The 144,179-nt window shown below is 41.9% G+C and overlaps 1 protein-coding gene across 4 annotated transcripts; it reads right to left on the bottom strand.

The window, feature by feature from the left end:
* Positions 1–43,481: 43,481 nt before the first annotated feature.
* On the bottom strand, positions 43,482–129,450 carry TIC40 (hydroxyproline-rich glycoprotein family protein). 4 transcript variants are annotated; one of them, XM_010245604.3, is made up of 15 exons: positions 129,236–129,450; positions 128,231–128,435; positions 124,936–125,050; positions 124,716–124,773; positions 124,560–124,577; positions 108,571–108,850; positions 100,071–100,177; positions 99,914–99,980; positions 98,477–98,555; positions 92,563–92,603; positions 78,733–78,778; positions 70,900–70,994; positions 51,663–51,766; positions 51,545–51,592; positions 43,482–43,966 (listed from the first exon to the last, which is right to left on the bottom strand). In XM_010245604.3, the coding sequence occupies exons 2-15, from the start codon at positions 128,427–128,429 to the stop codon at positions 43,907–43,909; spliced, it is 1,317 nt and encodes a 438-aa protein (XP_010243906.1). In that variant the 5' UTR covers positions 128,430–128,435; positions 129,236–129,450; the 3' UTR covers positions 43,482–43,906. The 4 variants fall into 4 exon arrangements, with proteins under 4 accessions (XP_010243906.1, XP_088743449.1, XP_010243907.1 ...); XM_088887323.1 differs by having other exon boundaries at positions 129,046–129,240; XM_088887324.1 differs by lacking the exon at positions 43,482–43,966 and adding an exon at positions 45,808–45,876.
* Between the last annotated feature and the right edge of the window lie 14,729 nt (positions 129,451–144,179).

The following is a 144,179-nucleotide window of genomic DNA, read 5'->3' as shown; positions in this document are numbered from 1 at the left end:
CCGAGGTCGCGTTCACCAGACAGTCGATTCTGTGGAGTGGGAAGAAGTCCTTTGGGCAACCTCGGTTCAGGTCGGTGTAGTCAACGCACATGCGCCATTTACCGTTAGCCTTTTTCACCAGAATGGGGTTGGTCACCCAGCTCGGGTAATAGACTTCCTTGATAAAATCGGCTGCAAGGAGCTTCCCGACCTCCTCATCGACTACCCTCCATCGCTCTGGGGCTAGGTTGTGTTTCTTCTGTCTAACGGGCCTAACTACAGGATCAGTACTAAGTTTATGAGTTACGATGCTAGGGTCTATGCCGGGCAGTTCTGCCGTAGACCATGCAAAAACATCTAAATTTTCAAGTAAAAAGCATACCAGTTTAGAACGTAGGGGCTCCTTAATGGAAGCACCGATCTGAAGAGTCTGGGTTGGGTCTTCCACCGAGGCTGGGATAGAGGCGGTCTCTTCTGTGGGCGCAGCTCGCTCCTCGCTTTTCTCCGTAGGTTGCTCCAACTCGAGGTCATTGGCCACCTTGGTTTTTCCCTTTAGGGCGGTGACATAGCATTTGCGAGACTCAAGCTGGTCACCTCGCACTACCCCAATGCCGAAGTCCGTGGGGAACTTCATGGCCAAGTAGTAGGTGGACACCACAACCCGTAAGGCATGGGTAATCGGCTGACCTACTATGGTGTTATATGGGGAGGGGATTGGGACTACTAGGAAGTCGTGGTTGATTCTCACTATGCTAGGCCAGGTGCCGACTTCCACAAGTACTGTTACCCTTCCTAGGGGCCGAACTTCCTCTCCGCTGAAGCCTACCAGGGGAGTGTTCACGGGTTTTAGGTCGCACTCTTGAAGCTTGAGTTGGTCGAAGGCCGTTTTGAAGAGGATGTCTGCTGAGCTGCCCAAATCAACAAGGACACGCCTAACTTTGAAGTCATTGATCTTCATCTTTATGGCTAGCGCGTCGTCATGGGGGTAGTGGACCATGCGCACATCGTCCTCTCTGAACAAGATGGGGTCTTCTGTCCTTGATCACTTCGGTGGGTTCCGCTCTTCCCTGCCAATCTTGCGAGCAGCTGCTGAGGTGCAGCCCGCCACAATCGAACCTCCGACTATGACATGGATGGTCCCCCGAACTGGTCTCTCTTCGGGGGGCTCCTTCTGCGGCTGTTCTGCCTGCCTGCTAGACTCGGGAGCATCTCTACTTTGCTTCCCTTGTCGACCTGCTTTATTATTATTATTATTAATTTATACAAAATTTCTCAAATATCCGCGACAGATGAGTTCTTCTATCTCATCGCGGAGATTTTTACAATTTTCGGTACTATGACCGTGATCTTTATGAAAGCTACAATACAAATTTTTATTCCTAGCGCTAGGATCGGCCTTCAGCCGAGGTGGCCACTTCATGTACGGGTGTCTTTGATCACCATGAGGATCTCGGCCCGCTTTGCGTTGAGGGGTGTATAGTCCCTTTCTGCTGCTGGAGCTCGGAAGGGCTAGACTGGCCTTGCCCCCCGAGCTGTGTCTTCTTCTTCCTGTTGTCGGCTTGAGACGGGGGTTCTGGCTCCCTCTTTCTTTTTTCTGGGGCTAGCTCGCCCTTCTGGTTGATTTCCTCCTCTGTCCCTATAAACCGATCTGTGAGATTGAGGAACTCGGTCACGGTCTTAGGTTGGTTGACAACTACGTGCCACTTGAACTCTTTGTGGGTGATGCCTCACTTAGCTGTTGTGAGGCGAACTGTGAGATCTAGGTCGGGTATCTGCAAACAAGCGTCATTGAACCGCTTGACATAGCTCTGGATGGACTCCCCTTCCTTTTGCACTATGCCGAGAAGGCTCTCCTAAGTTCGCGGGCACCTTTTGCTAGTGACAAAGTGAGAGGTGAAAACTTGCACGAACTGTGCCCAACTTCTTATTGAGTCGGGCGTGAGGTTTCGGTACCAGGTGTGGGCTACTCCTTTGAAAGTGGTGGAGAAGGCCATGCACATGCAGGACTTGCCGGCTCTTGCCAGGTGCATCTGGGATTGGAAAGCGTCCACGTGGTCACTTGGATTGAAAGACCCATTGTACTTATCTAGAGGAGGGAGCTTAAAGTCCCTTGGCATGGGGATAGCGAGGAGTTCTGAAGATAATGGGGAAGAGACTGAGAGGAGAGGGGTAGCTTCCACTTCACCTGAGCATACCTCCTCTTTTCCTTTGAGCTCGTGAGAGAATCGAGTAGTAGTTCGGCGAGCTCGCCGACGTCTTCGCTGCTGCTTTGTTGGCTCGGCGTTGGTGCTTGACGCTTCAGTATCGCCGAGCTCGATAGGCTCAGACTGCCGGTGGTGACTCTGGACCGAAGGGCCCGGCCTATAGTCTGCGGCCAGGACCTCGAATGCATTCTCCGCGAGCAGGAGCTCGAATTGCGAAGGCCGGGGTGATATGGGCTTGGTTGGCTGGGAGGCCCCGGACCTGCCTATAGGCTGTGAGGCGGGGGTAGTTGGCCTCTCCTTCTTGCTATGGGAGGAGGCTTGGTGATGAGAGGAGAATTTATCATATTTTTATCCCCAATTACTCTATCTTTTATACTGAATTAGCACCTAATTGGACTCATATTTCTGTTCAGGGCATGAAAGAAGGCATCAAGAGCAAAGAAAGACAAATCGGATGATTTTTCACAGTTTTGACATCGTTCGGTGATCTGGGCCTAACTCGCGTCTCCGAACTCCGAATGGGCTGATTCAAGATCCACTGGAAAGATAAGAGAAAAAGCCACAACTTTCATATTTTCGGTTTTCGCAGATTCGGCATTCATCGAAGTCAAATCCGGGCCCGAAGTCGCGGCAAATTCACAAGAAGGCCCAATCCGCAGCTGAAGCCCAACTTGCAGAAAAGCCTGGCTGAAGCCCAATTCGCAGAGGAGGTCTAATACGAATCCAAGAACAAGAAACTGAGAAGAGTCCTTCCAGATCTAAGTTCTTGATGTAATCTTAGAGAGATAAGAGGATTGAGTTCATTAGATAAAAAGATAAGATTAGAATTAGGATAGGACTTTCTATTCTTGTAAAGATCAACTTCAAGAGGAAGTAGAAGACCACCCCTTCCCCTTTAAGCTATATAAAGGAGGGGGCGGAACAGATTTAGGCATTACACAATCACTCAATCTCTGGATTGAATCAAGAAGCAAAGGAGCAATCAGTCAAGAAAGGAGAAAACCAATCAAGAAATTGAGGGAAGGTGATCAAGAATTCAAGAAACTTCAAGAAGAAGGTGGCGGCAAGAAGAGGATATCTCAGCACCATGGGCGAATTCAAGAGTTCTTTCTTTCCCTTTGTTTGCTTTAATTCTTTTATCATGAACTGATTTGTTTCTTGCTAGGGTTGTGGAAAGCCTAACCATGTTAATGAATATATTTTTATCTTTAGGATTTATCCAAGATTGTGATTTTCATATATTCTATGAATTATTGTGCTTAATGCAATTAAGAGCTTGGCCACCTCTTAATTGATTTGTGTTATGTGAATGAATCGAGAGAGGAATTCACTTAATCGACTGAATAATTCATAGTGTGAATTGAATGGTATATAAAGATATATATACATGATTCATCTGAACTTAATGGTTTATCTTGGACTTAATGCATTTCCATCTTGAGAGCTCTACTCGAGAGATCGAAGGGTTACCTGATGGACGTAGTTTTAATATATCTCAAGAGAGAATATTAAAAAAATTTGGAAAGACCTCAGCTTATGAAAATGATAAATAATCTTGGTTAATCGAACCGATCAATATTCATTGCATCGGTTAGGTGGACCAAAAGTCCTAGCGATTCCATCCATTGCAGATTCGATTAGTGATCACCTTTGCTTTTATTTTCTTATGCTAATTTTTATTTTCAATAGTTCTTGCTCAAATCTGAATTTCGGTTGTCCAGATAATTAGGGAAGACTGTGGTTCTAATATTTATTTTGTTAAATCCCCATGGGAATGATATTTTATACTACTTGATAACTAGTGCACTTGCTAGGCTTATATATTTATAGCTAACACTTGGCTCTTGGCAGGATCCTGAGCCTGGGAGGCCTCTCCCCAGCAAGGTCGCTCACTCCGGCGGGAAGGCTTGGTCTGCTTTCTAGCCGGATGCCGAGGGGAAGCGACGATTGGGCCTGAGGCAGAGAGGGGAACAACTGCTGGTACTGGTACTAGGAGACCTGGTGCAGCACTTGTTGTTGATAGAGTTGGAATTGTTGAAATTGTTGCATTTGAGCCTACATGACTCGCATGCATTGCATTAAATCCTCCAATTGGTTCGGGTTGGCCGCTGGGGCCACAACTGATGGTTCAGCAAAGGTTGCTCCAACTGTGGGAGGGAGTGGAGCGACCGTGGGTGCCACTGTAAGAGACACGTTCAGACTGGGAACCCTGTCCGTGGAGAGAGAGACAGTAAACTGTCTGATGCAGACAGTAGGAAGCTGGGGCTGCTCCCCAAAAGCGTTATGGCTGGTGCCACGTCCAGCGTTGCTGGAAGAAGCCATGAATGCTGAGTTTTTTGGAAGAAGGAACTGTAGAAGCTTAGAGGAAGGCTTTTAGAAGCGTTTCCCACAGACGGCGCCAAATGATGCGGCACGATCCAGGCACTCCTAGATGGTTGCTGACTGGCTCCTTGCTGGTAACGGATGACACCTGAAAAGACGAAGGTGAAGGATTCCTGGGGGATTTACCCAATAGGAATACTCTGAAGCTTAAGTTAGAATGTTGGGGAAGAAGAAAAGAGTATAAAAGGCTAAGAGTGTAGGTCGCGCTAGATCACTATGTCTCGAGATTAGCTCGTGAGCAAGTAAGAGTTCAAGTTCAGATCTAATTCGAGAGAGAGCTCTCCCCTTCGATAAAAGGGCTTTTATAGGGGCATTCTTGTCAAATTGGGCGTAACCGCCACTAGGCTCCTGCCGCAGTCGTTACCTGCTAGGGCTGCGCAGGTGATCGTTACAATGTACTACCCGCTTGGATGAGTGACACGTTTTGAAGGGACAGGCACGCCACCATCTATCGAGAGACGTGGGTGCAGACTGTCAAATGGGTAGGGACTGCGCCGTCAGTCGAGAGACGTGGTGCAATCTGACGAGTATGGTCTTGTCAGATAGAAGCTTCCTGAGAGCATCGCATTGCTTAGTCGCGAGCTACCCTGTTGCACAGCGAGCTACTTTGTAGCAAGCTCTTAGGAGTATTTCGAGGTGACCCTCATCAAGGTTGGTCTTTGGGTCAGTTCTTGCTGGAGCGAGCTGGTTTCTCTAGCTCGCGAGCTGAAATAGTCTTGGAGTATTCCCTTCTTCTCGGTAGCTCGGGGAACCTGGAGCTCGCGTTGTAGCGAGCTCCCCCTATAGTGAGCTATGACGTAGCGAGCTGCTCTACAAGCTTGTTACTTAGTTGTGGTCAGGCCATGACACTGAGTTGTTGCTCGTGCTGAGTCAAATCCTTGTGTCTTTGTCTCAGTAGGTTGGGTCAAATCATCCTCCATCAAAGAGAGTTCTTTAATCCAAATCAGATATTTGGATCGGGACTCTTGAATGGATAAGACTTATCTTATCCTTTAGCTAATCCTAATCAGATTATAAATCCTATCTTGCCTCCTTTTAATTAACTAACATAAGCCCTTTTTGAATTGGGCTTTAGGCCCATTAAGCTTATGTGCTCACTTAACCTCTTAACCTGCTGCACAGTTGGCTCTCTTTGTATGGCGTGGGACCCAAACATTGATCTACACATCAGCCACATGGGTTCAGCCCAACCTTTGTTACAAGGCCTAGCCGAATTCATTGTAGGAGACAGTGAACCCCTGAGTCCATCACCATGGGCTCTTAATGGGCCCAACATATACACTAAATGGTCCTTGGGTCCAGCTACCTTATGAAAACCCAAGGACTGTGGGCAGAGGCAAGATTAGCCCATTAGGTATTACCCTCAATGGTCTTACACTTAACCTCTCAGCCCATAATGATCAAACACTTCCCGACAAGAGAGGACCTCTCCCTCGGTTGCAAGGAACAGTGTTGCACTCTCTACTCACATGGATCCCGAGAACTAAAACCTTTTGCAAACATTTTGTGAAACTGTAATATATATAAGTATATCTCTATATAAATATATTTTGCAAAAATATATTTCAACGGTTGAAATCAATTGCCAGTAGTTTAGGTTTCCATCAGAGAGAGTGCATACCCGATCTTTCACTTTGTCCGACAAAGGGGATGATCCTATTACTATGATCACCCACTCAGATGAATTCTTGGACTGTCCCAACATACCTAGGTTTTGACCCCCTCTAAGAATCTTACTGATTGGCATATCAAAGACAACCAAATCCGACAGCTAGTGCAGTACCATAATCGAGTCTAGGGGTCAGGTGTAACATTCCATTTTTGCCCATCTATCTCCAAGGTCCAGGGCAATACTAGAATTTGGTTCAGTTCAGGGTTTCAAGAAAACCCACACTGCATGTACCTCAGGTCTCACACTGGCAGCCGAGACAAGCCACCCCAACCAACTTGGCGGCACATCAATGTCAGCCTTGGCAGGATAAATCTCCCCAGGCCTATCCAACGCCTGGGAAGATTCTAAACTAACACGAGTCTCATAGGTGCCCAGTTTAAGGGTATCACAAAGAAACAAACCAAAACACATGAATCGATTAGAGCCGGGGATCACCTTTAGCTCGTCAACATCAAACTCGGGCATCACTTGCTGTCCAGGTAGCTCGCAGAAGCATACTCAATGAGGGCCTACTAATACTTGAGAGACATCTTGGCTGCCTTTACAGTCTTCTTCTCTGCCTCGGCTATCCACCCCTCAGCCTCAGTAGCCTGCTTCTCGGCCATGGAAGCTCACCGCTCCACCTCGGTAATAATGCTCTCGAGATGAACTCTCTCCTCCTACTCCTTGCTAAAGAGGAACTTTAGTTCTTTCAACTCGTTCTCCGCCTTCTCTTAGAGAATCTATTCATCTCGGTGACCCTTCTAAAAAGTGTCCCGCCTGCTCTCGACGGTGGTGAGAGTGGCCTGGAGCTTCCCCTTCTCCTTCTCTAGCTTGTCCAAGCAAGATAGGGTAAACTTCGTCCAGTCCCCCAAACCGACGTAGTGAAGGCAAGGTTGCAACAGAAGTCGTTAGTACATTCACAGAAAAGTAACTACAGGGCAAAGCGTAATCACTAAGGTTACCTCGGCCAGATGGTACAACCCCTCATCATAGGCAGTCCACGGCTCACTTTGCATCATATGGTAGCGATCCCATGATAGGATCTCCCCGCTTACCAAGGCCTAGCCGACCCCTTCTTCAGCAATGTAGTCACCCTCACGGACCGACCACTATGGGTGAAAGACTTGGGAGGACCCGTCGCCCCCCTCGGTAGGCCCCTGCACAGATGGGGGAGCGGAGGAGTGCCCCGTAGGATGCTCCTTTGGGACAGGCCTCTACAAGGAGTCCCCAGCTAGATGTTCAGTGTGGGCCACCTTTCGCAGTGGCCACTCCCTAAGGGCCCCTTCCATAGGCCTCTTCTAACCTATCCTCTTGGCTCCCTCAGAGGGCTTTCTTGGCCTATCAGTCATCTTCTCCACCATTCTCTAGGCCCCATTCAGCTGGCCTCTTGCCCTTGGCGGAGACTTGCTAAGCAGCCCCCTTGGCAAGGGCATGTGGTTGAGCAGCTCCATTGGCAGGCTGCTTCGGCGTCTGCCCTGCTGCCCTCTTCTCCGCGTTAGCCTTCTGCTTGGCACGGGCATTCTCAAGTAGCAACTTCTTGGTGTCCATTGGAATTTTTGTAAGCAAAAAGAGAGCATCAGTATAATAGCCAAAGATGAGGGAAGCGTGTTAAAGAAACTATGAGACCTCTCCTACCGAGGAGAGCAGGACTAAGCCCCACGAACACCAGCGGGAGCTCCTCCTCCACCAAGGGCTGGGCTTGCACTCTCCCCAGTACAAGTAGGTGAGCGAGATCAACAGCCTCCTCATTCGTATGTAGGGGGGCACTCTTCTCCACCATTAGGCAAGTTTCTCCCCATCCCGACTTGAAAGACCATCCCTCAGGACAGGATTGAAAGAAGAACTTACTCTTCCAATTGTGGACAGACGAAGGGTTGTCTACGGGCTTAGTCCTACAGGGCTGGAAATAATACATACCGGCCTCAGAAGTATGCTTCATTGGCACGAATATGGCTCGGAAGAGCTTCGACGTCAACTCCACTCCCTAGAGCTAAGCCACCACCAACATCACCACCATAGTCCTAAGGGAATTTGGGACTACTTGGCTGAGAGTGATCCCGTACCACCTCAATAGCTTAGAAATCAAGGGATGAAGGGGGACCTAAGGCCGAACTGGAGGAAGTGCTGGTAGATGCAGATCTCCCCCTCCTCGGGAGTCCACGGCCGGTCACCTACGTCGGGTACCCTAATAGTGTAGGTCCGGGGGATGAAATATTGCTTAGCCTAGGACTTGATCTGATCCACGCCCAAAGAAATACTGAACTCCAGATGTAGATGACCTGCCCTCGCCGCCTCTTGAGCAGCACCTTCGGCCATTACCCCAGGGGCAAAGTTCGGGACCTCCTCCCCTTCAGCTTGAGAGGACCCCTCTGGTTCCCTCAGTATCGCTGATGTAGCGCTTTCATAGGGAAGGTCATTGCCTCAATGGCTACCTTCAGCTCCACCAGAGACTACCCTCTCCTGTAGCACCATCTCCTCCCACCGAGGGGATGCAGCTAACGAAGAACCTAAGGGAGAAAGGGAAGAAGAAGCCCAAATGGATCTCCCTCCCGAATCGCTCGGAAGTTCATAGCGCTCAGGGCCTAAGTTTGAGAAAGACATGGTGCAAAAGTTACCTAAAAGACGAGGGTGAGGAAAACGAAAGCGAGGTGTGTCGAAGGGCTGGGAGTTTGAGAGTAGAGTTCACTCGACAGCAAGGGCACCTAGAGACAAATGATTGAGAAAAATTGGCACTAAGGTCCCTATTTAAGGAAGAATGAACGGCCCAGATCTCGTCGAACCCAATGGCCAAGAAAGCTCGGCTTCCACAACCCAACTACGGTGCGCCACTCTGCGCCCAACCTCGGAAGACGAAATGACACCCAAGCAACGACTCAGATCGCGACATATCCAATGGCCGTGAAGACCTCCACATCAGTGGCCCAACCACATCGTATCCCCAGGAGTGCACCCTTGGAAGACAGAACGACATCCCTGGCGAACCAATGGACCAGTTCGCCGTGACCAGCCAATTTGGGCCCTTTAACCCGCCAAATGCACGCACTGATCTACTCGGAAGGCTGTTCCGCACACGGAAGTCTCACCTGGCCTCCGAATCTGTGTTGGGCATGGTCCCCACGCGCCAGCGCCACATGAACCTTCGAGCTACTAGTACGAGAAGGCATGGGCTTGGCTCTCCCGAGGTCTTGCCACTTGACCTTCCCAAAGGGCCGAAGTGTGCCAGCAGCCTTGTCCTCCGCTCGCAAAAGACGGACCGAGCGAAGGAACAAGAAATTCGGTGCCACTACAAGGTACCCCTTAGTCACCGGACCCACTAGCACCCACCATCGCTACTCCCATCGGCCGAAGGCAAAGTCTTCACCTCGGCCTCGGGAGTGGGGGGCAAGTGATGTAGGGTAGCCTAGCCCAGCCCACAGAGGCCAGCTAGGGTCCCAGTCCAGCACGGCGAGGGCTACCCTGCTCCCCTCGTACGGAGCCAATAGCGGAGCACCCCAACATCCCCGCTTCTCCCACTGACCACCCTCATATGGAGCTCATCGGGGGCATCCATCTCCACCAACCTCCAGGAAGTTCAAGTATAAATACGTGGTACCCCCCTCCAGGTAAAGGATCCTGAATTCCCACACTAAATCTAAACTTAAGTGAAGGACATTGCCCCCTGGGAGCCTAGTGCATACGAGCACCCTCCTTTGAGCCCTCATCTGCACCAGGTCCCTCCCTTCAGTCCTCGTGCTAACTTGACTGTCGGAGTCTCTGCCTCGGGTTCTCACCCGGGGCCTCTAGGAGTGGGGGGCAAGTGATGTAGGGTAGCCTGGCCCAGCCCACAGATGCCAGCCAGGGTCCCGGTCCAGCACGGCGAGGGCTACCCTGTAGGTAAAGGATCCTGAATTCCAACTCTAACTCTAAACTTAAGTGAAGGACCTTGCCCCCTAGGAGCCTAGTGCATACGAGCATCCTTTGAGCCCTCATCTACACCAGGTCCCTCCCTTCAGTCCTCGTGCTAACTTTACCATCGGAGTCCTTGCCTCAGGTTCTCACCCAGGGCCTTTGGGACTTCACCACTCAACCGACAGCCCTCGGCTATAAGCCTTCGGTTTCCACAATACTCGAAGACGATCCGCCTCGGCCTACTATCCTCAGCCTCGATGTACCTCCTCTAAACCATCAAAGCCTTCGGCCAGCCCTTAGAGCTTGGGAGCAAATTTACCCTGTTGTCCTCGACCAAACTAGGTACCAACATATATATATATATATATATACATACATATACATACATACATACATACATACATACATACATACATACATACATATATATACATACATATATATGTATGTTTGTATGAATGTGTATATTTAGGCCAAGCTCGGTTCAGGTTTGGGCTACCTAGGGGCTAGGCCCAAGCCCAGCCAAAAAAAATAAAAAAGCCCAACTTCTTTGGCTTGAGCCCAGCCCAATGATCGAAGGGTTCTTCAGCGCTCTCCTATTGAAGGAATAACTGCAACCAATTATTAACGAAGAAGGTGCTAAGTTTAAGTTGATTCCCTTTACATCTTTCCTCCTCTTTCCCTTTTTTGTATATGGCTGTCTTCATGCTAATTCCCTTATTGCATCAATGCGGGTTTTTTCAAATGTTTTGATTGTAATTTCTTTAATGCATCATAGATTATTTAGGTAGCATTTTTTATTCAGTTAGAGTTGTTTGCAATGCATATTCACATGGTGTGTAGGGATGTCTCTTCTTAGTCGACATGTGACAGTCAACATATTAGGTACTTTAAGAACAAGCCAAACGACCATAATTGTGGAAAGAGAGCTGTCATCTGGGTGTTGGAAACATGTTTGAATCCAAATAGGATTTTTACAGCTGCCCGATTAGCACATTGTATGATCTTTATTACAGTGATGCGGTGTTCACTTGCATTGCATTTGATTAGTGTACCTGGGCCAGGCGGATTTTTTGATAGGCAATCCCCACAAACTATTCTAATGAAGGTAGTTCAACAACGATTCATCTGGAAAACCGTATTGGAGAGCTTAAGAAATTGATAGCTGATCTGGATTGTTGTATGAAGGTTATAGAGTCCTCCCAACAAGTAATTATTGAAGGTGTTGATGCTCGGATTGGCCGAAGACAACAAAGTAATTTCGCCCCTAGACTCTGGAGGCTGTCCGAAGGCTTCGAGGGTTCGGAGAGGTTATTGCTGAGGCCAAGGTATGTAGGCCGAGGCGGAGGAAGCTCCGAATGCTGTAGAAACCGAAGGTAGGTGGCCGAGGTACTGCAAGACAGAATACGTTGTGTTCATTGAAGACCATGAGGGTCTTACTTGTTTGTGTTCATTGTTGTGTTTTTTGGCATATACATGTACAAGAACTAGAGTTAGGATTATGTATTTGCTTGTTATGTTTTTGGTATGTCAAGACTTTGATTGTTAATGAATCGTATGTTAATGAACTTGTAGTCTGGGACTTGAGCCTTCAAAACTTATGTTGATGATATTAGGAGTTTAAATATTTGTATACATCAGGGTTTTGGTAGATAACATCATGGATTTTGTGATTATTGAAAGGCTTCAGATCATATATTCATATTATGATAAGACTTCAACGAATGTTATAGCAGATTGACGCAATCAAAACCAGCCCCAATCATCCTGTTCCCTTCCACTCAAATCAATTTTTTTAGCAGACTGCACACTAAATGTCCTGAAATGAATTACCACCGAGTAATTCCCATTGGCAAAATTGTTGAAGTGAAGGAGATGTTGGATAGATTCATTGACAAATTTTTGGTTGATTCATTGACAAATTTATGGTTACAAGTGAAGGAGACTCACTCACTTCCTTTGGTTAAACAGACTGATTCAGTAACAAATCCATGTTCCATAACTTGTTCAAGAATGAACTCATTAAGGCTTAGTCTGGAAGGAGTACAAATGCAAATATGTACAGTGAAAATACATACAAAATAATACAAAATATATGGTTTTGCACTCTACATATTTGCATTTGTACTCTTTCCAAACTGAGCCTAAGGGAATTTTGGTAGAACAGACGGATTCATTAACAAATTGGTTCACTAACAAACCCATGAAATCATTTATGGACATAATTGTTCTTTGAACAAATTTAGTCATGGGTTCATGAACAAATATGAACAAATGAATAATTCTGTCCAAGAATGAACAGATGACTTCATGGACATGTTGAGGATTTACTTCAAGAACCTGTCAAAGAATCTGTTCAATAATGAATATTTTCAGGAATGTGTTCAACAATCTGTTTTAGAATATGCATGTTCAATAATTTGTTCAGGAATGGACAAATTAGTTCATGAACAGGTTGAGGATTTATTTCAAGAATCTGTAGAGAACCTGTTCAACGATCAGTTCAAGAATGTGTTCAACAATCTATTTTAGTATGTGCATGTTCAATAACTTGTTCAAGACTGTTCAAAAATATGTACAATAACCTGTTCTTGTACAGAACCTGTTCAATAATCTATTCAAGAACCTGCTCAAGAATCAGTTTAAGAATCTATTCATCACATTCAACACATCACAAAATGGATAAATCATAATGTTTCAACACATCCAACACATCACAATAGCATTATGTTCACTAAAAGGAAACTGGTTTGAATTTTTCCTGTACAATATCCCCTATTCATCTCAGTTTTTCCATGTATCATGTACAGAAAGTTGACACCTGCATATCTACAAAATATATATGTCCTATGCAGAGTTTAACTCCTCCCATCCACAAAAGTTCACAAAAACATGTTATCATAGGTCTAACTCCCATACAGAAAATATATTTCTCCTGTGTTTCCAAACCATAAAAAACACATCTTTAACTCCTCCCATTCACAAAAAAAAAAAGAAGAAAAAAGAAAAAAAGCAAAAAACGTGTTAGAACTGCATTCACCAAGTTTACATGCTAATAAGGCATCAAATATCAATGAACCGATTTTTGCTTGATTCACTAAGCATATGGTCTTGAATCCATATGTTCAAACATTCATACATTTACAAGGATTCACAAAAAATATGACACTAAAATATAGATGCAGACTCTAATGTTATAAGTTTGCTTCAGCAAACAAGTTCATCAAATTATCTAAAATAAAAGATAGAGTTTTCTGCTTCATAGAATGCAGGAAATAGAGCTCTACTGCTTCAAGCAAAAACAGTCCAGACCACAACTTAAACCATCTACAGATTCAGATTCAACTAATTAGCCTATGAATCTTAGCACCAAAAGTGGTACTGCCCGTATAATCTCTCTGTTTTCAAGGAAATCAACTTCAATGCACTCCTATCACACTTGAACCGCCTTTGGACTTATAAGCATCCTACAACAATTAAGACTCAGTTTGAAACTAGGTTTATCTGAATTTATCCATTCCACTTGCAACCTTTCTGATGCTAGCTTGGACTGTTCAATTCTGAAATCCCTTCTTCATACTGAGCTATGAGTACAATAGACCTTTGTACAAAATTTTCCCCTATTCTCTAAACAACTCATACTGATTTGAACAAATTGCAGGTTACTTCCTTCTCTCCGTGACCTAACAAGATCTTGAATAATCACACCACTTGGAGGTTGCTGCTTCAAAGAATGTAGAAAATAGAGCCCTATTTGTTGGAAGGGTTAAGATCCATCATATGGATGGTCGAACCATGCTAAACGGCTAGGCAAAATTTCAAAATTTCCTAATCCTTCTGAAAATCGAATTTCCTATGTTTTGAAAAACTACATTTTTCAATATCGATCTTGCACTGAACCGGACCATATTTGAAACCAAACAAAGATGGGGATTTATACCTAATACAGACACCACAAATGCAAATCCCAAAGTGGAATTTCACGCCCAAATCAGTCCTAAAACCAGCCTCCACTGAACATGGCATAGTGTATAGGTGAAGTTGATTCAACAAAACTACAACCCAACTACTTAGATCGAACAAGGAAGGTGAGCCTGAAATTCCTCTAAACATTTCTTGCAAAAATCATAAGAAAACTAACCTCTATCAGTCCTTGAAAGCCTAGGTTGTGATAGGGTTTCTTGGAAAACAAAAGAGAACAAGAGAGAACAAGAGAGAGTAGTCTTCTAGTCTGATTCGCCCTCTTCTTCTTTTATCTACTTATGGAGTACTGACATAATCAAATTAGAATATTATTCAAATCTAATTTGGATATGGACTCTATTAAGAGATAAGCCTTATCCTCTTAAGAGGATGGGTGCTCCATACCCATTTCCAAATCTAGATTTGACCCAGAGCACGTTGACGTTGTCATGTGACAACTTACTTAATCTTATTAATTATGGGCCTTAGGCCCATTTCCTTCAAAGGCTTACAACCCAAGATGTTGCACGGACAACTTAGGCCTAATTTGTATGGTGTTGGACACCACAATGACCTTACATAAGTCCACATGGGTTCGGCCCAGCCTCTATGAAAAGGTTTACCGAATTTACTGCTAAACGCAGTGAACCCTAAGCACATCACTATGTGCTCAATATGGGTCCAACATTTACACCTAAATGATCATTGAATTCAGCCATCCTATGAAAACCCAAGGATAATGGACTTAAATAAGATAAAGTCCGTCGAGTAATCAGCCATATAATGGTCTCTTACACTTAACCTCTCAGCCCATAATGATCACAACACTACCCAACAGGGAAGGACCTCTCCTTTGGCTGCAAGGTATAATGTCACACTCTCTGCTCAGATGGATCTCAGGAATTAAAACCTTTTGCAAACATTTTCATAAAACACACACACACACACACACACACATATATATATATATATATATCATAAACATATTTTGCAAAATCAGATTTCAAAATGGAAAATTCCAGTTAAGTATCTTGTACTTTAGGCCTAGTGCCAATTCAGTACCTGAGCTTTAAAACGTGACAATATACTACTTGAACTTTTAATTTGTGACGATCCAGTACCTGGCGTTAATTTACCGTCAATCAGAATGCAAAAAGACATAACTACCCACCTGCGATTTTGACCAATGTATGGATTATTTTTCAAAATGATGAAAATGACCCCAACTATAACATCATTTCTTTGCAAGTGGGAACCACAATTCACCCACTTTCTGAAGAAACCAATTCCTCCTTGACGGGTTGTCGAAGCCCTCAAAATTAATGCTAGTCCCACAATAAAATTTTTGTAGTAATAGTGGTACTAGGTCGAATCCCATAGGGAGCTAGGGAATAATTTCTTAGCCGAATGCGCAATATAATAGAGTGGGAAAATTAAATAATTAAAAAAACAAGAAAACAAGAGAAATCAGTTTAACCGAATTCTGATTCAAGGGTTCGGATTAATCAATTGGTCATCGATCATAGGTAGACTTCGGCAATCTTGCAATTCAAGCATTTAACCTTAGATTTATTAGGATAACCATAATAAACCTTGTGTTTTCCTAAATCAGCTGACCAAACCTAGCATTCGATCAACACTTATCACTAATTGACTGGGTACGATAGCGTTCCATATCAATTAGTGATAGCATTAAGCTTTGTGAAAACAGTTAAACCAAAATAACAATAATTGAGATAGCTGCAATTATCGAATCTTGTTCCATCGATTCCCCTTAGGTTAAAACATGTCAATACATTGGTCAAAGGCTGTCACGAACAATTGACCCAGAAAGATATTAACCTAATTGCTACTTGTACCACTATTCGTGACAATTACGAATCACCGAACCATGGATAGCAGTAGGAAAATCAACATTAATTAATTTGTCAGACTAATTAACATTAACATCCAATGAGAATATGCACAAGAATCAACGAATACTTGAATTAAAAAGCAAGAACTTGAATTAAATACAGAACCTCATGATGACACAATCGAACCTCCCCCCTTGAACCAGAAAAGAAAAGCTTAGCTGCTCATGATTTTCGAACCCTCTAGGCTTTGCTTCTTAGTAGGCCGAACTGATCTTCTTGGTATCTTGAGTTGCTTGATGCTTGATTGATGGAGTGTTGGATGATGCCTAAAGCTGGTCTGCCCCCCTCTTTATATAGCAAAGGGAGATGGCTATTTTCCAACTCCTTCTAGGAGATTAACCTCAAGTTAGAAAGTCTTGATCTGTTTTGAACTAATCCTATCCTATCTCTTATCTAGTGATTTAATCCAATCTTTTTAACTTTCTAAGATTACATTCAAAACTTTAAATCTGATAAGACTCTCTTTCTGGAGATTACATTCGAAATTGGGACTCTAGGCTCTTGAATTCGAGTTGGACTGCTTTAATATCTTGGGCTGCTACAAGGCTCTTCTGCGAATTGGGCTTTGCTACGAACTTGCTCTGACTTCGGGCCTGGTTTCGTATTCGATGTGGACAGAATCTGTCAAAACCCAAAACATAAAAGTTATGGGTCTTTCTTTCATCCTTCTGATGCCTATTGAATTGTCCAATTCGGAGTCCGGAATTGAGAGTTATGCCTTACTAACTGTTGCCAAAACTGTGCAAAATCATCCAAATTGCCCTGTTTTCTTCCAATTGCCTTCTTGCTTGCCCTGAATCAAAATACAAGAGTAATGAGTCCAATTAAGTGCTAAAATAATGAAAAAGAGTGAATAATTAGGGATAAAAATATGGTACTTTTTAGTCTCATCAAATCCCCCCACACTTAAACTTTGCCCGTCCTCGAGCAAGGCAAAACTCAAGCAAAACAAAAGAAACTACCTACTGATTTTTAATCTCTCTTTCTCTCAACATAAAGCCTAATCCATTGCATGCTTCAGTCTAGACTTAATAAGCTTCCCATTTCCATTTCTTTCTCTCATTTTTCTCATCCAAGAGTGATCGCAAATCACCATTCCTCACGGTCCCAAGTTAAATCGACAGTCAAGGAAACAAACCTTCCACCAGCTGAACCTTCTTGGACTGAACAAGTACCCATTGCTTTAACAAACCAATTCAGCCAGATTCAATTATCTTTATTTGTTTCTTAGGTCAAAACAAAGTGTGTTATTGCCATAAGCTTGCTATGTATCACATCTCCACCACTAAGTATGAATTCCAAGGGTCTGAAGGTGAGAATGGGGTTGGGGTTCTAGGGTGAGTGCATTTTATGCTCCATCTCACCCTTGCTTTCGTTTCTAGATGTGAATGCATTTTATGCTCTATCTCATATTAGTCACAAATTTATTTTATTTTATTAATATTATTTTCTTTTGCACAACGGGTCTCGCCGTCTGATCCATGAACTCATTGATCGTTGTCTCAATATGCCTAACACAACAAGTTCAAGAATAATCAAACCATGTTTGACAGATATTTATGTGAAAATCAATCAAACCCTCATGCGGGTAACTTTATATGCATCTTCCCTATTGATCGATTAAAATAATGAGGTACCATATGCAACCAAAAAAATTTAGTTAGTCATGCTTGCATCCTATCCTATCTATTCAGCCTTAGCACATGATTCCTGATAAGTCAAAATCATTCAAGGATAAGTTTCCAGGGAGCAGAAATTTCAAAAGGCAGGGTCAAGAAGTGATGATCGAAGCATGCTAGGGTTATCCCAAATTCCACCAGATTTCCCTAATCCCCCCACACTTAAGTTATACATTGTCCCCAATGTATGTGATTATGCATATAGTAGAAGGATTTGGGGGAACTTCCTTGTGTGCCTTGTTGGGATCATTCAGATATAAAATCAACTGCTAAACACAGAAATCAAAACCAAAAAAATAACAAAATTAACTAAACACAATGGGTTGCCTCCGATAAGCGCAATTGTTTAACATCGTTATGCTCAACGTCCTCCTTTGCTTCTTTAATTCGATGAATAACGAGGAAAGTCCAACGAGATGTCTACCGTAGAGGAGACATTTGCATCCTCATGGAACAACTTCAATCGATGCCCATTCACCTCGAAAACCTTGCCTGTATTGAGACTTTTGATCTCTACTGCACCATAAGGAAACACATTAGTAACAACAAATGGACCCATCCACCTAGAACGCAACTTACCTGGCATGAGTTGGAGTCGAGAATTTTACTGTTAGACAGTTTTGTATGCCCTTAGCTTCAATCAGAATGATGTACTTTATGAGTTTATTGTAAATGAATAAAAGTGCATATTTGATTCATGTTCCCTTGGTATGTTTCTGTGTAATACCCTTAAACTGGACACTTAATGAGACTCGTGTTAGTTTATAATGTTCACAGCCAGTGGATCGGTCTGGGGAGACCTATCCTGACAAGGTTGACACTATGGTGCCACCAAGTCGGTTGGGGTGGCCTGTCTTAGCTGCCAGGGTGAGACCCTAGGCACATACAATGTAGGATTAATTGAATCTATGAATTGGACCAGATTTCCAGTATTGCCCTGGACCTTGGAGATTGATGGGCAAAACTGGAAAATTACACCCGACCCCTAGACTCGATTATGATACTGCACTAGGTGTCGGATTGGGCTGTCTTTGATGTACCAATCAGTGAGATCCTTAGCGGGGGTCAAAACCTGGGTGTGTTGGGACAGTCCGAGAATTCATCTGAGTGGGTGATCATAGTGACAGGATCAGCCCCTTTGTCGGACAAAGGTAATGATCGGGGATGCACTCTTATTGATGGAAACCAAGACTGCCGGCAGCCGATTTCAACCGTTGAGATTTGTTTTGCAAAGTATATTTTATACGAGATATAAAAGTATATATATTATGGTTTCTAAAATGTTTGCAAGAAGGTTTTAATTCCCGGGATCCATATAAGTAGAGAGTGCAACATTGTTCCTTGCAGCCGAGGGAGAGGTCCTCTCTTGTCGGGCAGTGTATGATCATTATGGGATGAGAGGTTAAGTGTAAGACCATTGAGGATAATACCTAATGGGCTAATCTTTCATCTACCCACAGTCCCTAGGTGTTACAAGGTGGCTTGGCCCAGGGACCACTTAGGGTAAGTGTTGGGCCCATAGAGCCCATTTGATGGGTTTCAGGGGGTGCACTGTCCATAGCAGTGTATTCGGCCAGGCCTTGTAATAAAGGCTGCGCTGAACCCATGTGGCCGATGTGTAGATCAATGCTTGGGTCCCACGCCATACAAGGAAGCCCAACTGGGCAGTAGTTAGGAAGGTTAAGTGAGTACATAAGCTTAATGGGCCTAAAGCCCATTTCGAACTGGGCTATTTATTTAGTTAATAATGGGGCGAATTCTGAGATGGATTAACAGATAGGATAGGGTCTTGACCCTATCCACTCAGAAAGTCCAGATCTAGAAACCTCCTAATGAGATTAGGAGAAAGCTAATCTAATCTGCAGATAAGATAAGGGTTTATCCTTATCACCTGAAGAGAAGGCTGATCCAAATATGATTTGGATAAGCAGCTCCTAATGAGATTACGATATGATCTTTTTATGTTAACAAAAGAAGAAGGGGTCGGCAGCCTTTAGGAGACACACATCAGATTTTCTTCAGTGCTGAAATCAAGAAGAGAGAATTATGCACCCTGCGAATACTCTCTTTCCGCCTCCCTGTTCTTGCCGCCCTGTTAGCCAGTTCGATCTCTAGTTGTGGGAGAAGTCAAGATTGGATCTTGACATCAGTTCTTTGAGAAAGGATTGAAAGGAAGTTGTGCTCACGTACCATCCTGCTGATTCTTGTGAAGAACAGAGTTCTTGGAGAAGAACACTGCTGATTCTGCTCCATCCTGCACCGCGCCATCTTCAGTGGAAGCAGTCTTTGGATCCTTCCTTGGGCATGAACACCTTCGTTGGGAGATACTATATCTCCGGATCAGGTACAATCCTCTCCTACTCCTTTTGGTTCAGATCTGGTTCAGTTTATGGTTCAAGAATGATCCTTGAAAATATGATTTTCCAAATAGGGAATGCGATTCCCATTTGAAGGGAGAGAAAAATTTTTGAAATTTGCCCCCTTATTCCGCAATCTTTGGGCATCCATGGGATGGATCTCTCATCCCTTCAGTGGTATCAGAGCCCAGGTTCAAACCTTGAACCAGTTTGTTTCAGATCTGAACCTGCGCAAATGGGCAGAAGGTGTTCTACCCAATTTGCGCAGATATGGGATTTGGGAAATTTGTTCCCAAAATTAATGGGCGAATAATCTGAAATTAATTTTACATAAATCTGATTATTATTTAGAATTGTTCTTTATGATTTTCTTGATTTATGGGCTGTTCGTACAAGAGGAGATCAAATTCTTGGTTTGCGTAGGGAACCTGCGATTTTGCAGTTCTTGAATTATTTTTGGTCTGTAAAATTTTTTTTTTTTAGTTTCTAGACTCAATGTATAGGTATTCGATCTGATGTAATTATTAATAGAAATAGGATTTCTATTTATTTTATTTTGGATCGAAGATGGCGAAGCAGAAAAGAAGATTTCGCAGAGAAGGAGATTTCGCAGATGGGAGAATCGCTATCAGCGATTTTGCAGTTTGTGAAACTGCATTCTGTGATCTAACCTCTATTTTGCAGGATGGATTGTGCGAACAGCTCTGATTGACTGATTCTTGCTTCTTTTATCAGTATTTAATTTCAGATTATTTTCTTGAATTAAAGATTTAATTAAAGATCAAACCCTAGACCCATTCGAACCAAGATTGGTTCTAATAGTTTGAACCGAATCTAGGGTTTAATCAAGGCTAAAAGTCAGCCCTAATTTTCCCACTAATGGGCCTAAGGATTGGTGTTTAATTAAATGGTTAATTCGGCCCAACCTGTAAAGGCCCAGTTTTAAAAGGTTAAAACTGCTAAAAGCCCACTTGACATTTAAAGCTATATGGGTTGAACCATTTGGCCCATACACCCAGATAATATTAATGGTTAATATTATGGATTTAAAATGGGCTTCAAATGGGCTTTACAGATGGTTAATTGATTGGATCAATTTATCCCTGCATGTGATGTATGGATGCGTGATGTGCTACGTACATGGGCCATAAGTACTTGGCCCATGCTCAATCGACAGTGGCTCTTGCGCACACCATGGCTGAATGCACATCATTGCCATGGTGTCCCTTTTGGTCGTTGGATGACCTCCCTCAGTGGTGGGCCCCACACCTCATCAAGAGGTTACGTGCGGAACCCTAGCCGTTTTAGGCCCACCGAAATCTGGCTTTATGAAAGTCAGTGGGAGCCACTTTGGTTTGACCTAAAATAAGAACTAGGGCGTAATTAACTGTTCCCTCCAGCTAATATGAGTGCATGTGATAGGGAGATTCATATGATGAACTCTCTAAAGGCCTTCTATCATTAGCATGAGGATGGGTCCTTCAGTAACGAGGAAATGCACCAGAAAATGGGCTATCCATTTGCTGTTGGGCTTGTCTAAGTGTTTCTTAAGATAATAGGGGCGTCATAGACCGATGTGGGAGAGGCTTCACCAGAAAATGGGAACTCTCTCACGGTACCTTGGCGTTCACGAATATGATGGGTAAGCACTCACTGGACAGAAAGGTTTACCTGAAAACGGCTCTGAACCTTGTCTGACAGAGGCCAAAGGGAAAGCTCATATGATGAGTGGATATGATCCTTCACAGAAAGGTGGTGGGGTTATGCAGCTGAAACAGTTGGCTCCATGCACCCTATGTGATTTCCCACATTTCCAGAGACAACCCGTAGTCTTCGTCACTGAGAAAGGAGGAAAATCTCAGAGACGAATAAATGGAAATGGAACGTAGATTAAAATCCATATCTATGAAATGAACATGAATCAAATTAGGTTGTGGACTGATGTTTTCTCTTTTATCAGAAAATGGCAAACGGATCATTTGCAAAATTGCTTGATGACAACAAGTTGAAGGGCCCAAACTATGCCGACTAGTACAAGAACCTTATGCTGGTCCTAGCTTCTGAAAAGCTAGACAAAGTGGCAAAGAATCCTGCCCCGGAGCGTCTGGGAGATAGGGCTTCTGAGGCCCGAAGGAGAGACTATCAGGAATGGGAGGAGAAAAACTCCCTTGCCCGGTGTTACATCATTGCCTCCTTCGACAACCCAATACAAAGGCAGTTCGATCATATCGAACTTGCCAAGGACATATTCGACAGTCTCATGACGATGTATGAAGAGCAGAATCGTTCTACTCGACAAAAGGACTTGAAAAAGTTCATGATCGCACAAATGACCAAGGGCCAACAAGTTCATGATCATTGTCTTCGGATGATGGGATATATCAACGAACTGGAGGCTCTTGGATCCAGGCTGGACCTTGCGACCCAGATAGATGCTATCCTTAACTCTTTACCTCCTTCCTTCAATCTGTTCATCATGAATTATAACATGAACAAGTTGAATGTTAGTTTGCAAGAGCTCAACAATATGTTGCAAAGAGCTGAAGAACTAATTAGAAAGGATGAGCCCGTAGCTATGCTTGTTGAAGCTAGCAAGACAGGCAAGAGAAAGAGGAAGACAAAGAAGCCTCAGAAGAAAGCCACTAAGGGCAAGAATCAGAAGAAAGACAAAGCATCGGATGCCTGTCACTTCTGCAAGAAGACCGGCCACTGGAAAAGGAACTGTCCTGCCTACCTGGAATCCAAGAAAGGTAATTTCAAAACTTGTGTTATAGAAACCAATTTATTGGTAGCTTCTGCGTCCTGGTGTATTGACTCCAGGGCTTCAACTCATGCGTGTAACTCACTGCAGGGGTTCAAGGTAAGCAGAAGGCTAAGTGAAGGAGAAGTCACTCTACTTGGGGACTACTGCAACTGTTGCAGCCGTGGCCATAGGAACCGTGGAGTTACTTTTTAGAGAAGGAATAATTGTACTGAAAGATTGTCTTTATGTACAAAATTTAAGGAGAATTTTGATTTCTGTCTCAAAATTGGGTGCAGATGGTTATTCTGTCTTCTTTAGTAATACGATTACTATTAAAAGAAACAACAAATTCATCGCATATGGGGAACTGGAGAACGGTCTCAATGTTCTACATCCTTCTCTAGAAACTAACATAACCGAAACTACGTCGGCTGAAATCCCCAAGAAGAGAGCTCGTGATACAGTTAATCCCACGTGTCTGTGGCATTACCGACTTGGCCACATCGGTGTTGACCGAATCACAAGGCTGGTAAAGGATGGTCCTTTGGATTTTCTAACTGTAGAAGATCTTCCCACTTGTGAGCCTTGCCTACAAGGCAAGATGACGAAACGGCCATTTAATGGTAATTATATGGGGCAAATTCTAAGATAGATTAGCAGATAGAATAGGGTCTTAACCCTATCCACTCAGAGAGTCCAGATCTGAATGTGATTCAGATTTAGAAACCTCCTAATGAGATTAGGAGAAAGCTAATCTAATCTGCAGATAAGATAAGGGTTTGTCCCTATCACCTAAAGAGAGTTCTTATCCAAATATGATTTGGATAAGCAGCTCCTAATTGGATTAGGAGCTGACTTCTGCTTATTCTGAAACCCTGCAATGTGTTACATGCATGAGTTGAAGCCCCAGAGTCAATACACCAGGAAGCAAAAGTAACCAACAAATTGGTTTCTATGACACAGGATTCAGGATTACCTTTCTTGGATTCCAGGTAGGCAGGACAGTTCCTTCTCCAGTGGTCGGTCTGGTGACAATGGTGACAGGCATCGGATGCCCTGTCCTTCTTTTGTTTCTTGGATTTGTTGCCCTTTTTCTAGGGCTTCTTCTTCGACCTCCTCTTCTTGCCATGCTTGCCTGCTTCCATAAGCATGACGACGGGCTCATCCTTACGAATCAGTTCCACAGCTCGTTGCAACATATTGCTGAGCTCTTGTAAGCTGACGTTCAACTTATTCATGTTATAATTCATGATAAACTGATTGTAGGACGGAGGTAAAGAATTCAGAATGGCGTCTACCTTGGTGACGTTGTCTAGCCCGGACCCTAAGGCTTCCAGCTCATTTATGTATCCCATCATCCGAAGACAATGGTCATGCACTTGTTGTCCCTTGGTCATTTGAGCGGTCATGAACTGCTTCAAGACCTTCTGCCGAGTAGAACGATTCTACTCTTCGTACATAGTTTTCAAACTGTCCAATATGTCTTTGGCTAGTTCGATCTGATCAAATTGCCTCTGTATTGGATTGTCCAGAGAAGCTATGATATAGCAGCGGGCCAGGGAGTTCTTTCCCTCCCACTCAAGGTAGTCCCTTCTGCGGGCCTCAAAAGCCCGATCACCCAGACGCTATGGGGCAGGTTTTTTGGCAACTGTCTCCAATTTTTCAGAAGTCAGTACCAGCATAAGGTTACGGTACCAGTCAAAGTAATTAGGGCCTTTAAGTTTGTTGTCATCAAGAAGCTTGGTGAATTGTTCGTTAGCCATTTTCTGGTAAAATAGCAAGACAACAGTCCACAACCTAATTTGATTCATGTCATCTACATAGATAAGGCTTTTAATCTATGTCCCATTTCCATTTGTTCATCACTGGGATTTCCCTCCTATCTCAGTGACGAAGACAGCGACAATTATGTCTCTGTAAATGTGGGAAACCACATAGGCTGCATGGAGCCATCTATTTCAGCTGCATAACCCCACCACCTTTCTATGAAGGATCATATCCACTCATAACATGAGCTTTCCCTTTGGCCTCTATCAGACAAGGTTCATAGCAATTTACGGGTAAACCCTTCTGTCTAGTGAGTGCTCACCCATCATATTCAACCACGCCAAGGTACCGTGAGAGTTCCCATATTCTGGTGAAGCCCCTCCCACATCGGTCTATGACGTCCCTATCATCATATGAAACAATCCAACATATCCAGCAGCAAATCAGTTGGCCCATTTTCTGATGCTTCCCCTCATCACATGAAGGACCCGTCTTCATGCTAATGATGGAAGGCCTTTAGAGAGTCCATCATATGGATCTCCCTATCACATGCACTCATATGTTAGTTCCTAGAAAAGGATGTAGAACATAGAGACCGTTCTCTAGTTCCCCGTATGCGATGAATCTGTTGTTTCTTTTAATAGTAATCGTATTACTAAAGAAGACAGAATAACCATCTGCACACAGTTTTGAAACAGAAATGACCCAATTTGACAGTAAGGTTCGGGTAATAAGGAGTGATAAAGGGTCGGAATTTGTAGCCTTGAGTAGTTATTCTGATATTCATGGCATTATTCACTAAACATCATGTGTTGGGACTGAAGGGATGAGAGATCCATCCCATGGACACCTAATGAGTGCGGAATAAAGGGTGAATTTCAAAAATTTTTCTCTCCCTTCAACTGGGAATCACATTCCCTATTTTAGAAAATCATATTTTCAAGGATCATTCTTGAACCATGAACTGAACCAGATCTGAACCAAAAGGTGTAGGGGAGGATTATACCTGATATGGAGAAATAATATCCCCCAACGAAGGTGTTCACGCCCAAGGAAGGATCCAAAGACTGCTCCCACTGAAGATGGCACAGTGCAGAATGGAGCAGAATCAGCAGTGTTCTTCTCCAAGAACTCTGTCCTTCGCAAGAAACAGTAGGATGGTACGTGAGCACAGCTTCCTTTCAATCCTTTCTCAAAGAACTGATGTCAGGATCCAATCTTGACTTCTCCCACAACTGGAGATCGAACTGGCAAACAGGGCGGCAAGAGCAGGGAGGCGGCAAGAGAGTATTCGCAGGGTGCAGAATTCTCTCTTCTTGTGATTTCAGCACTGAAGAAAATCTGATGTGTTGTCTTCTAAAGGCTGCCGCCCGCCCCCTTGTTCTTTTGTTAACCTAAAAGATCAGCTCCTAATCCCATTAGGAGCTGCTTATCCAAATCATATTTGAATCAGCCTTCTCTTCAGGTGATAAGGATAAACCCTTATCTTATCTGCAGATCAGATTAGCTTTCTCCTAATCTCATTAGGAGGTTTCTAGATCTGAATCACATTCAGATCTGGACTCTCTGAGTGGATAGGGTCAAGACCCTATCGTATCTACTAATCCATCTCAGAATTTGCCCCATTATTAACTAAATAAATAGCCCAGTTCGAAATGGGCTTCTGGCCCATTAAGCTTATGTACTCACTTAACCTTCCTAACTGCTGCCCAGTTGGGCTTCTTTGTATGGCGTGGGACCCAAGCATTGATCTACACATCAGCCACATGGGTTCGGCCCAGCCTTTGTTACAAGGCCTGGCCGAATACACTGTTAAGCACAGTGCACCCCCTGAAACCCATCAAATGGGCTCTATGGGCCCAACACTTACCATAAGTGGTCCTTGGGCCAAGCCACCCTGTAACACCCAGGGACTGTGGGCAGATGCAAGATTAGCCCATCAGGTATTATCCTTAATGGTCTTACACTTAACCTCTTAGCCCATAATGATCATACACTGCCCGACAAGAGAGGACCTCTCTCTCGGCTGCAAGGAACAGTGTTGCACTCTCTACTTATATGGATCCCGGGAATTAAAACCTTCTTGCAAACATTTGAGAAACCATAATATATATATACTTTTATATCTCATACAAAATATACTTTGCAAAACGAATCTCAACGGTTGAAATCGGCTGCCGGCAGTCTTGGTTTCCATCAGTAAGAGTGCATCCCCGATCATTACCTTTGTCCGACAAAGGGGCTGATCCTGTCACTATGATCACCCACTCAGATGAATTCTCGGACTGTCCCAACACACCCAGGTTTTGACCCCCGCTAAGGATCTCACTGATTGGTACATCAAAGACAGCCCAATCTGACACCTAGTGCAGTATCATAATCGAGTCTAGGGGTCGGGTGTAATTTTCTAGTTTTGCCCATCAATCTCCAAGGTCCAGGGCAATACTGGAAATCTGGTCCAGTTCAAAGATTCAATTAATCCTACACTGTATATGCCTAGGGTCTCACCTTGGCAGCTGAGACAGGCCACCCCAACTGACTTGGTGGCACCACAGTGTCAACCTTGTCAGGATAGGTCTCCCCAGACCGATCCACTGGCTGTGAACATTCTAAACTAACACGAGTCTCATTAAGTGTCCAGTTTAAGGGTATTACACAGAAACATACCAAGGGAACATGAATCAAATTTGCACTTTTATTCATTTACAATAAAGTACATCATTTTTATTGAAGCTAAGGACTTATAAAACTGTCTAACAGGGACACCTCGGCAAAGTGGCAGGGTGGAACACAAGCATCGCCATATTCTGAATGTTGCACGCGCTTTGCGTTTTCAGGCAAATTTACCAGAGAGTTTCTGGGGTGAATGTGACTGTAGGATATTTGATTAACCGTACTCCAAGTCCTTTACTTGATGGAAAGAGTCCTTGTGAATTGTTGTGTGGGAAGGAACCAACTTACAAACATATTCGTGTTTTTGGATGTTTATGTCATACTCATTATCAATGGCGTGACAAAGACAAGTTTGGTTCTCGAAGTCGAAGGTGCTTATTTGTTGGGTACCCTTTCGGCAAGAAAGGATGGAGACTCTATGACTCAGATACAAATGAGTTCTTTGTATCTCGTGATGTTGTATTCTCTGAACATATTTTTCCTTATTAGGTTGCTATCTCTGAATCACTCAGCACTGGTGTGACCGAGCAACCATCTATTTGTAATGATGATGTGCAATGCTTTGATGATCATGAGCTGGATAGTGCAGATACTTCGAATGATGAACCAACTCCTGAAGAAGACTTGACTTTGGAAGCAAGGGGGAGTCTTGAGGTTCTTAATGAATGGAGAGAGGGCGACATGAATTTGGAAAGTAACAGTGAAGGTCAAAACCTTGGCCGAGGATGTAGGGAAAGGCTTCCTCCTGAGAAGCTGAAGGACTATGTATGCCACACAGCGCATACTGTGTCTTACTACGACAATATTACCCATAAATTACCGAATTGAGTAGACCAATGGTCGCTCCTAGAGCCTAAGGGCCAATTTTCCGAGCTAGCGACGACCTCGGCAACACGAGACCCAATCACCCCGTCGACAGGGGCAGACTTCAGGAGAATAGACCATGAGTCGCTCCCTCTAGCCTAAGGGCCAACGCGCCGAGCTGACTGAAGACCTCGGCGCTATGCATGACTTAACCGTTTCGCCAGCATAGGCTTAGTATGCCAAGGACAAAAGGAGTCTCGGGTACGAACTCCCTAACGCTTAGCCTACCGCGATATACGTTGATAAGGGTAAACACCAACCTAAGTAGCCAAGTCGAGCACGCGCCTTACTATGTCCCCCTCGGAGTATGATGTAAAATCTTATGGTCACCCCTACCAAGTACAGGGAAACAATTCGAGGTGACAGCGGTAAAGGGACGCCCACCTCAAGAAATATAAAGCTTGATAGCTTGGGATAAGACAAACACTTCGGCAAAAGAGAATTACACAAACACTTAACAAAATATGTACTTTCGTTACATAATATGTGCTTCCATTACAAAAACCTCAGTACAAAGGATCAAGAAAAGGAGAAAGTAAAACTGAGCTCGCAGGCTCAGGGTACAAGGAGCACACAACTACTTCGAAGGCTTATCGACTTCACTCAGAGCCTCTTCGGGGGTGTCAGCCAGGTCGGTAGCACCAACCACTTCATCGCCGCCCTCCTCTTCGGAGTCTGGGTCATCCATGGCCTAGTGGACCATGTCGTCTACAATCCTCCAGGTGGTGATGGCACCTGTGTCGAGGTCGGGGTATGTATGCCTTATCAACCACCTGCTGAGCTTAAACCCCCTACAGTAGACCTACGACCTCACATCGTCAAACATGGATGATTTGACATAGTTGATGACGGCCTGGACCTTCATCTCCTTGAGAGCTTGATCGAAGATCTCAGTCTTCTCCTTAATATCAGCTTTGGGGTACTCCACCTCGTGCTCCAGGGCCCCCTTGGCTTCCTTAAGTTCCTGCACCTCGAGCTGCGAAGCCTTCTGACCCACCTTGAGGCACTCCACCTTGAGCTTTAAGGCCTTCTGGCTTGCTCTGAGCCCGTTCACCTCAGCCTTCAGCCTGTCCCTCTCACGGGCTAGCTCCTCTTTCTCTGACAGCAGAGCTTCAATGAAGCTCTTCTGAGCTGCAACCTCACCTTCCAACTGATGGATCTTACACCGAGCTGCCCTCAGATCAGTATGAGCTGCACGAGATGATTCCTCCACAGCCAAAGCCCGCTACAAATGTCTGTCAGACTGAAGGGTCAACGAGTGCACGGCGGTGTTCACCTGACAAAAGGTGGTCGGTCAGTACCAAAGAGAAGAATGAAAGAATGGGAAAATGATGATTCTTAGAGTGTGAACTCACCACCATAACGTGGGTTGCAGCACGGGCCCCGAGCTGACCAAGGGTGAGATTGGCCCAGTCTGTAACCTTTACGGGGAAGATAGCCCCTTTACTTTTTTCAAGGCTACACGGGGGGATCAGGATGCTCTCCTCCTCCTGGCTCCCCGAGCTGGACACCATCGTCTCAGCAGCACGATGAGCAGATTCTTTGGAAGCCTCGGCAGCAGCCCCAGCTGGCTCAGCGACCAGCTCTGCCGCAACCTTAGGCTCCTGAGATGGCAAGGCCCCCTCCAAATCTATCACTGGAGGAGCATTAGGGAGCTCGGGTTCTGAGACGGGAGCCTGTGGGAGCTCAGGCTCCGAGATGGGAGCCTGTAGGAGCTTGGGCCCCAAAGAAGGAACCTGTGGGAAGTCGGGCTCTAGGGTGGGGGTACTTGGGGGCTCTATGCGCGCCTTCTTGGCGGCTCGCTTCTTCCTCTTCTTCATTTGACGAAGGAGCCTCTGACCGGTAATCCTCTCTTCCTCCATGGTACCTGCAATAGAGCTCGGTGTTAGTAAGCTTGAAAACACTTAGCTGATTAAGCGAGACGCTAAGGTAAAAATAGACCTACCCGGGCTCAAACCGGCCTGAATGAGCTTCTCTTCAGCAATGTAATCTTTGTGATCGAACCCAACTTGAGCCCATGAGTGGAGTGTTTCCTGAAAGAATGGTAGGATCCATCCAATGGACGCCATAAAGGTTGCGGAATGGGTGGGCGAATTTCAAAAATTTCCTACCTTCTCCCAACTGGGAATCATATTCCCTAAATTTAGAATATAATATTCAAGGATCCTACTTGAACCATAATCAAACCAGATCTGTACCCAAAATTAAATGGGAGGAATATACCTGATCCGGAGAAGCAGTATCTCCCAAAGTTGGTGTTCACGCCCAAAGAATGCACCAAGATCCGTTCCTGCTGAAGATGACACAACTGTGGATGGAATAGAACCAGCAGGGTGCGTCCTACACACAGGATCCTTCACAAGAATCCTCTGGAAGTACTAAACACTGAATCCTTCTCAGTCTTTCTTGCAAGATTGATGTCAAGAACAGATTTCATGACTTTCTTTTTCTGCAAAGATCTAATCTTGCAATGGTAGATGGCGGCGGCAGGAGGAGATCTCCAAAAATGAAAAGGCTAAACTGCTTTTCTCTTTTTCTAGAGAGTATGAAATCTGATCTCTATTCGCAGGAACCTTTCTTGCAAATTTTCTTGATTCAAAATCTGTTGTATTTCTCCTCCTTTCTTCTTGATTAAGAAACCTCCTAAATCAGGAGTTATCCCAATCCAAATCAGTATTTGGATAGGGGATAATCTTAATCCTTTCTGCAGATAGAGTTAGCTTACTCCTGATCTTATCAGGAGGTTACCATATTCAAATCTAACTTGAATTTGGTCTCTAAGAGTGGATAAGGCTAAAGGCCCAATCCTTTTACTAACTTCAATCTCAAATTCGCCCCACGGATGGGTGATCATATCAGCCCATCTCGAAATGGGCTTTTGGCCCATTAAGTGTTCAGTGTCTAATTACTTTCCAATCTGCTACCCAGTTGGGCTTCTTTGTATGGCGTGGGACCCAAGCATTGATCTACACACCAGCCACATGGGTTCGGCCCAGCCTTTAATACAAGGCCCAGCCGAATTCACTGAAAAACTCAATGAACCCCTTGAGTCCATCATATGGACCATATGGGCCCAACACTTACATTAAGTGGTCCCTGGGCCAAGCCATCTTATAAAAACCTAGGGACTGTGGGCAGGTGCAAGATTAGCCCATTAGGTATTATCCTAAATGGTCTTACACTTAACCTCTTAGCCCTTAATGATCAAGCACTGCTCGACAAGAGAGGACCTCTCCCTCGGCTGCAAGGAACAGTGCCGCACTTCCCTCTCACATGGATCCCGGGAATTAAAACCATTTGCAAACATTTTGAAACCGTACATATAAATATAAGTATATTAATTTTGCAAAACAAAATTCCAACGATTGAAATCAACTGCCGGTAGTTTGGTTTCCATCAGAGAGAGTGCATTCCCGATCATTACCCTTTGTCCGACAAAGTGGCTGATTCCGTCACTATGACCACCCACTCAGATGAATTCTCAAACTGCCCCAACATACCCAGGTTTTGATCCCCGCTAAGGATCTCACTGATTGGTATATCAAAGACAGCCTGATCCGACACCTAGTGAAGTGTCACAATCGAGTCTAGGGGTCAGGTGTAACTTTCCAGTTTTGCCCATCTATCTCCAAGGTCCAGGGCAAGACAGGAAATCTGGTCCGGTTCAAGGATTCAAGTAATCCCATACTGCATGTGCCTCGGGTCTTACCCTGGTGGCTGAGACAGGCCATCCCAACACTTGGTGGCACACCAGCATCAGCCTTGGTAGGATAAATCTCCCCAGAGTTATCCAATGGCTGTGAACATTTAAAACTAACATGAATCTCTATAAATGTCCAGTTTTAGGGTTTTGCACAGAATTAAACCAAACAACATGAATCAAACATGCACTTTATTTATTTCCACTAAATAACAAAAGTACATCAAATCAGATTGAAGCTAAGGGCATACATAAACTGTCTAACATTTCCCTCGTCTTTCGGTCGAGAATAATGTCGGGGTCTTGGGTAGCCACCCTCCAGCTAGTAAGGAAGGGCCACCCCGTGCTGCTCTGGACTACAAAGTAGTCCTCCTTCCAGGCCGGGACCTTGCTTGGGAGTTTATGTAAGAATTTGAAGCCCGAGTGAGGGGACAGATAGTAAGTCCGCCTGTGCTCGGGGAGAACACCTGAGGCGCTCTCCTTTATTGACAAGATAGAACAAAGGATATCTATATCTAGCGGAAGGTTGTATTTGAAAGAAAGGGAGATAGTCCCAACCACGTTTCAGATAGAGTTTGGGTGGAGTTAGTCCAGCGTGACGTTAAAGCATCTCAACACCTCAGGGATAAGGGGATGAAGAGGGAGACAAAGCCCACCGACGAGTTGCTCCCTAAAGACCACGATCTCATCTAGACCATGCTCCCAAGGGAAGTTGCCGGTAGGAAGACTATACGTGTATTCCTAAGGTAGGTTGAAGTGCTAGATGAGGTGCTGAAGTCTCTCCAGCGTCATAGTGGATGGACCGAACTGATCTGGCACCTGACCTCGATGGGAGGTGGATGCCAGCCTACCCGAGGTCACTCGTGCCTCATGGGAAGGCTGGGCAACAGCGGGGTCACCCTGACCCGAGGTACCCACCTCAAGCTCGTCTAAGAGACTATCCCTGCTAGACATTGAATGAAATGAACTGAAAAGAGAGAAAGGGAGGCTCGGGGACTCACCAAGGAAAAACGCAACCGAACTAGAACTGGACGAGTTAGAAGACCCGAGCTGAAGACTCCAGACGCGAGCTCAAGCTAGACGAAGGATACTTAGTGGCGGAAGAAAATGACCAGGGCCCCCCGCTATTTATAGCTACTAGGCCTGGGCACCAACGGTCAAGATCGAAGCAATATGACAGTTCTCAAGAAAACTGGTTGCGAGGCTCTCGAGGTGAAATCAGTTTAGCACTTTTTTTGGCATCTGCGAAGTCCAGATCGTGTGGCGTCCATGTGTGAGTTGTACACTGCCCGGGTTTTTCCTTCCGAGTGAACCGAAAGCCAGACCGGTCTGACCAACGGGTTGCCCGAGAGAGTGGCATAAGTGTCGAGCCAAATCCACCCGGCGCACCATGAACTCCCCGCGCTGGGTCAGCACCCCCAACACAACCGTGACTCGCCTGGGACTAGCGCCCGGCCAACCTTGACTCCCACCAAGTGTGGGAGATCCCAAACTCCTCTCATGGCCCGAGCTCCCCTTGAGACCCGAGCTCTCCCTTCCTAAGAAGGGAGCACCCCGGTTTTTGGCTAAGTGTCCTGAGGGAGAAACACCTCGGGGCAGCATTGTCGAGACTCCTGTTCGAACTTGCTTAAGGCCTGCCTCCAGTACAAGCACCTCAGCGTACCTCGGCACCTCGGTGCAAGGCAAACCTACCCCAGGTGGTTCGACGTACACTAGCTTGGCAGGCAATAGAGAGATCTGCCTAACATCCATGCCTGCCTGACATCCGTACCTACCGGATCCGATGGCAGGGCTCTGATCCCTTGCCAGGCGGCATTCTGCTTGTCATCTCTGAAAAGCATGGCACATCTGTCGAGTCCGTACCTTGCAATAGCAGCCTGTAGCAGCAACTTGCACCTGCCACACCTACCCTGGCAGTAATGGCTAGGGTAGTGGCAGTTATGCCTGATGTGACCGAGCTCCAGTATAAATGGACCCCAACCCTCACGAAGCGAAGGTATTGAAGATAGCACTTTCAACACTCTTAACTCTCGGTATCTTTTTTGAGTTCTCCTCAGAGTTCTAACTTAGCCATCGGAGTGTTCCCTCTGGGAGAGCTCCCCGGGAACCCTTCACCTTCTTCCTCCTCTCAGGTGCCGTCCATCACAGCTAGGAGCCAACTCTCAGCCAGCTAGGAGTGCCCAGATTGTGTTACATCATCTATGATGGTGTGGGCTCGGCTCAAGGGCATAGAGCTGATGTTGAAACTATTCCGTGCCATGTTCATGCCGAGGAAGCACACTTTCGAGGCCGACATGTACTACTTCCACCCGAGGAGGGGGAAGCCAGTGCACAACCCCTCTTCCATTCAAAGATGGAAGGACAAGTTCTTCTATGTCTCCTGCCCTGAGGGTTGGCGCTTTAGGTCCGACTGGGGGGAGGCCCGTGTCATCGTCGAGAGATGTCCCCCAATGCCCCGAGACGAAGAGGCTACAACAGTGGTTCATCTACTTGTGATGGGGACATTCCAGGCGAAGCCGTTGGTGGAGGAGGAGGTCCCCCTAGTCTTCATTGGGATTAGCCTGGCTTCCCTCGGTAGGAGAGGTTCCATAGTTGATGCATCTTCCACATTCCTTTCTTTTTCTTTTTGCTGATGTGCTAACTGCTTTCTTTTGTTGTTTTGCAAAGTTGCCTATGGACGTCAAGGAGCACTTGTTGGCTAAGGCCCGAGGGAAGCAGGCCGGGAAGAAGGCCGGTGGACAGACACCGAAAAGGCCTAGCGACGAGGTTGCCCCCTTGCCCCGGAAAAGGGGGGGATTTGCAAGTACCCGCCAAGGGGAAACAGACGGGGGTGGCACCAAAGGGGGCGGTGGAGGTGCCGAAGAAGCCCACCACCAGGGGAGAAGCGCCTAAGAAGCCCACCACTCGGGAAGAGGCACCGAGGAGAACCACAGAGGGGCCCGAGGTGGGAAAGAAGAGGCCTGCCGCAGACGCGCCGAGGGAGGAGCCCCCGCGGAAGCTTGCCAACACAGATAGGTAGGCTGAGGAGGGGGTGCGGAGGTCCACACCTGGAGAGCGCCCGTTTGGGCCTTCGTCAGCCCCCCCCCCCTCCATTGGTACAAGGCGCCTCCGAGTGGACCGAAGGGGTTGGCAAAACTTTTCGCCCCCAATGGCAACTCCGAGAGGGGGACTCCATCCGTGATGAGGGGGTTAGCCAGGAGCTGGTCAGCGGGTCCATTCTGTCGAGGGATCTTTATCGCCTTCTGCAAAGTGACCCCAAGGCTATTTACGACGAGGGCATGTATCACCTAGCCGAGGTAAGACATTTTTCAATGCTTCGCCGTGTGTATGTCTATTTTATTTGTTTTTTGTTTTCGCTAATCGGTTTTATGGCAAGCCTGTCTACACTTTGTCGGCTTGGGGTACCGAACAAGGCTGGCCATGGGCGGCGTCAACAAGGCCAAGAAGGAGAGGAAGGCCGCGGAGGAGAAGCTCTAGGAGGTAATCGCTGCTGCTGAGAAGAAGCGCCAGAAGTTTCACAAAGTGCTTCTGGATGAACAATCGCTTCGGGGTCGCTTCGATGTTCAGCTGTAGGAGGCACGACAAGAGCTCTCCAAAGAGCAAATGAAGCGGGTGAGGCTAGAGAGTATCGTTTCGAAGGTGGAGAGACGGGCTGTCGAGGCCGAGAAGAGGGCTGCCAAAGCCCTAATGAGAGCTGCCGAGGCAGAGGCGAAAGCTGCCAAAGCCCTAGCTTCGATGAAGAAGTCAAAGAAGGCAGCGGCCGAGGAAGTGGAGATGTACGCTTCATCATCTTACCTGGAAGCGGAGTACGCTTCATCATCTTACCTCGACAGCATAGAGGACACTAAGAAGGCACTCCTATTGGTGCTGTTGGATTTTGGCATCGAGGGACTACAGGTGATCCCCGACGCTCCTGCCGAAGACGCCACTCCTCCTCCGGTTCATGACGTGGCGCAAGCGTAAACTTCCCCCCTTGTCACCGAACTCACCAGGAGGTCCTCGTGGGCCGAGCTTTCCACCATAACCCCTAAATGATGGTAGGTACTCAGGCGGGGCTCCTCCCTTCTTATTTTGTTTTGTTGCGGTAATAGTTTTATTGTTTTTTTTTTGGAGCGCAATACAAAATTTTGTAAAGGCTGTACAAGATCTAGATTGAATAGTGAATGAAGTCATTTTTTGTGTATGTTGTTTCTTTCCTTTTCCTCTCTTTTCCCCTTTTTTTTTGCATATGAGAGGTCCTTGCCCCTCTGAAAGGTATACACAAGGTACATGTTAGTTAATCGCAGCATTCATTTATTTTCACGCTCATCTCGGCTTGTCTAGATATTGGAAGCCAAGGCGGAGTCATACGCTCGAGGCAGAGCTCCCTTGGCCTCCAAATCCCGTGCTATCTCAGGCGAGGCCGAAGAGACCTAGCACTTTGGCCAAGGTCCGGGGCCGAAGTATGCCACCGAGGTACTTGGGTGGATGAAGAGCTACGGCGGAGTAGCACCGTCAAGGTGCAGCTCCCTTGACTCCTTTCTTACCAAGTGATCTCTCGGGAGAGGCCGAGGCGTCCCACCGGAGAAGTCGAGGGCTCTACCTCGCTGTTTTCTTTGCGCTAAATGCAGATAGCCGAGGGGGTCACCAGACTCCGGGGTGACGGGTCTGTAATACATCCGGAGGTTCATTCATTCATTACTTTTAACAAAAAGTTACATTCATCTGTAATACATCCGGAGGTTCTCCGCGTTCCATGTCCGAGGGATGGGTCTTCCTTCTAAGTTTTCCAATCAAAATGTGCAGGGGCCAAGGTCCTGCTGGATCCAGTAGGGGCCTTCACAGTTGGGGCCCAGCATCCCTACTCCAGGTTTAGGAACCATGACCTTCCTGAAGACAAGGTCTCCCCCTCTGTAGTGTCTTTCGTTTCATCTGGAGTTGTAGTAGCGGGCCACTCGCTGTTGATAGGCAGTCATCCTTATCTGCGCTTGCTCTCGGCCTTCTTTCAATAGGTCTAAGTTTTCTCTGAGCGCCTCGTCATTCCTGTCCTCAGTATACCCTTGGACCCGAAGCGTTGGTTGGCCGATCTCCACTGGGATCACTGCTTCTGTGTTGTAGGTCAAGCTGAAGGGAGTTTCTCCCGTCGTTGTCCGAGGTGTGGTTTGGTACGCCCAGAGGACGCTAGGTAGTTCATCGGCCCATAGGCCTTTAGCTCTATCCAGCTTGGTCTTTAGCCATTCCAGGATGGTCCTGTTTGTGACCTCGGCTAGGCCATTCTTCTAGGGGTGCCCCACCGAGGTGCACTGTTGCCTGATGCCGAGGGAAGTGCACAATTCTCGGAGCTTAGCGTCATCGAACTCCTTTCCATTGTCCATGACCAGCATGTGGGGGAGGCCAAAGCGGCAAACGATGTTCTTCCAAAATAAGCTCTAAATTGCCCACGCAGTGATAGTGGCTAAGGGTTCAGCTTCCACCCATTTAGTTAAGTAATCCACAGCAACGACGAGGTACTTCCTACCTCCCGTAGCCTAAGGGAAGGGGCCGGGGAGATCCATCCCCTACTTAGCGAAGGACCATGGGCTGCTTAGAGCCGAGAGGGTGGTCGCTGGTTGATGGCAGAGGTTGGCATGTCTCTGACACTGATCACATTTCCACACCAGCTTGGTCGCATCCTTGTGAAGCATTGGCTAGAAGTATCATTGCCTTAAAGTTTTCTAGGCTAGGGTCCGGCCGCAAATGCCTTCATGAATTTCCCAGAGCACGCTCTCGCCCTCCTCCCTACGGAGGCATCGGAGGTAAGAATAGGTGAAGGACCTCCTATACAACTTTCCTTCTAGTAAAGGGTAGTGCGCTACCTGTCGTCGGAGTTTTCGGGCTTCGTTCCTGTCATCGAGAACCCTTTCTATCAGTAGGAAGTCGATGATAGGATCCATCCAAGATGGTTCGACTTCCATGGGTAGGATTTGGATCTCTTCTATGGAGGGCCGGGCTAGTCTTTCCATGTGCACAGTGGGGCCGAGGGCGCATCCGAGGTGGTCAACAATTTGGAGAGGGCATCGGCTCTAGAGTTCTCGGCTCGCGGGACTAGCTGCAAAGAGAAGCATTGGAAGTGGTGGGCTAACTCTTGAACTTTGGCGAGGTACTTAGACATGCTAGTCTTTCCTAGCCTCGTACTCACCGTTGACTTGGTTCACCACCAGTTGCAAGTTGCTGAGGACTTCGACGTGCTTGAAGTCGAAGTCTCGGGCGAGCAGCAACCCTGCCAAGAGGGTTCGTGCCCATCTTCGTTTTTGGATGCAGGGAACTTGAATCTCAGTGCATACTCAATGACGGCATTATCAAGGGTGAAGAGAATGACGCCCGCCCCACTTTTGCGTTGGATGAACCATTAACAAAAAGCCTCCACGCGGGGGGACCTTCTCGGCCGGTTGTGCTTCTTCTGGCTCTTCTTCGTGAGGCCGGACAAGGGGCCTACTGAAAGTGCTTTTTGCTACGAAGTCAGTCAAAGCTTGCGCTTTGATCGCGGGCCTCGACTGGTACTGTATGTCGAACTCCGACAATTCTATTGCCCACTTAATCAGGTGTCCCAAGGTCTCTGGCTTGGAAAGGATGCCCTAAGGGGCTGATTCGTCTGGACTACTATGGAGTGGGCTTAGAAATACAGCCTGAGCTTTCTGGCTGAGGTGACGAGGGCGTAAGCTAGCTTTTCCACTTTGGGGTACCAGGTCTCGGTGCTGCTGAGGACCTTGCTGACATAATATACTGGTCTCTAAACTCCATCATCTTTCACCAGGACCAAGCTGACGGCCTCATCCCCAGATGATAAGTACAAATACAAGGTTTCTCCTAACACCAGTCGAGCGAGGAGCAGGAGTGAGGCGAGATACAGTTTAAGCTCGTTGAAGGCACGTTGGCATTCCTCCGTCCACTGGAAATCTTTTAGCTTCTTGATGGCACAGAAGAAGGGAAGGCAGCGGTCTGCCAATTTTGACATGAAGTGGTTGAGGTGGATATTCTGCCAGTGAGCCTCTGAGTCTCCTTCATTGATCGGGGAGGTGCCATGTCTATTATGGCATGTACCTTGCTTGGGTTGGCCTCAATGCCCCTCTGAGTGACGACAAAGCCTAAGAATTTCCCCGAGGTAACCCCAAAGGCACACTTGCTCGGACTGAGCTTCATGTTGAACTTACGCAGAGTATCAAAGGTCTCGACCAAGTCTGAGGTGTGCTCTTCGGCCTTCAGGCTCTTCACTACCATGTCGTCCACATAGGCTTCGACGTTACTCCCCACCAGATTCTTGAAAATCTTGTTGACGAGGCACTAGTAAGTGGCCCCTGCATTTTTTAGGCCGAACGACATCACTTTGTAGCAATACGTGCCATGCTCAGTGATGAAAGATGTCTTCTCCTCGTCTTCGGGGTGCATCTAGATCTGGTTATACCCGGAGAAGGCATCCATGAAGCTGAGTAGTTCATACCCTGCAGTGGCGTCGACGAGGTGGTCTATCCTTGGTAAAGGGAAACTGTCCTTCGGGCAGGCTTGGTTAAGGTCTGTGAAGTCAATACAGATCCGCCATTTCCCATTAGCTTTCCTTACCAAAACCACATTAGATAGCCAGTTAGGGTAATGTACCTCACGGATGAAGCCAGCGTCGAGTAGCTTGTCAACTTCCTCCCCTATAAACTTCCATCGCTTTGGTGCAAAGTTCCTCTTCTTTTGTCGAGCTGGCTTAGGGGTCCATGCTCAACCTATGAGTAATGACCGAAGGGTCAATTCCGAGCAGGTCAGTGGCGGACCAAGCAAAGACATCAGCGTTAGTTCTGAGGAAACTTATCAATTCAGATAGGTGTTCAGGGGGAAGGTTGGACCCGATGCAGACTATCCTCTCCGAAGCTGACTCATCTAGGGGAACCGAGACGAGGTCCTCGGCTGGTTGGCCTCGGCTCGCTGGTTCCTTCTAGGGATCGAGGCCCTCCAGTGATAAGGCCTCCTTATTTTTTCCTTTTAACACTGCCTTGTAGCATTGGCAAGCGATATGTTGGTTCCCATTAACAACTGCGACACCGTGCTCAGTGGGAAACTTAAGGGCCAGGTGATAAGAAGACATGGCTGCCCCTAGTGCATGAAGGGTTGGTCTTCCCATTACTACGTTGTAGGGGAGGCAACCTTCACCACTAGGAACTCAAGCATCCAAGTCACCTAGTGTGGCGCTGTCCCCACCGTGATGGGCAAGGTAATCTTTCCTTCCGGCCTGGTGACACTACCAGAGAAGCCGAGGAGAGGAGCATCAGCTGGCTGGAGCCTCTCTGGCGCGATCTTCATTCTCTCATAGGTGTCATAGAAAATGATGTCGGCTGACGAGCCGCTATCCACTAAAATCTTCTTCACCATGAAATTGGAGATTATGGTTGCGATACGAGGGCATCGTCGAGGGGAACGGTAACCCCCTCTAGGTCCTCATCAGAGAAGATGAGGGCATGTGAACATCTCGGCCTCTGTAGAGTGTTCGAGCCAAAGCCAAAGCTCCACCCGAGGCCATGCCCCCGACGATGACGTCGATGACGCCTGCCACTTGCTGGTGTTGCTGCTATTGCTAGGATGACGAGGCGTCGGCCTCTCTTCCGATGAACTGCTTGAGGTGTCCTCGGCGAATGAGGGACTCTATTTCATTCTTTAGATCGTGGCAGTCCTCGGTGTCGTATCCGGTGCTGCAGTGGTACTTGTAGTACTTCGTAAGGTTCCCCCTCTTGGGTTTTCGCTTCAACTTCGTTGGCCACTTCATGAACTTCTCCTCCCCTATCTGCATCAGAATCTAGATGCGGGTGGAGTTTAGTGGCATGTAGTCCCTATAGGCCAGGGTGGCGGGCTTCTTGTTGTCTTTGCCGCCATTGTTGCCAGGGTGGTGCTGGTCTCTATTTTTCCTCTTCTTCTCCAGGGGCCCGTCGTGGTGCCCGACTGCTCTTGCTTGGTTGTCTACGACCGAAGCCTCTTTGGCCGCGATGTACTTCTAGGCCTTCTTGAAGAATTCGAGTTTCGTCTTCGGCGGGGTCTTGGAAACCGAGCACTTGAGTGCCGAAACGGGGTGGAGTCTGTTGATGGCCGCATGCATGGAGACCATAAGGTCGAGGTCTCGAACTTTGAACTCTTCTTTCTTGAAGCGGTTGATGTAAGACCGTAAGCTTTCGCCCCGCTCCTATTTGAACTACATCAGAGAGACTAGGCTCTTCTAGCATCACCTGCTGCTGATGAAGCGGGCGAGGAACAGGGTTGTAAATTGCTCCCACGAGCTAATTAATCGAGGGGGAAGACTAGAGAACCAACGACGAGTGGCTCCCCTGAAGGTAGCCTAGAAGGTCCGGCACGTCAAGGCGTCAGCATAGCCGTATAGTATCATGAGTGCCCTGAAACCCTCCAGGTGGTCATTAGGGTTAGTGCTTTCGTCGTACGTCTCCAGCGTGGGAGACTTGAAGTGTGGGGGGAGAGGCTCTGAGATGATTTCATGGGTGAATGCATCCATGCGGCTGGCAGAGATGCCATGATTGGTTGAGGTGTCCGCTCGGTTCTCCTTAACCTAGGGGAGCTCGTCCGTGATGGCCCCAATCTCGGCTCGCAACTCGGCGATCCCTGGGTCGACACGGGCATGGGCCCTACTCATGTCTTCGCGGACCCGATGGGCGTCAGCTCAGACTCCCGAATACTCCGAGGCAGGGTTGCGGGCGCGACGGTCACTCAAAACATCCCTGAGGTCGGTGACGAGAGGTGGAGTGGGATGGCGTCGACTCTCGCCTCGGGAGTGAACTCCAGGGCGGCCGAACTGCCTGCCATCATCCTAGGGGACCTCCCTACAACGACGATGGTGTTGCTCCGAAGATTGATGACTGTCTCCGGATTGAGCGGGCGCACCCTCCCTTCGTCTCGAAGGACAGACATTCCTTCGAGGTGAGTCCGGGAGGCGGTTATTGCTCGATTCTTATGGTTCAGCCAGTAGATTACCATGGCCGAGGGCCAGTATTTCGATGTTCTGACGCTAACCCTAATCCTCTAACACCCCAGCAAGGCAGTCGCCTTGAGAGGGACCTCCTGCTCGGGGGAAAACTTCTTCCATTTGTTGGGTGAGGCGGTCCAATCGATCAAGAACGACTTGAAACTGTTCATAGGTAACTAGGTTTGGGGTGTTCCTGGTTCTCCTCACCATGGCTTCCAAGCTTACGGGGATTTTGGATCTTAAATTGTTATTATTGTTTATCCTGAAGTGGGGATCCTCGTAGCAACCACGCTCCCATAGACGGCGCCAGTTGTTGCCACTCTGTTTGGCCAAAGGCGGCGAGGTAAATTTACTCTTCATGTTTCGAGAGTTATCCGAGGAACCTGAGGCTCCGGAAGAGGTTAACCGAAGCCGAGGACAACAAACCGAGGCGAGGACTATGGTTGCCGAGGACTACTGGCTAAGGCAAGGTCCCTGGTGACCTGAGGCACTGCGAGAGAGAGAGAGAGCGTCAGAAGCCTCGGGGTGGATACCCGAGGCGAAGGCTTCAACCTCAAGTTAGTACGAGGTGTGAAGCTAGGGAGAATGTGGGAGTGCTCCTGGAGAAAGTCCTCGGATGCACCGGATCTCCCAGAATTAATGTCTGGTAGGTAATGTGCGTGCAGGAAGTAAATGAGTGAATAAATGTTGGAGTTACTTTGTTCTAACCCCTTTTCAGGGGCAGTTACCTCTTATTTATACTCGAGCGTGCTGGTGGTAGGTAAAGATGAGCACCTCGGATGAGAGCCATACGAGGTCAGATTACAGACCCTGGCGGTACGCTAAATAGTTAAGTGATTGGTTCCGTACGAAGGCAGCAGGGCTCTCGCCTACTGTGGCTAACGTTAGCAAGCGTTAGTGGGCTGGGCCTTCTAGCCCTATGTGGACTAGGCCAGGCTGACCCACATCATTTATGATTTTAGTTTATTGATCAGTTGGTTTTTAGATATGTTCCATATCATATTCAGAACCCATTATTTTAATAGTCTAGTGGTGAAGAATAATTACATCAACGTTTCTCACGTAAAAAACTAATAGACGAGTTGCACCATTTTGTAAACGCTAAGGAGATCGTGCTGTTGGCCGGGTGTTTGGACCACATGATTTTAAGCAAGGGCAATTTGGTCCTTCAGGCAATCAACTAAACTGCTTTATTTTGTTAAAAGCCCAAAACACTTTGGGAGATTTTGATATTTTTATTATTATGTATAACTAGATTTCAGAAAAAACATGGGCCGTTTTAAATTTAATTGATATAGACCAATACATACCATTAGTATCAGTCAATAACAACTGATGGATGATGTCTTGTAGGCATGGGAGGAATTTTGTTAACGTTGAAGCATTCTACTTGTGCCACGTCAACCCCTATATTAGAAATTTAGTATCAAAACCTTCACTTGTTTTCTTATATAGTTATATGTACTTTTTTAGAAGTTTTCTTATATGTATATACCTTGTTGAGCATCATCTGAGATTTTGATTTAATTTTTCTTATATGTATACACCTTGTCTCTTAAAATTCTCTTATAATATTTGCATTTCTTATATATTTGTGTTATATATTACAGGATAGGGACAGAGTAAAGTACACATGATTTCGACTAACCAAGTGAGAGCCTACATGCCTGGAGGGATGCCGAGTGAAAAAATGAAAATCACAGCTGGTGTCATCTACAGTTTGTTTCTGATACTTTCTACCTCAGAAATTGTTAAAAGTGTCTGCGGTATCATACCATAAAAACATCAAGCATCCAAAATTCTAAAACTATATAAAGTGTGCAAGTTTGGAAACAGAAGAAAAGCCCTCTTGCGTACATCTGAATTTTTACAGCCTATCAAAAATGTATTCCAACAAATACTTAATGGGAACAAAATGAATACATTTGCACAAATTCCCAAGCAATGTGCTTATTGTGATCAAAAGTGTCTCCAACCTCACGAGTGAATAATTTAATTTCAGCCACAGGAGGGTGTAATGAAGAGATTAACCGAATGACAACCCCAGGCTCGTAAGACATTTGCATGCATCTTTAAACACGAGAGCGTGAAATATAGCCACCACCCTATATGGTTATGCAAAACTAAGGATGTTGAGATCTGCGAAACCAAGGCCGCAACTGCGTCTAGGAAATCAAGGTGACCCCGTCACCCCGGGAAATAGTTGCGAGATTTTATTGAAAACGTCCATGACCTGCGATTCAAGACAATAGTAAACAAATAGATGAGAAACCAAAGCAAACCTGTCATTAACTTGTGAACAACCAATCTGATATCTTCCTTCTAATAGTCTTCTTGTTTCTGTTAACGTGTTGGGTTACAGTGTTCAAGTTTTCCTACCATCCATGGACTAGTACAGATACTATTGACAATTTTGATTTGAGGGTCACTTCAGTTTTTGGTTTCCTCCATGCCATCTTTTGTGGAGGTTACTTCAATATTCTACTTTGTAAACATAAGTTGGCTTCCCATACGTATGCATTGTTGTACGGTGGGATCCATTCTAATAATCTTTTTTGCTTTGACACTGAAGAATGCCACCACCCATTACCATGTCCCTAAAATATCAATTATGAAATACTTGGATGCCGTTTTCTTTTACTTGTATAATCAGATGAAATTTACACAACTCTAAGTGGAGGATGAAGGAAAGTTATAATGAAAAGACTATAATGCCCATAGTTGTCAAGGCATTGCCTAGGCACTTTTAAAAGAGCTGTCTCGCCCAAATGCCAGGAAAAAAATGTTAGGCACATGCTTAGGGGACTGAAACAAATATATAATATTTATTAAATAAAAATAAATATAAAAGTAAGTTGTAACTCTAATATATTGTTTTGCCTATTTGAACCAACACTGCAAGAAACACAAGCACAAAAGTAAGTGCAGAACAAATAAAACCAAAAAAACTAGTTCAGAAGGGGTAGAAGCCATCGGCTTCTTATTTTTAAATCCCATCGCCTAGGTGAGGGCTAGGCATCTGGGTTCCCCATGGTCCCCTAGCCTCACCTTGGAGCCTTGAAAACTATGATAATGCCCTAGATTATATATCCCAAAGCATCTCTTGAGCATACATTATCATGCATGCCCAGCTTGCTATTAACAATGTTGAGTTTTGGAACTCTTTTGGTAAAACCATCTGCTAGCTGAGTCTTGGACTTGTTTGACATATGGAAGACAAACTTTGCCATTAGCCACCTTTTCCCTGATATGCTTTATAAGATCATTTTCCACTAGAACCTGAGCAATATTGATTGCAGTTTGATTATTACAATATAGACCCATAGGACTGTCAAATTTAATTCCCATTCAATAAAGTTTTGAGCCACAAACAACTCTGACATTCTATGAGCCATGGATCTATAATTCAGATTCTACATTAGATCTTGCAACAAACTATACACTTAAATTGAAGGCTTTTGCCCAGCCTTAACTATGTGGGATAGCTAGTAGTTTTGCCATTGTTGGCTCTCCATACCAAATAGGTCCAGATTAGATTGCCAAAATATCTCCATTGCAGCTTCTGAATACACCACCAATCCACAAAGATCTAGGACCTCACAAACTAAGCCATAAAAATACATCTTGAAGGTATTTTGTATTGGTAGTTACCAAATTAACATTGTAGGGCTCCTTGATGATGATGTGTTAACAACGGAATGCCAACTTCTGTTGATATCATTAGTTTAAATTGATCAAATACATGCAATGATTTTACTCAAACTCAATGAACCACTCTAACCATATAAGTCTCAAAAATAGATTACTTGGATTGCCCATTATACTTGAAAATTCTAGTCTTTCACTCTTCCAACACAGACCATAAAATTGCAGCCGTTGTGTGTAAAATATTGCCCCAATTGTGTGGGGAGAAGAATATGAATGAAAAAGAAGCATGAGAGAAGAGTTATGAAGGAAGGAGGGCTGGAGGAGAGCACAGAAAAAGGAAGCATGATAGAAGAGGTCAGACTTATAAAGGGACCATTCCAAGAACACTCGAATTATGATCCAAAAGGAAATTCTAGAAAGACCAACGAGTTCAGTAGAAGCAGCAATTTCACAATCCCTCAAACCCCTTCTGAAGTCAAATTTCTACAGAAGCCCCTGTTCCAACAATGATAAGCAGTGAGAAAAATAGACTTTTATTGATCGCCAAATAATAAAAGGCTAGTAAATCAATCTTTCAACAGCTGGTTGCCCCACCAAGAATCTATCCAAAATTTAATCTAATCACTAGAGAAAACCTCTTATTGTAAGTTGAGATGGGGAAAATAATTTTCCAAGGAGAAGTGTCAGTAGCTCGGGAAGACAAGTTCACATTCCAGCCAGTGAGTAAAAAGGCCATGAATAATACTCTTGAACACAACATGCCACAGTTTACTAGGCTCCAAAGGGAAACACCACAGCCACTTCTCAAGAGAGAGGCGGGTTTCTAAGAAGCCTACCCATCCCTAACCCTCCTTAACATTTACTATTACAAACCTCTTTCCATTTCATGACATGATCCCTCTTTGAATCCATAGGCTCCCAGAAAAATGTCTCATAATCTTCTCAAAATCTTTTAGCCATAATAGCACGCAAGCATTTTAAATACAGAGAGATAGTACACAGGTGTCTATCCAGTTAAGAGCCTACACAAGACATTTGGCCAGTGCACTTCCCAAGAAGCTGGAAAGATGTACTATCTAATTAAGAATGTTTCATCTTGGAAGTTGGCCTACATGAAGCAACCCACGAGAAGATTTTAGATCACAACTATTGATAAGGCCATTAAAATTATTCATGCTGGTTGTGGTCCTTTGATGAGGAATGTTGGTCTCCTTGGTGAACCTTGGAGCATTGAAATCTTCTCCTAGATACCATGGTCCATCCTTGTCCCATAACCCTTTAATGGAAAATAGTTCATCCCAAGTTTCCTCTCTTTATCTATAGATGGTGAGCCCATACATGTTGGTAACCTCACATACAAAACCATCAATGGTGTTTCTTAAATTCATAAATATTGAGAATCATTCCACCAGTTCCTCACATTCATAGTGATGTGTGTGCCATATGGAAAACTATCCTAAATTCTTGGAGCTCAAGAGAACAAAATGAGGCAACCCAAAATGACAAGAGTTTTTTTATTACCCTAGAGGCAATCCAAAATGAGGCAAAGGACCATCCTAAATTCCTTGAGCTCCAAATGCACCTAATCCATCTATCATCAAATTCAGCCAATTTTGTTTCCCGTAGCAGGACAGTCTCCAGCTTTCATTCCTTATGGCCCAACCTATCATTTATCAGCACTGCCAAGTCCTGGACATTCCAACTTAAAATTCTCATATTATAATTCTCCCCTCAACCCAAACTCCTCTCATCACTTCCCATTGCTTTATTCCATTGGAATCTGAATGGATGCAAATAATAACCCTGAAAACAATATGCAAAGGTTACTAAAATTCTCATATAAACCATATCCTTTTATATATGGATACCAGTGTTTCAAAAGGCATGGGAGGCACGTCTCCAGGCGAGGCGCCCCCAAAACGCCCTGAGGCGCAGGCCAGAGGCAATGACATCTCTGAGGCAAACACCTCGTACGCTTTTTTCACGAGGCATGCTTGAGGTGTACGCCTCATACAGCTCATGCGCACCTCATATAAAGAAAAGGAAAGGGAAGGGAAGAATAGACAAGGGGATAGAAAGTGGGTCGGGGGCTCTGCCCCTGGACCCCTTGGCTGGGGGGCTTCGCCCCATAGACCCCTCAGACCCCCCCTTTTTTAATGCAGCCCAACTAGTGTTTTTTTTTTGATGAATAATAATAAGTTTATTGATTCAGAAGCAAATTTAGAGTGAGTTCATACATCATCCCAACGAGAGGCGCGAGCTGCAGCCCCTCCTTGAATCTTACAAGTAAACTAGGAAAGAAAAACAAGAATCACAACTGAGCCCAAAATAATTCTTCCCTATTTACCCCTTGCTTAGCTAACACATCTGACAAAGTATTTGCTGATCTCCCCACCCACTGTACAGTGACCAACATATTCCTTGTCAACCAACTAAATTTCTTCATTTCATTCTTGTATCGCCAACCCACCACCACTTTGGAATCCCCCTCGATTATTAGGTGTTGTACCCCTAGCTGGTTTGCAAATTGCACCCCTTGTACAACAACTAAAAGTTCTGCCCTAATGGAGTTCCCAATTCCCAAGGGACCTGAGTATAGCAACAAAATCTCTTCCTTCTCATTTCTCAAAGCACCCCTCATTCCGGATAATCCTAGATTACCCATGCTGCTTCCATCAAAGTTCAACTTTAGTGAGCCTTCGGGTGGAGGAGACCAGCTTGTAATTGATTTGTCCTTTAGAGATGAACACCTCGCTACTGCTGACCAATTTCTCCAAAGGTCATTAAAGGAGAATTGATGAAAGATTTCCAAGGTCTTCAGCCAATAAATTGCCCTGTTTAACACACAGTCTTTCAAAACCTGGCTGCTCCTTTCCTTGTCTTGAAAAATTCTAAGATTCCTTACTTCCCAAAGAGTCCAAATCAAGGCAGCACGAGCACATCTCCACATAATTCTCCCTATTTTTGTAGGCCAATAAAAGGCAGAATGGTTGAAGAGCATGTGAACTTCTGCTGGTAGACTCCAACTACCCCCAAACAACGAAAGTAGCCAAGCCCAAAGGTCTGCAGAAAAGGGACAAGATATTAATAGATGGTAACAATCTCACCATGAGCTCTACAGAGGATACACCAATTAGGAGAAATACAGAGAAAAGGTCTTCTCTTTTGCAGGTTATCTAAAGTGTTTACTTTCCCATGGAATACTTCCCAACAAAAAGCCATAATTTTTTGGAGAACAGGCCTACACCAAATTTCTTTTGACGGAAAGGGTTGGTGAGTAGAAAGTTGAGAGATGGACTTGAAGAAAGAAGCACAAGTGAAGGTTCCATTGAGTATAGGAGTCCAAACATTTTTATCTGGCTTGGAGGGATCCAAACAAACCTAATTAAGAGAACCAAGCAAAATAGAAAGATAATCAATTTCATCATCCCTAAGTACTCTAGGAAAACCAAAATCCCAAGTAGGATCTAAGGGTGTTCCCGAAGGTGAGACAAATTTTGAGACCACCTCTTTTTTGTACAGAGAAATAGAAAAAAGCGAAGGGAACAAATCCTTTAACGGTGAGTCTCCTACCCAAATATCCTCCCAAAAATGGACAGAGTTGCCAGAACAAACTTCATACCTGATAAAATTGAGGAATTGAGGGTGTTGTGAATAGCCTTCTAAGGTGCTGCTAGGTTAGCTTGCCTCGATACACCAGCATCCCATCCATTCTCTGACCTCCCATGAATGCTTCCCACCACCTCATGCCACAATCTCTCTCTTTCCAAAGGCCATCTCCACAATCATTTCCCTAACAGAGCTTGATTCTTTCTAGTTACCCTCCCAAGTCCCAAACCCCCCTCTTCTTTACTTCTGCACACAATTTCCCAATTAACCAAGTGATCCTTTTTTTCTTGTCCCGGCTCCCATAAGAAGTCTCTCATCAACTTCTCCAGTTTCCTAGCTTCCCTAACTGGTATCCTAAAAACAGACAAATAATAGGTAGGTAAGTTAGCCAAGGTAGCTCTTATTAGGGTAATTCTCCCTCCTAAAGAGATATAGTTCCTCTTCCATGAGGCTAATCTCTTCTCAAACTTTTCTATCACTGGGGTCCAAAATCTACTCTCCCTAGGATTTGCCCCTAAAGGAAGCCCTAAATATGACATAGGCCAAGCAGAGGTGGAACACTCAAGACACTCCGCAATAGCCTCGACCTCCCCTACCTCCAAATTTATACCCGCAATGCAGCTCTTTTCCAGATTTATTCTCAAATTAGAGATACCTTCAATTCCTTTTATTAGCTCCTTTAGGTTTGCTACCTTTTCACTAAGACCTCCTTCACAAAAAATCATTAGGTCATCTGCAAACTGAAGGTGGGTGACGGGGACTTGGTGTCTCCCTATTCTCCAACCCCTAATGGCCTCTTCGCTGTCAACCTTAGTAATGATCCTACTAATCACATCAGCTACTAAGGTAAAAAGGAAGGGTGAAAGTGGATCCCCTTGCCTGACACCCCTGCAAGCTGGGAAAAAGTCCCTCACCGTACCATTTACCAGAATAGAGTAGTGACAAGTACTGATACACCCAAAGATCCAACTACACCACTTGTCCCCAAATCCACAGTTTTGCTTAACCTCTAATAGAAACTTCCAGTCCACCAAATCATAGGCCTTTTCAAGATCCAATTTACAAACGAATCCTCTCTTACTAGACCTTTTCATTTCCTCCACACACTCATTCGCAATTAAGATCTGATATGTTATTTGTCGCCCTTGAATGAAAGCCCCCTGGGTTTCACTAATGATGGAAGGGAGGATTGTTTTGATCCTCAATGAGAGCACTTTAGCCAAAATTTTATAGATGCTTGTCACCAGACTAATAGGCCTAAAATCTTTTGGGTGGTTGGCATCACTCTTCTTAGGTATAGTGTGATTGTCTGCAAATTCCTTAAAGACTTCAACTAAATCCTCTTTCAACACCTCCCAACAGTCTTGATAAAAACCCATTGTAAAGCCATCTGGACCCGAAGTCTTGGATCTATCCATTAGAAAGACAGCTTTCTTAATCTCTTCTTCCTCGAAATCCCTTTCCAGCTACCTTACCACTCCGTCATCAATTCTAGGCCAATCCACCCTTTCCATGACTGCTCTCTCACTCAAAGGCCTTCTATAAATCAATTTGAAGTGATCAACAAATTTTCTGGCTATGTCATCCTGGTTGGTAATCACCTCCTCTCCTATCTCTAACTTGGTCACAAAATTCTTTCTTCGTCTCCCATTTGCCAAATCATGGAAGAATCTAGTGTTCCCATCGCCTTCCTTAATCCACTTGTGTCTAGATTTTTGTCTCCAACTGATTTCTTCCCTCAATAACACCTCTTCCAAATCCTTTTTCAATTGTCTCCTTAACACTCTGTCAGCCCATTTTGAGATTCCTTTACATCCAAGTTCTCTATTCGAGAGATTAGGCCCAATTTTTGCTCCTCAATTCTACCAAACTGATCTCTAATCCACTCTTTTATTTTGGCTCTCAACCTTTTTAATTTCTATGGAACTTGATCCCCTTCCATCTTACCCCCCTCTCCTCCTCACCCCACCACTCCTTCACTTTTTTCACAAAATCTGGATGGGTCAGCCACATATTTTCAAATCTAAAAGGTTTGGGTCCTATAGAAAAAGACTCAGTACCTATTTGGATAGGACAGTGATCGGAGGTGACCCTGGTTAACGCTCTAACAACCAAGTTTTCCAAACTATTCTCCCAAGCAAGGTTAAATAAGAATCAATCCAACTTCGAGCACAAGGGGGTTTCCTGAAGGTTGAACCAAGTGTTATTCATCTTCATTCTTTTTAATATAAATAATTTTTAATAAAAATAAAGAAAAAAGAGATCCTCCTTCCTCCTCCGTCCTCATCCCCCCCTCCTCTTAAGGAGGCTTATGCCTCCTTGTGTTCTAGAGGCTAACACCTCTTATGTTCTGAACTACGCCTCACACCTCTAGGTAGTAGAACGCCTCCGTGTTTTAAAGCATTGATGGATACATACATTTACATGTGTGTGTTTCTTAATTTTTTTTCCAGGAGATGATAAACCATGAATATTACTTCCTAAGCAGAAAAAAGTTCTGTATACAAATACTGATAGTAGTAAATACATTTAAAAGTAAAATTTAGATTCTCACCTCTTTGTCATTTTGATATTTCGCAATACTCAGAGGGTTCTGTGAACACTGCAAAACAATAATATTTTAGAAAAAAAAAATTGAATTACAAAACAAATACCATAATAAAGTGTCTTACATCCATGATGGCAGCCTGTACTCTTGGATTCTGAAACGCCATGGCAACATCAGGATTGGCCATAATTTTTGAAATGACCTCTTCTGGTGTAAGCCCAATTTGATCTGAAAAATAAAAGTGGATATAAATTAAACGAAAAATATGTAGCCATGATATAAAAGTGAGAAACCATAATATTTAATCTGTAGTCCTTAAGCTAGGAAGATAATAAGCCAAATAATAAGAACCAACTTCTAACCTTCAATGTCTATAATGTCGATGCATCAATGTCCATAAAGTAACGCAAGGTTAAGAAAGAAAATAAAGCATTATTACAGACAATTCTTCTTAATTAATATGGGTGCTTAGGACAAAAAGCATAAAGACAAGATTGCCTAGTTACTTCGGAAGAGGAGACAGTTTGCCATTTGTCCTTCTTTTGCAACACTGCAACACAGAAGAATTGTTCTTTAGTTGGCCAATGCTCAGAGGTAGCAGGAAAGGAAGGATAGTTTGGAGCTGCATCCCATTTGCAGTATGCTGAGTCATCTGGAATAATGGAATAGAAGCTATTTGAAAATAAGTCCAAGAGCATTGAGGTGTTTGTGCCTTCGGTTGGAATACTAGTGTTGGATTCAGTTTTGGTGCTCCCAGATTTTGCTCAAGTTAATTGGGCAGATCTGGGGGAGAGTTTCTGGAATGTACTTAAAATCCAGGTCTGTAATGCTAAACAGTTTTCAGTAGATTAGTTCTGTTAAAGTTGCTCTTTCTGAGGAGCCAACTTTCTTGAGGTGTCATCTTGACACCTTTCAGATAATATTCCTTTTTGTTTAATGAAATCTTTTATTTTTACTGATCAGAAAAAGAAAAAACTCTAAGTACTTTAACATCTTTGGCATCAAAACCAAGTAAGGTTCTTTGTTTATAAGCAAATATAATATGAAAGGTTATTTATCACAAAAAAATATAATATGGAAGGTCCTTAGACTCTAGTAAAATTTAATTTGATTGAGCTGTGGTTATAAATAACATAGGTAATTAGCTTTTAATTCATAAAGTTTTGACATTAGAAGATTAACATTTAGAGGTTAATAAGCAATCAAATTTAGAACTAAAGCTAGGTCTTTTTATACTACAGTGGTTTGTCCTCCAAGTTAGTGTTAACCATAGTGCTCTGTGCAAATTCCTCAAAGCAGTGTGCATACTACAGATGCCCTTTTTATTATAAGTTAATACCATATCCTAATGATTTAAAGAAAATTTCATTTGAGAGAGATAGCCTTATTAGTAACTGTATAGAACCTGTTTTGGAGCTATTTCATTTTCTTTTGTTTCTACAGTACACTACATAAGACCCAGAGGCTGTGTGCATTAAAAGTAATGTGCAGATTATCTTGGGTACTGTTTGGATGTACTTTTATAAAGTACATCTCTGTTTTACAAAGTACAATTTATCAGAAAAGTAGCTTGAGGTTTTGGATACCCATGATTGTGTTTTCTGTTAGTATTTTACATTGGGCTTCAAGAATAACACAAGGATCACATGGCACTCTTTTACAATAATAAAAAAGAAATAATTAATTAAATAATAAAGTAATTCAAAAAATACTTAAATAAACAATTAGAAACGTAATAAAATATTTGTTAATTAATAGTAAAAATTATTAACCAACTAATAAAATGATTAAATAAATCATAAAATTAATAAAAAATTAAGTATATAAGAAAAATGATGAAATAATTAATAAAAATAAAGGCAGTTACTGAATTAATTAAATAAAATGAGGAAATATATTAATGATTAAGAAAACAAAATTAAATGTGTTATATAATAAATAAATAAAATAATTAAACATTTAATAAAAACTCCACATGGAAAAATGGTAGGTGACAGAAATGGCCCATTGGCATATTTTGCCACTTGGCAGTCATGGAAATCATATTTGGCATGTTCGTGAAGTGTTTGGAAGATAGGGCTGTAGTAAGATTTTTGTCCATGTGGCATATGTATGGAAGTAGATGTTTCATTCAGTGATTTAAAAGGCACACCTTGCACATACGAGGCACATTTCAGGGTAGGCGCCCCTCCAAGTCCTAGGTGCAGCCCTTTCAAAAGGTGCATGCCTAGTGCGCCTTGCACCTCAGCCCAGGCAAGTGCCTTTTGAAACTTTGACGCTTTTTTTGTGTCTAGCGGCTGGGCCAAGGGCTCCGCTCAGCCCCTATTTGGTAATGTTGTTCATTCATTCATCCTAATAAAATATCTTCTTAAAAAGCAATTTAAACTACAAAATCAGTATTTTTTGTGTGAGAACTAATAATTTAAGACCTAACGTGGATTTGTTTGGCCTTGCCTCGAGGGGTGTGGAACAAAGGAAGCTTGTAGAATCAGGAATGTAATATGATTTACATCACATTAGCTACTTGAAGTAATGCAATTGAGAAAAAAAGAGATTGTGGGTTTTATATGCTTGAAAATGTTTTATATATTTGATTTTATATTTAAATTCTCATTTGAATATGCTTTACATGTTATACTTATGTATTTTAATATTAGATAATAGGTTTTTTAAAACATTTATTTTAAAATTAAAGTTTACATTTTTATTAATATTACATTTAATAATTGTTTGCATTTTTTTGAATGTTTTGGTAATTTTTTATTTTTTAGCCTTTTTTTATTTTTGTGCCTTGATTAAAAAGGCACACGCCTCGCCTTGCTCCTTGCGCCTCAAGCGCATATTGACCCATGCGCCCTTTTTGTGCCTTGTGCTTTTAAAACACTGGTTTCATTAACTTGTGTGCAGTGTTTTAAAAGGCATGGGAGGCATACGCCTGGAGGCGTGCTCCCAAAATGCCACAAGGCATATGCTAGACGTTGACACCTCTAAGGCATACGCCTCATGCACTTTTTTCATGAGGCATGCTAAAGGCGTACACCTCATGCACATCTTATGTAAAAAGACAAAAAAAAAGAAAAAGGAAAAAAAGAAAGGGAAAGATAAAGAAAGAGAAGAAAAAAAGAGAAAAGGAAAGGAAAGGGAAACACCAAGCGTGTGATTTACATGTTATGTTTATATATTTTTATTTTAGATAATAGGTTTTTTAAAACATTTATTTTAAACTATTTGGCCAACGTCCACTATGAAGTTGTTGGGGATAACCATATATCCAGCAAATCGCCAAATCAACTACTAACTACTAACTAGTCTATTTTAGTTGTTTCTGTTTATCTGTAACTTTCAAAATAGTATTATATATATCATTATATTGTTATGCATGCCAACTTCTTAACACAAATATCACCAGGCTGGAAGAGGTATACAAATAGATATTTCTTTTAGCTCATTTTCTGATCACAAGTGTTCTTGTCAAGGTCTCTCCCTATCCTGTTAGCAAAACAAAGACTATGATGTTTTACAAACTAATACATAAGTGGCATCATTATATTAAATTTGGATATATCATTTTTGTAATCAAACTCTGTTAGTGCATATTTGTCTTACGCCACTGGTCCCAAGCCCAGATAAAGGAGGGTTGCATCAGGTTGGCAACCAGCAATAAAACCTTTGTCGAACACTTATGGTCATGAATCCTTAAATTGACCTTTTCCATACTTTGCTTTGATAGTTCATAAAAAGGGATAGATCGAGGATGATGTCACCAATAGAATTAGAGCAAGATGTGGAAAATGGGGGGGTGCATCCAGAGTCTTATCTGATAGATGAATACCACTTAAAAGGAAAATTTATACCACAGTAAGATGGAGTAGTTCTAATAGGTGATAAAATGATAGAAAGTACATTCAGATGGTTTGGTCACATGCATAAAAGAACACCTACAGCACCCACAAATATCACATTCAGATGGTTCTCCTCTCTTACAAATATTTCTTAACCATAGTTGCCAAGGATTTGCCTGGCACCCACCTAGGTGTCACCATCGTTCACAATTTCAATATTGGTGGACATTTTTCCATATAGAGATGGGGAGATTTCTAATGCTGTAAGACGTTTTAGAAGGCAGAAGAATCACCAGACAGTTCGGGCATCAAAGGTTTTCACCAAACTGAAAGGGGGTTGTTCAGAGTCAGTATCAAGAGACTGAAGAAAAAAGGAAGATTTTCCAAAAAAGCAGAGGTTTTCTGTTTCAAGCAAGAGATGTTGAAAAGTAAATGAGTAGTTTCACATCCCAATATCAAGTTGTTGCTAAAGATCAAATGTTCTGTTGTGAGGGTTGTGGAATCAGTCACATATCAGGTTAGCTTTGGTAATTCTCAGGGTCTGTTTGGTTTGCAGACAGGATTGGAATTGGAACCGCGACTGGAATCCCCAGGAATCAGAATTGGATTCCAATTGTTGTTGTTTGGTTCGTTTGGAGTTGGAATCAGAAACAACTGAAAACGTTCAATTTTATATTAGTCTACTTATTATTTTATTATTACCTAATTAATATTTTATGAATATATAATTATTTTATTAGTACATTGTTATTATTATTATTTTATTTTTTTGATCAATTATTATTATTTTATTATTACTAATAGTGTTTCTATTATTATATTTTTAATATTTATTATTTTATTCTATTTTATTATTACTTTAGTTATGTTATATTAATATTTATTTATACTTAATTATTTAATAACTGATATCTTTGTTTTATAATTAATTTTTAATATTTTATTATAGTACTATTATTTTATTACTATTTTACAACAGTTTTGTTAATAAATTATTAATATATTATTATTAATGTATAATATTTTATTATTCTATTAATATTAAGGTTTGGGGGGTTGTCATGAGTTTTTACTTGTTGACAGACTCTAAAAAATGGGAATCGCATTCCCTAGGGGAAGCCTGGAATGGCCATTCCCCCAAGAATAGGAATTAGAATCACATTCCTGCCAAACAAACAGTTAGAATTGAATGGGCCATTCCGATTCCAAATCAAGGAAACCAAACAGACCCTCAATTTGTTTAGCTTGGAGAGTTGTTCAATGGTTTGTTTTTTTGGGTGAGAGAAGATAAGGATTTTGATTTGGGTGGCGTTTGGATTAAGAGCCATTATTTCTTCTCTTGGGTGACTTTTGGTCACCTTTCTTGTAACTTCTTTTTCTTTTAATGAATTTTTTATTTTACTACCAAAAGAATTTCAAGGATATTTTGTGAAATTGCACTAAGATATTTGAAAAATCGAAAATGTCAAGGGAATGAAGATGTTAGTTATGTTCCAACTAGAGTTTGGGACTTCTAGGAGCTCTTGGAAAGGTTATCTATTTCTGTCTTGGATTTCTTGGTTAGTATTCGGGGTTCCCTCCCATGTCCTCTTCTTCCATCCATAGAATTAAAAGGTTGGCAGAAAATATCAAATTTACAACCAACTACATAGACTCCAACTGTGAGGATGTTCTTGATTCTGAAACCTACAGGAACAGGGGGGCAAATGGACTATGGGTCTGAAGGTTTCATGGTGTATGATACTACTTACCTCTAGGGGTGGGCCTGAAGGTAGGAGAACAGGGGGGGAATGAACTGTGGGTCTGAAGGTTTCATGGCGACTTCAAGGTGGAGACACTTCCTGAAAGTGGAGGCCAAGAACTTTCTGTTCGAGGAGTTAAAAATCAATGGACAACTTAGCTTGAAGATAATGGAGAAACAGAAGGCAACTGTATTGGTAGAAGGAAAAGAGACAGTGGAATGGCTCAAAGATTTTCTGGTTGAGGCTGCAAACAAAGGGAAAAACCCAAGTTGGAAAGAAAGAGTTACAGCAACAGGAAGAAGGTACATATTGGAATGCAGAAGGAACTATAGAGGATTTTAAATTACCCTTACAGAGTTCTTTGCCAAGGGTAAGAAACAATTGGTATACTTCCCAGAAGGAAAGGATAGCCAAGGTTGGCAGGGGGTTGCTGAAAGTCTTAAGGCTCTTCTGACTAACTGGAAGAAAGAAAAATAGATCTCTCAAGTGGAAGTACTGCAAGCTCCTAAACCTTCGGGCTCCAAGTATGACCCTTTAGCTGTGGCCCAAAGTACAGCCACCCCTACTGTGAACAATTTCAGGAGAAGTGTGGGAAAGGATGCTAGTAGTTGAAGGTAAAAGTCCAGTCTCCAATTGGAAGAAAGTTGCTGATCTTATGCAACATAAGTTGAGGTTAAGAAGTACTTTCAATATTAACTCCTTCTGACAGTTTTAAAGCAGTACTCGATCCCCTTGATAATTTGGTGGAAGTTTCTGCTAAGAGCTTCCAAGAAGTCTGGGGGTCTTTTGATGTGTTTCATTGGACTCCCTCATCTAACACAAAGACATTTTCGATAATGGATGGAGTGGTGATTCGGGTATTAGGGCTGCCTTTTCATCTGTGGAAACATGAAGTAGCCTCTGTCATTGCTGTTCTTTGTGGTGCACGTCTCGATGGTGAATTTTGGGGAGATCTTTGTTCAACATCCCTCCTCTTGAGTGGAGTCAAACCAGAGGAGATCCCTAGGAAAATAATTTTCTGTCTGGATGGACTATTCATCCCAGTGTGGTTGGCTTCCTCCATTGAAGCTGCACTGTGGAGGGAAGGTCAGCAGGTAGAAGATGAACAAGTAGAGGCACAGGTGCTACATGGAAGGTTGGGATTGGAAGTTCAGAGGTCTGACAGAAGGATAGGATTGGAAGATCAGAGGTTTGACAGAATTTTCACAAAAATGGATAAGCAGGCTTTAGCTCCTCCAAAAGAAGTGGGCAGATTGGAAAGTCAAAAACGTGAAGACCAAGTTAATGGGCTGGCTTATTTAAAGACCTATGCCCAAGTGGCAGCTAAAGGCACCAAAAACAGGCTTTTTAACACTTTAGGGGGTCTTTCCTCGAAAGGAAAACAATTTGAATTTAATCTAGCTGCAGAAAAGACAAGGGAGTCTCCAATTAAGGGTGAACCAGTGGGCCAAACCAGGGGGCATCTAACTTAAGTTGTCATCTGAGGGCCCATATTAACACTCAAGCCTGCAAAATTGTGTGGGCCCATTTTTTCAGAAGGAAATGACCCAATTAATTTGATTCCACTTGGCCCGTCTGTCAAATTGGCAAATGGGCCAAGTCTAGAAGGCCCACCAGCCTCAAAGGCACATGATCACTTAAGTAATCACATGCCAAAGGGTCTCCTTTTGATAGACACTAACTGTCGTCTATCTTCTTCCTCAAGCCCTGCAGTGTATCCCGTCTAAGAAGCTACAAAATCTCTCATCTAACCGTCGCAATCCCTGAACTGTCAGATGCAGTCAGTTAGAAATGGAGGAGGAAGACAGCTCCAAGGAGGAGGAATTTTCGTCAGAGTCTAACACAGACGACACAGTCAGCCTTGGTAGTGTGGATCTGTGGCTATCGAGGTCGATCTTAGAGGATGAAAGTTTTCACACAAACTTGCTTTTCTTAGAAGATGATGCCTTGGGCCCATCCGAAGACATCCAGGAGGAAGTTTTGCAAACTCTCAGGTCACCAAAATTGGCGGTAAATCCAGCAGAGCCTACAAAGGAAACACAGGGGACACTTAACCTGGAGCCTATTCCCTTTTCAACAGAGCAACAGACTCTCTTCATCGAATCAGAAGAACATGAATCTATATGTTCACAGAACATAGATTCAGCGGTTGGGGGACAAAATGCTAAGGTTGATTTGGATGTAACAGTTAACACAACTTTAATAGAACCAAATACACTTCCACTTCTCCTCAGATACAAGGTTTGGTGGCATCCCCTGATTACCTTTCTGGGACTTCAGAACCTTTTTCCTCACCCCATACTGGTATAGGTATATCTGTTCATTTGGTTTTTGGTACTGATGTGGGTTCTGTGCTTGAAACAGGTATCTCAGCTTCTCAATCGGAAAGAACAGCTTTTAGAGGGGAAGGTGTGGGCATAGCTAATGGTTGTATTGAAAAGGAGAGAGAGCTTCAGTTGAGAAAAAAGCAAGAGGAGGAATTAGAGAGAATCTAGAATCTAGCATGTGCTCTTCTTGAGGAGTACACACAAGAGGAGGAGAGAGAATGCTGACAAAAACAGTGAAAAGGAGGGGGGAGAGCTACTCTTGAAAAAATTGCAGGAGGAAGAATTAGAGAGGATATGGGGGCAAATCTGTGAACTATTAGAGGAGTATAAGATCACAGAAGATTATTTGGAGGAAAACACATACGAGAATGAGAACCCAAAAAACTGTCCAGGCACCCGAGGAATGGGAAATAACAGAAAGAAAAAGAAAAGAACTGAGGTAGAGAGGCTGATTTCAAATATAGAAGGGGACATTGAATTTAGTGGCAGAAGGGGAAGACGCCCAAGTAGGAACTTTTAACCTTAGTTGGGCTCTAAAATTTTGTTTCCCATGAAAATAATCAGTTGGAATGTAAGGGGCTTAGGGAGCGCAAGGAAAATAATGTTAATAAAAGACCTACTCAGAAGGAATAGGCATGATATAGTGATGCTAAAGGAGACCAAATTAGTCGAATTTGACAGAAAATGGGCCAGAAGTGTGTGGAAGTCAAGAGGAATAAGTTGCACCTTTGCACCCTCTTGGGAGGCTTTAGGGGGTATTGTCACATTGTGGAGAGAGGATGTTCTAGAGGCAAAGGCGGAATTAATAAGAAACTTTTCGGAGTCTGTAAAGTTCAAGTCGGTGAACGATGGTTTCGTTTGGGTGTTGACCAATGTGTATGACCCTAATATCTATAGAGAGAGGAATGAATTTTGGCAAGAGTTATATGGAATCCAAGGGCTACGGGAGGGTCCTTGGTGTTTGGGTGGTGATTTTAATGTATTACAGTACATTAATGAGACAAATAACCCCCATTAGCTCATTACAACTAGTATGAAAACATTTAATGATTTTATTAATTGTAGTGAGCTTAAGGAGCTTCCTCTTGTGCAAGGCCTTTTTACTTGGTCCAACTTCCAAGAAAGCCCAAATTGCTCGAAGCTTGATAGATTCCTTTTTAACAAAAGTTGGGAAAATCATTGGAGAGACTTGCTATCCAAAGCTCTACCTAGAGTTGCCTCCGACAATTGTCCCATTGAGCTAGGACAAGAACCTTTCAGGAGTGGACCCAAACCCTTTAGATTTGAAAATATTTGGCTGACACACCCAGATTTTGTAAAAAAGATTGGGGAATGGTGGAATCAAGATAATGAGGGGGGTGAAGTGAAAAGGGTTAAGGTTTAATAAGAAGTTAAAAAGCCTAAGGGGGAACATAAGAGAATGGATGATCAGAGACCTTTTTGGGACCTTTTTGGGAGAAGAGAGGAACAGAAATCCTATCTGATGACCCAAATAGAGGACTTGGATGATTAGGAATCTCAACAAACCATGAATACTCAGGAAAGAGAATTAAGGTGGAGGTTGAAAAAGGAATTAGAGGAGGTTCTTTTGCGAGAAGAGATATCCTGGAGGCAAAAATCTAAGCATGAATGGATAAAGGAAGGTGACAAGAATACCAAATTTTTTCATGAGATGGCCAATGGGAGGAAAAACTTGGTGACTAAACTTTAAGTGGATGGTGTGGAGTTGGAATCTCAAGAGGAAATAACCAATTGTTTTGTAATGCACTTCTAATCTATATTAAGGAAACCTCTATCTAGTCGAGTGGAGTTGGCTAGGTTGGATTGGCCTACACTGTCTGAAGAGATGAAATTATGGTTGGAAAGGGGTTTTGAGGAGGAGACCCGACGGGCAATTTTTTCAATGGATAGATCTAAGGCACCAAGGCCTAATGGCTTTACTATGGCTTTCTTTCAAGACTGTTAGAACATAATTAAAGGAGACTTGTTAGAAGTTTTCAAGGAATTTGAGGAACAGCCTGTCATTAGCCATGGAGTAAATGCCACTTTCCTAGCCATGGTCCCTAAGAAGAAAGAGGCCAAACATCCCAAAGACTTTAGGCCAATCAGCTTGGTAACAAGCATCTATAAGATACTGGCAAAGGTCTTATCTTTGAGGATCAAAAAGGCTCTTCCCCCCATCAGAAGTCAAGCTCAAGGTGCTTTTGTTCATGGTAGACAAATATTTAACCAAATTTTAATAGCAAATGAAAGTGTGGAAGAGATGAGAAGATTGGGTAGGCAAGGTTTTGTTTGCAAATTGGGTCTTGAAAAGGCCTATGATTTAGTGGATTGAAGTTTTCTGCTAGAGGTGCTCAAAAAGTGTGGTTTTGGGGATAGATGGTGCAAGTGGATAGGTGGTTGTCTGACGTCTTGCCATTACTCAATTTTAGTAAATGGAGTAGCAAAGGCTTAAGACAAGGTGATCCATTGTCCCCTTTCCTTTTCACATTGGTTGTTGATGTTTTTAGTAGACTTTTGTCAAAAGCAGACAGGGTTGGATTGATAAGAGGATGGAGATTAGGAAGAAATCAAGTTCGGTTACCCACCTTCAGTTTGCAAATGATATCATAATCTTTTGTGAGGGATGTGATTTGTTGAGGGCAAGGAATCTAAGAAATCTAATAACCCTCTTTGAGAATGTCTCAAACCTGAAAATAAATCTTCAGAAGAGTTGTGTGGTGGGGATAAATGTGGAGGGAAGGGAGTTGGAGTCTATTGCTGCCTGCTTAGAATGCCCTATTTCTGCTTGGCCCTTGACCTATATAGGACTTCCCCTGGGTGCAAATCCAAAGGAAAGTAGGTTTTGGATCCCAGTGGTAGAAAAGTTTGAAAAAAGGCTAGTGACCTAGAAAAAGAGCTATATCTCTCTAGGGGGTAGAATAACTTTGATTAGGGCCTCACTCGCAAACTTACCCATCTACTTTTTGTCTGTTTTTAGAATACCTGTTAGGGAAGCCAAGAAGATAGAAAAGTTGATGAGGGATTTTTTGTGGGAGCCAGGTGCAAAGAAAAAGGATTAGTTGATTAGATGGGAGGTGGTGAGTCGAAGCAAGGAACAAGGGGGCTTAGGGTTAGGGAACCTAGTAAATAAGAATGAAGCTCTTTTGGGCAAGTGGTTATGGTGGTGGCCTCTAGAAAGAGAGATTGTGGCACGAGGTGGTGGCTAGTATCCATGGCTGTTCTAAATCTGGTTGGGATGTCGGGGTATCTCAACGGGCCACATTCACTACACCTTGGAAGGCGATTTTTGGCATCCTCCCAAAATTTCTCAAGTTCGTAGGTTATGATGTCTGCAATGGTAATTCTATGCTTTTTTGGGAAGATGTTTGGGTGGGCAACCAACCATTAAAAGACCTCTATCCCTCCCTTTTTTCTATTTCCCTCTATAAAGGAGCTTGTTCCAAGGTTTCTTTCTCCCCCCATTCTCCCATTGTCTCTTGTTTCTACTGTAGCTACAGTAGTCCGAACCAGTAAGGAGAACAAGAAAGAGAAGGAGAAGAAGAAGAAGAAGATGAAAGAACTGTCGAACCTTATAGCTAAACCCTATCAGTGATTAGGCTTCTAATTAAATGTACAAGGACTAAACTGCCCCTACTTAAGTATGGGACAAAGAACCTCTAATAAGACTGCCACATAAGCTCATAACTTAACCAAGGTGAGTTGACTAATCTACCCTTATTCGGCTAACTCTAACACTCCCCCTCAAGCTGGAGAGTATATGTCATATAATCCCAAATTGTTACATATATAGTTCACTCTCCTTGAGCTTAAGGCCTTTGTAAACAAATCTGCCCACTGATCACCTGAGCTTACATGTTCTGTGCTTATCTCTCCAGTAAGAACCTTCTCCCTCACAAAGTGGCAATCAATCTCTATGTGCTTTGTTCTCTCATGAAAAACAGGGTTGGATGAGATATGGAGCGCAGCTTGATTGTCATAGTACAACTTCATTGGTTTATCCATGTGGAACCCGATTTCTTGTAGGAGATTCCTTAACCACACTAATTCACATGTAGTGTGTGCCATGGCTCTGTACTTGGCTTCAACACTAATTCACAAGATTTCCTCCAAGAAATGTGCAGTAACCTGTAGTAGATCTTCTATCAGACACAAAGCCCGCCCAATCTGCATTCGTGTACCCAACTACTTCAAGTTTTCCTCCTGGTTTATACAATAGCCCACGGCCCGGAGCTCCCTTCCAATATCTTACAATTCTAAGAACTGCATCCCAGTGAGATATACGAGGGTTCTGCATAAATTGGCTCACAACACTGACTGCAAAGGAGATGTCTGGTCTCGTGATAGTCAAATAGTTCAGCTTCCCCACTAGTCGTCTATACCTTCCAGGATCATCAAATATTTCCCCTGTATCGCTGCTCAACTTAACATTTGGTTCCATAGGAGTCTCATCCGGTTTTGCACCTAACAGTCCTGTTTCGTCCAATAGATCGAGAACATATTTTCTTTGGCACAGGTTTACACCTTGTCTTGATCTAGCAACTTCTATACCCAAGAAATACTTCAATGTCCCAAGGTCTTTTGTTTGAAAATGATTTTGCAGAAAGACCTTGAGTTTGTCGATCCCCAATTTGTCACTGCCAGTTATGACAATATCATCCACATAGACCACTAATAAAATCTTTCCAGCGTCTGAGTCATAGTTGAACACTGAGTGATCAACCTGGCATTGTTTCATTCCAAAATTCTTCACCACTTCACTAAACTTCCCGAACCAAGCACGAGGCGATTGTTTCAACCCATAAATTGCCTTTTTCAATCTGCACACCTTACCAGCCTCCCCCTGAGCAACAAACCCAGGCGGTTGCTCCATATTTACCTCCTCTATAAGGTCACCATGAAGGAAGGCATTTTTTATGTCAAGTTGAAATAAGGGCCAATCATACATAACTGCCCGGGAAATTAACACACGGACAGAGCTAATCTTAGCCACTAGAGAGAAGGTCTCCATATAGTCCACTCCATACAACTGTGAATACCCTTTAGCAACAACTCTGGCTTTCAGACGCTCCACACTACCATCTGGCAAGTATTTAACAATATACACCCATTTACAACCCACAACATGCTTACCAGGAGGAAGAGTAGTGAGCTCCCACGTGTGAGTATGCTGAAGAGCAGAGAGTTCCTCCTCCATTGTCTGCCTCCACCCAAGTGAACTAAGAGCCTCTTGGACATTGTTAGGTATGGAAATAGATGACAATAGTGAAACAAACTGACGATGTGAGGCGGAAAGGCGAGATACTGAAACAAAATTGGAAATGGGATGGAGAGTAGAACTACGTTTACCTTTCCGTAAGGCAATGGGTAGGTCAAGTCCTGAAGGTTCAGCAGTAGGAGCAACGACAGGATCCGCAGACAAGGTAGAAGCTGGAGGAGGGACCGGTGTCGTTCGACGTGTATACACTTGCCGAATTGGTGGTCGTTCAGTAGGGATCTGCACTGGATGAGGTGATGAGTCAACTCCAACAGGAACACCCGGAACGGGATCACTGACCAAAAGAGGAAGAGGAAGTAAAGGTGGAGACGAAGATGCTTCAGTTCCTGAGAAGAAGGGAACAGACTCAAAAAAGGTGACATCAGGACAGACATAGCACTTCCAAGTAATGGGATTGTAACACTTATACCCTTTTTGAGTCCGAGAGTAGCCAAGAAAGACACACTTATTGGAGCGTGCATCCAACTTGTCTATTCCAGGACTCAGATTGTGAACAAAGCACACACAGCCAAAGATACGAGGTGTTAATGGAAAGGGAGACAAGGTGGGGAACAAGATAGAGAAGGGAGACCGACCATAAAGAATAAAGGAGGGCATCCGATTAATGAGGAAACACGCAGTAAGTACAGCATCACTCCAAAACCGTTTAGGAACACTCATATGATGAAGAATAGACCGAGTTGTTTCAAGGAGATGACGGTTCTTCCGTTCAACCACCCCATTTTGTTGAGGAGTGGATGCACAAGAAGTTTGATGAATGATGCCATGCTGTTCTAAATACTGTTGAAAGGAAGTTAGAAAATATTCACGACCATTATCTGAACAAAGAACTTTGATTGGAACACCAAATTGTATACGTATTTCAGCATAGAATTTTTGAAAAATGGAAAATAATTCACTCATTTCTTTCATTAAATAAATCCATGTCATTCTTGAACAATCATCAATAAAAGTGACAAAATACTTGTAACCATTATAAGACTCTATTTTGATCGGGCCCGAAACATCTAAATGAACCAAAGCAAAAGGACTCAACATACGACTTTCAACTCTAGGACTGAAGGAAACACGACGATGTTTCCCAAACTGACACGACTCACACTGTAACACTGACAAATGACTCAAAGACGGAACTAGTATCTTGAGTGCCTTGAGAGAAGGATGTCCCAGTCGACAATGCCACTGTAGAGGAGTGAGTGAAGTCTAAAGTGCCACTGACGATCCACCACCGTCAAGGTAATACAATCCACCAGCTTCATGCCCCCCACCAATCTTCTTCCCCGTCCTGAGATCCTGAAAAACACAAGAGGAAGGGAAAAAAGTAACAGAGCAGTTAAGAGTCTTGGTTAATTTACTAACAGACATAAGATTGAATGGAAACTTAAGGACATATAGAACAGATGATAAAGAAAGAGAAGCCATGTCAACATTGCCAACACCACAGATGGGAGAGGAGGAATCATTGGCAAGGGTAACAGTTTGAGATGTGGAAGTTTCAGAGAGAGAAGAGAACACACCTGGAGTCCCGGTCATGTGATCAGAGGCTCCAGAGTCAATAATCCAAGGAGAGGTTTTAGATGATAGGCAAGCTATACCTGAGTGGGCAAGAGTAGCAGTAGTGTGTTGTGAAGTGGACTGAAGGAACCGCTCATACTCATCACGCGGTACACTCACCATCTCCCTTCTGGAAACAGATGTAGATGTGGAAGGAGTTAGGTTTGCCTGTTGATTATCATTGACATCAACCCCACCAGCAACAGCATGATTGGCCCATTTAGAGGGAGGGCGGCCATGAAGATCATAACAGAAATTTACGAAATGTCCTTCCCTGCCACAGTGGGTACACTTCCTTGTAGAGCTGCCTTTTTCTTTGCCACGGCCTCCCCCTGAGTCACGACCACCACCACGGCCAAATATGGAACCACCACGACCTCCTCGGGAGGCATGTCCTCCCTCTTTCGTACCACGTCCACCTCCTCTGGCTGTCACAAAAACTGATCTATCAGACTGTGTGGGATTCTCTGTCTGTCCCAAAGAAATCCTATGAAGCCGAGCAAACACTTCCTCAAGTGTAGGAAGGGTAGAGCCCCCCAATATTTGGGCCTAACTGGTTCATACTCTGATTTCAACCCCACTAAGAACCTTGTGACATCTAGTTGTTCCCTCTGTTGTTGCTGAACCTTAACATCTGGAATGAGAGGATGATAGACATTGAGTTCATTTCTGAGGTTCTTCATACTGGCATAGTACTCTTCTAGGGTTTTATTTCCTTGTTGCAGACCAAAGTACTCCTGATAGAGCTGATATACCCTTGTAGTATTATCTTGCCCAGAATACAGCTTCTTGGCATGTTCCCATATGTCCTTAGCTGTATCTAAGAACATGAAGTTGGCACTTATTTTGGGTTCCATACTATTCCATAGCCATGTCATGATTTGAGCATCCTCCTATTCCCAATCATCAAACCCTAGAGAGTCAGCCGGTGGTTTATCTTCTTTCACATGCTTCACTTTTCTCTTTGCCTTGAGAAAAACTTCCACCGACTTGGCCCATGGAACATAGTTCACACCATTCAGTTTAATTGAGGTCATCTGTACACCTAGATAGTCAGAGGAAACCACCACACTAGGTTTCTAATCACTACAGCCATCTCCCATTGCTGCCATGATACTCTTTCAATGCTGCCTCTAATCTGAATTCCCAATCACCAACTAAGTGCTGCTGTCAAGAGTTTGATGTTCCACACCACTACTGATTTCACAAAAAAAAAAAAAAACACGGCTACACCGACATTAATTCAGCACTTACTAACCACATGCAAACTCTCTTACAACTACTCAACAGAGTTTGTGCATCACAAGCACCACCACACAGCCATAGCTGTCACACACAATACAGACCTGCTTTAACGCTTTTAAGAGGGCACCACAAGACCAACAAAAACTCAACTAGTACCATTGCATTACACCTTGCACCATTCGGCCACCTACAGTAGCAGCCCTTACACCATTTGGTCACTGTAAACACAGCCTGTTCTTGGAATTTTTCCAAGAACCAGGCCAACAACCAACCTAGTTCTCTAGGTTCTGATCAGTCCTCAAGTTCTTGAAGATTTTCAACCCAGAAATACCAACAGCACACAGAGGAGAGATAACCAACCTTCGTTTGAGAGCTTCAGCCAACCATTCACTGCTGAAGTTGTTTTCTTAGGAAAGGAGGTTCTGTGCACCAGAAAAAAGAAGAGCTGTGATGTTTCAGGCCTGGGATGAACCACTTTTCTCCATTGACAGCCCAGAGAAGAAAAGGAGAGAACTGAAGCACGAACTGAAGTTGTCACGAACTGAAACAGGTCACGAACTGAAGTTGTCACGCTCTGATACCATGTTTCTACTGTAGCTACAGTAGTCCAAACCAGTAAGGAGAAGAAGAAAGAGAAGGAGAAGAAGATGAAAGAACTGTCGAACCTTATAGCTAAACCCTATCAGTCGACCTCTTAATAGTGATTAGGCTTCTAATTAAATGTACAAGTACTAAACTGCCCCTACTTAAGTATGGGACAGAGAACCTCTAATAAGACTGCCACATAAGCTCATAACTTAACCAAGGTGAGTTGACTAATCTACCCTTATTCGGCTAACTCTAACATCTCTTAATTGGGATTTTGGGTTCCGTAGAGGGTGGAGGGATGAGGAATCGGTTTCTGCCTCTAAGCTCTTAATTTTACTTGATTCTATTTGTTTGGACCCTCCTTAACCAGATAGAAGAATTTGGTCTTTGACCTCGAGTGGCTCCTTCTCTTGTTCTTCCTTCTTTAAGTTCCTATGCTCTACTCCTTCCCCTTTGTTGTTCCCAGTTAAAGAAGCCTGGTCAAGGCCAATTCCACCTAAAATTGTTGCTTTTTGTTGGGAAGTGTATTATGGTAAAATTAATACTGTGGACAATGTTCAAAAAAAGATACATTTTTCATGCTTGTCCCCCAATTGGTGCATTTTATGTAAAGTGCAGTATGAGGACTGTTATCACCTACTGATTTCTTGCTCTTTTACAGTAAATATTTGGAATTGGGTTTTTACATTGTTTGGGTACAAGTGGAACCTGCCTCCTAAAGTAAATCTGCTTTTTGATCCGTCTTTTTTTGGTTGGCCAACAAAGGGAGGGAAAGGAATGTGGAAATGTATTAGGGCAGCCCTCTTATGGACCATTTGGGAGGAAAGAAACGCTAGAATTTTCCAGGAGAGAAGCATTACTGAAATAAAGGATTGTATACTGACAAGGGCAATCCTTTGGCTAAAAACTACTAATCTCTTTGCGAGTTACTCTAGTGATGACCTTCGAAGGAGTTGGGCAGAAGTGGCCTCCACATCATCCAAGAAAAATAGAACACAAGCAAGTAGGTTACCCCCTCCGGAAGGAGTTGTAAAGTTGAACTTTGATGGGAGCAGTCAAGGCAATCCAGGACCTTCAGGTAATAGGAGGGATCTTGAGGAATAAGGATGGCAATATTCTGTCCTTATTCTCAGGTCCAATGGGTTATGGAGACTCTATAAGGGCTGAGATATTAGCTGTGGTACAAGGACTATAGATTTCCAACCAACTTGGAGTGACTAATTTGATAGTTGAAGGAGACTCTAAGGTGATAATGAGATGGATGTCGGACCCAGAAATTGTTGTTTGGGGATAATAGGGACATCATCGAAAAAGTCAAATGGCTTACGAGAACCATGTCAGTTAGCTTTCAGTGGATTAGTAGATCGGCAAATGATTTGACAAATTCTTTAGCTAAACAAAGGGCTTCAAGGGATTCTCTCTTTTTGGCTAATTTGTAACTGCAATCTGAAAAGAGTCAGGTTTGGAACCACCTTTAAGGGGAGGTTAACACCTTGTGCCTCCTCTTAGGGAGCTTCATGCTTGTACTATTTCTATTTCTATTTAATAAAATACCATTCATTCATCAAAAAAAAAAACATTAGAAGAAGTACAATTAATTGCACATTTAAGGAAAAAAATTAGCAAACAACTGTGTGAATCAAAAGGAGAAGATTAAGAGACATCAATAGGTATCTTCTTTTCTATCTCGCTTTTAGTCTTTTGTCATAAAATATTTTGATTAGATTGAGTATCCACATTTCTAGTTTTATCCTTCTAATTTTTGAATTATAATGACTTGGTAGGTGAATCGTATCAAAATAATAAACAACTATTCAATCACCAAATTCTCATTTGTTGTTTTAGAAAAGATTTTTAAAAAACCATTATCAGTAAATGAAATATCAGAAAGTATCTAATGATATTTTAAAATTTTAAACCTTAAATGTAGAGTCTACAGAGAAATCAGAAATATCGTCTACATATCAACAATATATCGGAAATATTACAGAAAAAATAGATTCCTAGATAATTTCATATTGCACCCTAGCACAATGAGAAAAATTTAGAGAAATTTCGTCAAATATCTCTAATATTGCAAACCATGAATGTTGCCTAGGCAACTAGGCATCTTTACTTGTAGCAAAATGATGCCCATTGTGGCTAGGGGCCCACATAGGAAAAAATTACAAGGTGGGAGCCTTATGATAAGATCATCCATATTGCTACATCATTACTATATCTCTGTTAACACATTATATTATATACAGCATTTTCTTTGTTTTAAAGTTTTACTATTGAAATTTAAAAGATCAAATAGTTGTGAGAAAAGGAAAAAGAGATCCTTTTATTTATATACAGCATTTCTTTAAAAGATCAACTAGGCACCTTTCTAGTTGTATCCTTTTATTTATATACAGCATTTCTTTTTTTTTTCTTTTTTGATCATTGTTTTTTCTATTCTTGCTCTCTCATGTTAAACAGCAGCAAAATACTTGTTCTTTTCCACTTTTACTTTCCATCTAGAATTCTTATCATATAAAGCTATAGCCTTCTTTAGATGCTAATTAATATGAAATTGCTCTGTCAAATAACCATTATATGCATGCTGAATAATATAACTAGCCAGTTCTTTATGTCATAGGATTCTTATTGCTTAGGCAAGTATGTGCCCCAGTATCACCTAGAATCACCCAGCCGCCTTGACAACAAGGATTACTTATCACACTGTTAAAAAGAAAAGCATACCAATAGATACTTAAATAACACAGCAACAATTTTGGTTTATCTTAATTCTTAAACTTACCAAACTGCTGTTTGACTTCTGGACTGCTAAGATCAAAATTTTTCAACGAATCCATCATTTTATTGTCCCATTCATTGCTTCCCCCCATATTGTTTCTGGAATGAAACATTGAAAGAGAAAACAGGAATTGATTTCTTAAATAAATTGGCATTCAACATCTTTGAGTTGTTGACTTAACATAAAATAAATAAATAAATAAATAAACAAATATATATAGATAGTTAGATAGATATATAGATAACAGATAGCAGGAACTTCAAAATAGACTTTCAGAAAGATTCATAAAAATGAGAAAAAAGTATAAACATCTTACTAATTGCTAGCAATGAACAGCAAAATAATGGTGAAACTAAACAACATTTAAGGTCCATGCTATTTGCTTATAAGTTTCTTTGCCATTCAATGAAAGGTATTTGGTTATCAGATACTTTGATTACCAGTTGTTTAAAGGGGTGAAACATTTGATACTTGAATCTGCCTAGTGTTGTTTGCTCTTTAATTGGTATGTAAGCAAGAGCCCAGATCTCCTGCCCACATTTATCGCAGCCACACATGGAGAACATCTCATCTTCTGCATAGTATTATGCAGGGGGAGATGTTCCCAATTCATGGGGGGTGGTGTATTGTGGGTAGGCGTGGGCAGGATATCTGAATTCTGTAGGCAAGGCTCACTTTCATATATGCAGCTTGAGTTGCTCAGAACCCTAGGCTGGACACTTTCTTCTTCTGGGTGACTCTATTTCAACTAAACCTTGAACCTTCACCATTGGAAAGTGTCCTGTTGTACATCCGCTTCTTCACTCTTGTTTTGTATCTTGCTTCAACCCAATGTCTGGTTCCAAGTGCATAGACTCTTCTTTAGATAAGTTATGGCCTCTGATAAATCTCATTTGTTCTCAGTTTGATCATACCAGATGACCAATCTGCCTAGGAACTAGAAAAATGGGATGTTGATAATGCAAAAATCAACTCCTGGCTGTTAGGGTTTGTGTATACCTGCATGGCACATCAGCATAGGGGCTTCCAGAATCTAGACTGCAAGGGCCATGTAGAACTATGTAGAAAAGGTATATCAACAGACCAATTTAGCAGGGAATTCCAACTTGAATATGTTATATTTAACTATACTCAGGGAGACAAGAAGATCACTGACTACTATGAAGCTTCGCCCAGAGTATGAATTAGTGAACAGGCATTCTTAACAAGATGCAGTAGCAGATATAATCTGTCTTAGGGAAACTCTATATGACGACTCAAGCATCTCTAGAAGGAAAGAAACAGACATAGCCTTTGTGGTCCATACCATGAGGAACAATGTCATGAATGCAAAGAAATGTGGCCACATTAGTTCTTACAGTAAGAAAAGAATCTTCTGCACCTATTGCAAACTTCCTGGACATATACTTGCTGAATGCAAGATTAGGCCACCCACGGTGGAAAAAGATCTCACAGGGTTTATCAAGCCAAGCCTAAAGGGAACAAACATGGAAAACTCATGAAAGGCACCAACTCTGTCTACAAGTTCATCTCTAAGCATTGTCAATTTAATCCTTCTGTGTCACCAATTTGGATTATTGACTCTAGTGAAACCAATGATATGATCTGCGCTTCACTCCTAGCTCATCCTATATTCCTTACTCTGGTAGTGACAATTTAACTCCCTCAGTTGCACCTTGTGATTCCTTTTATCTAAACAATGTTTTTCTTGTTCCCAAGTTAGCCACCAATTTAGTTTCTTATGGTCAGTTGATAATGGATACACTACCAACTTCTCTCGTAATAGTTGCTTAAAAACAGGACAAGCACACTAGGACAGTGATTGGGAGGGGCAGTAAGATTGGGTGCCTAACTGCCCGAGATTTCAGAGCTGATCATAAAATCTCACAGAATTGTCTTTTGGGTTCTACATGTTCTCTTGCTGCTGATACTTTCTGGAATCTCTGGCATAATTATCATGGTCATCAACATGACAGACTTCGTCTCATTACTAATTCTAATTGTTTGAAGGGTAAATTACCACCAATGTCTAATATTGATACATCATGTATCGCCATTGAGTAAAAGTATCATTTTGCCATCCTCGGTTAGGTCTACTGTTTCATCTGCCACCTTATAATTTTGCTCATAGTGATGTATGGGGGGCTCATTCCTATTTCATCTCATATAGGTTTCAAGTATTTTGTACTGCTCATGATAATTATACCAAACATACATGGATATATTTTTTGCATAAGAAAAATGAAGTTCTTCTACAAACATTAAGGTTCTTTGTTCTGATTCAGGGAGAGAATACATTGATAGTCAGTTCCAAGGCACAAGAAAAATGAAGTTCTCCAAGATTCCTGTGTCCTTCCTTCCTTTTGGGTTGAAAGCAGTTGCCACGTCAGTGTGCCTTGTTAATTGACTTCCCACTCCAAACTTTTTCAATTCTTCTCCTTTCCTACATTTATATCATCATCCCCCTAACAATTCAATCTTACATGTTTTAGTTGTGTATGTTTTGTGCATCTTCCTCCTTTTTTTCTTTTGGTAATAAAGACAAATCATTAAGAGAGCAGAGGAAAACAGCAAGAAGCCAACTGGCTAGTTGGCAAGGTCACTGCATGGTTGTAGTGGAGAGAGGATCAAATCCTGCCTAAACCGGGGGGGGGCTTATGGGTTGGGGGATGGTCTACCCCGTTGAATTGTGTAGAACCCATGGAGCCACAAAAAAGCAGCAAACCAATTCAAGCAACACAAACACACAACCAAACATAAAACAAAGACAATGCCAACACCAAACCACCAACTACTAAACAAACCCACTATTAGAACAATCACCATCCACAACTACACTAATTGCCATATCCTTGTTGAACTGACTCAATATCCAATTCAGGGGATTTTAAACACTATTCCCCCTTGCAAAAAAGGCCCAAACTTTGCTGCTAATTGAGACACTTCATTTCCAAAACTTAAACAAAAGAAAGTTGCGAATCTAATTCCCTACAAGCAAATGACAGGTCTGGGGCTAGGAAAGTTGAATCTCTTGGCCAATCAGCATCATTCTTGGAGAGCCCAGATTAACTTCCATGCCTTGTGACAACTACTTAAACCTTCTTTTGTCATTAATATAGTCCCAACAGTTAGCATTCTCCCCTGTTTGCAACTAGCTTTTGAATCCGCCCCCCCCCCCAATTATCAATTTGTGGATGTGCATTTCCTTGGCTTTTTAAACCCCTTCCATGACAACCAAAATTTCAGCTCTCAGAGTCACCCACACAAATAGGGCCTGAAAAAAGAGCAACAATTCTTCCTTAATCATTTCTAAAAACTTTCCAATGCCTGAATGTTCTGAATTTCCTTCTGCATCCACCAAAGTTCTGCTTTATCAATCCACTAACTGATGGGGACCAAGATGGCCTATTGACAATCTTGAAAGGCGCTAAATCAGCCACTTCCACTGCATCCACATGTTTCTCATCAGGTCAACAGCAGGAATATTCTCAAAGAGTTTTTATGATTTCACCCAATGGCTACAATTAGGGCACCCTTACTCCTCACATTTTCTGAAAACATCCTTTGACTCCTTTCTCCCCATATTGTCCAACACACCACCCCTTCTTCAGCCAACTAGCCAAGGTAGAGGCAAACAAGCTTTCTACACTTGGCAGGGGGTTCCACTCGCATCCAAACAAATAAAGAAACCATTCCCAAATTGAAGGAACAAAGGGCAGGAGAATAATAAGTGATAGCAGGCCTCACCATTAACCTTACAAAGAGAACACCAATGAGGGAATAAGCACCAACTAGGTCTTTTTGTTTGGAGTAGATCACAGGTGTTAATTCTTGCCAGAGACACTTCCCAACAAAAACCTCCTATCCTAGAAAGTATGGGCTTACTCCAAACCACCTTAATCGAAAAACGCAATTCAAGACTATCACCTGACTGTATTAAGGACAAGAAGAAATAGGAACAAGAGAAGGAAACAAAAGAGGGAAGAGTCCAAATTCAACCATCTCTTTTCAAGGATCCAAGAAAACCTCTTCAAGACCAATGGAGCAAGGTTAAGAGCATAAAAAAAGGCCTCTTCTGAACCCCAAATTCAACCATGAAGGCCTCTTCTGAACCCCAAATCCCAGTCAAATCCAGAATTTAAATTGGAAGGAAACAAAAAGAGGAAATGAGCTCATCCTTCCAATTAGAAAGGGCATAAAAGAAGGGGAATTGTTCTTTTAGGGATGAGTTTCCCAACCAGACATGTTACCAGAATTTGGCAAGAATACTAGAAGAAGGATTATACCTGATGTTTTTTTTCTTAACCATTAAAAAAAACAAACAAACGTCACCTCAAAGATTGATAGCTTCATATGCTAAACTTTCTACTCAATTTTCTAAAATTGCTTTTGCGGGTTACAGTTCCTATCATAAATGTTTTTATGTTATGAATTATGATCCCTCTCTTTGTTACTTTCGTGTCTCTAGAAATGTTTTGTTCCTTGCGAAAATCTTTTACTTTAAACATGTGGTTAAATCAATCCTCATAGTCCTTTTCTATTGTCCTTGATGCCACAGACATTTCCCACACTTATAAACAGACAACTACTATACACACTAAGATGCATGCCTTGCTTGACAATGACACCTAAGATTTGGTGCCACTTCCTCTTGGTGTTATTCTTGTTGGCAGTAAATGGATCTTCTCCAATAAACTAAAATCTAATGGCAGTAATGAGTAATCCAAGTAAAGATTAGTCACTCAGGGTTACATACAAGAGTATGGCTACGATTATGAAGAAACATATGTTCTTGTTGTTAAGATGACAACTATTCAGCTCATATTTGCCTGATCTTTGACAATGGCAAATCTTTCAGATGGATGTCAGAAAAGCATTTCTTCATGGTAAGTTGAAAGAAACTGTCTAGATGAAGCCTCCACCTAGTTATCATTCATAATCTTCTCTAGTTTGTTGCCACAAAAGCTCCTATATGGGCTTACACAAGCTTCTCTCGCTTGGTGTGCGCACTTCCATATTGTTAGTCTGGAGGCTGCCTATCATTAAAGTGCTGATGATTTATCTCTCCTTTTCATCATCCTGCCCAAGGCATCAGTCTTCTCCTTGTCTGTGTTGACAATAATCCAATTAATAGTGATGATATTCAAACCAGATAACTTCAACAGTTACTTTAGCACCCCTTTCATATGGACCTTGGTCCCATTACATATTTCCTGGGAATGAAAATTCAAACTCCTACTGGTGGCATCTTGTGATTCAACATAAATATAAGGATTTAAGTAAATTGGTTTATCTTACAAACAACAAGCATGTCTTTACTCCTATGGAGCTGAATCTGAAGTTACTAAGGATGATGGGAAGCTTTTAGCTGATTCATCCCTATATCGACAACTTGTTGGCAATCTTACCAAGTGTTTTAAAAGCGCAAGGCACAAAAAAGGCGCAGGGGCCAATTTGCACCCAAGGTGCAAAGTGCAAGGTGAGGCGTGCACCTTTTTGAAGCAAGGCTCAAAAATACAAAAGAAAAAATGCTAATAATAAAAAAAAATGTCAGAAAATTCAAAAAAATTTGCCAAAAAATCAAAAAATATTAAACTTAATATTAATAAAAAAATATAAACTTAAATTTTAAAATAAATGTTTTAAAAAACCTATTATCTAAAATTAAAATACATAAACATAACGTGTAAAGCATATTTAAATGAGAATTTAAAATTAAAATCAAACATATAAAACATCTTCAAGCATGTAAAACCCACAATCTCTTTTTTCCTCAATTGCATACTTCAAGTAGCTAATGTGATGTCAAACAAATTACATTCCTGATTCTACGAGCCACCTTTGTGCCACACCCCTCCGGGCAAGCCCAAACAAGTTCATGTTAGGGTCGTAAGTTCTTAATTCTCACACAAAAATAATGATTTTATAATTTTATTTGCCTTTTAAGATGATATTTTATTAAGATGAATGAATGAACAACATTAAAAATGTCAACTTTAATTTTAATCTAAATGATTTAAAGAATCTATTAGCTCAAATTAAAATGCATAAACATAACATATAAAGCATAATCAAAGTGGAGATCCAAAAACTAAACGTTTTCCAATCACATCATGTATTCCTAATTCTACGAGTGCCTTTGTACGAAGCCCGTTGAGGTTATCCCAAACAAGTCTATGCTAGGGCCTTAAATTCATATTTTGAATATAAGAAGTTGCTATTATAATTTGAATTATAGTTTCTTTATCTTTAAGAAAATGTATTGCATTAAGAAGAATCAATTAACAAAGGCACACACCTAAGCCGCAGAAAAAAACACAACCAAGCACACACCTAGGTGCAATAGGCACATGCTTAGGCACATGGGCTGCACCAAAGACTAAGCGAGGGGCAGACCTCAAAGTGCACCTCACCTGTGTGCCTAGGTGCACCTTTTAAATTACTAGTTTTTCCTACTCCCACATAGAATGGTTAGGATCATCCAAACTAAGTCCCTTTTCCATCTTAATTAAGTACTCAATTCACCTCTACCACCAATGAAAAGTCCAATCAAGCCGACTCAAAGTTATCTGATCCATCCAACTTTAATAGTTAATAATTGCCATATTGGTGTTGTCCCCAAGACCTACAAGTGAAAAAACAAGTCCACAGGCAAGACTAAAAACTCTGAAATGTAACTACAAGTCTACAATATAATTTCTAGTTATCAAAAAATTTTGAGACAACTCCCCACCTATTAATAATTTTACTACAGATCAAACCTTACCAAACTGATCCACAAATCAGCCACCATTAGACTGCTTCTATCAGAAACCACATAGCTTTTGTTTTCGAATTTTCCTCCATAAAATGTAGAAAAAATGTTAAATCTCTTCAATGAGCCTTGAAACCTTCATGAAAGTAACTCTAATCTCATCCTCTACTAGGTCTAAGAAGAAGAAGAGAACACCTTGAAGGGAATAGTCCATCTTGGGGACAAGCCCTACTTCTTTAGGTTATAAATTTGTTAATAAAGTACATAATAGATAAATTTAACCCTGATTATGAATGATATAATAAATGTCATAATTAACCCTGTGCCCTCACACCATACTACAATGGACCAAGTTTCTGAAAAGAACCATCAAAACTGAGCTTTAGAGCTCCCCAGGCAAGAAAAGACTTCCATATCAATAAACAACACCCCTACCAGGAGAATCAAAAAGCACATGATATATGCTTTAGGAAATAGTGAAACTGATCAGCACTTAGACTTCCCTAGAGAAGTGGCATTTCCCCTAAGGGTTCAATTAGTACTACTTCAACAACTGAGCCTAATTGATATTTCTTCTAATTTCTTTAAACCCAACTGCTTCCTACTGTTTCTTTCAAGGTGGCAGAGATTCACTCAAAAGATTAATGCTTAGTCTTGAGAACACAAGAAGATGAAAGATCTGCTTTAGACGAAAAGATGAGGATTACAGCATGTTCATTTGTGCTACCACCTTATGCCATTAAGACAGACAATCAATGGAAAATCACACACCAAAGAAATGCAAGTCATAATAAATCACTCTATCCCTAGACCTTCCTCTGAATTCAATCACAGTTCTTGAGCATACAACTCTCCTCTAAATACTCTAATCATTGACACCCATCCAGCTGAAAGCAAAACCTCGCTTTCTGTCTAATCTAGTTCAGAAGAGCAAATAAATAAAAGATTAGCAAGCATAAGTCAAATATAAAATGCCCACTTTGTTTAGCATTAATGGTCAGGAAAAACCAGCAATTCCAAGAGAATAGTTATATTACTAAAAAACCACGAAACAAAAGATGCCAACCAAAAAGTTAACATACAGCATATCTTCCAACTGCTGACGGTATTGTGGATTTTGAAGCATCCCTGTCAAAAAGCATGCATCACTACACATAAGTCAAATATAAAATGGATCATTTGTATTGTTTTCAAAACCTATAATTTTGCATAATGGTAAATGGTTTCTTCATTCAAAGCTAAACATACTGCTATTAGTGCATTATTTTTTCTATTCTTTATTGTTAGACAGAGCCGCAAGGGGATTGATGTAATTCTCTTCTTTTTATTGTTATGCTATCACATACCTACAAATAAAAAAGGGGGTGCTGCTGGCCCAAGTTTTTTTTGCTCTCCAAACATTCTCCTCTCTCCCTCTTCCCGTCTCTTCTCCTTCTTTCCTTTTCTTTTACAGATTCTAAGTAAAAACATGGTATCGAGTTTCCACCATGTCTATAATTTTTACAATAATTCCATACTAAATTTCCAACACTTTTGACATGTTTCTTATATTTGGATGGCTGACATTTCCACTGACATCAACATTTTAAACCTTCCATAAGACTTATGGTTTTACCATTTGTACAATTCTTAAAGCCCAGTCGTACGTCTTATATCAATAAGGCATTTAAAAGTACCACATGACCAACTTTGGGGAAAGGTAAAAAAAAAAGTCAACTCCACAATGAGATATTCTTTGGTCTTGATGAAACACATAGCACATATCAGAAAATCAATCTTCAGAAGCATACAAATCTTATGGAAACATCAGGCAAGCTCCCCTTTCCCACTTCTCTCATCTTCTGCTTCTTTCCTTTTCCTTTACAGATTCTAACTGAAAACACATTGTGTAAATTGACTTTGATAATAAAATGAGACTTTTGTTCATGAGGCATTTATAGTTGTACTTGCTTATGACTAAAAAGTCCTCAAGGAATATTTTCAACTACAGAAAGGTGATAGGAGTGTAGAAGAGTACTATGCTTGCTTGAAGAGTCTGCGCAATGAGTTGGATTCGTATCAGCCCTTTTCGATTGATTTCAGAGTACAGCAACAACAGAGAGATCAGTTGGAAGTGGCACGTTTCCTTTCTGGATTAAGGTCTGAATTTGAACTGGTCCATGCCCAGATTTTAGGTAGCAGTGATATACCCACACTATCAGAAATTTTTTTCCAGAATCAGAAGGGTTATGAGCCTACATACAGATAGTGCTCCAGTATTAGAGATCTCAGCCCTAGCAGCAACCAGAGGTGGTAGAGGGGGCTCACGTGGTAGAAGCAGCTATCCCAGAGGGGTTAACCGTGGTGTGAGAGGAGGTCGCAATGGTGGTAGAGATGAGAATTTTAGAGGTCATGGTGTTGGTGTTGGTGTTGGTGGTCGAGGCTATCTCAAGCAAGCTCCCCACTCAATTTGGTCTTTGTCCTCGAAGACCAACTTCGGCTTGTGGCCCGAACTTCTTGTTGGTGAAGGAAGGTTCTTCAATTGCTCCACGAACATGGTTCCTTCCAAGGCACGAACAAGAGGTTGGGTGGAAGGTTTTTGGGTGCTCTTGATGGTGGGAAAACCTACAGCTAGTCCCTAAGTTAAGTCCTTGCTTGAACGCTTCAAGGTAAAATTTTGGATGTTCTGCTTTGGTGGAAGGAAAGTTTGTGGCCAAGGCTGGGTCAAAATGATAGTTTGGATTTTTCGAGTGTTGGTTCCCGTGCATTTTTGCCCAAGGATAGTTGCTCACTGGTCTACTACGTGGTTCGGCTTGTGGAAGGGTGAGAATGTGGTCCCTATATAGTTTGGTTGGCACTCGCTCTCCCCGATGATTAAGGTAGTAGGTATGGTTACAGTTGAAGTTGGCCTTGGGTCTTCTCTTGGGCCCATCAATTGCGGGCGTATGCGGCTTCTGCTGCGAAGATGGCTTCTGTTGATGTTGATGCTAGCACTAGTGCAGCTATTGGCGCAGGTGCTGGTGCTGCTTTGGGGGAAACTTCTTCTTAGTGATGACTGCCCAACCCGTTCCAGTGCTGATGTGAGATGTTGGAGTGGGGGTCTTCATTGTTGGCATGCCACTGGCTTCATGGTTGCTTGTCTCTTGGTACAGTTGTAGGGCTGAAAGTTGCTTCCCGTGTACCTGGAGAGCTGATGTCACAGGATCATGCATGGAGAATGCTCGTCCAAGATGAGTAAATGGTCAAGGTGTGGCATGAGGGCTGCTTCTGCCTGTGTCAAGAACTCTACTCCAAGGACAACTTGAAAATCATCCAAGGGAACCACAGATAAATTAACTTTGCCTTTCCATGGTCCCACTTGTAGGTCTACTTCACGAGCCATGCCTGCTACTGCCTTGGCCCCCGAGTTGACGGCCTTGATCCACCCTGTTTGTTTGGTAGTGATCAAGTCGAGTCGCTTTGCCTCCGTAAGTGAGATGAAGTTGTGGGTGGCCCTAGTGTCCACCAATGCTTGGGCCGGCCTCCCGCCGAGGGTGATGTCTACATATTTCAGCCTCATGTGGGCTTTGGTGGGCCGTTTGGATGTGGCCTCTTTCTTTACCATGGCATTTATAAGTTGGAGGGCACCACCTCCTAGTGTCGGTGTGGGCTTCTCCTCATCACTAAGTTTGGCGATGAGGGCATTGATTTTCTTCCGCATAGGACAATCACTAGTCCAATGCTTTTCATTACAAATGTAACAAGGTGAGGGAGGAATCGTAGGTCTCCTAGTGTACCGGTGGCCCTAATAGCTCTGTTGTGCTCCTTGTGGCTCCTTTCCTTGATAATTGTTAGGCATGTCAGTGTGCACTGGTTTCTTCTACGTGGAGGTCAATTGTTGATCTCCCCCACTCAAACTCAAGGTACATGGGCTAATGGCTTTTGGTCTTCTTCATCAGGTGTCCTTAGGTCAACAAGCTGCTCAGCTACGGCCATGGCTGTGGCGAGGTCCTTCACACCGCGCCATTGAAGTTCAAGCTCAGCCCATGGCTTGAGACCATCCATGAAATTGAACAGGAGGTCCTTTTCTGACATGTCGGAGATCTCAAGCGTCAAGGCTGAAAATTCTTTGACGTAGTCATGTAGCGATTCTTGCTGTCTAAGCTTCTTCATTCTTGTTCGCGCCAGGTACTCCACATTCTCAAGGTAGGAATGACGCTTAATCTCATGATTGAATCCAACCCAAGTGTCAATGGTGCGGGTGCCACATTCAATGTCTTGACAACACCTACGCAACCATAACATTGCAATATCATTCAAACACATAGCGGTTGTACGTACCTGAGTTTGGTTGTCACTAATGCCAACGGCAGAGAAATATTGTTCTAGTTGCCACAGGAAATTGTCAAGCTCCCTAGCATCCCGAGCACCCAAGTAGGGGTGTTGGCTCACGGATCTTGATGTGCATGGGAGCTAGGGTGGCTGAAGTGCTAGTAGAGTTGGCCACTGCCCTTTTTAGGAGAGTCATCCCATCTCTCATCTCACCGAATTGGGCTTGAAATATGTCCAGCATGCCCTGCAGGCTACTCTGAGAAGGCCCCGCTACCGAGCATTGTAAGTTGGCGTGCATCTCTCTGAAGGCACCATTGAATCGCCATTCTAGTTCCACCACCGCATTCTCAACAGTCTCCAGGTTGTGGTGGAGTTCATCAACCCAATCTCTGGTTTCACCTACTGTCGCCTCGCAACGTAGGATGCGCATGTCCGTGATAGCTAGTTGGTCGACTGATTTGTCACACTTGCTAGCTTTAGTTGTGCGGCCCTTCAAGGCTTGTGTCTTGGTAAGTTCGTCAAGTGGAGCCTCATTGGTGTCGTGGACTTGGTGCAGCCCATGTAGCATGTTGGAACCCAAACACTCCCTCTGAACCCAACAATGGAAGTGGAGCAGGCCACCACCAATCAGCATTTCACTAGAAGACAGAAAGGGTACTGTGACACGCGACAGAGCCCCCAGAGTTAGTTACACTGCCACTAGAAGATTTTATCTCCATGATTGCACACATGTAGGCCAGCTATATTAGGCCCTGATCATGCAATCAGCAGTGTGAATGAATATCTCTTTTATCTCTCTCTCTGAGTCATTTTCTTCCTACCCTTCCCTCTCTTCTCTCCTTCATCTTCTGTTTCAGGAGGTTAAGCAACCCTCGAAAGGGCTTCCAAGGTGAGCGGTAACTCATCAATTGGTATCAGAGCCAGGCTATCCAGATCACAGGCTTCACGATGCCACAGACACGTTCCTCCACCATGGATGATAGGGTCGAGCAGCTTGAGGTCGGATTCCACCAGGTGTTGAACGAACTCAGGGAACTCAAAGTGGTCATCTCAAGCTTCGCCTCTTAGCAACCCTCGAAAGGGCTTCCAAGGTGAGCGGTAACTCATCAATTGGTATCAGAGCCAGGCTATCCAAATCACAGGCTTCACGATGCCACAGACACGTTCCTCCACCATGGATGATAGGGTCGAGCAGCTTGAGGTTGGATTCCACCAGGTGTTGAACGAACTCAGGGAACTCAAAGTGGTCATCTCAAGCTTCGCCTCTCAGCAACAATCCGGCGAGACCAGCCACCCAACAGGATATTACCCCACCGGAAAAGTCACTAAGATCAACTTTCCCAACTATTCTGGTGGAGATCTCATTCCTTGGATCTTCAGAGCAAAAAGATTTTTCGAATACCACGAAACTCCTGCACACCAGCATGTCTCCATCGCTTCCATTCATCTAGAAGGAGACGCAATTCTATGGCTCCAATGGTATCGCCAAAATCATCCCCAGGTAACTTGGGTGGAGTTCACTGAAGCTCTGTGCATCCGTTTTGCGCCAACGGCGTTCGTGGACTACGATGAGCTTATCACTCGGTTGAAGCAGACTGGAACAGTTGCATAGTACTAGCTCGAGTTCGAGCGAATGGCGACCAGGGTACACGGCTAGCCGAAGAAAGCCTTAGTAGGATGTTTTGTGGGAGGCCTTAGAGAAGATATCAGTCTGGAGGTGAGGGCTCTCCGTACGGCGACTGTCATGGCTGCAGTGGGATTGGCTCGTCTGCAAGAAGAAAAAACCGACAACCTATGCAGAGCCAGCAAACCAACCTACCCGAATGTGAGGATTCCTCCACGGGTCGATCAATAGCCCATGAAACAGGTTGGGGATCATCAGAAGCTCATCTTGCCCCAGCCCACTATGCCCTTCAAACGTCTCTCATGGGCTAAGATGCAGGCCTGACGCGAGAAAGGCCTTTGGTATAACTGTGATGATAAGTTTGGATCGAGCCATAAACGTCGGGTCCAGCGGGTGTTTCTCCTACATACAGAGGAAGAGTCGGAAGAGACAGAACCAGAGCACTTAAATGACTGTGAACTGATTCCAAACGGACCAGAACCTGACGGGGCCAAGATCTCCTTACACGCCCTCATCGGCCTCAACTCTCTTCAGTCCATGCGAGTAGAAGGAAGATTGGTTGGCCGGACCGTGATGATTTTGATTGATAGTGGCTCTACCCTGAATTTCATCACTTGTCGTTTGGCAAAGCAACTAGGTATGACTATACAACCCACTCCTCTCTTTTCGATCCATGTGGCTAATGGGAGTCAGGTGTCATGTATAAGAAGGAAAAAATCCTCATACAGGACCACAATTTCGTGGTGGATCTCCACCCATTGGATTTCGCAGGGGCTGATATTATTTTGGGGATTCATTGGTTGCGTGGCCTGGGCCCTGCTCTATGTGATTGGGCCAAAATGACTATGGATTTTCACCAGGATGGCCAGACTTGTCATTTACAAGGGGTGCGGCCCTCTAGTCCCCAAGGTGACACTTTAGCCTCCATGATACGGGCCTCCAAGGATGCGGGACAACCCTTATTTATGCACTTAGGCATCCGGCCCACAGTCCCAATTCTGGGCAACCAGGGTTGTGTCCACCTCACAGGAGCCCAACACGAAGCCTTATGATCGATACTCGATCAGTTTGGCGACGTATTCAAAGAGCCGAACCAATTACCTCCACCCCGAGCTCATGATCATCAGATACCACTCTTCCCAGGTTCTAAACCGGCCAATGTGAGGCCATATAGATACCCTTACTTCCAGAAGCTGGAAATTGAGAAGGCAGTGAGAGAACTATTGGAAAAAGGGCATATACAAACCAGCACCAGCCCTTTTTCAACCCCTGTACTCCTAGTGAAGAAGGATGGTAGTTGGCACTTTTGAGTAGATTATCGGGCCTTGAATCAGATTACAATGAAGGACAAGTTTCTTGTACCCCTCATTGATGAACTGCTGGACGAGTTAGGAGAGGCACGAGTGTTCTCCAAATTAGACCTGCGGTCAGGGTATCATCAAATTCGGGTCCACCAGGCTAACATCCACAAGACGGCCTTTAGGACCCACGATGGCCATTATGAGTTTCTGGTTATGCCTTTTGGACTCACCAACGCCCCCTCCACCTTTCAGGCCCTCATGAATGACATCTTCAAGCCATTCCTAAGACGATTTATTCTGGTGTTTTTCGATGATATTCTGATATACAGTAGGGATTGGGACACACATATGGAACATCTAAAACTCACCCTCACAACTCTAAGGGGGCACTAGTTACATGCCAAAATGACAAAGTGCTCCTTTGGACAAGGACAAATTCAATACTTAGGCCATGTGGTTGCAACAGGGCGGGTCATGGCAAACCCAGAAAAGATAGACACCATCCAGAAGTGGCCCAAGCCCACTACTGTAAAGGCTCTAAGGGGCTTTCTTGGTCTTACCGGATATTATAGGCGCTTCATTACGGGGTATGGGCTTATGGTCGCCCCTCTAATGCGTCTATTAAAGAAGGATTCCTTCGGTTGGGCTGATAATGCCCAACGGGCTTTTGAAGACTTGAAGATAGCAGTTTCTAGCCCTCCAGTCCTCACTCTTCCAGACTTCTCTCAGCCCTTTGAAATAGAATGTGATGCATCGGGTGTGGGAGTAGGGGTCGTCTTGATGCAGAAAGGGAAGCCCATTGCTTATTTCAGCAAGGCTCTCTCAGCAACTCACCAAAGTCAATCCACTTATGTCAAAGAAATGATGGTTGTGGTAATGGCAGTGCAAAAGTGGCGTGCATACCTATTGGGACGCCAGTAAACTGATGAGCTTTGACTACCTCATAGAATATAAGCATGGGCCCGCAAACAGAGTAGCTGATGCCTTGTCACGAGTGGAAGAGTTAAACCATCTGACCTGTTCTCAACCCAGTTTTCCTTTGTTTGAAGCTATACGGCAAGAAGCTAGGTCTGATCCGCAACTGCAAGATATTAGAGATAAGTGGAGTCGAGACCCATCCCAAGTTGTTGGTTACCAAATTGTGGGGCCTGATCTTTTCTTTAGGGGTCGGTTTGTTGTTTCCCAGAATTCAGCCCACAAAGCAAAACTGCTAAGGTTGTTTCATGACTCCGCCTTGGGGGGACACTCAGGGGTGCTACGGACCCTAAAAAGGCTCAGTAGCCACTATCATTGGGTAGGAATGCGTAAGGATGTATTGCACTATGTATCTGAATGCCAAACCTGCCAACAGCAGAAATACTCCTCACAGTCTCCCGCTGGCCTTTTACAACCCCTCAAGATTCCAGAGCAAGTGTGGGAGGACCTCTCCATGGACTTCATCACGGGTCTTCCTCGTTCTGCAGGAAAGGAGGTTATCATGGTAGTGGTTGACCGTCTCACCAAGTACAGTCATTTCTCTACATTACCTCACCCTTACACCGCAGCAATGGTGGTTGACATCTTCATACGGGACGTCGCCAAGCTGCATGGAACCCCAAGATCCATTGTCTCAAATCGGGACCCTGCCTTCTTGCGTTCATTCTGGAAGGAATATTTTCGATTGCAAGGAACCCAACTGCACCCCTCCACGAGTTATCACCCGCAGACTGATGGACAGACTGAGGTTCTTAGTCGATGCTTGGAAGCCTACCTTAGATGCTTCACAGGGGCGAAGCCTCGACAATGGGCTCACTGGCTTCCGTGGGCAGAATACTGGTACAATTCGACTTATCAGTCCTCTGCTGGAATGACACCCTTCAAAGCTTTATATGGCAGAGAACCCCCTCCCATATTACCTTATGAATATGGGTCATCCAAGGTGGCAGAAGTAGAGACCCGTCTACTTGCGAGAGACGAGATTCTTAGATTGCTTAAGTCCAACTTGACAAAAGCCCAACAGCGAATGAAGGCCCACTATGACTCACCACCGCCCACTAAAATTTCAAGTGGGTGACTTCATTTACCTTAAGCTCCAACCTTTCTGCCAGATCTCGGTAGTAAGATGGGCTTGGCACAAGCTAGCACCCAGGTATTACGGGCCTTATAAGGTTCTGGAGAGAGTGGGCCTTGTTGCTTACCGGTTGGACCTCCCTGCAACCTCAAAGCTTCATCCGGTGTTTCACATCTCACTTCTTAAGAAGGCGGTGGGAAATCATACTACTGTCTCATCCAACTTGCCCCAATTCACTGAAAAAGGGGAAATTGACACGGAGCCTATCAGAATTGTGAATTTCCGTTGGGTTCGACGAGGTGGTCAGGTTGTGCCAGAAGCCAAGGTAGAATGGGTTGGGCTTCTTCTAGATGACGCCACTTGGGAACCTTATCTAAGGTTGAATGAGAGGTTTCCGAACCTAGACCTTGAGGGCAAGGTCAATGCTAAGGGGAGAGGAATTGTTGGAACCCAAACACTCCCTCCGAACCTAACTATGGGAGTGGAGCAGGCCACCACCAATCAGCATTTCACTAGAAGACAGAAAGGGTAGTGTGACACGTGGCAGAGCCCCAGAGTTAGTTACACTACCACCAGAAGATATTCTCTCCATGATGGCACACATGTAGGCCAGCTATATAAGGCCCTAATCGTGTAATAAGCAGTGTGAATGAATATTTTTTTTTGATCAATAACAGTGTGAATTAATATTTCTTTTATCTCTCTCCGAGTCATTTTCTTCCTACCCTTCCCTCTCTTCTCTCCTTCAACTTCTGTTTCAAGAGGTTAAGCCACCCTCGAAGGGTCTTCCAAGGTGAGCGGTAACTCATCATAGTATGTCATCGGCAATGTCACGGTTGCTCTTCATTGTGCTGAGTGAGGGGCGATTGACAGGGTCCAATGTGCGTGTAGGAGCTCCTACTTTGATACCAACTATCACGGGGCTAGTTGTTTGGGCCCCGTGTGGCACTCAAATGTGACAAGTAAGCCTAAGCAACAAGCAACAACACAAGAAAAGGCAACAAGATGGCATACGAATTAGTCAAAAGGCACTTTGTATTGCATAAATTGGTGGCAAGCAAAAGCACACAATTTAGTGTCGAGGGGATCTCGTGCTTAACCTTTACACGCTACTAATTCACTCGACTACCTACCTCCCCTCAAAGAGTACGTTAAGCTTTTGGGGGAGTGACATAAAGAAACATCAAAATAGTGAAAAATCATACTGTAGAAACACAATACTGCCATTGGCAATCCCCCATACAAAATACATGCAATGACCCACCCAAGACCCACACTGGACACTCGGATGGCATGTTGTGGGTGTGGTGATGGCACTTGATGGCGCGGAAAAGTGGTCACTTGTGACCAAGGTTCAAAATATCGATACGCTCGATACGCCGGTAGGGGCGTATCGGGCGTTTCGATACTTGTTTTTTTACTTTTTTTTTTCAAAACTGGTTCAGAGGAGCCGGTCTAGGACCCCCCCATCCCCTGAAACGGTCAAAGCCCCGATACACCCATTGTAGGGACATATCAGAAGAGTCCCGAAACGATACGTATCGATATTTCGAACCTTGCTTGTGACATCAAGGCGTTTTAGGAGCACCTCGCCTAGAGGTGCACCTCCAGGAATATGCCTCCCACACCTTTTAAAACATTGTTCTAAACCATGGATCATTAATTCTAGGGCCTCAGATCACACGACTAGATCCTCAGACCTATTTACATCTTTATCCCCTCCCTTTATTGTCCAACCGGTTACTCTTGTTGATGGTATTACCTCCCTTATTTCTAGAACTGGTGATGTTGCTTTACATTCTGATTTCACTTTACTGTTGCTTCTATATGTTCCTAAATTTCCTTTTAGTCTTATGTATGTTAGTAAGTTGAGAAAATCTTTGAATTGATACATCTCATTCTTTCCATCCTATTGCATTTTTAAAGATCTCGAGCACAGTTGTCAAGGCGTCGCCTAGGCGACAAAAATGACAAGGTGGGCGCCTTTTATAATATCATTTATATTGGTGTATCTTATTAATGTATGTGTTAATACATTTCATTATATGCTATATATATCAATTATATTTTATTTTAATGCTTTCCTATTGAAATTTAAAAGATCAAAGGGTTTTGAGAAGAGAAAAAGAAAGAAAGAAAAGAAAAGAAAGGGGAAAGAAACAATAGAATAATAAAGTTCTTTTTTCTATTCTCTCTCTAATTAAATAAAACAGAAACTCCATCCTTGTTTTTTTCTATTTTACTTTCCATCTTGAATATTTATCATATAAAGTTATAACCTTTTTAGCTGCTAATTAATATGAATTTGCTCTATTAAATACTTATTATAGTAGTATTATTTTTGCAAATAATGAAATTAAGATATGTAAAAGATTTTTATTTTTAGATGTGATGATTTGCCACATTTTTAGAAGAAATTTAATGTTCTTAATAAAGAGAATTGCTATTTTTCAATAACATACATGCTGAATGGTATATAAAACTAGGAAACTAGCCAAAAGTCAATTTTTCATATTATAATTTTTTTATCGCCTACGTGACTAGGCGCCCTAGTGTCGCCCAGAATCGCCTAGACGCTTGAAAACTATGATCTCAAGACGAGGAAGACGATTGGTGGTGGGCATGAAGCTGGAGGGTTGTATTATCTAGATCATGGTGGATCATAGACAACTCTTCATTCTTCCACTACACCATTGCAGTGGCACTGTCAGATGAGTCATCCCTCTTCCAACTATCAAGAGTCTTATTCCAGATGGTGTGTTCATCTGTGAGATACAATGTGAAGTTTGTCAACTTAGTAAACATCATCGCCTCTCCTTTGTTCCAAGGGAATCTATTAGAGTCTCGAGTCTTTTTGAACTTGTTCCTTCAAATGTTTGGGGTCCTTGTCCAGTTGATTCTTACAACAGTTCTAAATATTTTATTTCCTTTGTTGATAACTTTTCAAGAATGACTTGGAATTATTTAAAGAAATCTCATATAGAAGTATTTGAATTTTTCTCTTTTTTATGTTGAAATTAAGAATCAATTTGGTATCTCCATTAAATACTTTCAGCCTGACAATGTAAAAGAATATTTCCAATGCCCGTTTCATATGTTCTTTGAATCTCATTGCATAATACATCAATCACCCAGCTCCTCCACTACATAACAAAATAGAGTAGCTGAGCAAAAGAATAGATATTTACTTAACATTGCTCAGGCACTTTCGATTCAAATGTCAATTCCAAAAAATATTGGAGTGATGTGGTTCTTACCTCTTGTTTACTCATTAAATATATGCCCTCATTAGTTTTATGTGGTGCCTCCCCTTTCTCCATTGTCTTTCCTTCTCAATCTCCTTTCCCTTGACCTCCGTGTGTGTTTTCTTCATCTCCTAGATCTAGGGTTGGATAAGTTGGATGCTTGTGCTCTTAAATGTGTCTTTTTGGGGTACTCTCGAACCCAGAAAGGATATGTGCTATAGTCCTTCCCTTCGTCACTCCTTTGTTCTTCCTGATGTACCCTTTGAAAATGTTCCTTTCTTTTCCCCAACCGAGTCTACTTCTCTTGATACCCTATCCCCACATCCTCTTCCCTTACCAGTGGAGGTGTTTGTGACTACTCCTATTGCTCAAGAGTCAATGCAACCACCAATCCATCGAGTGTATGCTCACAATCCTTGTGGTATTATGTTTCATCCTTCTCCAGCTCCGCTTTAGCCATCATTAGCTCTTCCGTCGACGGATCCATCTCATTTAGATCCTCCCATTGCGTTTCGCAAAGGCAAGTGTGCATGTATTGATCATCCTATATCTCATTATGTTTTATTTATCCATTTATCCCCATCCTATCAGAATTTTGTATCTCTTCTATCTTTTGTATTTGTTCCTAGATCTCTTCATGATGCTCTTCTCTCTCTAAATGGAAGAGAGCGATGGATGAGGAATTTCATGCTCTTCAATCTAATCATACTTGTGGCCTCACTTCTCTGCCTCCAGGGAAGAAAGCAGTTGGTTGTCAATCGGTTATTAAGTCAATTCATGCAAAACCCGAGGGCAATCCATTGGGAAGGTGATGTTAGAGTTCTACGCTATTTGAAGGGTGCTCAAGTAAAGGGATGTTGTATAAGAAAGGGAGAACTTTCCTTGGAACGATACACAAATGTTGATTGGGTAGGATCGATTATTGAGAGGAAATCAACAACTGGTTATTATACACATTTTTGGCAGGAAATTTGATTACTTGGAAAACAAAGAAGTAGAATGTGGTGGCTAGGAGTAGTGTTGAGGCAGAGTACAGAGCCATGGCCCACACTACATGCGAGTTGGTGTGGTTGAAGCAACTATTACAGAAAATGGGAATATCAATCACAACTCCCATTAAGCTTTTTTGTGACAACCAGGCAACCATTCATATATCCTCCAATCCAGTGTATCATGAGAGAACTAAACACATAAAGGTGGATTGTCTTTTTGTAAGAGAGGTGATTAGTGGAGAAAATTACTACCCCATATGTAAAGTCTAAAGATCAACTAACTGACCTATTTACCAAAGGCTTAAGTGGTGCTCGAATGAAATACATTTGTTTTTAGGGGTATTACTATAATATTCATTTCTTTTTGAGTATAACATATTGGGGTGGCAGTTGTGTCTCTCTAGATAGAGACTGTTTGCCCTATTCTCTTCGTCACCCTCTTCTCGTCTTCTCTCTTGCTTCTCCTCCTGGATCATATCAAGAGTGTTTCTTCATTTATTTAATTAAATACAGGTCTGATATCATGATCACTGGTAATGTTTAGGAGAGGCTGCATCATGTGCCTCTCCAAGGGATGTTTGTAAAGCTTTATTCTTCTTGATTATTGAAATTAATTTTCAATTATCAATCAAGAAAACATTTCATAAGAAAAAAGATATTTGATGTGTACATAACTATTCATTTGTCAAAGAATTATCAAGAGAAAGAAAAACATCAAATTAAGAGTTCCTCAAGTATCCATAGTGTTGGAGTCCAACGTAAAGCTTTATTCTTCTTAATTAATGAAATTAATTTTCAATTATCAATCAAGAAAACATTTCATAGGAAAAAAGGCATTTGGTATGTACATAACTATTCATTTGTCAAATAATTATCAAGAGAAAGAAAACATCAAATTAAGAGTTCCTCAAGTATTCATAGTGTTGAAGTCCAACGTGCAACTGACATAAACACTTCATCCATAAGGAAAGTCCGTGCAACTGACAAACCAGAAATGATTCCCTCCCTCTCTCTCTCTCTCTCTCTCTCTCTCTCTCTCTTAACGAATAAAATTAGCTTACAATATATTAAGTACATTATAAGGGATAGCATATTTATGTCCACGTCCTGGATAATAGGAAATGAAGAGCCATATCCCTGAGAATTCTATATCTATTTAGTATATGGAGGAGCATCCAACTTCTATCTATTTCGAAGGAAAATATTTTAAAGATCCATTCAATTAAGGAAACATAAAAAGTAAAGCAATATATAAGCATAATAGATTGTTGAAGGCCATTGCTTTTTCATCATTCAGAACTGAAGGGGAATGCACAAGCCCATTTTATTAGTTAACTTTATTGACATCTTTGTATATGCAACAAAGCATCATAGAATGTTGAGTAAATGCCGAAGAGGTAAATAACTCACATTTGAAAGTAGCTGGGTTTCTCATCTCTTCAGGCAAATAACTGCAACATTAACCAAAAGAAATTTGAAATTTTTAATTGACAAATAAACAAGCAGAAATTGCAAAATATATACTAATAACAATTTGTAAATGTAATATCAAATGTAAAGCATTGTGTGTTTATGTATTTATATAAAGAGATGAGGTTAAAACAACAGAAGGTATGTGTGTCTTAAGGAGATCTAAGCAGGGAGAAAGTTGAATCCTACAGACTTGCACACCCAGGATGGGAGGCAATATAACAAAACAACCCAAATTCTCCTATCAACAGCAGGTTATATGAATAAAACCAACATGTTTCCCATATAATAGACTTATATGAAGGTTTGCTTTGTAGCTAATCCTATCAAAATGAGATGGCTACATAGAAGCATATCCACTACTCCTTGGTTTTCTGCTATAACAACATAAACTCTGCTGGTTATTAAAAAAAAAAAAAAGGAAAAAACTACGCAGCTCTTTACCAATTACCCCATGATCCCCAAGTGTTTCTTGTTTTTTTATAAATCCCCAAGTGTTTCTTGTTTTTTATAAATCCCCAAGTGTTTCTTGCTAATTATATTATTCTAAATTAACTTCATAACTTGTTCTTTACTTTGCACAGATTCCAAGGACAACATATCTGAACTCATCTTCAATCATGCTAGAAAACTCTGTAATATGATCTCCACTAGTAGAATTTGCATTTCTCCCTCAATCTTTTGCAATCTTGCTCCCAAAGCTTTGCCCATTTGTAGCTAAAAGTGCACCACAAGTTTTTTTTTTCTCCATGGATAAACTCCGGTTAGGGTTTCTATCCTGTCAAAGTTAGAATTTGCAAATAATACTCAAACTTTAGGTTCCTATTCTATGATCCTGAGTCTACTTTTTCCAACCAAAGGCTAAGATCAGAAAGACTTGTAACATTAAAACCAGAGTATTAAAGAATTTCATTTTCATCCAGTCCCAAACATGAGTGAATCAAAGGAATACTCAGATCTGATTTCTCTATATACCTAATTAAGTATATATATGGTGATGCAACAACCAATGCTAAAACACCTATGGGACAGCATCCAATTTCACAGTTACAATGGGCTTCCACCAAGGTTCCGCACTGTTGTAAGGCCTATTTAATTGTTTCTTTGTAGTTTCTGTTAGTAGGCTGACTTCTTAAGATACTGTCAGTTAGTTACTTTTCTTTTTTCCCTATTAGTTTGGTTCTAGGGTGTGCTGCCAGGGGCATACTTGTAATTTCCATTCTTTTTATTAAGTTAATATAAATAGAGAACTGGCGTCAGCCAGTAGTGATTTTTCCTTTTCCTCTCAATCGTATCTCCCTTTCTTCTGCTTCTCTCTCTCTATCTCTCTCGTCTCCCACTCTCCATGAATGATTACATGGTATCAAAGCAAGGTTTTTTGGGCTGTAAAAGAACTTCGATCCCTCCTGTTTTGAACCTGCTTCGCCTTTTCTTCCTTCTTTAAATTCTAGGACGTGGAAGACAGAGAAACCCTAGCAGATTACTGGCAGCACCTCCTGTGTTTTTTTCCTTGGTCGTAATATCAAGGAAACCCTAGTCGGAGAAGGGCAATGCTGATAGAGACTCTCTTCCTTCTCTGTTCGATGCTGTGAAGTTGATTTCAGGTTGGCACCTTCGTACAGGTACTGGATTGGCCAAGGGTGAGACAGTTGAACATGATAGGTGGGACCAAGAAAACAGTAAGGTGATGTCTTGGTTCCTCGCACCTTCCTTTATTTTCCATTCCCATGAGAGTCTTTGGTTGTCGTGCCTTTGTCCATGATTTGTCTCCATCTCGAGGTAAGTTAGACCCTCGGTCCATTCCTTGTATCTTTCTGGGGTATCCCTCATCTCAAAAAGGGTATCGGTGCTTTGATCCCATTAGTCGTAAGTTTTTTGTCTATGGATGTGTCCTTCTTTGAGTTTGAGCCATTCTTCCCTGCTTCTCCTCAGGGGGAGAGTAGTAGTGTGGAAGAGAAGCAGGTTCAGGTATCTCTTCCTTGTGTTCCGGACCTTGCTCATTTTCGTGTCTTCCAACGTACACGCCGTAGAGATCAGCGATGTGATAGAGATGTGGAGCAGCTAAATACTGAGCAACCGACACCGTTAGACTCCCAGGAGGTAAGTCCACTCCCTAACCCTACTCCTACTATGGATGACCTTGACATTCCTATTGCTCAACGAAAGGGAGTCAGGTCATGCACTACCAAACACCCCATTACCCATTTTGTCTCGTATGATCACATTTCCCCCTCATACCGAGCCTTCCTATCTACAGTTGATTGCATCCTTGTTCCCAGAAATGTTGTAGAAGCCTTAAAATGCCCTGAATGGACAGATGCCATGAAAGAGGAGATTAATGCTCTTCACAAAAATCAAACTTGAGAATTGGTGGATCTTCCAAAGGGGAAAGACCCCGTGGGGTGTAAATGGGTGTTCACAATTAAACACAAGCCAGACGGAACAGTTGAAAGGTACAAAGCAAGATTAGTAGCCAAAGGGTACACACAAATATACGGGGTTGTTGACTATGATGAGACTTTTGCTGCAGTAGCTAAGATGAACTCAATTAGGGTTCTCCTGTCCTTAGCTGCTAATCTTGACTGGGAATTGCATCAACTGGACATAAAGAATGCTTTTCTGAATTGTGACTTAGAGGAGGAAGTATACATGGTTCAACCCCCTGGATTTTGTGCCAAGGGAAGTGAAAATAAGGTGTGCAAGCTGCGAAAGTCTCTTTATGGCTTAAAACAATCTCCTAGAGCCTGGTTCAGTAAGTTTCACATGGTAGTTCAGCAGATGGGCTTCAAACAATGTCAGTCTGATCATACACTTTTTGTGAAGAGATGTCAGAAACAGGTTGTTGTATTGATAGTGTATGTGGATGATATCATCATTACAGGAAGTTGGAGTTCAGAGATACAAAAATTGAAACAATTCCTTGCATCTAAATTTGAAGTGAAAGATCTAGGTCCCCTGAAGTATTTCCTTGGGATTGAAGTTGCCCGCTCAAAAAAGGGTATCTTTATCTCTCAAAGGAAAGACACCCTTGATCTATTACATGACACAGGCAAATTAGGTGCAAGGCCGGCAGATACTCCCATGGATGTTGACCACAAGTTAGGTGACTGTGATGGTGAACCTCTGAAAGATGTGAAACAGTTCCAAAGGTTAGTGGGAAAGCTGATTTATTTGTCCATGACCCGTCCAGACATTGCCTATTCCATTGGGGTCCTAAGCCAATTCATGCACTCTCCTAAGAAACCACACATTGAGGCAGCAGAGAGAGTTCTTAGATACTTGAAAAAATATCTCGGAACAGGTGTTGTGGATGACTGAAAGTCCACAAGTGGGTATTGCATATTTGTGGGAGGAAATCTAGTGACCTAAAAAAGCAAGAAATAAAATGTGGTAGCAAGGTCAAGTGTTGAAGCTGAATATAGAGCTATGGCACATGGGGTGGCTGAAGTCCTTTGGCTAAAGAATCTTCTAGGGGAGCTTAGAGTTGTTGTTCATAGTCCTATGTCTCTTTACTATGACAACAAGGCTGCAATAAACATCGCCAGCAACCCTGTCCTACCTGAGAGGACCAAGCACATTGAGGTCGACAAACACTTCATAAGGGAAAAATTGGAAAAAAGGGAAATTTGCATCCCTTGTGTCAACTCCAAGGAACAACTTGTTGATGTCCTCACAAAGGGGCTTCCATACTCGCGGCACAATGAGTTATGTGACAAGCTGTGCATGATAGACATATTCAGCCCAACTTGAGGGGGAGTGTTGCAAGGCCTATTTAATTGTTACTTTGTAGTTGTTGTTAGTAGACTGACTTCTTAAGATACTGTCAGTTAGTTACTTTTATTTTTTCCTTATTAGTTTGGTTCTAGGGTGTACCGCCAGGGGCATACTTGTAATTTCTATTCTTTTTATTAAGTTAATATAAATAGAGAACCGGCGGCAGCCAGTAGTGATTTTTCCTTTTTCCTCTCTCTCTCTCTCTCATCTCCCACTCTCCATGAATGATTACAAGCACTTTGCACTTATTTATTTGCATTGATCATGACAATGCTTTAAAAGCACAAGGCACAAAAAAAGCAGAAATGGCCTTTTGTGCCTGAGGCGCAAGGCACACACACCTTTTTGAAGCAAGGCACAAAATTCAAAAAAAAAAAGTCAAAAAGATAAGCAAACAAATGTAAATAAATAAAATAAAACAATTATCAAAAAATGTAAATAAATAAAAAATATTGAAAATAATAATAACTAAAAATACAAACTTCAAGTTTAAACTAAATATTTATAAAAGATTATTAGCTCAAATTAAAACACATAACTATAACATATAAAAATATACAAAGTGGAAATGCATACAACAAAATTAAACTTTCAATTCCTTTACTTCTTTCCTAATTGCACTATTTCAAATGGATAAAATGAACAACATTAGCAAGAGATGCAAGGCACATAACAACTATGACAAACATCTTGTCTTCCCTAGAAACCACAAGAGGGGAGGGGGAGGACCAATAGAATGCTAATATTCTATTTAACTATTCAGGGTGGAGTTGTGTTTTCCAAGTGATGTGAAAAGCTAATTTGGTGCTTAGCATGCCTTAAAATGTCCCTAATTTTCCTAAGATTTCCACAACATATTTCCATTTCCATGGGTAATGACACAAAACTTACCAGAATTGACAAATTCCCCAATAAACACTACCAGCACTATGTGAAGTACAAGAGATAGTATTATAACATAAGTCCGTGACAGTATCGTAGATATGTGGAGTACAAGAGATAGTTTCCATGACAATACATATTCCCCAGCCAACACTACCAGTACAAGAGATAGCATTACAACATAAGTTGGTGACAATATTGTACATATGTGGAGTAACAATGGCATTACCCGTTTAACTTACATGATTGCCACGTTGAGATAGCTCAATATCCATTTCAAGCATGAAGTTAAATAATAGTTTTTATTTGTGTAATAGATTATTTGGTTGATCTATTACAACCATTTACATTCTATTTTGCTTTAACGCATTCCATCTTGAAGCTCTAACTCTTAGGGTTGATAGGGCAACACCAGAACATATTTTTTTTGTCTATAACCTTAGTTTTTTAGATTTGGAAAAAGACAATAATTTAAAAAGGTTTGCCTATGCTTCTTTTATCATTTCATAGAATATCAATCTATATTTTGCATATTTTACAATGTTTCCACCATGTCTATAATTTTTACAATATGTCCATATGATATTTCTAACATTTCCAACATGTTTCTTATATTTGGATGACCGACATTTCCACCAACACCAACATTCTAAACCTTGGTTTTTAGTGCTTAAGATGTTTGAGTAAAGCAGGTAATGTGGCTTGGGAAGTATCCGGCAGCAGTTTTTTGCAGTGGGGTGAAAGAAATGCCCAAATTTTTTAGGGTGAACAAGGATCAGTAGAATATGTAATTAAGAAAGTAGTGTGTATGTTTTTTTCTTGGTTGGCAAATCACAATTTATTTATAGAGAAAACTTACAAACTCTTCTTTTACTAAGGGAAATCTCTTTTTAATGGTTGGGTCTTGACTCTTGAATGGGTTTATGATGTTGATTTGGATTGATATCCTTGTTCAGATCTTCTTTGTACAGGGTTTGCCTTTTGTTATTCCATTTTTTTGGTAATGAATACTCGCTTCACTGTTTTCAAAAAATATTTACTATTTAACTATTTATATAACTATATAAAAAAATCTTGCAATTAATCTTGAGTTGCAGGAAACAAGATCTAAGAAATTCATTCAGGCCACAAGGCATCACCTGATGCAAGACAAAATGTAGAAACACAATTTAAATTTTAAAATAAGAGGTTTACATACGGATAAACCATCTTTTGTACTGTTGGGTCTTCCATCATTTTCTCCAAAGCTTCAACTGATAAGACAGAACCAGATTTTCCTGCCCATGAATGCATAAAAGCTTAGTCGGGTTCTCCAAAGAAACATTATTGGTGTCTCCATATCGGAAAGGAGAAGAAGGTAATCAACTTTGCCCAGAAAATAAAATGATAAATTATAAACTAGTCTAGTAGAGTATGGCAAAGAATTGTGCTATGACTATTTGAGAAGAGAAGAATGCAAGAATTTGTCTTGAAAAGGAAAGGGGTAAGGAAGCTATGAAACAATGTGTTATGACTAGGGTGATTCATTGAGTCAGAACAATGTGACAAGACAGAACCAGTTTCTTTTTGTTTTTTTTTTTTTTTCTTTGACAAGTGAAGTGAAATCTTATTAAAGCAGCAAATAAAATCAGTACAATCATCTCTTAAAGAGGCACAAGGAGTTACCTCTTACAATAAAACAAAATAAAAAACATATTACAACTGTACACAATACAACAAATTTCTGTTCTCCCCTTGTGTAGCTAGAGAATCTGCGATCCCATCAGCTGATCTCCTCACCCAAAGTATTCTCACATTCACATTTCTGGTAAACCATTTAAATTTCATCATCTCATTCCTAAAACACCATAAAATAGACTCCAGTTCCTGTAGCCATCCTATCACCAGCTTTGAATCCCCTTCAATCTCCATGTTAGCCATTGAATTCATATGCAATCTGTACTCCTTGCATGGCAGCAAGCATTTCAGCCCTGATGGAATCACCACTCACACTGGACCAAAAAATAAAGCTATGACAGAACTGTTTTTATCTCTCATCACCCCTCCTATTCTAGAGGGGCCAGGGTTGCCTTGACTTTAGGGGGTGCAGTTAGCAAAAGACTTGGATTTAGACAAATTGATTATCGAAGATGATTCCAAGATGGTAGTGGGATGGTTAAAGAATCCAGAGACTGCTAGCTGTGTAAAGGGACAAAAAGAAGAAATTTAAATGGCTTACTAGTAAAATGATAGTGAGGATATGATGGGAGAGAAGATCAGCCGGTATGTTGGCTGCTCTTGGCTAATCAAGGGGTTAACAGGGTTCAATTATGTTGGGCTGAATTGTAATCTGATTTTTGTGATATTTTGTAAATTGAGAGGTGTATCTCATACCTCTCTTTGGGATGCATGTATTGCTGCATTTAAGGTTCTAAAAATTGAAGTTACTTATCAAAAAAAAGTCACGTTATAAACTAGTTATTCATATACAGCACAACCAACAAGTAAGAATAATTGTTAAGCCGAGGTAAAACAATAAGAAGAAACGAATAGACATTGTGAACAAGGGAACAATTTGCATTAGCTAGTCAAAAATAATGGATATGAAAACCAAGTGTGCCAAAATATCAGAGTTCACAAATTACTGTTAACTCACGATTAGATTGGGACTGCTCCCTAGGAGATCCATTATCTTGCTTGGCAGTAGTTCCATTTTGTGAATCCTTCACAGAAATTTCAAAATAACTTACAATGGAAACCTAATATCAGAATACCAAAGCCCCTCAAGAAAGAAAACTCATGAACATGCTTACTTCACCAGCATATTTAACTTCCTGGGAGGGAGTTGTCTCAATTGATTCTTTAGGACTTTCAAAGGCAGACTTCTTCGACACCTCATCTGGAGAAACATCTACAAAAGCTGCATCAAAAAGTTTAATAAGAATAACCAACTAAAAAAGGATATTCAAAACCAGATTAAAATACATAGCAAGTAGAAGCATCTCTCATAGGCTCAATGAAATCATGAATCCCGTTTTGATTTGAATCCAAGTCCACAAATCCTTTTTCTGCAAAAATCTTACAATTACTGTTTGAAGCCTACAATTTGTCATTTTATTTTGTTAATTTTTAGTTTTGTCAAGGTAACTTGTTTTAAAGACCACACTAGAAATTGACTTATTTACGTTATTTAAACCATATATTGAGTTTTTTATGTAGCATACATAGGATAAAAAGTCATTTTATGTAGATTATTTTACTTTCAAGTCAAACTTGATTATATCATCTTAGACTTCTATTTATAAGTGGTAAATTCTATTGATTTAGGTACATAAATGGTAGATATGGATTAAAAATAGGGTAGGATCACTATTCTATATATATTTTGCCTTTTGGCAAATCTATATTTTATTTTTTGTTTTGAAAAAATAGAAATAATCTTACGGATGTTTTTTTATGAATGTATAAGAAATAATGTTTCAAACAACCATCCTTTGCAGAATGCACAATATACCTAGTCTAATTTACAAGTGGGGTTTGTTGTAAGTTGGACAGGTTCCTAGTCACTTCGGTATGAGAGGAATACTTTGGGTCGACGGTACTAAAAAATTTGGCGAGACCAATTGCGTACCACTAGCCATTTTTATTCCAATCTGAAGAGATATCCTTTAGCCCTACAGCTTTCAGGTTTGAAAACATGTGGATAAACGGTTTAAATTTATGCTAAACCACTCTCAGTGATGGAAGAGATATCGACTAGCCATTTTCAGCTTTCAGCTTTCATTTTTATCATAAACCACTCTCAGTTTAAGGAGAATATAGAAAGGTGGTGGAAGGAGTGTCATTTGGAAAAGTGGGCTGGTTTTAAATTTATGCTAAAATTAAAATGGATTAAGGAGAAGCTCAAGTCATGGAATGTTCAGACCTTTGGAAGGGTGGAGGAGAAGGTGGAATTGTTAACTCAAATTGAAACCTTAAATAAGACAGAGGAGGAAAGTAGGGGATTAAGTGATGATGAAAGACAAAAAAAGAATGAAATTGAAGGCAGATTTGGAGACAATGATAAGGAGGGAGGATATTTGTTGGTGACATAAGTAAATGTGTAAGTGGTTAAAGTAGGGGGATGGCAGCAGAAAATTTTTCCACCTGATGGAAAATGGAAGAAGAAAGAAAAATCTGATTTCTGGGATGTTGGTCAAAGTGGAGGAAATAAGGGACAAAAATGAAATTGAGACTTTTGAGAGTGAATTACTCTTACATTACAAGGCCTTGTATGCACCTTGGTGCCACAGAGGCCTGTTTTTGGAGGGAATTCAGTGAGAAAGAATTCCATCAGAATTGTTTGCAAGGATTGAGGAACCTTCTTGGGAGGAGATAAAGAGGATTGTAATGGGGATGAGCGATGATAAGGCCCCTAGGCCAGATTAGTTCACTATGGCCTTTTACCATGTGTTAGGAAAATTTGATGAGTTTTATAGGAGGGGAAAATTTGCAAAGGAGAAGAATGCAACCTTTGTCTCACTAATTCCAAAGTGTGTGGGAGATGCCTCTAGACATGACTTCAACCTATTACTCTAACCACAAGTTTGTACAAAATTGTGGCTTAAGTGCTGACAGTTAGACTTAAAAATGTGTTGCACTTTGTGGTATTGAAAGAACAAGGGACTTTTGTTAAGGATAGGCAGATTCTGGAACAAACTCTAACAGCTGATGAGGCAGTGGAGACAAGAAGAAAAGGCATTGTGTTCCAACTGGATCTGGAGAAAACTTATGACCATGTAGATTGCGGTTTCCTCTAATGGGTAATGGAGCAAATGGTTTAAATTAGAGGTGGACAAAGTGGATAATGTGGTGTTTGCATGGTTTAAAAAGTCCCCAATTTCCCTAATACTTCCACGACATATTTCCATTTCCATGGATAGCGACACAAAATTTTACCAGAATCGACATTTCCCAATGAACACTACCTGCACTATGTGGAGTACAAGAGATGCTTCCTATGACATTCCCATTTCCACTTCCATGGATAGCAACATGAAATTTTACTAGAATCGACATATTCCCTAGTGAACACTGCCAATACTATGTAGAGTCCAAGAGATAGTATTATAACATAAGTTGGTGACGATATTGTAAATATGAAGTAACAATGCAAATGTCCACCTAACTTACATGATTACCACTTTGAATTAGCTCAATATTCATTTCAAACAAGAAGTTAAATATTAGTTTTTTGTTTGTATAATAGATTATTTGGTTGATCTATTACAACCATTTACATTTTCTGAGTTAAAACTTCGCTTTAACTCATTCTTTCATAAAGCTCTAAATCTTAAGGTTTACAGGTTAACTCCAGAGCATATTCTTTTGTCTATAACCTTAGTTTCTTAGCTTTGTTTAATGATTTAGAACAAGATAATAATTTAAAAAGGCGTGTCTATACTTCTTTTATCATTTCATAAAATACCATTTTATATTTTGCATATTTTACAATGTCTCCGTCATGTTTATAATTTTTACAATATTTCCGACATTTCTGACATGTTTCTTATATTTGGATGAATAACATTTTCGCCAACATAGACACTTTAAACCTTGGGTGTTTGAGGAGCATCCATTTTGCAATTCGTATCAATGCCTCCCGAAAAGATTTCTTTTAGGCATAAAGGGGTATAAAACAAGGAGACCCATTGTCACCAATGTTGTTTATTTTGGTCACCGAGATCTTTAGTAAGCACTTGAAAGGCCTTATGAAAGAAACACTTCAGTGGGTTTAGGGTGGGAAGATAAAATCAAGTAGTTTCTCATTTGCAGTTCACAAACAAGATTTTGATCTTAGGTGAATTTAGGGAAATTCAAGAGGTCAGAGCCATGAAACACATATTGGAAAGGGAGGAGAGGATTTCTGGTTTGGAAATCATGGTTTCAAATGTGCCAAATGTCGCTAATGTCGCCCGACATATGTCGATGTCGAGGCTCACCAACATGAAAGTGGATGGTAATATAAAAATTACATTATGTCGGTCGACATTTCCTATATTTCGGAAATGTCAACCAAATCGATCCAAATAACCAAAAAAATACAGTTTTTCCTATTATGTCGACAAGATGTCGACTAATGTACATTAAAAAAATAATATATTAGTATATTATATTAATATAATACAATATATTAATATAAATTAGTCCATTAATAATTTCTATTTAATAATTCAAATAAAATATTTATAAAAAGAATTAACAAAATATAAAAACAAAAGAATAAATTAAGTACTTTATAATATAAAACATAAAATATTTTTCAAGTAATAAAATATTAACTAGTTAGTATTTTTAAAATATTTATTAAAATCAAAAAATATTTATTAAATTTTATAATAAACCATTTTCTACATTTAATATAAAAAATCAGAATAAATTTTATACTAAATCATAATTTATTATAAATTTAGTATTAAATATCATAATAAATTCATTAAGTTTTATAAGAAATCAGAATTTATCATAACCTTAATACTACAAAAAGGAGAATCAGTTTATTAAACTTATAATAAAACATAATGTATTATAACTTTAATATTTAAAAAATCAGAATAAATGTATTTCTATTTACTAGTGTGAAATAAATATATTAGAATTTATAATAAATCAGAATTAAAAATAAGAAAAGAAAATATCAGATAACCTTGTAAAAACATCAAAATGCATAATAAATCAGTAAATCGTCATTTACTAATTTGTTATTGATCTTAGTTTCTTAGCTTTATATAATGGTTGGGAATAAGATAATAATCTAGAAATATGTATTAATGCTTCTTTTATCATTTTACAAACTATCTTTGCATATTTCCACAATGTCTCTAATTTTTACAATATTTCCCCTCGACATTTCCGACATATGTCCTATATTTTGGTAAGCGACATTTCCATCGACATCAACATTTTAAATCTTGTTGGAAATTAACTTTGGAAACTGTAATTTGGTGGGAGAGTTAAGAGATCTTATCTCCCCTAAATCTGTCTCTGTATATATTTCCCCTTTTATTAATGAAAGTTGTGAGTTATTGATCAAAAAAAATTGTAGTTTGGTGGGAATTGGTTTTGAGAGAGTGGAGTTGTAGGAGTGTTTGGGTGCTTTAGGGTGTAAATTGCAAGAGTGGCCAATTAAATGTTTAGGGCTTCCTTCGGGAGGTAGTCCTAGAGATATAAGAGGGTATTATTGAAACATTGTCAAAAGGTTGGCCTCTTGGAAAAACACTTACATCTCTGAAGGGGGAGAGGATCAAGTCCATACTGTCCAATCTCTCTGAAGGGGGACTTGGCTTTGATGGGTGAGTGGGTTTGGAGGTTCCAAAATGAAAGAGGGGCATTAAGGCATTTGGTCACCCAAATGGATGGAACTCGGGAACTGCTTGGGGTGTTAAAAGAATAGCCTTTCCAGGTGTTTCGGGCAGCAGAGATAGAGAAGTCTTTTAATTTTATGTTTCGGACACTCCTGTCTACTATTTATCATAAACAGGGGCATATTTGCGATTCAACATCATTTTATTATTAATATAAAGGTGGTCCGACTGCTTAGAGAGGATTTTGAAAGTTTAATCCTTCTCAAAAACAGATCGGCAGCTTTCTCCCTTCTCTCCTCTCTTTTCTCTCTTCTCCTCTCTTCACCGCTCTTCTCCTCTCATCTCTCCTTTCTTTCTTCTTTTCTGGTTCAAACTTTGTTGTTGATCTGCTGTACCACATTTTCATAGGGCCAACCTTGAAAAGCTCTTGGAAAACAACTTTGACTATACTTCCTCCCTTCATGCAAAATATAAGATATTATGTTGTCTGAGAAAGAGGGAAGAAGTTTTAGGAAGATACTGTGGTGTTAAAGAAATGCAAGGATACAAACCGGTGGAGGAAGTGTTTGAACAATGATAAGGAACGCTCATTGGAATGTGATATTTAGGGAGTTGAAAGGCATTTCCCTAAATGATTTGCTAGAGTGGCAGGTTGTTGTTGAATTGCAGATAACAAGACAACAAAGGTTTGTTTAATGGTCCCCTCTTGCTGCTGGGGTGTTTAAACTCAACGTTCAATGATGCTGCCTTGGAAACCCAGAGCTTTCTGCTGTGGGAGGAGCTGTCAGGGATCATTGTGGTAAAACAATTCTAAGTTATTCAGGTCCAATGGGTCAGGGTAACTCATTAAGGGCCAAACTTTTGACTTTATTCCAAGGATTAAGACTGCTGGTAATGCAGGAAATGAGGAATGTAGAAGTAGAGAATGACTGTCAAAAGGGTGCTTAGGAATGCTAATATACTGTCTGATTCATTGGCCAGTGAGGCTGGCTGACTCACTAGGTACTGCCATGAACACCTCAGTCAATTGGGTGCTTACGAGTGCTAAATGCTAGCTGGTTCATAGGGGAGATTAGTTTTGCATATGTTGGCCCACTGCCTGCTTTTGTGTACAGTTGGGAGTTTTATTAATGAAATATATACTGTTAGCTATCAAAAAAAAAAGAAGGAAAGAAATCATGCTCCATACTTGTCTTGGGTAGAAAATCAATTATTAAGAGGTTCGCATAGTTTTGAAATCACCCTATCCACAACTACGTCAAACTGTGAGCAGGAATCTTCAAACTAGGGAAACAAGAATCTGTAAGGTCCACAATAATGTTGTAAAAGAGAAGTATTAAAGATTTAAAATAAAGGTTTTGTAAACTTCTTATACGTTAGTGTTGACGCCAAATTTTATAGATGGTACCGATTACTATTAGGAAATTATTGAGTGTGAATTTCAAATAGTTCTTATAGATGCTGAATCCTAAGAAAACTGGCCCTTGATTCTTAGAAATATTTTAACTCCTTTTCTCTTATTTTACAAGACTATACTGATCACCACCCCAAGACAGAAGATTATAGAACTCACAGGTCATCACCCCTTACATGTTAAATATGTTGGACCAAAGACCAGCTCTGATTTACCACCTTCTCCTTCAAATCTTCTGATATGGTACCCAGACTCTTACAGCATTTGGTACTACTTCTTAAGCTTTTCAGAGTACTCATGGTCATACCAGGAGACTTGGCTTCTCTGATTGCAGCCTGGCCATCTAAGGCATTCAGTACCAGGAGAAGGACATTGTGGCAGAAGCTCCTGAGGCCTTGTGCTGGTCTATATGGTTGGGGTGTAATAGTAGCATATTTACTCACGTAGGGACAGATCCTGACCGGTTCACTGGGAAGATTGAGAGGTGCTTAGTTGAATCAGCATGTGTTCTGAAGGAATTCAAAAGCATGAAAAGAGAGATGTTCTTTAAACAATGGGAGAGGATCCTTTTTGTGGATTTTGTAAATGAGTGAACAGTGAACATACTATATTAGCACTTAGCGGTACATCTTTTGTATAGCTGTATAAACCTATATAATCACATCTTGTACCTAGTTTAAGGGAATCTCGCACTCCTTTTGAGTAATATAGTTCAATACTTTTTACCTTTTTCTGGATTATTTTCAATATTTTTACCTTTCAAAACAAAAAAAAAGAAGAGTTCCAACATTTAAGGCACAGGGATTCTAAGAATGGTATTTGAGGTTCTTTTTTTTTATTTAAAAAACGCACCCTCTGAAATAGAATCTACAACTACAACCTACCACCCAATCCCCTTTCCCTACATAGGGAACAAAATAAGGAAACCCCAACATTTTAGACACACAGACCCCTCCAACTCAAAGATCTGCTTTTGAGGTTCATGGTGATATCATTTTGGGTTGCTGTGTTTCTTTATTTAAATGACTGTTTCGTATCACAAAAGTCACTTACGACGATGATGAAATACCAACAAATCAATTGAGAGTAACATTTTAGTCAACTAAGCTTTTGTTACTTGTCTTCACCAAGGTTCAGCATTTAGACCTTATTTATTTGCACTAGTCATAGATGAATTGACTAAAAACCAAGTCACTTTGTCCCATGGTGCTTAATGTTTGCTGATTACATATAATGAAACTAATTAAATACAAAATTAGGTTTATGGGAAACCACATTAGAAACTAGAGGTTTTAAAATAAGTAAGACTAAACAAAATACATGCACTGTAAATTTAATAATAACAGTAGTGCAAAAGAGGGTACACACTTACCTTGGTTCAATAATCAACAATAAAGGAGATATTAACGAGGAGGCCACTCATAGAATTAGAGCAAGATGGACAAAATGGAGGGGTGCAACTGACGTCCTACGCGATAGGCATAAACCACTATGGTTAAAAGGAAAATTCTATAAAACAACTCTAAGGCCAGCAATGTTGTATGAACTATGGAGTAAAATGTTGGGCAAACAGTATGTCGAAAAAATGTGTGGCAGAAATGTAAATGCTTAAATTGAGGAGTGATAAAACTAAAAAACAGTCTTTTCTTTGTAGGAGGGGAAGAATTTGACAGAAATGCTTTTTTGAATCTAGAAAAGGGAGAGTAGAGTTGATTTGATCCTTTGGGAGTATGTGGGAAGTGTGGTGATAAAGATTGGTTAAATAAGGGAAGTAGGGGTGTTGAAAGACAAGGTTGAGAGTTTGGTTGGTAATGAAGCATTTTTTTGGGTTTAAAGGTTCTCTGTAAGCGGGTTGGACTTGCGGTTGATCTTGTTTAGAAGGGATACCTATCTAAAGATGGTTCTATGTTTTTTTTCTGATATTTATGTCTTATTTCGGGTGATTCCTTGTCGCCTTGCTTTGTATTCTGTTCTTTCTGATTTTAATATATTTTCTTTTTTATTTATCTTGAAAAAATACTAAAGAACGAAGCCCGAAATGAAGTCATATGAACTTAGGATTGATCACAAGCATAGAAGAGACAAAGAGGGGCAGACTGAAAGGGACTTTGGAGGAAGTAGTAGGAAATGATTTAACAATAGATATGGCATTGAACAGAACAGAGTGGCAGAACAGGATTCATGTAGCCGACCTCATATAGTTGGGACAAGGCTTAGATAATTATGACCAGCAATAAATAGTTAAATACTCCTTCATTTGGTCTACTTTTCTATTTTTGATAGGTAATACTCCTTCGTTGGTCATTCATATTTTTTGAAAATTTTCATGTCTACCCAAGTTCAAATTTCCTTAATCTTTCCCCAAATGAACAGTATTCCATTATTTTGGTATTTGTGAGTAAAACATCCTTCCTAATTAGATCAATCAACATCAGAAAATGTCAGCAGTGATACAGCATGATACATTTTCTCATCAAATACAGTATTCTACATTTAAATGAACAGTATTCTATTTAAGTGTAGAAAATGTCAGCAATGATACAGTATGCATTGTACCATATTTCTTAGGTTCCTCCTTTATTTCAGTTTCATCTTTGACTTCTTTGGTTGATGTTGGTTCTACTTTAGTAGCAGGTACATCTACAGTAACCACAGGCTGTGAAGCAGAAGGAGCAGGTGCAGCAGATGGAGCTGATACCGTGGACATTGGATATGGGAATGGTGATCCTGGAGAAAAGGCTGGTGCTCCCGGAGAGAAAACAGCATTTCCAAACTGTTTATTTTCTGTGGACATCTGGCCCATCAAAGTCTTGAAAGCCTGCTGCATGGCATATTTCTGACAGAAGATTGCAACCAGAAATTTAGGTGATGCATACAAGCAGATACTAAAATCATGCAGTTACTCAAATGCAGAACATAAAGTCAAATGCCAAACTTTGTAACAGAAAAATAATCTCTAACACACTTGCCACATAAAGTAGCATGAGTTCTAATTGAAAAAGAAAATAGACTAGGAAAATTAACTTAATTGAAATTGATTATTGTGTGATTAATAGTTATGGCAGTTTTTTATAACAAAACCTTTGTTGCTGAAACATAGTAAATATTGTATTTACAGATTTATGTCTGAGCCCAAAACATTTGTTCCCTAACCACCCCCTTGTTTAGCCAAAGCATCAGCCTTAGTATTTTCTGATTTTTGCATGCACTGAAACATTGCACCTACCTCCCTTTGTAAGCCATTTGATTTCCTCAATGACTTGAATACTGACAAATTACCTGGCTGTTCATCATCCAGTGAACCACTGCTTTAGAATCCCCTTCAACCACAATGTTCCCAAAGTTCATCATCTTTGCTAGCCTCAATTCATGCAGATCAGTTAACACTTCTTCCCTTATTGAGTTCCCACTTCCAATAGGACCTGAAAATAGAGCTACAACAAATCCAAACTCATCTTCAAAATACACTTCCTACCCCTGATGGTCCCAGGTTTCCCAAACTACAACCATCAAAATTAAGTTTACAGTGACTACTCCACGGTGGCTGCCACTACCTCTTGGTACATGAGCTTGCTACCACTCTCCAATAGTGTATCATCCACTGAAAATGGGGCAAAAATGTCCATAGACTGTCTTCAGCCAATGCACTACCTTAACTTTGAAGTATTCAAAGATCATTTCTTGGATCAATTCATCCCATCGAAAATTCATGCATTACTCTCCTCCCAAACTTTCCAGAAGATAGTTAATCTAATGCATCTTCACAGTATCCTTCCCTGTCACCTCCAGAAATGGAATGTTGTTGGCTGTATTCAATGGTATACTTACATGCCTGCAGATTTTTTAATGGAATCAGTGATTTTGGTTATGTACTGTATTTAGGTAACTATTGGAAATGTTCCCATACTTTTCAGTCATGATGAATATTTGAGGCTTTTTCCTTCAGCTCTATATTGTCACCTAGCCCTGTTTTGCCTTGTCAGAACCGTTGTTGGCAATGGTCAATACTTGGCTACTGTGGGGATTTTTCTGGCTACAGTGGACATTGTTTTGGCAGTTTGTCAAGATGCTAGCAGTAGTTTTCTTTCATTTATTAACACTCGAAAGGGCTGGAGTGCATCTCTTCTCGCTTGAATTGCTGTCAGTACTGATTTGCTTCTTCTAAGTGCTGAGTGAAAACTCTTATTGATCCTAACTTGTGTAAAGCCAATAGTGAGAGTTGTTATCATCTTTTTGTCTTGTGCCCTGTTGCTATCATCTTGGATGTCTAACCAAGAAGGTGTTATAGATAGTATGATTAAGGCATAAGAGAACTAATAGTAAGGTTAGTATAGAGTTCAGGAACATGAAAATTGAATTGAGAGATTACACTTACCATATTTTTTATCATTTACACTTACCTTATCTTCACCAATACCAAATATTATAGTGTGAGATCCATCGTTTATAGTAATATTATCTCTCCTAGAACAGAGCTTATAGGAGGTTAATGTGAGAAGGCATATTGGGCATGTCATCACTAGCTTCGTATTCTATAACCCAATGACTAGAAATAGTGGTAAAGGAATTAAAGGCACGTAGGTGTCACTAGGACTCCCAGAGCTAGACACTTCACCAGAATAGTTTTCAAGGTGCCAAGGCAAGGCTAGGCGACAGGGGGGTACCTTGTTGCCTAGTTGCCTAGGCAGCAACTAGGTGTCACTTAGGCAATGAAATTTTTCAAGTAACAAACATATATCCTAGGGTACTTCCCTAGGTTTCATAACCATATTTCCTTAATAATTATCCATAATTTTCATAAGAAAAGTATAAGCTTCATGTTAAAATATAGAAAATCAACATATTCATGAGAAGAAAAAGAAGAAAGAAAAGAAAATTCAAAAAATATAAGGGCTGAAACCCTATTTTTGTTATAGGAAAAGAAGAAAAGAAAAGGGAATATGTGGAAAAAAATGTGTTTATTAGACAAAACTTTAAGTTCTTCCTTATTGGTTCAAGTTTTGAAGCCTTTGAGGGTTAAATACAGCATTTAGCAATGTCTGTGTTTATTAAACCCTAACAAACAACAAAATAAAAAAATAGTATATAAACACACAAAATGAATATTTTCATTTAAAAATGTCTATTTTATAATTATAATCTCAAGAAATTAAGAACATAAAAGTATCTTATAACACAATGAACCAAATAGCTTGGCAATTAGGCAAGGCCAGTCTCCAAGGGCACCTTGTAGCCTAGGTGTCACCTTGAGAACCATGTCCACCAGTCTTATCTTATAATCTCAAGAAATTAAAGACAACACATTTGTAATTATCTTATAAAGGCTACTATCCAAGCTAATTGGTCTGAAATCCTTTGGTTGAGAGGCATCTTTCTTCTTTGGGATTAGTGCAATGAAGGTAGAATTCAAGCTTGGATTGATTACACCCCTTCCATAGAATTCATCAAAGATAGCATTATGTCCCTTTCCAAAACATCCCAACAGTCTTGATAAAACGCCATTGTGAAACCATCTGGGCCTAGAGCTTTTGCTCTATCTATAGAAAATACCACCTCCCTGATTTCCTCTCCTTCAAATCTTCTTTCCAGCCATTGCCTATTTTTTGCCCCTATATATGGCCAATCCAATCCTTCTACCCACACCCTCCCATTTAGAGGCCTTCTACTGCCTCATCAAACCCCGTCTCTGTTCTTTATCTCCCACTTCAAAAACTCCCCTTTCTTCTTTTAGATCCAACAACTCAATTGGATCCATCAACAACCTTTTCCTTTCCTCAACCCTTCCAAACTCCAATTGGTTCCACTCCCTAATCTTAACTTTCAGATATTGAAGTTTCTTATGAAATCTCATACCTTCCCATTCCACTAAAGGGTGGCACTGATCCCACCATTCTCAGACTCTCTACATGAACCCCGAGTGAAGTAGCCACATGTTTTCAAACTTAAAAGGGGCAGGTCCACCACTCCTTTCCTCCTTGCAAATCACAATGGGCCAATTATCTAATGTCAATTTAGGGAGTTCTCTAGACGTTAAGTTTCCCCAATGTTCTTCCCACTCTGTTGACAAAAGAAACCTACCAGCTTAGAGCAAATCGAGTTTCATTGAAGGTTGGACCAAGTGAAGGTCTTTTGGGCTAATGGAATCTCCTTAAGCTCAAAAGTATCCACAAAAAGATTAAACTTCCTCATGCTTGTTGTTACTCTCTACTTTGAGCTTATGAGCTGAAAAGTGAAGTGAACAATATTAAACAAGGGGAGAAACCTGCATTTGTTTATTTTTCTACCTTGAAATCCTTGTGGCATGAAATTGATCGCTTGGAGGCCATTAAATGGGAAAACCAAAAGGATGCAGCAACATACAGGAAGTTGGTTGAGACAAATAGAGTGTTTGAATTTCTTGCTGGCTGAATTCAGATTATGACATTGTGAGGCAGAAATTACTTACCAGGGACAATGGCACTTTGTCTCAGGCTTATTCACTAGTACATAGTGAAGAAAGTAGAAGTAAAGTCAAGTTACAGATCCCACCCATGGAATCAATATTGGCAGTAGTGAAACCGAAGCTTGTAGGTGATAAGAAGAGGGATATAAAAAGGGAAGACATGAGGGACATAATTTGTGACATTTTTTTTTTGATAAACGAGAGTAATTTCATTGAAATAAATATCAGAAATACAAGCAGCCTAGGAAGAGGCACTAGATGTTACCTCCCCCAAGGACTGAATCATAAACACTAAACATGCCCAAACCTTAGATACAAATTACAAAGTAGCCCAAAACAGATCACCCCTTGCTTGGCCAGAGAATCGGCCTTACATTTGCTGATCTGCTAACCCACTGGAACCTAACAGTAATATTTCTTGTCATCCATTTAGCTTTCTTTAACAGATCCCTGTAGCCCCAACAAACTGTGTCTGGGCTATTCAGCCAGCGCACTACTACCTTGGAATCTCCTACTAACAAATTGTTCACTCCTAATTGACTATCATTTGTATAACTTGTACTGCTGCTAGTAGCTCTGCCCTTACAGAATCACCTTCACCGACTGGTCCTGAGAAAAGAGACAACATATTGCTGTCTTTATCTCTCAGAATTCCTCCAATTCCGGATGGCCCTGGGTTACCTTGGCAGCTGCCATCAAAGTTCAATTTTACCACTCCATCTGGTGGGAGTTTCCATTCAACTTGTAATTTGTTCTTAGTGGAGACTGTAGAAGCCACTATTTCCCAATTTCTCCTTAAATCATCAAAGGAGAATCTGCCAACAATTGTGAAGATTTCAGCCATGAGATTGTCTTTGTCAATATGCATTCCTTGACTTCAGCAAGACTTCTTTCCTTTTCTTGAAATATTCTACCACTTCTCTCCTCCCATAAAATCCACAAGGTGGCGGCTCTGATACATTTCCACATTATCTTCCCCTTCTTTGTCAATCTCCCAAGAGCATCTGGAGTGAACAGCAACTTTACTTCAGAGGGCAAGTTCCACCTGCACCCAAATAAAGAAACAACCCAGTTCCAAATATTGGCTGCAAAGGAGCACGATATCAGCAAATGGTTACAATCCTCACCATTCACTTTACACATAAAGCACCAATTTGGGGACAGACACAAAAAAGGTTTCTTCTTTTGCAAGTTTTCCACAATATTGATCTTACCATAATAGGCTTCCCAACAGAACACTGCTACTTTGGGGGGTATTGGCCTTGACCAAACCTCTTTAACAGGGAAGATCTAAGGAGAAGGGTTAGAGCAAAGGGCTTTAAAGAAAGATGCACAAGTGAAAGAGCCAATCGGGTTTAGAGCCCAAACTCTTTTGTTCGGGTTAGTGAAGTCCAGGCACACCAAATCTAGAAGCAACAACAGCTCTGAGACACAATGAAATTCTTCATCCCTTAACCCTCTCCGAAACCCAAAATCCCAATTTAAAGCCAAAGGGCAAACCGGGGGGGAAGGAACCAAGAAATGGGTTTCTTTTTAAATAGGGAGATGGAATAGAGAGAAGGGAAATGGTCTTTTAGGGGTTGAGTGCTCACCCAAGTATCTTCCCGAAAAAGAATAAAGTTTCCAGAACAAGCATCGTACCTTACAAACCTGAGGAATTTAGGGAGAATACCAGAGAAAGCCTTCCAAGGTGTTGTGAGCAAAGCCCTTCGGGATACCCCCGCATCCCAACCTGATTCAGAACAGTCGTGGATACTTTTCACCACTTCGTGCCACAACCTCTCCCTCTCCAGAGGCCACCTCCAAAGCCACTTACCTAAAAGAGCCTCATAAGCCTAGTCCTCCTTTTTTGCTCCGACTCACCACCTCCCACCTAATCAAGTGATCTTTTTTTCTCTTCACCAGGTTCCCATAGGAAGTCCCTCATCATTTTTTCTAACCTCTTTGCCTCCCTTTTAGGAATTCTAAAGACTGACAGGAAGTATAAAGGAAAATTGGCTAAAGTTGCTTTAATCAAAGTAACTCTACCACCCACGGAGATATAGTTCCTCTTCCAAGCTGCCAATCTTTTTTCAAATTTTTCAACCACCGGATTCCAGAACCTACTTTCCTTAGGATTTGCACCCAGAGGAAGTCCTAGATAGGATAGAGGCCATTGAGAGCAAGTGCATTCTAACAAGGCTACTATAGACTCCACCTCTTCTCTATTCAAATGAACCCCCACAACACAACTCTTCTCAAAATTTACCTTCAAATTCGAGGCCTTCTCAAGGAGAATTATTAAATCCTTCAGTTTCCATACCTCTATCAAATAACAACCTTCGCAAAAGATTATTATATCATCTACAAATTGGAGATGGGTTACTGACACTCTGTCTCTACCTATTCTCCACCCTCTTAGGGATCCAGCTCTATCCGCTTCTGAGAGGAGTCTACTAAAAGCATCGGCGACTAAAGTGAAAAGGAAAGGTGACATGGGATCACCTTGTCTCAAACCCCTGCTAGCAGGGAAAAAATCAGTAACTACCCCGTTGACTAGGATGGAATAATGGCAACTAGAGAGGCAACCATTTATCGATTTGCACCACTTATCCCAAACCCACACCTCCTTAGCACGAGTGATAAGAATACTTGTTGGAAGTTGTATCCTCATCTTGTTCCAACAATACTCAAGAATAAGAAGGGGAATGCTAATGTAGCTATCACTATTGATTGTGCATCTTCTACCACGAAATCCACATCCCAAGATGCCTTAGCCACAATTAAAGCTTCCTTAATGCAATTAGAAAGTGAGGTTGGAGCTTCAGGATCATCTCAGCCATTAGCCACTACATCCACTGCTACTCCCACCTCAACTTCTGCTCACTCAAGTACAAGGGCTACCGCCTATCATGCTTCAGCCCCAGGTAACACTAGTCTTTTTTGGATTGTTGATTCAAGTGCTTCAGACCATATGACTAGTTTATCCTCTATGTTTAACTCTTATTCCTTATCCTCTAGTAGAGATAAGGTTTCTATTGTTGATGGATCCCTTATACCTATTTCTAGGATCTGGCGACAAAGAAGGTGATTAGGACTGGTCGTGAGATGAACAGTTGTGTCATTTATCTTTTGGGTCCATGAAGAGGTTTTTCCCACTTTGTTTGAATTAGTCCAAGTGTCCAATTTGAGGTGTGAGAGTTGTAAACTTGCAAAGCATTGTAAATAAGCATATTCTTTGAGTAATAAAAGAAGCAGTGTTCCTTCTGAAATTGTGCATATCGTTTGGGGCCATATCAAAGTACTACAAGGAGGAGGTACAGATATTTCCTAATATTTGTAGATAGATGATTACTCTCAGTTTTCATTAGTTTACCTTATGCATTCTCGAGATGAGGTACCTACACTGACCAATGCATTCCACTAGATTATTTTGACCCATTTTGGCATCATAATCAAAAATCTTAGATCTGATAACGCCAAGGAGTATTTTGCAAAACCCTTGGGCTCATATCTTCTTGAGTATGGGATTATCCATCAAAGTATTTTTCCTCACACACCTCAACAGAATGAAGTAAATGAGAGAAAGAATAGACACACCATGGAAGTTGCAATGAGCAACATGATAAATTCTAATGTTCCTATACGTTTTTAGGGTAATTTCATCCACACAGTTGTTTACCTTATCTACAAGGTTCCTTCACAAGTTTTAGATACAAAAGCTCCTTTTAACATGTTGTATCCTGATAAGGACAAATTCACTATTCCCCTTAAGACCTTTGGATGCACTTTCTTTGTTCAAATCCTTGGACCTAACCGTTTAAATTTGATCCTAAGGCAGCCAAGTGTATTTTTCTCAGATATGCACAAAATCAAAAGGGGTATTGTTGTTATGATCCAATCTCTTGGACAGTTTTCAAGGTGCCAAGCAAGGAGACAAGGGGCCACCTTGTCACCTAGGCGATGGATTTTTTTAAATAAAAATCACATATCCTAGGGTAGTTCCCTAGGTTCCAGGACCGACTTTCTTTAATAACTATCCATAATTTTCATAAGAAAATTATAAACATCATGTTTAAGTCTAGAAAATCAACATATTTATGAGAAGAAAAAGAAGAAAGGAAAGAAAATTCAAAAAATATAGGGTTATAGGAAAAGAAGAAAAGAAAAGGTGGAAGTAGAAAGGTGTTGATTAGACAAAATTTTAAGTTCTTCCCTTACTTATTGGTTCAGATTTTTAAGTCATTGAGGGTTTCAATACAGCAATTAGCAATGTTGGTGTTTATTATACAATAAGCAAAACTCAAAATAAAAGTATTTTAATAATTTCTATTTTATAATTATAATCTCAAAATAATAACAATATAAAAGTATTTTATTATACAATAAGCAAAACTCTTGGCGACCGGGCGAGGCAAGCCTCCAAGGGCGCCTTGTCGCCTTGACAACTAGTTGGGACTTGTTTTGTGTCTATGGATGTTACCTTCTTTGAGAATGTTCCTTATTACTTCAGGATTTCATCTCGGGAGAGAGTGGTGAGCAAGGTATCTTTGCTCAAGAAGTCCCATTACCCATTCCTGTCACTAAACGAGAGTGTTGTGAGGCCTTGAGGGGGACTATCAGAAGGGCCTATGATGCAGGAGCTGAAGAGTCAAAATTGAATTTTATGATATTTTATGTATTTTTGTATTTTTGGACAATAGGGCTATTTTGTCATTTTTGCAATTTTTTGTGGGTCCATGATAGGGTTTCAATTGTCTAGTTATAGTTTGTTTATGTTTAAAACTTCGGAGTCATTGCATAAGTAGGATTAGAGTTATAAAGTCTTCTTTGAATTAAAATAGGATATGACAGCTTAGTTTGAGTCCTACTAGGATTATCAAATCTAACAGTTTGACTCCTAAGACTATTATGAGTCTAACAGTTTGACTCCTAGGATTATTATTAGTTTATAGTCTATAAATATGTATGGACGCTTCACATAGGCAATGAAATATATTGAGTTTTCTTCAGCTTATGCTAGCTATGGTGAGTGATTCCCATGCCCTAGAGTGATTCTAGGCACCTTGTGAATGATTCCAGGTATTTTCTCTCCTCTTTCTCTCCCTAATTTCTCTCTTATTCCTTCAAGAAGCCATTCAACATTCTCCAAGGACTAGAAACTGAGCTGGTCCTACATCAGCCTACCTTAACCAAATGACCTACATTTTTTTGTCGAAAATGACCTACATATTAGGATGGTAGAGAAGTCATAAAGAGCCATGAGCGCAGAATTGACTGCCCATTTCTTCTTCACCATGCTTCCATAGAGGATGATGAGGTCCGGCAAGTAGCCCAACCAGCATCACAAATATAATTTGTCATGTTGTCCTCTATTGAACCAGTCTGTCACCACTGCCAATGTGTTGGGTTGGTTTGCTATCTAAACTACAGTGGCTGCCATACAGATGCAAATCCCAAGTGATTCCCTGCCCTCCACGCATTGCTTGCTCTACACCAAAGCTATAAGATAAAAGCTGGGACTTTTACAGTCTAGGTTAATAATGGAAAAGGGAAGAGGTAGGCTTTTGGGTTAATGGGTTGATGAAAAAGGGTGCTAGGCATTGTAAAACAAATAGCATGAGTGCACCAATGTTCACATGGGTTAATAACTTAATATGGGCTTGTTTTTCAAGAATTGGAAAACAAAAAAAAAACACTACCAGCATGTGCTGCTTTGTTTTAATATATAGATATAGATATATAATATATAATGTATTAAATATATAATTTATTATATAATATATAAAATAAATATAATATTTTATAACATAAGTATAATGCATATTTATCACACACACACACGCCTCACACATATTGCAGGCTGGGCTTTAAGTATTGGGCCCAAGCCCCCTAAAATTTCCAAGCCAGGCTAGACCTAAACATAGAAACATGGGTCCAAAGCCTGGAATTTTGGGAGTTGGGCTAAGTCAGACCATGTTTCCAACCCTGGCTAAGAATGATATTCCTAGCAAGTTGAAATCTGATCGTCAGGTTATTTAGTGTCCTTTGGCATTCTCTAGTTCAATTAGGGTATTAGTGTCATGTTAGCATTTCTAGTAAGAAGTTCGTTTTCAAGGATGCCAATTTTCTTGAGACACTTCCTTATTTCGAGTATTTTCCTGCCCCTCTTCAAGGTGAGAGTTCTAGTAAAGAGACAATCATCCTATGTCTCTCTAACCCTTGTTCTCCTACTTGTCCTCCTATCTCTTCCAGTACTATTTTCCTAATGATACCCCATTATTAGTTAGACATGCATGTTTACTCTAGACTCAAGAAGGTGCTTCCTGTTACTGAATAACTACCACAATCGAGTGCTTTGGACTCAACTAATCAGCCCACTTTTGAGTGGATAACCCATCCTTGCATAGTTCTATTAATCTTGATTTACCTAATGCAATCACAAAGAGAGAAAGCAATGCACTATGCCTTCTTCCTTTGTTGTTGTAATCTGGGGACATGCAAGTTAAAAGGTAGAATAATGGTGTCAGTCACTTTAACCAATCCCTTCCCTGCAACAGGAACAGGTAACTTGAATAGACTCTTCTCTATGAGACCACAACTAACATGAAGAAAAATAAAGGTAGATGCATTGGTCATATGCTTAGAGACTTCTGAGTCTATAATCTAGGGAGGTCCCTCCTTACCTAAAGTGAAGAGATAATTTGCAATGGTATATGAATTACCTATATGAGCAAAGGAAGTAATATGACCAATACTGCCTACACCTGTTGTCCTCCTAGTGAAGAACTAGAATTAGCTATATCCCTCTAACTTAGGCCATGTTTGGTTTAACTCTCATTCTTGCTCATTCCTTCCAATAATAAAATTCTAGAATGGACAAAAATGGGTAGAAATGAATAAAATGAGAAAATGCTTTTTATAAAAAAAAAAATGAATTCTTTTTGTGGCAAGAATGAGAATAAACTTTGAGCCCATTTGGATTCAAATTTTATTTCCATTTTTTTCATCAACCAAAATATACATACAACACTCATTAACAAATATATAGTGGAAACATTCAAGACCCACACCAACAAAACACAAATCAACCATGTGGGCTGCAAAACAGTGATTTAAAAGGCACGCCTAGGCACACAAGTGAGGGCACATTTTAGGGTAGGCGTCTCGCCTAGGTCCTAGGCACAGCCCTTTTAAAAGGTGCATGCCTGGTACGCCTAGGCGTGCGCTTGGTACGCCTAGGCGTGCGCCTGGTGCGCCTTGCACCTCAGCCTAGGCATGCCCTTTTGAAAGTTTGACGCTTTTTTGCTTTCTTTGAGCCTAGCAATGGAACCTTCACTTGTGCTTCTTTCTTCAAGTCCATCTCTCAACTTTCTACTCACCAACCCTTTCCGTCAAAAGAAATTTGGCGCAAGCCAGTTCCCCAAAAAATTATGGCATTTTGTTGAGAAGTATTCCATGGGAAAGTAAACACTCTAGATAACCTACAAAAGAGAAGACCTTTCCTCTGTATTTCTCCTAATTGGTGTATCCTTTGTAGAGCTCACGGTGAGGATTGTTACCACCTATTAATATCTTGTCCCTTTTCTGCAGACCTTTGGGCTTGGCTACTTTCGTTGTTTGGGAGTAGTTGGAGTCTACCAGCAGAAGTTCACATGCTCTTCAACCATTCTACCTTTTATTGGCCTACAACAATAGGGAGAATTATGTGGAGATGTGCTCGTGTTGCCTTGATTTAGACTCTTTGGGAAGAAAGGAATATTAGAATGTTTCAAGAAAAGGAAAGAAGCAGTCAGGAATTGAAAGACTGTGTGTTAAATAGGACAATACCTTGGCTGAAGACCTTGGAAATCTTTCATCAATTCTCCTTTAATGACCTTTGGAGAAATTGGTCAGCAGTAGCAAGGTGTTCATCTCTAAAGGACAAATCAATTACAAGCTGGTCTCCTCCATCCGAAGGCTCACTAAAGTTGAACTTTGATGGAAGTAGCATGGGTAATCCAGGATTATCCGGAATGGGGGGTGCTTTGAGAAATGAGAAGGGAGAGATTTTGTTGCTCTACTCAGGTCCCTTGGGAATTGGGGACTCCATCAGGGCAGAACTTTTAGCTGTTGTACAAGGGGTGCAATTTGCAAACCAGTTGGGGGTACAACACTTTAACAATCGAGGGGGATTCCAAAGTGGTGGTGGGTTGGTTGAAAAATCCTGAAGAGGCTATGTGGCGTTACAAGAATGAAATGAAGAAATATAGTTGGTTGACAAGGAATATGTTGGTCACTGTACAGTGGGTGGGGAGATCAGCAAATACTTTGTCAGATGTGTTAGCTAAGCAAGGGGTAAATAGGGAAGAACTGTTTTGGGTTCAGTTGTGATTCTTGCTTTTCTTTCCTAGTTTACTTGTAAGATTCAAGGAGGGGTTGCAGCTCGCGCCTCTCTCTAAATCTGCTTCTGAATTAATAAATTTATTATCATTCATCAAAAAAAAAACTAGGTCGGGCCCAAACGAGTCCATGTTAGGGTCCTAAATTCTTAGTTCTCACACAAAAAATAATGATTTTATAAAGAACCACCTATTTGGTAATGTTGTTCATTCATTCATCCTACTAAAATATCTTCTTAAAAAGCAATTAAAATTATAAAATCATTATTTTTTGTGTGAAAACCAAGAATTTAGGACCCTAACATGGACTTGTCTAGGCTTGCCTCGAGGGGCATGGCACAAATGCGACTCGTAGAATCAGGAATGTAATATGTTTTACATCACATCAGCTACTTTAAGTAACGCAATTGAAGAAAAAAAGAGATTGTGGGTTTTGAATGCTTCAAAATGTTGTATATGTTTGATTTTATTTTTAAATTCACATTTGAATATGCTTTACATGTTATGTTTATGTATTTTAATTTTAGATAATAGGTTTTTTAAAACATTTATTTTAAAATTTAAAGTTATATTTTTTATGAATATTATGTTTAATAGTTTTTATTTTTTGGCATTTTTCTGACATTTTTTTATTTTTTAGCATTTTTTCATTTTTGCACATTGCTTCAAAAAGGCACGTGCCTTGCCTTGCACCTTGTGGTTGCGCCTCGGGCACAAATTGACCCTTGTGCCTTGTGCTTTTAAAACACTACCCTGCACCAGTAATACAAAATATAGAAATGAAAAAAGACAATAAACTAGAAAAGCGTTTGCATTTGGTTGAATAGAGAAAATATAAAAGAATTTAAAAAAAGAAATTAGCAGTTATTTAAAATTAATTAAAAGGAAATTAGTTTGTTGAATTGAGTAGGCAATTGTGCAAATGAAGAAAAGACCTTGGAACTTCAAGATGGAAATGGAATTAAAAATTGTAAAATCAAAAGTAAAATTAATAACATGAAAAAAGTGCAAAATGTCTAACAATTTCTTTTTTTTTTGATAAATATGTCTAACAATTTCACTAAATTGATAATAGTATATTAAATAAAGATAATATATTAAGAAAGTTATAAAATACAGTAAACCACCATAAAACCGTACAATATATTGCTCAAAAACTACCAAGATAGATTTTTACCACCAAATGGCCGTCAATCAATGTCCATTGGCATAAAATTTCACAATAGCCTACTATGCATCCAACAATAAAAACCGTACCGGCAATCATAAACCGCCAACATAGAGTTTCTTTGAAGAATGAAAATGAGCAATACGAGGCACTATTATTAATTATCAAAAATAATATGAGGCACTATTATTTTTCATGCTGCTAGTTACCTCAATTTTTATGCCATGGACTCATTTTTCATTCTAAAACAAATGAAGCCAATGCAAAGAATTTTGTAACGAAACGCTCTTATGTTATTCTTGCCTAGAATGAGTATGAACTAAAAGAATGAGGCCCACCAGCAACCCAAACATGGCCTTATATGCTGCCCATATTTTCCAATTCAGCCCAAACTACTGCTGCTACAATAGACTCCAAGGAAGTTTGAGTGAAAGGTCATAATGAGTCCCCAGTCACACATACACACACACACCCTTCCTATCCTCCTGTTTATTCTCATTACCACCCTTATCCCCATTGGATCTAGGTCTGATGTTGCAAACAATGGTCGATGATTCAATCCCAGATGGTCTCATCATGACATTCATCCTACTGTCTTCTCAAAAGACAAAGGCATATGCCTTAGAGAGAGCCACATTCTCATGGGATTAAACCAAATCAGAAACTCAAACACCCTGTTCTTCTCTACCAGCTTATGATAAGTAACAGCATCCGTAGTACTCTCCCATACAACAATCTCCAAATGATCTATCACCTGCCACAAAGTTCTCAGTCTAGAGAAATACACTGCAAGAAGTTTGTCTCCCCGCCTTGATTTCTCAATTGATAAGCTCTAGTAACATTCTACCTAAGAACAGATCTCAGCTATTCCATCCCAAATCTCCTTAGCAGTGTCTTCCCTAGGAAATTTCTACTAATATGAAAGTACCATAGAACTACACAGTGAAGTCATTACCATATAATTCTCTTGCACCCATCAAGAGAAATTTGTCTTAGGTTTCTTCTCCTCACCAATGATATATCCCAATTTTCCATGTCCACCAATAACCATCCTAGCTGATTGTGCCCATTCTGTACCATCCAATTTAATAGTCATGATAATACCTGATCCCAAGGGACTAGCACGTCCCACACTCAGTCCAAGGTTATTGGCCATTTTCTATTCAACTTCACAACCCTCCTTTCCTTCTCAAACAGCTCTCAACACTAATAAAAAAAGGAGCCTCCAAGATCGGATCGATCCCTCCCAAAAAGTCTAAACACACTCCTAAAAATATAAAACCCTTGGAGAGAGTGCTATCAATCTCACCAGGAGACCCAAAAAACAAAACTAGAAATTGAATTGCACCTATAGGAAGCTTCTAGGAACCTGAAAAAATCTAAGTGCCTCACTCCAAGTCAAAAACAAAGAGTTCGCACTAACAAAGACTCTTCCTTTCTCTCCAATTCTTCCTAATTTTGATTTCAAATCACATACCACACTCCTGATGTCTGAATTCCACCAAAAAATCCAAGAATTGGATATTTCTTGATCCAACAATCAGCCCTTTACTCCTCCATGCAGTTGGCTGAACTAGGACTGCATGGATCAACTCCAAGAAATTCTAAAAGTGGCTGTGATACCAAGTAGCAAATAACATAAAATCAAATACTGAAGAGAAAGAAAGTAAAGAAGAAAGAGTTTTGAGAGTAAAAAAGGAAGAAGAAGAAGAAGGTGAAAGAAAGGGAAGGGAAGCCAATAGTAATATGGCTGCCTCTCCCATTAACTTTTATACTTAAGAAATAAAAGGTGTATAATGTCAAGTATGCCCTTAATAGGGCAGATATTGCCAACACACTAAAAAATCGTAAATCAGCAGTAAACTAATGGGCCTTAGGCCACCCAATAACAACTAACTAACAAGAAAATAAATGATAAATCCTCAACACTCCCCCTCTGAAGTTGGGAATAATGCCAACTTGCATAGATTATGGTTAAAGAATCGTCTGACTCAAATTTGATGTACCCAAGAAGATGTATTGTGATAATAAAGCAACAATACGCTCATAATCTGATTCAACATTACTAGACCAAGCACATTGAGGGGGACTGTTGCTAATGGTGAAGTATGCTTGCTTGCCCTTTGGACAATCTGAGCCCAGTCGCTGATTACCTTACCAAGGGTGTTCCAAAGACCAGGTAAGAAGATAATATTCTCAAACTATATGTGCTTGATATATATACTCTACTTGAGGGGGATTGTTGAATTGGTTAGCCTTAATGGTGAGAAATTTAGTCTTTTTACTCAAAAAGCATAAAGAAGAACCTAATTGTAATTTTACAATTTAACATAAATGCCAATAGCTTGGGCATGAGATCCAATAATTGATTCTCAGCCCACTCTCTCTAATTCTTCTCCTCTCTTCCTCTACCTTTGTTCTCTCTTCTTTCTTGATTTCTTACATCAAAAACACAATAAATTTTTTATTTCTCGAGTGATTGCAACAAAATCATGTCAAAAAAATTATACAGGAAGACAATGGACACTTTATAATTCATACCACATAAGAAGGTAACAGGAGTGGCTGGACTGACCTTTAAGTTTGTCGCCACCTGGCACATAGCATTGAGATTGTTAAAGATAAAAGGTAAAACATGGAAGACAATGGACACTTTTAAGTAAAAATACTTAATTATACAGGAAGAAATATTAGAGCATAAGGAATGCAAATGGATCATTAAGGTTCTCACCCATGAAAAAAGTGCCGAGAGCCCAACGCCAACTCCAATCCAAAAGAGAGGTGACCCTCTAAAATACAATCAGAAGATTAATCAAAAGTTTGTGCCACAAATACAAATTTCAAGCGAAACTTTGAAATTAATATATGGGGCATTATATTGATCCTTCCATATAAATAAGAAAACAGCAGATATCTAGGGGCAGGAATGCAAGTGAGGGGCACATGCTTACATAGAAGAAGGTGGGGATGGTGCTGAGAGCTGTGGGTTAACACCAACTGAAGACACTTCTGTTCTGCTTGAAGAAGAAATACTTGCAAAAACCTCCATCCCTAACCTTTCCCGCACTACAAGAATGCAAATATCCTCAGATTACAGCACAGACCAAAACAAAAACATGTAGTGGGAGTATGTTTATGAACATAATTTAGCGGAGACTTGAGGCTCAGTTTGGCATGAGTACAAATAGAAATATGCACAGTGCAAATACAAGGTTTAGAAATACAATATACAAGGTTTTGCACTATACATGTTTGTAATTGTAGTCTTCCCAAATTGAGCTTGAAGGGCAAATCAGTAGCAAGAAAGGGTCAATATAAAGAAAGACTCTCCAATCTCAACTAAAGCAACCAAGAAGGAATTGTAGGGTCCTTTAAATAAGCATTCCAAAGAGTGAAGAAAAAATGAGGTCAGTGTGGTTCAATCCCACTTACAAGGATCAAACTGATGGTGTGGCATCTCTCAAAAGGAAAGAAAATAACAGGTAACATGTGTTTTACTGTTGAACCATCATCAAACCCGCAAGTTCAGAAGTTTCTTTAGGATGAACCCTCTGGTTTGAAACTGTTTCTACTCTTTAGACTGATTTAGTTTACTATGTCATGCAGAGGAGTAAGGAGAATAAATGACAGTTTGCAGCACAGTTCAACCACCAGACCATATTTGCAGCACAAGCAGAATACATGAAAGTTTCACTGATTTTCAGAGCTCATAAATGTGGAGAGGTAATCATTTATTGAAAATTGGTAAAGAGGGACTAAGTGTTTCTTCCAAGAACCATAAATAGATATGCTAATAGACAGAAAAGAAGCACAAAGTATGCAAAACATAAATTATTAATTTCATTTATTACGCAACTTATAAAGATATAAATAGATCTACTAATAGGATATTAGACAGGCATCCTGTAAATTTTAAAGTTTAACAAACTCATATACAGAACTTAACTAGAGTGGCTTTAAAGATTCAGACGTTAAAGATCTTGTAACTGATACTGTTTTGACAGTAATGCAAATTGTTGCTTTCTCCTTGTTGGTTAGGGTCCACACTTCACCAACTTGGTCTCCTCCGATCCATGGTTACATTAATTTGAATTTTCATGGCTGCAGTTTGGGTAACTGACATGGTATGATCATAGCCTTCTTTTCTGGACCAATAAGGACAGAGAGATTGAACAAGGGCCAAATTACTTGGAGTTTGACAGGGATTATGACCAAATCCCTAGATCTAAAAAACAATAGTGGTGGAAGGGGGCTTGAAGGTGGAGGTATGATGGATAAAAAACATCACCATAGGTTCACAGAAATTTAGATGTTAAGAGGGAAGTAACATCCTAGGATAGGTAGCTAAGAATTACATTGAAATGGGCCCAAAGATAAGCTAACAGCAAGGCCGATGCTTTAGCAAGCTAATTGGTAAACAGAAAACGATGTTCTAGGGAACAATCCCACAACAGATTGGGTTGCAAGATACAATGATACATCAGGATAGGTAGCTAGTTCTAGCCTATAATTAGGAGTGTTTTGCACAAATCAATTCTGTATGTTGCTAAATCATTCTTTCATCACAACTTATACAATTTCTGTTCATTACTAATGAAAAAGTATTTTGACAGCAATTACTATTTCTTTTTTTTACGAACCAGTGCAACAGAGGACTATATCTCAATGGAACATTGCAGCAAAGCCACTCTACCATTACAAAATACCACTTCATGTATTTAAGACATCTGCAAAGGATACCCGACAAAAACAAACAGTGGGAATTGCACTTAAGGTTCAGTTTGGAAGGAGTACAAATACAAATTTGTAGAGTGCAAAGCCTTGTATTTTCTATTATTTTTTATGAATTTGTACTGTACATATTTGTATTTGTACTCTTTCCAAACTGAGCCTAAGGATTTGTTTGGGAAGAGTGCAAATACAAATATGTACAGTGCAAAACCTTATATATGGTATTTCCAAACCTTGTATTTACAATGTACATATTTTTATCTGCACTATTCCCAAACTGAGCCTACAGAACAATTCATCCATCTTGTTGTACAAAGTACGTGCTTATTCATCAAAAAAAAAAGTAAGTGTTTATTCTAAGTGTACCATATAATAGAATACATTGATTCATGGATTGGTCATCAGATCCAACAGCCCTTTTAAATCATGTATGCTGTACTTTCTCCCATTGCATTCTCTAGAAGAACTAATCCATTTAACTTGGTAGCTGAGAAGTTTTTTTCTTGGTCCAGAACTCTCAGCAGACTTCAAAAAGTTGATTTCACCATTGCTTGTGATAGACTATCAGGCTCCATTGCCATATGTTTGGAGAAAGGAAGGAATAGCCAATCTAGGGTACAGAAAAAAATGAGTTTCAGGTTAGCTTTCATTGATACCATGTAGGTGATCAATTGTGAAGGTGTATGTGCACAACTGTTATTTTATTCAATTCTGATACATTTTGAGGTTGTTTAAATCAGCTTAGGCTTTTCCTGTACACTCAGGTGGTTATACACTGATGGAGGACAGGGTATGTCCTACTAATTCAAGTTCTTGTGGTAGACTTTGTAGGATGAAGGGTGGGCTAATAGGTGATCATTTGTGATGGTGTATGTGTATAATAGTTTAGGAAGGCATATCATAATCCGGTCTATATGGAAGATCTATGCATTACCAAATGGTCTTCGTATTCAAAGACCAGCTCTCAAAAGCTACATTTGATCTGATGAGCTATAGAAAGACCTGCCAAACACAATGCATGTCTTTTCTGTTTAATTAAAACAATAAGCCCATATGAATCTATTAGTCTTTATTTCTCTTTAGTTTCCGCAAATGTGCATGATTAACTCTAACTCTTAACCAGTAAATCCATTCCAAATGTTTACTACAGAAAATGCAATTTTCATATCCTCTCAAAAATGCAAGCATATCCATGACACTAGGTCAAATAAAAAATATGGTCATATGAAGTTATGAACAGTCTAACATGATCAGATAAGACCCAATTCACAGTTAGCTGTTTGCACATCCTTAAAAATAAAATCCCATAACCAACTATAATTGCCCACATAGAACATAGCCAACAGTGACAAGTGATCTTTTTCAAAGTACTTTCCAGCACTAGACACAATGATCAACAACAACAACAAGAAAAAGGAATAAGCAAACCATGATTCTTGACATTCCACTGAGCAGTGAGCAACTCCTACCAAGATAAATCAAGATTCAAGAAACAGAAAAAGAACAGGCATATACCATCTCTGGGAATTCTTCTTGTTGTTCCATCAACATTTCCCTGGCTTACAGAAGAGATAAGGTTTCTGGTTCTCACAATGCCCTCTCTTCTCTTTTTAGGTAAATTGGAAAAAAACAAGGGGCGCCTGCTTGAGATGCCTGTGAGGCTTGGTGAAGAACCCAATAGAAACTTTGGAGGAGCTAGAGCTAGATTTTCCATTTGCAACTGCAAAAAGAACAGCAAATAGAACTGATAGAGTCAATATAGGAGCAAGATCTCAGTACTCAGAGAAGTGGAAAGCTCTTTCCAGGGTTTAAAATGGAGAAAAGAAAATTTGGAAATTATCGGACCAATCAAAGAAAAGGAAATTGTAGATCATATCATGAAAATAGTCTCCTCTTCCTGGAAGAAAACAAGGTTTTGAGACAATGAGTGATGAACACGGTGGGGCGCCCATGACTCGTTTAATGATTCAACGTTCAATAAATCATCACTCTTATAAAATCAGTGTTAAAACCCGTATAACTAACGCCAGCTCTCGGTCGAGTTCAGGCAGTATCTAGACGAGTTAAGTCACGATTTAATACAAAAAATAAATAAATAAATAAATATAATATAATATAATGATAGAAAATGGAGAAATTAAGGAATTTTCGAAAATATAGAAATAGATGTATAGAAGAAATTGTTATAGTCAATCCCACCCCTTTATAGACCTGTTTTGATGGATTAGAATTAGAACAAAAACAGAACACTCATAACAACTAATCAATAATATAAAATTTTGAAAAAAGCGTAACAAATAACCAAATTAAACAATCAAAATACGACTAACTTAAAATGTACAATGCCATTTTGAATACAAAGAATGCATCCATCATCAAGAGAGAAGCCGGCCGAGCCCTTATTTTCTTGCATACATGATGAAGAAGAACGGAGCGGAGCCTATGCTATCGTTTGAGAGAGAGAGCCCTGTTTTGACAGCACACACAGAGAGGGTAGGGGAAGAGGGGGGAAAAGCGTACCTGATCCCTTTCCTCGGCACTTAATCTTCGACGTTCAAAAACCAATTCACCGAAACCCTAAAATTTCACTGAAACTATATTCAGCACTTTGGTTCAAGGGCTTCTGGTTTGTCTATTGATAAATAGCAAGATTAACCCGCCGATTCTTTCCCCGCCCCCGTTTTATCCAACTGCAGAATTCGGATGGGCTCCCCAGTGACAGTGACCCAGTCCCCACGGAGCGCTCCGCCCCATTGAGCAAAGATTAGCTGAACGCGATCGCTGTTCAGAAGGCTGTGAAACCAATGATAGTGTTCCACGCCGGTAATAAATTCATGGGTCCACTGTGTGGCGTGAAACATTATCATTGGTTCCACACCCTTTGAACAGCGAACGCGTTCAGCTAATCCCAATTCTGCCCGATTTGAGAACATCTCCCATGACAAGCATGAGAACATCCGTGGGGTGCATGTGGGGCGCACTGTATGGATATAGGTGTAAATCGGAGGCCCGTGCCATGTTGTGCCAGGGGTTCGAGGTCCATAGGCCAGCACGGGCTGGCACGGCCCGCCTGGAATATAGCCGTTGCCCCCCCCAAGGGGCCCAATGGCTAGTTTCAACTTTTGGGGGAGGGGGTTTACAGAAATACCCCCCAACAGCTATAAACAGCCATATTAGGGGTAGGTTGAAAATTTGACATAAATGCCCCCCCAATAGCTATATAACAACTAGTTTAGGGGGACTTTTTTGGGTAAAGTTACAAATAACTTTACAATGACCAAAATACCCCTCCCAATGATTAAATAACATCTAATTTTTGGGGTATTTTGGGCAATTAAATTATGTTCAATTCCTATAAATAGCCCTATCCTCCACCATTCTCATCACACCAATTCAACAATTCTCTTAATCTCTTCTATCTCTCTCATACTCATACATTCCCAATTCTCTACAATCTAAGTATTTCTAATTAGCTGATTGTCTCATTTTGCATTATCCAACTCTTAAGTCTCAACATCGTTGAAGTTTTAACTTTCAACAAGAAGAAGGCTTGCTCAACCACGTCAAGTATCTCACTTTGGGAAGCTTGGACGTTGAAAGGCTTCAACCGTTGAAATCATGTTGGGATTTTGAACCAGCAATTCGGGCAAGTCAAATTAGATTAAGTTTTGTCTTTTAATAATTAAAAAAAAATGTTGGCTCTTATGAAAATTGATTCTCCAACATGTTCTTCATTGATGATATTCAATCGCATCATGATAGTGTTAGCACTGATGCGATTGATGTCGATGAAAATGGAACTTTCACCCCCGGTACTGATACTATAAGAAAAAGGAGGGGCATCTAAGTTGAGTAACCTGGTTCGAAAAATTTTCAAAGTAGTGGATATTGAGGGGAAAGGGAAAATGGTCGTTTGCCAAAAATGTAGGAAGGACATTAGTTATTGTAGCAAGGGTGGTACGGGTTGTTTGGGCAAACATTTGCTCACACATGAGAAAGAAGAAGATGAAGGGAGAGAAACAATACAAACACAGATTATGAGAGGGAGTAGCTTTGGTACTTTTAAATATTCACAATAAAAAATGAGGCAAGAACTTGCTAAGTATATTATACATACAAAACAATCATTATATATTAGCTGAAGATCCAAAGCTAGAAAAATGGTTGTGTAGTTCTATAAACCCACAATATAAAAAAGTTTATAAGAATGCTATAAGAACTGATGCTTTAAAAAATTTTTATTCATATAAACAAAATTTAATTTCTTTGTTAAAAAATCTTTCTAAAGTTGCAATTACTTCGGATGTTTGGACATCCAAATTTAATATCAGTTGTATTTGTGTTACCAACCATTTCATTAATGAAAATTGGCTTTTGAATAAAATAATTTTAAATTTTACTAGGCTTGAATGGCCACATAGTGGCCCAGTTATTGATGCAAGTATTTTAAATACTCTGCATGCTTATGGAATAGAAAATAAATTATTTTCTATTAGTTTTGATAATGCCAGTAATAATGATTATGCAATAAATATTTTAAAATCTCAATTAAGACCATGCTTAAATGGTAAATTATTTCATATCAGATGTACATGTCACATCTTAAATTTATGTATTCAAGATGCCTTGAATATTATTTCTACTCATATTTCAAAAATTAGAAATTGTATTATATATATATATATATATAAAGTTCAGGGGCAAGAAAACAATAATTTAAATATTTATGTCAAAAATATGGTTTAAGATATAAACAATTTATATTAGATGTAAAGCATAGGTGGAATTGTACCTATGCTATGTTAGAAAGTTGCATATCTCATAAACAAATTATTTATGAATTTCAATGTATTGTTGAAATTTACCTTATCAATTAATGGTAATTAGTGGTTGTTTTGCAAAATATAGAAATAATTCACAATTTCAATGTATTGTTGAAATAATGGAAAATAAATTAAAAAAATATTGGGAGAACATTTCTCTCCTTTATTGTTTAGCTACAGTATTAGACCTTAGCATTAGGAAAGATGATTTAGATATTTTACTTGAATCATATTGTGAAAATATGAATATTGATATAGGAAATAAAAAAGAAGAAATTAATAATTTATTATTTGAAATGTATAGTTTGTATGAATCTGAACTTTTCATCATTTCTTTTACTTCGGACCTTGAGCTCAGTAGTAGAAGAGAAAAACTTTTTTATTTAATAAGTAGAAAGCAGAAATCTGCTAGTTATACAACAAGTTTATTTACTGAACTTAATTTTTATTTACAATCAAATTTTTCTAATTTAGGTGAAGTATCAAATAATTTTGATATTTTAGCCTGGTGGAGTGAACAATCAAAAAATTATCTAGTTCTCATTGCCATGGCACGTGATCTACTAACCCATCCGGTGTCTACAGTTCCATTAGAGTCTTGTTTTAGTGCAGGTACTAGGGTGCTCGATGACAAAAGAAGTTGCATGAACGATAAAAGCATAGAAATGTGCATCTCTTTCAAGCATTGGCTACATGCAGAAGATATATTACAAGACAAAGGAGGGCATGATACTACATCGGATATTTCACCCGAAGCAGATGATGAAAGTCATGAATGAGATTCATGAATTTGACAATTTGTATAGAATTTTTTATTTTTTCAAATTATTGTAAATTTTTTGAATTTTATTTAATTTATTTGATTTTTTTAAATTTTTAACAATATAATTTTATATTTTCAATTTGTAACCATATTATATATTTTTATATTTTATTAATTTTTTCCATTTTCATATTTCATTCTTCTAAGTATCCAATGATCCAATCATTGTATTTGTAATTTGTACCATTCAAATTTAAATGAAATAAAATTCCTATTTTTCTTCTAATTTGTTATTCCATCATTCTTATTTCAATTTGGTTAAGTATTTTTTTTTCATTTATGTGTTAGATAACGTTGATTTTCCATTTCTTAATTTTTTAAATAATTTCCAATTCCCGAAGTTCAAAGGAAAGTTAAATAATTTAGTTTTACAAATTTACTGGGCCGACCCCCAAAATTTCCTCCGAGGAGGGCAGCACGGCCCGCAGGCTATCACAGTCTGGCCCGCCTTTTGAGCGGACCGCCCACGGGCCGTGTCGTGCCTTGGTCGGAGGATCAGATCATCTTCATGGGGTTCATGTGGGGCGTGCTCTTTGGAGAGCTCATCCCATTTGCAGACTGCATCATCAGACTGGATCGAATTGAAATAGATTTTTTATGATTATTAAATAAAATCTTATTAGATTTCATTAAGATTTTTAGCTATAAATTTCATTCATTAATTATACGATGGATTTAAATAGGATTTTGGTGGAAGATATTGGATAACATGTTATAATATGATCAAAATATTATATAATATTAATAAACATAAGTATATTTGGCTCAACATTGGAGAAAAAAAAGGTACTTTAAATCTTAAATTTGAGAAATTGCAAAGACACTTCATACCTTAAAGTTTACTTTAATAAAGTTAATTAAGTAAATTATTTCAGGGGTCTATGATGACATAAAGTCAATTAAGTAAATAAAATAAATAATACTGATGTAGGGTGATTTGGCCCGACCTCGTAGCACGGGGACACGTGTATATGACTTGGCATAAGCGACAAGTCAGCGTGGCAGCCGGGCCACAACTCGGCGTAACAAGCTCGTCGAAGCCCAACCAAGCGACTCGGCAGGTGTGACAACCCGCCAAGAAGCAAGGCCTAGTTCACCCCAAGTGTGAAGACGGAGCTCCCCGAGTTCCCCCATGCAGGGGGACCCGAGCTCCTCCTAAGGGGCCCCGAGCCCTCCCTTACTAAGAAGGGAACACCCCAACTTTTGGCTAAGTGTCCCAAGGGAGAAACACCTCGGGGCAGCACCGTCGAGACTCCTGTTCGAACTTGCTTAAGGCTCGCCCCCAGTGCGGGCACCTAGGTGTACCTCGACACCTCGATGCAAAGCAAACCTGTCCCAAGTGGATCAGTGTACGGTAGCTCGGTAGACTGCAGGGAGATCTGTCTGACATCCGTACCTACCGAATCCGGTGGCAGTCCTCGGATCCCTTACCAGGCGGCGTTCTGCCCGCCGTCTCTGAAAAGCATGGCACGCCTGTCGGGTCCGTACCTTGTAGCAGCAGCCTGCACCTGCTACCCCTGCTCTGGCAGTGGCGGTTACGCCTAATGTGACCGAGCTCCGGTATAAAAGGACCCCGACTCTCATGAAGCAAAGGTATTGAAGCTAGCACTTTCAGCACTCTTAACTCTCTGTGTGTCTTCTTTGAATTTCCTCAGAGTTCTAATTTAGCCTTCGGAGTGTTCCCGTTGGGAGAGCTCCCCGGGAACCCTTCACCTCTTTCTTCCTCTCAGGTGTCATTCGCCGCAACTAGTAGCCAAGTCATAGCCGGCTAGGAGTGCCCAGATCGTGCATCATCATTTGGTGTCGTCTGTGGGAATACGCTTCAAAAGGCCTTCCTCTAACTTCTGTGAAACTTCCCTCAAAGAACTCATCATCACTATGACTTCCTCCAGCAATTCCGGACGCCGGAACACCCCAGAGGAACAACTCCAGCTACCCACCGTCTGCATCGGCCAGTTCACCGTCCCCCTCTCCGTGGATGGGGTACCTAGTTTGAATGTGCCCCTGACGGTGGCACCCGTGACCGTTCCATTACCCTTTGCCGTTGGAACAACCTTCGCTGAACCCACCATCCTCCCTCCGGTGGCCAACCAAGGTCAGCTCGAAGACCTGATGCAGTGCATGCGAGCCATGCAGGCCCAAACGCAACAACTCCAACAACTTTAGTTCCACCAGCAGCAAGCGCAACACCAAATGTCCCAATACTAGTATCAACAACAATTCTCTTCACTCCCTTCTCAGCATCCAACTACACAGCCAACCAAGCCTCACCGCCGAAGTGAACTCCCTTCCCACCGAGGAGAAACCTCGGTATCATCCCGTGGAAGGAAAGAAAGATCCCCTACCCCCGCCTCGTTGCCTGTAGTCAGGTCGGGGGCCTCCTAGCCGGTTAGGTCGGTATCTCCTCAGCTCTCGCAGTTCAAACCTCCGCTTGTCGAAAATCGGTTTGAAGTGCTGGCCGACGACTTGGGACAAGGCCCCTCTGTTCGTAGCTACCGACAGACGTTCGAGCTTTTCCCTGGGCCCATCGAGCTCAGTAATACTGAGGTCAGCAGCACCAACGCCGAGCCGGCTAAGAAGCAGCGAAGGCGTCACCAAGATCGCCAAGCTGTCACCCGCGGCCTGCTCGAGCTCAGAGGCAAGGTAGAGGTGAGTTCGGACGAGGTAAAAGCTACACCGCTCCTTTCAGTTCCCTCCCCCTGTCACCAGAGCTCCTTGTTGTCCCCATGCCAAGGGACTTCAAGCTCCCCCCGTTGGACAAGTATGATGGGTCCTTTGATCCCAACGACTATGTGGACGCCTTTCAGTCCCAGATGCATCTGGCTAGGGCGAGCGAGCCTTGCATGTGCGTGGCCTTCTCCACCACTTTCAAAGGAGTAGCCCGCACTTGGTACCGAAACCTCGCGCCAGGTTCAATAAGGAGCTGGGCGCAGTTCGTGCAGGTCTTCACCTCCCACTTCGTCACCAGTAAAAGGTGCCCAAGGATCCAAGAAAGTCTCCTCAGCATAGTCCAGAGGGAAGGAGAGTCCATCCGGAACTACATCAAATGATTTAACGACGCTTGCCTGCAGATACTCGATCTAGACCCTGCAGTTCGGCTCACTGCGGTCAAGCAGGGCATCACCCACAAGGAGTTCAGATGGCACGTGGTTGTCAACCAACCCAAGACCGTGACCAAGTTCCTCGAACTGGCAGATCAGTTCATAGGGACAGAGGAGGAGATCAACCAAAAGGGCGAGCAGGCCCTTGAAAAATGAAAAAGGGAACCGGAGCCCCCGACTCCAAGTGACAGCAAGAAGAAGAAGGATCAAGCTCGGGGGGCAAAGCCAATTCAGCCTTTCCGAGCTCCGGAAGCAGAAAGGGATTATACACCCCTCAACACAAAGCGAGCTGACATCCTCGTGGCGATCAAAGATGCCCCATATGTAAAGTGGCCACCTCGGCTCAAGGCCGATCCTAATGTTAGGAATAAAAACTTGTATTGTAGTTTTCATAGAGATCACGATCATAGTACCGAAAATTGTAAGAACCTACGCAATGAGATAGAAGAACTCATCCGTCGCGGATATCTGAGAAATTTTGTACAGCATAATTATAATAATAAAGTTAGTCGGCACGGAGAGCAGAATAAAGAGGCTCCTGAGTCCAGCAGACAAGCAGAATAGCCGTAGAGGCAGCCTCCCGACGAGAGACCAGTCCGGGGGACCATCCATGTGATTATCGGAGGATCAATTGTCACAGGCTGCACCTCGGCAGCAGCTCGGTCGTCCGCCTGCAAGGCCGCCAGGGAAGAGCTTAACCCCCCAAAGCGGCCAAGGATGGAGGAACTGATTTTCTTCACCGAAGATGATGCGCGAGGAGTCCGTTACCCCCACGATGATGCGCTCGTCCTAAAGATTAAGATCAACGACTTTGAGGTCAGGCGCGCCCTGGTCGACTCGGGCAGCTCGGCAGATATTCTCTTCAAGGTAGCCTTCGATCAGCTCCAGCTCCAGGAAAGCGACCTGAAGCCCGCAAACACTCCACTCGTGGGATTCAGCGGTGAGGAGGTCAGACCTTTAGGGAGAGTCACTATACCCATGGAGGTCAGCACCTGGCCTAGTGTGGTAAGGCTCAGCCACGAATTCCTGGTGGTCGTGACCTCCTCACCGTACAATGCAATAGTAGGTCGGCCCATCAACCACACCTTACGAGTAGTAGTCTCCACCTACCATCTGGCGATGAAGTTCCCTACAGACTTCGGAGTCGGAGTGACGCGATGCGATCAGCTCGAGTCCCTCAAGTGCTACGTAGCCGCCCTCAAAGGAAAGGCCAAGGTAGCAAACGACCTCAAGCTAGAACGACCCACGGAGCAGTTCGCGGAGCGAGCCGCACCTACCGAAGAGACCATCCCCGTCCCGGCTTCGTCAGAGGACCCAACTTGGGTACTTCAGATCGGCTCTTCAATTGAGGAACCCCTGCGATCTCAACTGGTAAGTTTCTTACTTGAAAATTTAGATGTTTTGGCATGGTCAGCGGTAGAAATGCCCGGCATAGACCCCAACATTTTAACTTATAGGCTAAACACTGGTCCTGTAGTTAGGCCCGTTAGACAGAAGAAACGCAACCTAGCCTCAGAGCGATGGAGGGTAGTCGACGAGGAGGTCGGGAAGCTCCTTGCAGCCGATTTTATCAGGGAGGTTCATTACTCGAGCTGAGTGGCCAACCCCGTTCTGGTGAAAAAGGCCAACGGTAAATGACGCATGTGCGTTGACTACACCGACCTGAACCGAGCTTGCCAAAGGACTGCTTCCCACTTCCCTGGATCAACTGTCTAGTGGACGCGACTTCGGGGCACGATTTGCTGAGCTTCCTAGACGCCTATTCGGGCTACAACCAGATCATGATGGACCTAGCTGATGAAGAGAAAACTGCTTTCATAATCGAGTTTGGCTTGTACTGTTACAAGGTCATGCCTTTCGGGTTGAAAAACGCTTGGGCCACTTTTCAAAGACTTGTAAACAAACTGTTTGAGCCACTAATTGGCAAAAAGGTAGAGTGTTATGTAGACGATATGGTCATCAAAACCCAATTTTCACATGAATTAATACAAGATTTACATTTAGTCTTCGAAATTTTGTGTAGATTTAATATGAAGTTAAATCCAAACAAGTGTATCTTTGGTGTCACCTCGGGTAAATTCCTAGGGTACATCGTTAACCGGCAAGGCATTGAGGCCAACCCGGACAAAATCAAGGCCATCCTAGAAATGAGACCACCCCGAAAATTAAAGGAGGTTCAGAAGTTGAACGGCCGGCTAGCCGCCCTAAGCCGCTTCATGTCCAAGTCAGCAGATCGCTGCTTGCCCTTCTTTAAGGCCATAAAAAACAAAGGTTTTGAATGGACTGAAGAGTGCCAGCTCGCGTTCGACGAGCTCAAAAGGCACCTTGCCAGCATCCCAGTCTTAACCCGACCCGAAGAGGTCGTCAGCTCGGTACTGATAAGAGAAGTAGATCAGGTCCAACGACCCGTTTGTTATGTTAGTAAAGTATTGCAGGGAGCAGAGACGGGGTACCCCGAGATAGAGAAGTTAGCTTATGCACTGGTTATAGCGGCCCGAAAGCTCCGCCCGTACTTCCAAGCTCACACTATCATTGTCCTTACCAACAAATCTCTGAGGCAAGTCTTGCTCAAGCTCGAGGTCTCAAGAAGGCTAACGAAGTGGACCATCGAGCTCAGCGAATACGAACTCCAGTATAAGCCGCGAACTACTATCAAGGCCCAAGCCTTAGCATATTTTGTCGCAGAATGTACTTTCAGTTCCGAAGTCTCTAGGCCGGTGGAACACGAGGTCCCCAGCGCGGGTGATCCTGGGGTTCTCGGGCCGGTGAACTCGAGCCCCGTGAAGTAGCAACTAATGCGACATCTCTCCTAGTTGGGCCAAACCCGAACTGGGATGAAGAACCCTAGATCCTTCACGTAGATGGATTATCAAATCGGCAGGGCAGCGGAGCTGGGATTGTTCTGTACGGGCCAAGCGGTGTGAAACTGGAGTACGCACTATGCTTTGAGTTCACGGCATCCAACAACGAAGCAGAGTACGAGGCGCTGCTAGCCGGGCTGGAACTGGCAAGGGAAGTGAAAGCCAAGCACGTCGTCGCTTGCAGCGATTCCCAGCTCGTGGTAAATTAGGTGATGGGTGAATACGAAGCCCGCGAGCCAACCATGGTAGCATACCTGGCCAAAGTAAGAGGGGCTCTGCTCAACTTCTGGTCATACTTCATCCAGCAAATCCCGAGATTAGAGAATGCTGAGGCCGATGCCCTGTCTCATTTTGCCAGCACTGGCGATAACACCATGATAACCGTGTATAAAGAAACCTTGCCTCGGCCTAGCATTCTCGGGGGGGCAGAGGAGGTCGCTCCCATTGTTCAAGCAGAGCCGAGCTGGATTGATCTGTTCACGAGCTTCCTGCTACGAGGACCCTCCTCGCAGATCATAAAGCCGCCAGGAGGGTAGAGCGTCAGGCAGCCAAATACGTCATAATAGACGGACGACTGTACAGAAGATGCTACACACTCCCCTACCTACGCTACCTGCGACCCTTTGAAGCCGAGCTCGTCTTCCGCGATACTCATGAGGGCCTGTGCGGTGGACACTTGGGGGGCAGGGCCCTCACTCAGAAAGCACTACGACAGGGGTATTACTCAGCAACAATGAAGGCAAATGCGACTGAGCTCGTCAAAAAATGCGATAAGTGTTAGAAGCACACCAACATCCACCACCAACCTGCTATCAACCTAAAATACCTCACTAGCCCATGGCCATTTGCACAATGGGGGATTGACCTACTCGGGCCATTTCCGCCAGCAATAGGACAAAGGAGGTTCCTAGTGGTGACAGTTGACTATTTCACAATGTGGGTCGAAGTTGATCCTCTCGCAACAATCACGGCCCAGAACGTGCAGAACTTCTTTTGGAAGAACATAGTGTGTCGTTTCGGATTAGCTCGGGTACTGATCTTCGACAATGGTAAGCAGTTCGAAGACATCAAATTCCAAAATTGGTGCCAAGACATGGGAATTCAGTAGACTTCACCTCAGTGGCGCACCCTCAGGCAAACGGTCAGACGGAAGTCACAAATAGAGCTGCCTAGCATATTGTGGGCCTATCGTACCACGGAAAAGACCGCCACAGGAGAAACCCCCTTTAACCTCACCTACGGCACTGAAGCAGTCATTCCAGCCGAGATCGAAGTCCCCTCGCTAAGATTAAAAGCATATGATGATAAGGCAAATGAAGACGAGCTACGTACCAACCTCGACTTGCTTGACGAAGTAAGGGACCTTGCATACATCAGGACCGCGACCTACCAGCAAAGGGTAGCTCGGTACTATAACGCCAGGGTCAAAAAGTGGACTCTCCGCGTTGGCAACCTAGTTCTCCGTAAGCTTATGGTGCCTGAGCCTGGTGTTGGCAAGCTCGGTCCGAACTGGGAAGGACCCTACTGAGTAAAGCGAGTGCTCGGGGAAGGAACATACGAGCTCGAAACCTTGGAAGGGAAACAAGTACCTCAGGCATGGAATATTGTCAATCCAAGGCAGTATTATCTATAAATAACTTAGTGGACTACGAGTCACTCTCTATGCTCAAGGGCCAAAATGTCGAGCTAACAAAGACCTCGGCGCAATAAAACCCAGTCGCTCCTATGCCATGGGCAAAATCCAAGACGGATGACGTAGATGAATTCTGAGGGGTTAAAACACCGAGCTGACCAAAGAGCTCGCAGATCGGCAAATTCCGCGACGCTTAACTCGCCTCGGTGCACGCCAGAAGACAGTTCGGGCAGATGCCTTACTATGCCTTTCTGTCAGTCGCCTCGGTGCATGCCAGATGACAGTTCGGGCACATGCCTTACTATGCCTTACTGTCAGTCACCTCGGTGCATGCCAGAAGACAGTTCGGGCACATGCCTTACTATGCCTTACTGTCAGTCACCTCCGTGTATGCCAGAAGACAGTTTGAGCACATGCCTTACTACGCCTTACTGTCAATCACTTCAGAGTACACCACAAGACAGTTCGAGCATATGCCTTACTATGCTCTACTATGTCAATCACTTCGCACATTCAACCATGATAGCTCGGACAAGACAACACTTGGAAAAAGACAACACTTGGAAAAAGATCAATTTCATTAACAAGTTTTGTACAACGAGCATCACAATGAGCTTCACAAAAAAAAACACAACTACAAAGACTGAGCTCGTAGGCTCGTAATATAAAGGCAATCACGTTGGAGGATCTTCACGCGAGACCTCTTCGGGAGCTTCAAGCTGATCAGGGGCATCTGCTTCCTCCTCACCATACTCCTCCTCTGAATCCGGATCCTCTGTGGCTTGCCGAGCTATCTCATCCGTGATTCGCGAGGTGGTGATGGCGCTTGTGTCGAGCTCGGGATACATGTGCCTTATCAGCCACCTGCTGAGCTTGAACCCCTTGCGGTAGGCCTCCCCCAAGACGACATCAAATTTATCGGATTGGATGTACTCCGCGACTGCCTTGACCTTCGTCTCCTCTATCGCCTGAGTGAAGATCTCGGTCTTCTCTTCAATGTCCACCTTGAGGAACTCCACCTCGTGCAGGAGGGCCTTTTTATTCTCCTTAAGGCCTTCTCGCGCGTCAACTCCGCTTTGAGGGCCTTCATCTCGCCCCTCAGCACGTCATTCTCGCACGCTAGCTCGTCCCTCTCCGCCGCTAGTTCATCCTTCTCTACCGTTAGCGCCGTAATGATGCCCCTCTGGGCCATGGCACTGCTCTCCAACCGATGGATCTGCTCGCGAGCTACTCTCAGATCGGTATGAGCAGCGTGGGAAGACTCCTCGGTGGTCAGAGCCCGCTTCAGGTTCATCTCGAACTGAAGAGCAAGGGTGTGCATGGCGGAGTTCGCCTGACAAAGGAAGTTAGTACCGAAGAAATGTGTATATGAAAGAAAAGGGAAGAGAAGTGAACTTACCACCATCGTGTGGGTGGCAGCCCGGGGTCCGAGCTGAGCATTTTGGCCCATACTGAAATTTCCTCAGAGTAAATGGCCCCCTTACTCTTCCGAAGACCACACTGGGGTACCAAGATACTTCGGCCCTCACCTAGGCTCCCTGAGATGGAGACCGCCGTCTTGGCTGTGCGGATGGGCTCTGCGGAGACCTCAGCTACTGCCCTCGTAACGGGCTCAGCTGAGGTCTCAAGCTCCCTTGGTGCTATGGACTCCTCCAAGTCAATCATCGGAGGAGCCCCAGGGCACTCGGGCTCGGAAGATGGAACCGGTGGAAGCTCAGGCTCGGGAGTGGGAGCTGGCAGTGACTCGATATGGGCTCTCTTGGCAACCCACTTCTTCCTCCCCTTCATATGCTTGAAGAGCCGATCTCCCTTGAACTTGTCTGCCTCCATGGGACCTGCAACAGAGCTCGGCATTAGTACTCGAGTAGAAGAAAGGAGCATGCCAAACAACTAAAGTACTAGCTACCTACCTGGACACAAGCCGGCCTGGAAGAGCATACCCTCGGTGATATAAACTTTGAAATCACAACCGACCTCAACCCACGATTGGAATGCCTCCCTGGTCTTCTTGTCAAGTATGACATCAGGGTCTTGGATAGCCGCCCTCCAGTTAGTAGGGAAGGGCCACCCCGCGGGGTTCCGGACTACGAAGTAGTCCTGCTTCCAGGCCGGGATTTTGCTAGGAAGCTTGTGCATTAACTTGAATCCCGAGCGAGGGGACAAGTAGTAAGCCCTCCTGTGCTCGGGGAGAACGCATGAAGCGCTCTTCTTAATGGTAAGGAGAGAACATAATATGTCCAAGTCAAGGAGGAGGACATACTCGTAACAGAGAGAGATGGTCTTGATCACGTTACGGACCGAGTTCGGGTGAAGCTGGTCTATCGTAACGTTTAAGTGTTTCAGAACCTCCACTATGAGTGGATGGAAGGGAAGGCGCAACCCAGCTATGAGCTGCTCTCGGAAGATCCCGACCTCGTCAGGGCCGTGCTCTCATGGGAGGTTCCCCGCAGGTAAACTGTAGGTGTACTCCCTAGGCAAGTTATACTGTCGAATTAGTTGACGGAGCCTCTCCAGGGTCATAGTGGAAGGCACGAACCTGTTCGCCATCCGACCTCGGTGAGAGGTGGATGCCAAGTTACCCAAGGCCACCCGCGCCTCAGGGGACTGGACTCCAGTAGGGTTACCCGGAGCCGAGGTACCCGCCTCGGGCTCATCTAACTGGCTATCAAAGGAAGACATAATGGAACCGAAGAGGAGCTAGGGTGACTCACTGAAAAGAGATGGACCGGACTGAGAAGAACTGACCCAAGCTGGAGGCTTTGGACACGAGCTCAAAACTACAGCTGAAGATTTGTGGCGAAGGAAATTGGCCAGGACCCCCTATAGCCACTATACGCAGTCATCAACGGTTAAGATCAAAATGATCTGACGGTCCTCATGAAAACCGGTTGCACGACCTTCGAGGCGAAATCAGTTTAGCGCATTTTTTTGACGTCCGCGGAGTCTATAACTCGCGTGATGTCCGCTCGTAGACCGTACGTGACCCGAACTGCGCCTGGTAGAACCAAGCAGAAAACTGGTCCAACCTATGAGCTGGCAGGCAAGAAAGTTTGGACTCCAAACCAAATCCACCCGGTAGATTGTGGACTCCCCGCGCTAGGTCAACACCCCTAGCACGGGGAGTGGGGGGCAATTGATGTAGGGTGATTTGGCCCGACCTCGTAGCACGGGGACACGTGTATATGACCTAGCATAAGCGACAAGTCAGCATGGCAGCCTGGCCACAACTCGGTGTAACTAGCTCGCCGAAGCCCAACCAAGCGACCCGGCGGGTGTGACATCCCGCTGAGAAGCAAGGCCCAGCTCGCTCCTTGCCTGAAGGCGGAGCTCCCCGAGCTCCCCTTACGACCCGAGCTCCTCCTAAGGGGCCCCGAGCCCTCCCTTCCTAAGAAGGGAACACCCTGACTTTTGGCTAAGTGTCCCGAGGGAGAAACACCTCGGGGCAGCACCGTCGAGACTCCTGTTCGAACTTGCTTAAGGCTCGCCCCCAGTGTGGGCACCTCGGTGTACCTCGGCACCTCAGTGCAAGGCAAACCTGTCCCAGGTGGTTCGGGGTACGGTAGCTCGGCAGACTACAGGGAGATCTACCTAACATCCGTACCTACCGGATCCGGTGGCATTGCTCGGATCCCTTACCAGGCGGCATTCTGCCCGCCGTCTCTAAAAAGAATGGCACGCCTGTCGGGTCCATACCTTGCAGTAGCAGCCTGCACCTGCCACCCCTGCCCTGGCAGTAATGGCTAGGACAGTGGCAGTTATGCCTGATGTGACCGAGCTCTGGTATAAAAGGACCCCGACCCTCACGGAGCAAAGGTATTGAAACTAACACTTTCAACACTCTTAACTCTCTGTGTGTCTTCTTTGAGTTTCCTCAGAGTTCTAATTTAGCCTTCGGAGTGTTGCCGCCGGGAGAGCTCCCCGGGAACCGTTCACCTCCTTCTTCCTCTCAGGTGCTGTTCGCCGCAACTAGGAGCCAAGTCACAGCCATCTAGGAGTGCCCAAATCGTGCAGCATCAAATACCAATTAAGTAAGTAAATTAAGTCGACTATGTAAATTAAGAAATTAACTGTGTGAACTTGCCTTACATTGCAGTCCCAAGCCATATAATGGACAAAGTGCATGAGGTTAGCAATTAGTATCAAAACTTTTACCAAACTCTCATGATATGGATCCTAATTTGTCTTAGATAATCCTATATATTTGGGATAAGACCTGGATGATG

Source organism: Nelumbo nucifera, chromosome 5, assembly GCF_055504915.1.
Source record: "Nelumbo nucifera cultivar China Antique chromosome 5, China Antique-T2T, whole genome shotgun sequence".
Lineage (NCBI taxonomy): Eukaryota > Viridiplantae > Streptophyta > Magnoliopsida > Proteales > Nelumbonaceae > Nelumbo > Nelumbo nucifera.
The sequence above is the reverse complement of the archived record's forward strand: the minus strand, read 5'-3'. Positions and strand labels throughout refer to the sequence as shown.

Excerpts from the sequence above, each read along its gene's own strand:
- TIC40 (XM_010245604.3), bottom strand. The coding sequence starts at position 128,429 with ATGGAAAATCTAGCTCTAGCTCCTCCAAAGTTTCTATTGGGTTCTTCA. Across the intron at positions 124,774-124,935 it reads CCATCCCCACCTTCTTCTAT|AGGGTCACCTCTCTTTTGGA; the intron begins GTAAGCATGTGC and ends ATTGTATTTTAG. Across the intron at positions 92,604-98,476 it reads GTACAAAAGATGGTTTATCC|TTATTTGCCTGAAGAGATGA; the intron begins GTATGTAAACCT and ends TTAATGTTGCAG.